At 41.1% G+C, this 144,179-nt stretch overlaps 8 protein-coding genes across 9 annotated transcripts; 5 read left to right on the top strand and 3 right to left on the bottom strand.

Annotated features, from left to right (window-relative positions):
* Positions 1-4,747: 4,747 nt before the first annotated feature.
* LOC145418579 (GTPase Era, mitochondrial-like) lies at positions 4,748-15,924 on the bottom strand. The gene is made up of 8 exons (XM_080286949.1): positions 15,770-15,924; positions 12,172-12,327; positions 10,415-10,602; positions 9,549-9,673; positions 9,023-9,197; positions 7,195-7,776; positions 6,491-6,620; positions 4,748-5,548 (listed from the first exon to the last, which is right to left on the bottom strand). Exons 2-8 carry the CDS (start codon positions 12,266-12,268, stop codon positions 5,355-5,357), a joined length of 1,491 nt encoding a protein of 496 aa, XP_080143075.1. The 5' UTR covers positions 12,269-12,327; positions 15,770-15,924; the 3' UTR covers positions 4,748-5,354.
* Positions 15,925-21,371: 5,447 nt separating this feature from the next.
* Positions 21,372-24,457, top strand: LOC145417844 (uncharacterized). The gene is made up of 4 exons (XM_080286468.1): positions 21,372-21,461; positions 21,625-21,806; positions 21,926-23,073; positions 23,715-24,457. Exons 1-4 carry the CDS (start codon positions 21,372-21,374, stop codon positions 24,455-24,457), a joined length of 2,163 nt encoding a protein of 720 aa, XP_080142594.1.
* Positions 24,458-28,182: 3,725 nt separating this feature from the next.
* Positions 28,183-38,824, top strand: LOC145417834 (uncharacterized). Its single transcript, XM_080286458.1, has 9 exons — positions 28,183-28,243; positions 28,447-28,624; positions 30,537-30,613; positions 33,070-33,287; positions 34,077-34,103; positions 34,428-34,535; positions 35,153-35,334; positions 36,687-37,834; positions 38,085-38,824. Exons 1-9 carry the CDS (start codon positions 28,183-28,185, stop codon positions 38,822-38,824), a joined length of 2,739 nt encoding a protein of 912 aa, XP_080142584.1.
* Positions 38,825-48,413: 9,589 nt separating this feature from the next.
* On the top strand, positions 48,414-65,058 carry LOC145417829 (uncharacterized). Its single transcript, XM_080286451.1, has 8 exons — positions 48,414-48,570; positions 49,760-49,946; positions 50,371-50,732; positions 53,431-53,618; positions 59,534-59,641; positions 62,246-62,427; positions 62,629-63,776; positions 64,316-65,058. The coding sequence occupies exons 1-8, from the start codon at positions 48,414-48,416 to the stop codon at positions 65,056-65,058; spliced, it is 3,075 nt and encodes a 1,024-aa protein (XP_080142577.1).
* Positions 65,059-72,092: 7,034 nt separating this feature from the next.
* On the top strand, positions 72,093-85,048 carry LOC145417825 (epoxide hydrolase 3-like). The gene is made up of 8 exons (XM_080286447.1): positions 72,093-72,156; positions 78,402-78,581; positions 78,775-78,905; positions 79,061-79,173; positions 79,492-79,660; positions 81,545-81,699; positions 82,275-82,410; positions 82,879-85,048. Exons 1-8 carry the CDS (start codon positions 72,139-72,141, stop codon positions 83,009-83,011), a joined length of 1,035 nt encoding a protein of 344 aa, XP_080142573.1. The 5' UTR covers positions 72,093-72,138; the 3' UTR covers positions 83,012-85,048.
* Positions 85,049-93,852: 8,804 nt separating this feature from the next.
* On the bottom strand, positions 93,853-105,151 carry LOC145417821 (transmembrane protein 62-like). The gene is made up of 13 exons (XM_080286444.1): positions 104,876-105,151; positions 104,581-104,695; positions 104,025-104,162; positions 103,280-103,489; positions 102,532-102,745; positions 102,110-102,241; positions 101,650-101,821; positions 100,857-100,982; positions 98,529-98,595; positions 95,950-96,060; positions 95,158-95,276; positions 94,347-94,402; positions 93,853-94,027 (listed from the first exon to the last, which is right to left on the bottom strand). Exons 1-13 carry the CDS (start codon positions 105,149-105,151, stop codon positions 93,853-93,855), a joined length of 1,911 nt encoding a protein of 636 aa, XP_080142570.1.
* Positions 105,152-107,686: 2,535 nt separating this feature from the next.
* On the top strand, positions 107,687-114,604 carry MED19 (mediator complex subunit 19). Of its 2 annotated transcripts, XM_080265373.1 has the most exons (4): positions 107,688-108,042; positions 109,231-109,323; positions 110,059-110,199; positions 113,455-114,603. In XM_080265373.1, the coding sequence occupies exons 1-4, from the start codon at positions 107,860-107,862 to the stop codon at positions 113,752-113,754; spliced, it is 717 nt and encodes a 238-aa protein (XP_080121499.1). In that variant the 5' UTR covers positions 107,688-107,859; the 3' UTR covers positions 113,755-114,603. The 2 variants fall into 2 exon arrangements, with proteins under 2 accessions (XP_080121500.1, XP_080121499.1); XM_080265374.1 differs by lacking the exon at positions 110,059-110,199 and having other exon boundaries at positions 107,687-108,042; positions 113,455-114,604.
* A 3,089-nt stretch (positions 114,605-117,693) lies between these two features.
* LOC145390440 (uncharacterized) lies at positions 117,694-131,974 on the bottom strand. The gene is made up of 15 exons (XM_080265372.1): positions 131,861-131,974; positions 131,606-131,666; positions 130,845-130,981; positions 130,168-130,369; positions 128,932-129,060; positions 126,181-126,295; positions 125,501-125,612; positions 124,957-125,123; positions 124,390-124,511; positions 123,551-123,802; positions 122,090-122,195; positions 120,697-120,909; positions 119,554-119,677; positions 119,147-119,368; positions 117,694-117,800 (listed from the first exon to the last, which is right to left on the bottom strand). The coding sequence occupies exons 1-15, from the start codon at positions 131,877-131,879 to the stop codon at positions 117,694-117,696; spliced, it is 2,088 nt and encodes a 695-aa protein (XP_080121498.1). The 5' UTR covers positions 131,880-131,974.
* Between the last annotated feature and the right edge of the window lie 12,205 nt (positions 131,975-144,179).

Genomic DNA, 144,179 nt, shown 5'->3' with positions numbered 1-144,179 from the left:
GTGTGTGTGTGTGTACGAAGCCACAATTTTCTGTTTCCTCTGGCTGGGGGAGCTGGGGAGACAAATGCTGGGGGCGGAAGGAGAGGGGTGTGGTCTTAATAGGCTCCCTGACACGATACCTTTTGTTTCTTATTCATTTATTTTGCATATAACATCATTCTCCTGCATGTTATTACTGAGATGTTACTGACCGGTCCATAACTGCCTCGCAACATTATACACGATTACATTATATCGGTATTATTTTAAGCAGTTGGGTGATAATGGCACTAAAAAATCATCATTATCATCATCATCTTCATTTTTCAATTTAAGAACAAGCTGTGTGAACAAGACAAACAATTCCAAGCGGGAGAAGACATCTTAACTGTGTAGCGTGTCACCGTACGAAAAAAAAAAAAAAAAAAAAAAAACTTTGTAACTCGCTCTAAGTGAAAAGCTTTCCCAGTGTTGCTTAATATCAACCAGTCATACAATTTACAACAGTTAACAGTGATTCGAATAGCTTGGCGGGTGAGGAATGGAACACTGACAGTAGAGTAAGTTTTCTAACCTGTCTCGTGGTTGTTTCTTTCGATTTTGTACCCCTGCCAATTAAAGAAATACTACCCTTCCGCAGAGGGATGAATGACATTGCTCAAAATCCACGCCAGCGTGAGTTCAAATCTGCATGATAAATTTTCTTGCTTTTCCCTGCCAGTTTCACCTAGTAAACCTTCTTGATTTCTCCTGATGACTTCAACAGGTAAAATCCATGATAAATTCTGCCATCTTCAACTAATGATGTGTAAACTGCACCTCAGCAAGAAATGTCGAGATGGTCGGGCTGGTTTCCCGAGATTATCCTTTCCTTTAATATTACACGACTCGAGAACTTTCATCAGGTCACTCACTCTCCGGGCTGACATTCGAGACAGATGTGCGGATACGTGGATGTCAACTGGATGTCAACGAGTGCAGTCGTGGGCTCTCTCGATTTTGGTCATGGGTCTCTGCCAACGCGGGAACCGACGTAAACAAGAGGTAGTGGCGTAGAGGTCGTTTCCACATTTCATTATTTTCCTTTTCCATCTCGGCGAAAATAATCCCCAACATAGTAGCGTCACTAGAGAGGAAAGGAGTTCATTAAGGACTCCACAGTAATTGTTCCAACAATTTTCTTATTACGATCTTGTACTCGCCAATATCACTGTCCACGATAACTGGTACTTTACTGGGTCAACTTTCTGCAGTCCACAATTAACTTAACGGCAAAAAAGGGACATCAACTAACATACCATAACGAAGCTTTAATTAGGAAGAAATACCCACATAGACAGTAGCGTGGTCATGGAGGAAAGGGAAAATGTTCCCCCGAACTAGATCTTCTTATATCATATAGCCGTGCTAGGTGACAGGAGGGCGCTAACCCTCCCGGCATGGCAGCTACCGGGCGTGGCTCGAACTCACGACCCCCTGGGCCCAAGTCCGCCGCTTTACCACTGAGCCACCCTGCCCCCCATATGTGGTCACGGGGGGCCTTGGTGGAGAGGGGGATGACAAGCCTTCCATCTGAAATTTCGGATTACACAAAATGTGCACACACTGTTGTGAGTGACCTGAGCCTACTATGCACCCCAGTGAATAAGGCTTGAACCCACTTTGGCCCTCTTATTTGTGGAGACTACTGTTTTGCCTAACTTGAATTCTCTTACCCTTTCCACACATGAAGGTCTTAGTACGTCCGAAACTGATCTTCCAACAACATTTACCACGTGGGTATTTTGTTCCATTTGACCAAATCACGGTACTGTACTATCACAAGCCACACGACCTGGTAAGCACAATGGGTACAGTGTTGAGGAAGGTCAGGGCATATGGGGGAACGTACGGTCGGTTACAGAAGTTCGCCAAATACGTCATCTCTTGTACTTCCCACCTCCTGTTGCTAGCCAATAATCCTAAGCTGAGAATGACTTGGTTAACCTCTTTGCCCATAGATCTTGTTTTCTGAGGTGATGCGTCAGGGAGGAAAAACACGGACATGCCGTAGGTCTGAAACAGATACAGTGGAATGCTAGAATTTATCCCTATTTCCTTTGTTCTTGCGTTTCATGTACACAGTGCCTTATTTCTCTTAGTTTTTCAGCTCCTGTTCTCCTCACTCTATGTTCCCTCATTCAAAGTCAGAATGTTTTTCCTTTCATTTCATAAAACATATTACAATCAATCGATCAAATCTGTCGGTTATCATATCGGTGGGCGTGAAGGTCGGGGAAGCGCATTCCTCTGTCCTATCCTCCTGTTCAGTACATCTTCCCCTCTCATCTCATGTCTCACTATTACTTTTACTTTTCTTTCCTGCCTCAGTTCAGGGTTTCATAAATACCTACAATTTCATTCGTGCATTCCCTCTGCTCTCTAGCATTAACTCAATATTTCATTATCCACCCTTGCCCTCTTTCTCCATTGGGAACTCAGCATGACGAGTATGGGACAACTGACCTGCTGCAGCTATTCTCTTTTCTCATGCTCTCAGTTTTTTGTAGATTTTATGCCAGCGATCGCTAATGGTAGCTTAACTCACCGCCAACTGCTGACTCAACAAATAGCGCCATTCATTCTGTACTAAAGTCTGGTGTTTGGTGGGTATTGCGATACGTCTGGAGGGTCTGGGGGAAAGTGGTGGGGGATTATAGAAGGGACAATGATGGTGGGGGGGGGAGAGATAGGTACACTCGGGGATAGGAGATGCTCTTCTCCCTGACATATATCAAAGAACATCATCTACGGGGAAAAATTTCATACCAAGCCTTTTTCAGATTAAGATTATTAGCCAGCAATGGAGAGTGAAAAGTAGATGGAGTGAAAATTTAACATGCAAACTACTGTCCCCAGTCTGTACCTGTGGTCTGTAGTCAACTGAGAATGTCTTGTTACTCCTGTTACGCTTAACATGAGAAAGTTTTAACATTCCACACAATCCTGATTGTTCTCTTGTGGCAACCGTATCTTCTTTCAAGTTTCATTCACGATGTATAATTTTTTTTTTCCCCAAGAATGACCAAAAACACGGAAATATGGAGAAACACACACACACACAAAACCATCACGAGATCCTGACTGACACACACACACACGAGGAACCAACGTTTGTGAACTGCACTGGAACTTGCACCAAAAAGTACCAAGTGTTTCCCTTTTCAGCCACAAGACAACTTCCTCACTTCTGCTATGGCCAGATGATTATATTCAGCTTAGGAAAGACTTCTTGAACTGGAGAGGTTACAACAGCCTTTATTAACTACCTTCATTACCAGGGGCGCACCCAGGAAAGTTCTAAGGGGGGGGGGAGTGGTGAGATCAGGTAAGCCGATAATTACAGAGAAGTCACATGCAGGTTTAGAGTCAGAGAGCTGCTGGCTCATGTGTTACTCTTTATTTGTACTTGCCAATTTTTCATGTTTTGCTGTTATTGAAATAAATATATATAAATTTTTAAAGGACCTAGACAGCTAAAGGGGGGGGGGCCAGGTCCGGTGGCCCCCCCTCCTGGGTGCGGCCCTCTTCATTACTACAGTGTTCTGTGCCGAATAAAATAATCTGGAGACAGAGAGATAAAAAGTGACATTCTCACACTGAAAGGGTCAAGGGTCTTTCTACAAACGATGCTACAGCAGTCATATGTCATAATACTTATACTGTACAATCCAAACCTACAAGAAACAAAGGGAAAAGAGACTGCACAGATTAATTGCTGTCATTAATCAGGAAAAAAATTCAAGTGGTTTACCTACTTACTTTTACGCCTACTTTCTACTGATCATTCTACCTATATCTACTTACTCTTCTACTTGCCTGCTTATGGTACATGTCTGCCTTTCTACTTACTTTTTTATATAGTGCTAATGAATAAAGGTGAGGTGAATTTGGATGAGCTTGCCTGGTCACTTTTAATCCTATCAGTGCGATGATCACTTAATTCCATATTTTGTTGTGTGGTCATCATTCATCTGTCATGAAATATGCAAACTATGAGTAATGATTACACTGGAATGGCTAATGTTTGTATACTGGGTTCAGGTTCAGATGAGTGTGGGATTGTAACAGGTTAGAAGAACCCTTAGCAAAGAACTTTGAAGCCTATCCCAATGTGAAGAAAACTGCCTGAGAAAAGCAAGAATAAAATTAAGTACTCGATGTCATTTATCTACTTTTGGTCAGTGCCACCTCCAAATAACTAAAGACTGAGATACTCTACTGAAAACAGGAGAGGGAACTGGCTCAAGATTGCAACACATGGAGACCTGCCAAAAAGTGAAAAGACCTACATACTCGTATGCTCGGATGATCAATGCTTTCTAAATGTAAACAACACCTGAAAATGTAAATGTAAACTGACTAAAGACCTCCCTTCACCCTACCCCCATCCCATCTCATCGCTTCTTCTGTCCTATTCCCACCCAGATCAATATCCTGATAATTGGAGACTTCCACTACATTACAGGATTACCTCATGACAACCTGAAGGGCTCCATGACAGAAGGTACACCAGGGATCATCTACATTCTGTACTGGAAAACTTACATCGCCCTCATCATCAGCAGCACCACCTTATACCATCATCATCACCTTAATCATCATCATCATCATCATCACTCTTACCACCAACACCACTTAACCACCTGTTTATTACTCATCAAACTTTTACAACTTCCTTATCTTCACTATACTTATGCAAATAAAAATGCATTATATTTAGCTATGTTTTATCAAGTTTTATACTACACTATAATACAATAAATATATTGAATGTTACAAAATATTTCAATACAGTACTGAAACAACATTCTTAAAAAAAATAATAATACAAGTCTTTGTTATGTCACCTTTTATGACATACTGTTTTGTTATTAGGTTCACAGTACATTAAATTACAGAAGAATTATTTACTGCAGTTCTGTTGCTACCTTTAAAATTATTTTCATTTCCACCAATTTACAGTACCAAATGTACAGAAAAAGTTGATACAAGCAGTCCTTACGTTAAGTAAGGATTGTGTTTCAAGATATCCCAACTTTTCCATGCAACTGGTACTGCCAACTGGGAGAAAATAACACATCAGCTTTATAGGGTAATCATCAGCAGCACCCTGCCTCCTTTTCCCTACTCACAAATTGGGTAAAAAAAAAAAAAAAAAACAATCAATAGCAAATCTAGCTAAATTAATGGCTATATGCTCAATCAGTTTGCAATTCATGGTGGACCCAATAACATTATGGATTATATAAAAGGTGACACAACAACGACTTACAGTATTTCAGAACAAACCCCTGCCTTCTAATGTGGATTGGCTGTTGGTACTTTCTGACTCATTACAAATAGGGCTTGGTCTTCTTGAGCATGGGGTCATACACAACATTGATGCGGAGCCTAACTTCAGTTCTGAAGGTGTTGCGTAGCTCCTGCTCTGCCTCCCTGGCCAGTTGCCCCACAGAACCACCCCCTATCACCAGCCGCTGCAATCCTCGCTTCCTGCACCCCACACGCACCACCAAGTTCACCACCTCTACAATACAATTCAAGCATTCTCATCACACAAAAAGAATGCAACTGCTGGTCTATTATTATCCCCTTTGTTATGTAAGGGCCTAAGAATAGGGTATCACACCCCAGTAGCAACATTTAAGTGCATAAAACCAGCCTCCTCCACCCTTCTCTCACCACTGAGTTTACCACCTCTGCAACACAACAAATTACTGTTTCTCATTGAAGTACAATAAGCTTATGGTATCTGTAGTTTTTTTTTTTTCCCTCTCTGTTCTGGGAAATCTTCCTTATACATCACTGATTTTCTTTTCTACTATTAAACTCATCCTAAATGATCTACAAAAAAAAAACCTGCCTATTTGTTATTTCACTGCTACCTCCGACGTTCATTTGCCAGTACCTGCTCCTTCAACACTAGTAAGGTGGAATGCTTCTCTCATCTGAATAAAATTCCCTGCTGCTAGACAGCAAAATATACTTAACAGGTTTAATCCCTCCAATCCACTAATTTTTTTTTTTTTTAGGGAGATTCCTGGCAGTGGAGTGCATTACTGAGGGCAATAACTAACCTCTTCCATTCAAATCTCTCCAGAGGTGAATAAAAAAAATTAGCAGGTAGCAAAAATAACATGGAAAATATGTCACTGGATCCACGGGGTTATGCACTGAAAGCCGGAGTACTATACTTTGTCCCCCACTGCCAAGAATACATTCCACAATGCTTGACTGGCATAGTCTGTACTTCACATCAGCCAATCTGTCCCTCTCAGCCATCACCTGAGACTCTTGAACAATCAGACTTTAAAAATAAATATGAACATAGTGTGACAATCAACACTTATTTCAAGAGGAAGAAAATTACCCTTGCTAGTTACGAGACAACTATTAGGAGAAGGTGTGGATGTAAAGCAAAACTGGCATGTGCAATGTACACCAATCATAAAGCCATGTCAAAACCAACCTGACTGTGAGAGGTCCCAGTACTCAATGGAATAGTGAAGGGTGTAAGGTATCTCTTTTGGGAAAGCATCCAGGAACTTCTCTCGTACTGTCATCAGGGCAATCTCCTGAGGGTTCTGATCTGTAACTAACTGCAAAAATTTAAACTGTACTAATCTGACTAGTAACCAAACTAAGGCTCATCAAATTACTGGCAACCATAACTGTGTATATACTTTATGAGTGACTCAATTCTACCAGATGAAAGCAAGGTGACTACAGTTCAATAAGAAAGTTTACATATGTATATTCTGGCAGTCAGTGTTTGAAAATATCCTAATAAAGTGGCTCCCATTTGTGATAGCTATTAAGTATCTGAACCCTTTGAATATAAGAGGTGCTTTCCATGTCTAATAAAACAGCCTGGAGGCTGCCATAATCAAGTTAAGGTAACAATATCTCATACCAGAGGAGTTAATCTTAATAGCTACAGTAAAATGCAAGTGTGGACAAATACTGGTATACCATAATCAAACTCATACACTGGTATATTAACACATTACTGTAGTTAACTGTTGTTCTCAGGACTTGAAAGGAGCAAATACTAAACACTCACGCTTAATCCTGGTTCTGTTTAGTCTTGGTGTGTCACAGACTGGTGTCTGACGTAAAGTTATTAAAGACTGGAAGGAAACTACAATAACACAGGAAAGTAAAGATCCTTACCTTTTGGTTGAAGATCCAAGGTCCAGGGTAAGCTGAGGACAGGAGAAAGTCTCGAACATCATCCACCCCCAAGCCATCCAAGGCTGAGATCATGAACACTTCACAGAATCCAGGCCACGACTTTCGATTTGCCAAGCTAGCCTGCAATTTCTGCTCCATAAGCGGTGTTTGTCTATCCAACAGCGCACCCTTGTTGGCTGCACTATCCCTTGTACTGATGTCAAATGTGCTGTTCCCACTCACTCCAGCATCTCTCACTTCCTTAACAGCATTATTCAACCCAAGGTCATCCTCCCTTGTCATGCTATCATTGGCACTGTTTCTAATGTAACTTTCCCAATTCTCCATTTCCTCAATTCTGTCTTCACAGCCAGCATTCTCCACCATATTATGATGAGTATTTACAGACCTCTTCTTTCGTTCCATATTCTTGTCCAAGAACAGTGCTTTTCTAAGTAGTGCTTCTTTACTTAACTTTTCCATTTTTTTAGTCTGTTTGTGAGATTTCCTTCCTCCAACCATGCCTTCAGTTAAATTCCGTGTTATGTCTAGCAAGATTTGCTTTGACTTTGTCTTGTCAACCTGAAACCAAAGAATGGTACAGCTTTAGTGCTCTTACATATTCACCTCAGTATGATACAGTATACTACCAAATATCAACAAATTACTCAAACCACCTTTGGAAATTTGTTAAACCATTCTTCAGCATGGTACATGCATATGACCTACAATCTTTTACATGCAGTGCTTTGGCACATCTCAAGATGGACAGATCTTGATTCTGGATTTCCTCTGCTTACCCTCCTTTTTTTTAGGGAGGAGGGGAGTGGACAACTTTTGCTGCTTCTTCTTAATTAAGAAAAAAGCAATGTACAGAAAATGCTTTACTGTCCTACCCATAAAACACAGGCAACTGCCAAACTGTACAAGAGAACTTACTGACCCCCTCATTACAACTGCATCTTTGCCATTTTGTTTTTAATATCTCTGGACAGTTTTACTCACCTCGAGACTTTTCTACCTGAAGAAGTTAGACACAGTCATCATGAACCCCTTTACATCTATAGAACTTCCCTATAAATTGAATAAAATCACCTGTACAAAGCATGAACAATCATCATCATCATCATCATCCGGAAATCCTTTCTCGCCCTAGGGCAGGGTGAGGAGTAGCAGCGTTCATATACACAAAGTTTGCCCAGTTCAATGGGCCACGCTTCCATTCACTCATCATTCAACCCCAGCGAAGCCTGGCTTCATCTGATAGGCCAAATGGTTTCCACCACATACTGTAGCTTCACTACACTCTAAAGCAAAATACATGAAGTCAACTGGTTAAATACTGTACAGCAATACTCTGCAGAGGATAGGCCTACCAAAGGGAGATGCTACATGAGGGCAATGCTGTAAACTTTGAGTCTAATACTGTGCACTATATTTTTTCTATCACCATCATCATCATCTAATCCTGTTTTGCCCCATGAGGAGCATAGGAGCCCGAGACTAGGCAAGCTGGTCCTGATATTTAAAATGAAGGTGACCAGCCTCACTCATCCCTGAGTGGCAATATGTGAACAATAAACCCCAACCACCCCTTCAATATAAACCTGCATGGGCTCAATCCAACTGGAGCGCCTTAATTACCCATTAAACCACCAGGAGCCATAATTTGGCTGTATGGTCACCACCCAACGTAGTAAATGGTTTCCTGGGTTACAGGAAACCAATTGGTTTGTCACTCAGTGTAGAGACCATAAGGCAGTACTACATTAAGTGAATGATGCGCACCCCCACATACCACAATATACCTGTACTTTTTCTTACATACTTTATTAAGCAGGAGGATGCTGGGTACGGATGGATAGAGTGCAAGGAGGCGAATCACTCTGGGGTGGAGGTAGTTGCGTGTGAAGTGGTTTGAGGCATCATGTATAACGGCCACCATGTCAGCCTCTTGCAGGGACAACTCGGGCTCCTTCAGCAGATTCCGCTTCAACCCGTGTCTGATAATGCAAGGGAAGGTCATTGTAGGCTTTGATATCATGAATTAATTTCCAACACAATATTTCACTGACAAAAAAATAAATAAAATAATTAATTAATATATATATTGTATATATATATATAAGCTACTGCAATACAACAGTAGTAGAAGCCCCAAGTTCATCTGAAATATGAACCTACTGCACTGCAGGCTGGAATTTTCTGTCCACAATTCTCCATTAGGGGGATATGGATGGAGATGAGGAATGTTTGTATAACCAGGCAGGAAAGCTGCCTGGACATATCAGTGCCACCATGAGAGGGCATCCGCACCAGCACCAACACAATACAGTACAAAGATGTGTGGTTACTTAGTGATCTCCTCAGGTGTGACAAGGCCAGGAGTGTCAAGAAACACCACCTGCTTGTTCCCATCGTTGAGCACTGCCCTCGCATTCACCTGTGTCGTGTGTACCTTGGATGACACACTCACCACCTGAAGAAATAAATTACCATTATAAAACATGAGACTGGAAACAAATTAACTTATTTACAATAATGAAGAGCTTACACATGGTGATGCTGTGCATCTTGGATGGAGCAGCTGCAGCAACCACCCGGGAACCAAACCTCCTAATATTTTCCCCGCACCTCACCATGGGTACGACCGTGGTCTGGACTTAGTGAGGTACTGTTTACCTCAAGAGGATGCTGGTTCCCAACAAGGTGCACATGCTGCACTGTGCAGCACCTGCAGGATGCCCCCATAAAAGTTCCTTTGTATGGCAGCAATGACTTTTGTTGTTATGCTGCTAGATTTTTTTTTTATTATAATCAATTACTTGTGGTCAATGGGTCTGCTTGGCCAGACAGACTGGGGTTGAGCAACAACACTGACTCCTTCACAATAAATTGTCTATTGTCATCTCATTTCTGCAACAGTACTCTGTACCATATAATTACACTTATCGTACAAAGAGCCCCTCAGAGTGAATTAGTTAGTGGAGATCCTTATTTCCTTCACTGAGAGGTCTTCTCTAAACTGGATATAATTATCCATGAGTTGCAAGAATAAAATTTAAAAAGATGCCACTGTACTAACAGGGCTGATTTGAAACTCATCACATATGTAATATTTTCATCTCTAATGGGTGACTAGAACTACTTTGGTGCACATGCTGAGTCAACTGTGCAGTACTCTGTAATTCAAATATCACTCAGCGGCTACTGAACTTACCCTCCAGTTAAGCAGTGTGTTGATAAGAGTACTCTTGCCAGCATTAGGGACACCCACCACTGCCACTTTTAGGATGCGAGAATTGGGTGGGGGGTTGACCTTCTGTCTTAATAAGGCTCCAAGCTCCTCCATTGTTCGAGGTACTTCACGCTGGTATGCATCTTCCCAAACATCTCTGCCTGCCTCCTCTACAAAGTACAACAGTAAGTCAAATGAAGCCCACAAAAAATAAGACTGAATTAGCCTATGTACTGTACTTGCATATAGCCCAAGTACAGTCATGGACATTAATATGCCTACTATTTCACTATGTCTACTTCACACTCAGGGGAATGTCCATCACTTTCCTCCCTGATTCATAACTTTAGCATATCATCTATGGGGAGAAAAACATACCAAGCCTTTCTCAGATAAGGAGGATTAGCTGGCAGAAAAAAGCAAGAAGCAGACATCATGGAAAATCTGAACTGTTTCCCTTTATTACACAACTGCAGAAATGTATACACTAGATAGTTTATTGTCACACTCTATATCAACCTAGAATTCTGCAGTGGACTTAATATGGTTTGTTACAGTTACAGTACATACCATTAATTAGAAAACACACAGAAAAAAGGTAATGGACAAACTAATACAGGAATAACATGAGTCAATGACGTGTTCCAAAATCTCACAGTCTTTCCACGTAACTGGTACTTTGGGGAAAACAGGCAAGACTGCTTTACAGATAACAAAGAAACTAAGATAGACAATTTTTCTGTAATACTGTAGATGTACTGAACTGGTAATAATGAAGAGGAAGACATTACAGTACAGGGTCTGACAGGGCCGTGCACAGGATTTACGATGGATGGGGGTTTGAAAAAAAAGTAAATAAATGAAAATAATAATAATAATGACATACTGTAGTTTATTCATTTTATTTTTCATTCATTCATTCATCTAATCTTGTGTTGCCCCAAGAGGAGCAAAAGAGCCTGGGGCTAGGGAAGTCAGTCTTGACATTTAAGATGACAGTGACCAGCCTCACTCATCCATGAGTGGCTCTGCATGAGCAATAAACCCCAACCTCCCTTTGGATGTAAATGTGCACAGACTCAATCAAATTGGAGTGCCTTAATTATCCACTAAGCTAAGTAATGCAATACAGTAAGCTTGGGTACTGTAACTGACTAAAGTACTGACAGACCACAAACTCAGGGTAATTTACATACTGAACTCTACAAAAACTCAGAACTGAAACAAGGAATTTTGGTTGTTTACTTGACATCTTTCACTAAAAAACATAGGAAAAACAAGAGAAAACACTTCTTCACTTGCTGACTTCTGACCATAACCTAACTCACTCTGAACAGAAGTACCATTTATATGCCCTTATGAAACATCCTAGAAATTTCCACTATGCTCTACAAGTTTTCATTTTTTTCAATAGCATTCCTATGACCTTCCATTTATTCTCTTCACTAACAAAACATTCTAGGACCTCCATGAAACTTCTTAATTCGTTTGTTCTTATATTTTGTAGAGCTTTTTAACTCTTTTTATTATTTTTCTATCTCATAACATTATTAACAGGATTTAATTAATCTAATGAGCTGCATTTTTAGTGTTATTTTCATTTGAATTTTTCCTTCCTTCCAAATAGGGGGGATTAACCCCCTGTGTACTCAGCCTTGGGGACTGAATATGATAAAAAGGGAAGGAAATATGGGACTCTGCATGCACGACAGCATATACAGCAGAAAAGCAGCACATACCTTCAGATGCACTGGTAGTAATGGTGCGATACACCGTCCCCCGCCAAGCACGGTGACCATGCCTGCCTAAACACCTTAACAGTGACCACGTCATCATTTTCCATCAAAATGTGGAGTTACCTTACTGCATCCTTGCTAGTGATGTCACAATAACCACTGAAATAAAAAAATTAAAAATAAATTCATAAATATATAGGGTACAGAATATACATTCACATCAAACCATTCAGTAAAGTAGTAATATTTTTTATTTTATTCATCACTCCCAGATGACTGCATTCAGCTTGAGGGATTTCTCTGAACCAGTGGGGTGAGATACAGTATTTACTAAGCCCCTTAATAGAAATTACAAACCAAACCTACTGAGATGAAACAAGTAGAGCAGTACTGTAATTGCTATAAAGGTGAGACAACAAACGAATATGCACTACTGCCCTACTCTGAGGTGCTGTAAATTTGATCTTTTCCTTGCAAAACCTTTTAGGAACTGAAGTAGCGAATTATGAAACATCATCAAAAATTATAATATACCAGCACCTACTTCCACAAAACAGTCGAACTTATGCAAATCTACAGTGCCAAACATTTATAGAACAAAAGCCAACAAACAACATATGAAGGATTCATATCAACATGAAATCTGAAAGGCACATACCCCTGTGGTAAAATATTGGTGGTTGAGTTCAGGTTTGGTCTATGTTATGAACATAAATGAACCTCTACACATCACCAGGTTAGGAAAAAAAGTTACAAGCATGGGACAAGAAGCAGTGGATTTCTTGGACCAGCTAGGTCTAGTGCTTTAAACTGGAGCTGACTTTCTGAAAAACACTGTTCAGATTTTCCTTTATTAATTCTTTGCCAAACGGATGCAGCATTTCTTCATATCCTATTGAAATTAGTATTTCACAAGTTAGCTGCTTGTTATGCTTCCTAGATTACCACAGATCCAGGGGACTGTTTAAATTTTATCTGTACAATGCATGGAGAATCACACAGGCCATCACCCCAAATGAAGTTACCACAAAAAGCAGAACTGCCAAATTTCAAACACATGTCTTACTTTCGGCATAATTTCAGATTCTCTATCAATGTTTGGTTTGGATAATTTTGGCTAATTAAGTTATGATAGGTTAGATTAGATTAGGTTAAGATAGTACAGGACAAGTAAGATTAGAACTGGTTGGGTTGTGATAGATTAGATTAGGCTTAGTAAGTCAGGACTCAGACCGGGATTTAGTCTGATAGGTATTCGGGAGCTCCCCAAGGTCAAGTGGCAATCCTAGGTGGTTAAAATTAAGGGGGGGGGGGTTGGGGGGCAAAGCCCCCAGATTGGGAAAGTCAGGTGAGGCTGGATAGTTATGCTTCCTATAGATCAGTATGTCTAATTCACTGATGTGTCCCACCAGTGAGATTATCAGTAATCAACAAGTCCAATCAGTTACCGGTACTGGCTGACATGGGCAAACTGGCAGCTTCCTTAAATACCCCAAAATAGGTGCTGGGTATATTTTGTTGCTTCAGATCACTTTCTGCACTCAAAATTCAACACTTAACTTTCTGTGTTGCATAAATACCAAAACTACTTTCCTTCAGTGTCAGTTTGTAAGAATTTCCTTTATTATGAATTCCTTGGAAAATGTGAGTGCATTTAAGTACAGGCATACCCTGGTTTAATGATGTAATTGGTTAGGTAAAACCCCATCGTTTGGCAGGGTATCGTATATCAAGGTACTTTTAACATGTAAAACAATGTGGAGCATTCACCAGCCTTAGGTTTCCTCCCAAACCAAGCCCAAAACCAACCCAAATGAGTCCCAGAACAAGTTTGATGCCAATCTAAATGGCCTAATGCTGTCAAGGAAGCTAACCTAAGCCTAAATCCTGTAAATAACTCACTAAAACCAACAAATAAAATCTGAAAATCATCAAATGTAAGTCTGGAAAAAATCAAGCTGTTCACCCCACCAGTGGCTAAAACATATAAATCTAAGTCTAAAAACAGTTTATAAATCAACCAAAACACACAATTTGTCTAAAATATCATCTAAATTAGTAAAAAAAAAAAAAATCAAAACCCATCATTAAACCTGGGTTTGGCCATTGTTAGGTGGGATATAGTGGTATTTCTACCCCCCATCGTTAGGCCGGGATATCACATCTAGGGGTATCATGGAGGTATTACTGTACTGTACTTGGGTACTGTGATGAGTATGGATGGAAGTTTCAAGGATGAAGTGCCTGAATGGGTACAACAGGTAAGAAAGGTTGTTGGTCCTTTGATAGCACTGATAAGAAAGTGAGCATGGAAGTAAAAAAAAGTCGCTGCATGAAAGTACAAATTGTGATATCAACTCTAACGTACGGTAGTAAAGCTTGAACCTTGTTGGAAGTGCATAAATCAAGAGTGAGAGCTGTGGAAATGAGTTATTTGAGAGCAACATGTGGAGTTACATGGAAAGACTAATGATTAATAAGGAAGTGAAGGAGCATTGTGGTGTGGATGTGGATGTGACAGAAAGTGTTAGGACAAATAAACTGAGGTGGTTTGGCCAAGTGGAGGATGGAGAGCAAGAAACTAATGACGAGAGTGTATGCGAGGTGGAGGGGGGGAGAGGAAGGGGAAAGCCAAGGACGGGATGGAGGGATGGAGTGGAGAGGTACACGAGAGAGGAAGATGTGAGCTGAAGGAAGTGAGATGGCAGGGGACAGGGCAACATGAAGGCAATTTGTTTGTGGCCACCCCTTGTGGGACTGGGGCATCTGGCAATAGATAGATGGAGATGAATTACCTGTACCGATATTTCAAAATAAGTCTATCAGTGCTTACTTGTAATCCTTTCATTCTGATCTGGCTAATTATCAAAGTGTACCAGGTAAGTTAGGAGACTTGGTCATGCCTCAAAAACAAGTCATATGCAATGGAAAGACATGCAAAATGCTACGGTAATGAACCATACCAAAAACCATCATACAAACCTTGGTTTCACATCAACAGCATATTTGGGCTGAAAATGCAAGTTTACCAAATAAACATGAGGCACTGGGTGCAACATTATATACAATACTGTACTACACACACACACACATACATAACCATACATGCCCATGGAATATCAATACATCATAAGTGTAAGCAGCATGAATGAGATATAAATTAAAAAAAAAAAATGAAAATGGTGTAGTATAATATCACCATCATCCACTCACTTGATGATGTGCTGCTTTCTTCTACCTTCACCATTATCACTCTTTTCTGTCTGCCCTCTTCTCTTCCTATTTCTCCCCTCATTCCTGTCACATTTTATTACTCCTCTTTCCATTTCCGGTGGCTTTACATTGACTGACAAGCCTAATGGTTTCCTGTAAGCCAGGAAATCATTTATAATGCTGATTGTTAACCATATAACCAACCTATACATGTTCCTTACCTGTTTGGATAAGTGGGTTGGCAGAGGGTTAGTGCCCCTCCCCGTAAAACAGTTCACTCAAAGACTAACGGCCACCCCTTACGGGATTATGGCGTCTGGCAATAGGTAGATAGATAGATAAAATAACTGCATTGCTGGAAAATGACCAAGTTGCTTCTTTCACAAACCTGAAGCAAATTTCCTGCACTTGTACTGATAATCTTTAATGCGTTCTTCTTCACGAAAAAGATCACCTCGCACTTCCCACAGTACTCTTGGTTCTTCTTGGTGTTGAGAGGACTTTTAATTGCCTGGAATACAAACGAGCCCACCCACAGGCTCACGAAAGAAATCTCACAGGACAGTCACGCAGACGAACTTGCCCTAGCGTGTTTACATTTGGCAACTCAATGGCTCATCTCATCGCCGGGACGTTCCTTCAAGATACCTTCTCTTTTATTTATGGTAGTTTCTGCTGCACAAATATTATTATCATTTTTTCCCTCACACCCACCGTACTTATTGCAATGCAACTCAATAACTGTCTAGTGATTTCGAGGTTGCCATTGAATGCCAGGTTTGGTACGTGGTGATTCTGAGAGAGAGAGAGAGAGAGAGAGAGAGAGCAAACAAAAACCCGAATCAAACAGCGAGACATTCTCACTGCAATATTCCACGCAACGACACGATAAGCTGATTATATAAACAAACCACATGCAAACGTGGCTCCCAGATTATTTGCTTTCCCAAGAAAATAAGCATTGCAGGAGTCGTGTGTCAACTCTGTTTATACTTGGGTGAGCAAATACTGAGGGCAGAACAAAGATTGAACCGGAAATCAAATACATGGGTTAATTTGTTTGCATATATCTTTTACTTGCCCGTCTCCAGTATTTCTGTGTATCTGTCAGGCTGGCACCCCGTCTATCTATCCACTCAGGTAAAGCTACCTTCAGGTTACTCTATACTGAGTGACAAATGGTTTTTTACAGACCAAAATACATTACCTATGGTGGAAATCACCTAACCAATAAGACGCCTAGTGAACTACAATAGTGGTGCAAGACGCCGTAACCGGTGACCTACAAGGATCGACGTCTGAGGAGTGGCTAAATGCATGGTGTTACTTATGTGTCTGAACTGTGTAGCCAAGCCAAGGACTCCTACGCTCTTGACTGGACAATAAAAGAACGGATGATAGATATGAACGGATACTCAGATGCAGAAAGATACTGATAAACTGGTAGACATATCAGTACTCATACACAGACAGATTTATTTTGTGGATGGAAAATGTCTGTGTATCGCATAATGTGTGTGTGTGTGTGTGTGTGTGTGTGTGTGTGCGCGTGCTTGCATGTGTGTATGTGTGTGGGGGGACAAGGAAGGTGTGGTGTGGTAGAGGTCAGTGTAGGTGGAGTGATGGAGTGCACAGAGGTGGTGACCACGCTCTTGCTGCTGCTTCTGTCGTTGCTGTTATCTCCTATCCAGGGTCGGTACCATGTTCGTGACTTACGCTTGTAATGTTAACCACTGTGTTTTGTCTGTAGACATACCCTGCGTGTAGAATTATTCATTATACCATAATAACGCAAACGTGGACATATCATACGCGGGAAATTATTGGCTATATTCTATGTTGTTCTGGATTATATTACATGAGGAATTCGTCCAATCCTATCAAGATTATGTATTTGTATTACGTTGACACTGCATGTTGTACTTGTGGACGTCTACTGGTACGACTTTTGCCTCCACAGCGTCGAACCCTACGACTGGCGCACCGGAGAACCCACACTCAGGTTCAGGCGTGGGTGGTCAGGAGGCAGTGGAGGTGAATGTATTTAGTCTGCACCGAGGCCTGTGGGACGTGGCCACCGACACCACCTTCCTGCGATACAACTTTACTCCCCTTGCCGATCAACCTGCTTCCCTTACCCTCCTATCAATTTGCTACAGGATCAGGTCCAATGAATTAACAAACGAACCTACCTACCTCCCCACACACCTACCTAACTGCTGTCTACCTACCTATCTACTGGCTTGCTTACCTGCCTACCTACCTATCTACCTGCCTACCTACAAACTGTACCTACCTCTCCAGCCTAGCGGTCCGTCTTAACCTATGCTCACACTCTGCTCCACTCAACTACTCTTACTCTCGCACTGTTAAAGAATCTCTCTCTCTCTCTCTCTCTCTCTCTCTCTCTCTCTCTCTCTCTCTCCTAACACAAACATTGACCCCCATCATGATAATAATACCACAAAACATGAAAGACATCCAGTAACCTAATACCCCCAGGAATGCTACGATTTCCTCCAATATTTACGCAACAGAAACACAACACCGAAATGTGACAGGTATTGCAATGAAAGCTTTGTTACCTACGTGTTGAGAGGCCCGGTGTGGGAGAGTTATGCTTGCTTACCTTTGTTGTTAATGTTGTTTTGTTCTGGAAGGGAATTTTGAACTGAGGGATCACCATGCCCGATTTATCCTGCCTGCATCGCTCATCTTCACAAGGTGTATTGTCTCTACACTGTCCCACCTCTGTCCCACCTTTCCGTCCACCCCATCTATTTTCTACTCCTTCCCTCCCCCCTCCTCACGCACTTATCCACTTTCCCTCAGACAACACTCACTTCGCAGACTACTCGCTCTTTCTTGGCTTACCACCGACCATCCTCTCAGCCCACCCCATTCACTCCTTTCTGCCCACCTCACCAATTTTCCGCCTCCCCATCCTTATTTTCATTTATCAGCCTCTATACAACACCCACCTTCACAGAGTATATTTCCCTTACAGCATGCCCTACCACACGACCAACCATACTCATCCCTTTCACTCCTCTCCATTCACCGCACCCATTTTGTTTTGATGTGGTAAATAGTAATTAAAAAATAATATTATCCCTACAACCAATCAATCCACGACTCCCATATTCACAATATATACATCTTTTGGCCCAACACCTACCGCCATCCCAGCCCATCCCTCCCGCTCTTCTTCCAAACCACCTAGTCCTGAAACACTTGAATCGAGGTATCTCAAAAACGCTAAGCAAGTAGGACTGATTTGGCGTACGTCTCTCTATCATAGCCTGACAGTATGTATTAATATAAATCTATTTGATGGAGCTAGGGGTACCTGAATGTGTAAGAGTGTTAATGCGGAGTGTGACACCAAAAGTGAGTACATGACACTGACAGATAATGACAAAGAGGGTGAATATGATAGTGCCAGATAACGGCCATTACAGAGAGTAAATGTAACAGTGACAGTAATGATAGTGTATGTGGATATGAAACTGACAGCTGGTGACAGTGACTATGACTAACAGACAGTAAATATGCACATGTGATAGACAGTGACTGAAAATGAAAGAACGTAAGAGTGACAGTGACAAAGTGATGGTTAAAACGAGCGAATATAACAACGACAGCTACAGACAAAAATAATGAAAGTTATATAATCCAAGAGTCTTATAATCATCCTTATTTATTTATTTATTCATTCAATTTTTTATCCATTTATTTTCAGGACGTGGAAGTTCGGCGAGCTAAACACGCACATCTCCTACAACATCCACCATGAGAACTTTGACATGCTCAGCTTTTGTAAGTAGAGAAACAGCTGTCATTCACTAGCAAGATGTAGTTTGAATTATAAGTTGTCATTGTCCGACGATTCTACTTTTCTACTACATATACACACACAATAATCTATCAACTTATCTGTCTGTCTATTTACCTACCCGCCTATATACCTACCTGCCTATATACCTACCTATCTGTCTATCTATCTGTCTCTATCGATCTATCTCGCAATGATTATTATATTCACTCCTTAACCCGGACGATTCTGCTCAGATCAAGCGACATTTTTCGACCTAGAGAGGCTAATCTTTTCACTACGACGACCTCTATTTTTTAACGTTATATTCTTACCATCTCCAGACGCATTTATTTAGATTCAGGGAGCCTTTTCGGGGGCAAAATCTACCTCATTAACTCGTCCATTAAGAGAGAGAGAGAGAGAGAGAGATTATGCTTTACTTGCAAAGAACAAAGATCTATTTTATCTTTCTCCCCCTTCTCTCTCTCTCTCTCTCTCTCTCTCTCTCCGGCACTACCAATATTATACATCACGCCACGCAGAACAAAGACTAGCAAACACACTGTCTTTCTGACCACCATCCCTTTGTTTTATAATGTGTTCTGGCTGGAGAGGTCGATTGTGGCAATATTTGAGAGAGAGAGAGAGAGAGAGAGAGAGAGAGAGAGAGAGAGAGAGAGAGAAATCGACTGTGTACATAATATTATGCTTCTGATATTTACGCATGATGTTAATATTCGGATGTGTGTGTGTGTGTGTGTGTGTGTGTGTGTGTGTGTGTGTGTGTGTGTGTGTGTGTGTGTGTGTGTGTGTGTGTGTGTGTGTGTGTGATTGCAGTCAGTTTTGTTACCTGCAAGTTTTTTTTTTCTGATTTGCCAGTTGTCCAAAATACAATTTACACGCAATCTCTCTCTCTCTCTCTCTCTCTCTCTCTCTCTCTCTCTCTCTCTCTCTCTCTCTCTCACACACACACACACACACACACACACACACACACACACACACACACACACACACACATTTCATATACAGGAAGACATACACACATACATACATATATAACATACAAATGCAGATAGACAGATAGATAAAGATATCCACACATGACAGGTATGATACGTATACTGAATCCAAATCATAAAATAAATCAGCCACCATACCATACTTCAGTCACTAACACCATTTTTTTTTTTTTAGCAACATCATATGTCACTGCATTCATAAATATCATCTCAAGTCGATCACATATATCCAAACTTACTTCTTCTTGCTGACAATGAGGAGTACCTTTGCAAGTCATGTACAAACGGGAGGCCTTGCACAGTGATCCAAGCTAACAGTAGATCAACGTGCAATAGATCGGTATATATGTAACCCATCTTCTTTTTCGTATTTTAATCTACTTCGTTATTCTTTTCTTCTGCTTCTTCGTCTTTTCTTCTACTTCTTTTTATTTTTCTTCTACTTCTTTTTTCTTTTCTTCTTTTACTTCTTTTTCCTTTTCTACTTCGTCGTCTTTTCTCCTACTTTTTTTCTTTTTTTCTTCCACTTCTTCCTTTTCCCTTTGTTCTACTTCGTCTTTTCTTCTCCTTTTTTCTTTTCTTCTTTTTTCCTTTTCTTCTACTTCTTCGCATTTTCTTCTTCTTCTCTTCTTCTTCTTGCAGACAACGAGGAGCAGCTGTACAAGGTGTGGATCCATGGAAAGCCCCAGGTGATGATCCGAGGTAACCAACGTTGGCAAATCATCCCTGAAGTCTGGATACACCTGTGCCACGTTTTCACACCCAACTCATACACACTCTACTGGGATGGACAGGTAGACTAGGATCTCTGGTGTGTGTGTGTGTGGGGGGGGTAATCAGGGCCGGTAGGATAATTCTGGCGAAGTCCGGTCAGGGTCCAGTTCTAGAAAGGAAATTAATGAAAAGTGAAACCTCCAGAATTAACCTCCAGATCCAGTTGTGGTCCACTTCTAGTCCAGTAATCTCAGTCACATATTTATTTTTTCCTGGAATCCCGTTTGGTTCCATCTCTATCTAATTTCCTCTTGTGACTGTCAAAAACTGATTCACATGAGGTGTCACCCATGTAATATTCTAAGTTCACACCACATAAACTCTTCACTCGCTGCTGCTGACTGGTGTGTCCTGGGTAGGAGGTGCACACTTTGCATATGGGGGCGGAGTGGGTCCTGCCGCTCAACGGGACCCTGGTGGTGGGGCAGGAGCAGGACACGCTCGGGGGCAGCTTCGACAGCACCCAGGTGACTTTTTACTTGACCACATGAACTATAGCCCTTGATAATTTGTGAGGATGTCGACAAATAACATCTATAACGGACTGTGATTAACCAGGATGGGTGTAACTATTATCACAATACCCGAATTAATCATTATGAGGCTCCTGCTTTGAATTGGTGTTATCAGGCGCTGCTGGGCGACATCGCTCAGGTGTCCATCTGGAGCCGAGCCTTGTCCTGGGAGGAGGTGGCCAGGTTGGCGGCGTGTGAGGAGGCAGGGCGAGGCGACATCTTCAGCTCCGACACCTCCACCATCGAGGTTGAAGGCAATGTTGTGGTCGAATGGACTGAACTGCGTGATCTCTGCAGGTATTGATCCTTCCGTATGATTACAGTAACCACATCACTTCCACCAGTACATCATTCTTACACATCAGCTCTATCATCCACAGTGTTCTGTGTCATCTGTACAGTAATTATTCTTCCAGCTCGTCAAGAGAATGGCATTACGTTCTGCTTTCGGAGATGAGAAGCCTAAGGGCCTCCCTGTCCATATGTCAAGTGTTCAATGCCACCGTGGCCACACCCGCCTCCTCGTCTGACACTCAGTTGATGCTGAGTGAACTGACACCGTTCCTTAATGTGTGTTCCCCCACCGGTCAGTGGAAGTTGTGGCTGGGCCTCAGCGACGACCAAGAGGAAGGGGTTTGGAGGGACATCGCTTCACAGCAAATATGGCATCACTTGAACTTTGGACCTCAGTTCCCCAGCACTGACACAACATTTAACTGCGTATTAATGTCATCTATTACTGGTCATTGGAGTGACGTATCCTGCAGTGCCACCAGAAGGGCATGTGTTGTGTGCTACGTGGAGAAAACAGATTTCTTAAGACTTAAGGGTTTATGTTTTCTCAGTGAACATCAGACACGCTTCAGACTAACCAACAACTATATTGACGGGCGGCCAGTGTTCCTTGGCTATTACCAATACATAATCCGGTGGATGTCAGGGGCCAAACAATGGGTGTTCATGGACCTAGAAAGAAACATCACCTTACTGAAGACACAAAGTGTCATGACCAAAAGCTACCCAGTCGGCAAACACAGGTGGAGTGTTGTGAAGGAAGTGTGTGAACTGAATGAAGGCAGCACAGTGCTTCTGAGTCTATCATGGTGTGACAGTGACCAGTTCATGTGTCACTCGGGAGAGTGTATCAGCTTAGATCAGCGCTGCAACCTGCGCTATGAATGTCACGATGGGAGCGATGAGATCAACTGTGACCGAGTGGTGATAGGAGACGGGTACCAGAAGCAGCTTCCCCCAGTGGGTAATGGCGGGTCCATCCTGCAGCTGCACACCGCCTTGACCCTTAGTCGTGTGGCCAACGTGGACGAGATCAACATGGCCGTCAGTCTCGAGTTTGAGTTGGTGTTAAATTGGGTAGACGACAGGATCAGTCTGCGCCATTTAGGGACAGGGAATGTACTCAACGGAGATGACATCAATAAGCTGTGGCAGCCAACATACCAGCTGGGAAGCCTTCAGGCTGGTGAAGCACAGGAGCTGTCGAAGTATATCGTGGTCACCACTGCCAATGATGCCCAACAGCCAAACTTCAATAACATCAACATGGGTAAGTTGCTACATCCATTACAAAATAATTAGTCTGAAACATCTAAAAGAGCAAAAACAAACCAATAGCTATACAGTCTGTATGTCAAATCTGCCTTCAGGCTGGTAAATATTGCTTTCTATTATAAAGGTGTGGTGTCCTGTGGCAGCAGCAACCACGTCACTGATGCACCTCTAAAACAAACTGGTACTGTTGGTAAATGTCCAGTTGTTACAGAGTAGTGCATTCTGGGAGCAGCAACAAGCTGTTATTGGAGCACCACTACGGTGAACACGGTATACATGTAACCTGGCGGTGTTGCTGACTACTGTTTGCTGTTATACAGATGTGCTGTACCCTGGCAGTAGCAACCAGTTGTCACTGACGCACCATTACAGACTATGCGTATGCAATACATGTAACAAGGTGCTTTAAATTAATATTATTTGCTGTTACACAGACGTGGTGTGCCCAGGCAGGTCCATGCTGCTGTCACTGGCGCACAGATACACATGTAAACTGATTATATTTATTACTGCTCTTTTGCAACAGATGTAGTGCACCCCGGCCACAGCAACCAGCTATCCCTGGTACAGCACTTCAGGCTATATGTATACAATACATGTAACCTGGTGGTGTTAATATTATTTGCTATCACACAGACGTGATGTACCCTGGCAGTAGCAACCACCTGTCGCTGGTGCACCGGTACACAGCGTCCATCACATGCGACTTCTACTTCTGGTCGTACCCGGTGGACGTGCAAGTGTGCCACATCAAGGTCAGCCTGCCATCCACCTACTGTGGCCGCGTCCACTTCTCGTCGGCCAGCAACATGCACTACACTGGCGCCCAGGACCTGGCCCTCTACACCGTCATCAACCCCAGAGTCAGTCCGCAGTCCAGCCACAACTTGATCCTTTTTGAGTTCCAGTTGCGGCGTCGCCCAGGCCTCATCATCCTCACCACCTTCCTGCCCTCCATGCTGCTGCTGCTGGTCAGTTGGGCCACACTCTTCGTCAAGCTGGAAGCTCTCAACGTCCGCGCCATCATGTCCCTCACCACCCTCCTCGTCCTATACACACTCTTTGCTAACTTCTCCAGTTCTCTGCCTAAATCATCAGAGATCAAACTCATTGACCTGTGGTTCTTTTCCATCATCTTCATCCTCTTCACCAACATCATGGTGCACATCTTTATATCACTGGAGAAGGAGCCAGCAAACGCTACCAGAGTCAGGGTGCAGCAAGTGAAGCCAGCAGTGACATCAGAGTCGGTTCATCACGGAGATGACAATATGGTGGTGCCGCGTTGGTTTCTCTGGAGGTACAGGGCATGGGTTCTGCCAGTTCTAGCTGTCGTCCTGCACATTATTTTCTGGCTGACTTTACTGTGCACCAAATAGAACAATGTAGACTTTAAGTGTACTGTGTGTGTCCTTGAGTGAATTCTTCCATGTCCAGTATTTAAGGTTCTTGTTATCTAAATACACACACACACACACACACACACACACACACACACACAAAGGTCGTAGTCCAAGTGAGTCTGGAGATTCGCCAACACTTCTGCTTATGTGATTTATTTATCACATTACACCTCACTATCCTCCTACACGATATTGATGCAAACTTGATCAATATCAAAACTATATATATATATCCATCCATCCATCATCCAGTCCTACATTGCCCCATGAGGAGCGTAGGAGCCCGGGGCTAGGCAGTTGGTCTCGACATTTAAGATGAGAGTGACCAGCCTCACTCATCCCTGAGTGGCATTACATGAGCAATCAACCCCAACCATCCCTTGGATATAAACCTTCACTGGCTCAATCCGACTGGAGCGCATAATTACCCACTAAACCACCAGGTGCCAAAATTGGGCTATATGGTTACCACCCAGCGTAGAAAATGGTTTCCTGGTGTACAGGAAACATATTATATATATATAACACACGATAATATCAAGGTGTAATATGCAAAACAAATCGCCAAGTGATAGGTGCTACGAAGCCTCGAAGGGCAGCTAAAATAAAACTCTCCGTCATTCAAAACTCCCACCACAGTAGCAATCCCACCGCAGCAGCATTCCCACCACAGTAGCACTCCCACCACAGCAGCACTCTCACCACGGCAGCACCTGGCCATACCGCAATGCATGTTTGGGGGTCTTCTTATTTTTGTATCCCCAGTCTCATCTGAACGTGAACCCAGTGGACTGCAGGCTGAAGTTGCTACAGACTGAATCCAGATCACTTCCACTTTAGAGAGACATACCAGCCAGATCACTATGCATGTTTCAACCACGAATTACATGACCAATCCCTTCAGTCAGCGTTAACTATAGGACATGTGCTTAATTTACTTCTTTGTATTTGTAAGAGTTTCTGTGGAGTGATAATTACAATACTGGGTTGTTATGACGCTGAAATTACACTACACTTATATTACTTATGTGTAGTAGTGTGTAACCGATACTTGTGGCAACCTTTGACGTGTGGTTATGAGGGACATTTCTCATGAATAATTATACGTCTTATATCACATACAAATACCAAGTCTTATATCGTATGCAAAAACATTCCTTGTGTCTTTACAAATAAACGCCTTAAGTGTCATACAAATACGTGTATTATAAGCCATACATATATACACACGTCTTTATATGCCATAAAAATAATCACCACAGCGTAATATTACACACACACACACACACACACACACACACACACACACACACACACACACACTGTTATAGTTTGGAAATGATATCTGGCGTTTTATGAGCATAGTTCGTTGCAAAATAAAACCTATAATCTTGTTCACTTTATTGCTCACTCTTCTACACTGTCTAAACTTCTTCATGCCATTACAAACAACTTATTGGTCTCTGTGTTACTGCCATGAGCGGTGTTTGAAGAGTTTTATGTTCGTTTTAGCTATTTTACTACCACAGTGGCTTCATGATTTTCAAGATGTACTGCAAATTTAATAGACTGATCCAAGTTCTCTCTGGCTAATGCTCGACCTTCCATCTTAGTGTCAGTTACAAAATTAGACACATTAGATTTGGTTTATATTAGGTCAGGAAAGATTATGTACAGCTTAGAAGCTTGAGTTGGTTTTTTTAGACTCATTTTGAGCTCATATTGATATTCTTTACTTATGATACAGTTAAAAGATTATGTAATGTTTAGAATTTAGATTGAACTACATTAGATTAATTTTTAGCTACGCAGATGTTTAAGATCCTGATAAAAGATAAAGTAAAGTTCAGAATTTCGATTTTTTAAAAATTTACTTTGAGGTACGCAGATATTTTACTTTAAGATCCAGATAAAAGATTAAGAAAGTTTAGAATTTAGATTTGGTTTTCTTACATTTACTTTGAGGTATATATTTTGTATAAAACTTAGGATCCACATTGACCTAAGTGATTGAGCTGCGAGGATCTCATAAGTTTAAAGCCTGGGAGATGTGGTTGGAAGTCCTGAAAACCCCAAATGTTCTCCATAAGTTCTCTAAATCTGTTCTCTAGAAAATATTACCAGTTTCCATATTTGCAAATTTTACTGAGCTAATCAGGTGATATTAAGACACTTTATGAATTTACCCTTCCACTATCAGAAATTTCTCCCAGGTTAAGTCAGCTTCTCTTTCAAACCGACTTTCTCTGTCACTGTTCAACATCCTCACTTCCTGTCTCACCTCCATTCACTAACAGTCTCACTTCCAGTCACTTCCAACCTTAAAACTGTGCTACGAAGCCTCCTACCCCATCTAGAATACGGTCTTTAATAGAGAGAGAGAGAGGGGGGCGGGGTAAGCCGGCCCCCTCCAGTGTGAAGATCATACTAGTTACCCCTTCCATCATAAACATCATTTCTTTATGCAACATTCCTTATACCCACCTATCAATAAAGTGTATAGACAGCTGAGAAATGAGTCTGAATATGTAAGAGAGAGAGAGAGAGAGAGAGAGAGAGAGAGAGAGAGAGAGAAAGAGAGAGAGAGAAATAAAGCAAAATGGGAAGTTATGTTCGTTATTTTCATCCCTAATGCATTCGTATCAGAAAAAGTGACATCTATGGGCAGAGAAAAATACCAAGCCTCTAACAGCCTACGCAGATTAGCCAACAGAGGGTAATGAGAATAATAAGCTGTAGAATATTAGCAGACCCTTAATCAACTGTAAATATCCTTGGTTAAACTGAGCTTCGACCTGCGTGTTCTTCATACTGACAGCCACCGTGCCACTTTGGGTCTACTGAGCCCACGGCAGTCTTATCGTAATGCATCCACACCATCGGCAAACAAACATGCTTTATTCAATCCCCACAGACGGCCAGGGGGCTTTGTTTATATCCTGGAGGTTGGTTACGAATCAATGCCGTACACAGAGGAGTTTTTGACCTGGGGTAGTGTGTAAGATTATTTATTCCTAGTTGAAGGGGCGTGTAAAACTGCTTGTTCCTATCGTCAGTCACACAGGTGCCAATCACCTCACTGCCAAACTAGAATTAATATTGGAAAACTCTAGAATTAATATTAGAATGAATTATTACTGCTAACAATTCTTTGCTATGGGGACCTGCTAACTGGGAAAACATATTAGTATTGGTTACTTGCCTAGGGCGCCAGTGGAAGGCAGTGTGAAGTAAAAAAAAACAAACACCACAATATCCTCAGCTATTACTTTTTCTTTACCTTTCTTAAAACGTCACTAATCAACCACACACACACTATATCATCTGTTACTCCCACCCTCCCACCTTTCCCAGCACCACCAACATAACTTCTATTCCATCTTTCTCACATCGGCATAAACCTATTCCTCTGTACCACCACATCCTCACCTATTACCACCGTCAAAACGCCCATCCCAACACCTTTATACACATTCTCTTCCATCTTTCCTAACTCTCGACACCACTAGAAAGTCAACCATTACCTCCACCGTTACCCAACCCCTCCTTACACTATAACATATTCAGTTCCACCTGTCTTATATCGTCTTACTGCCCCGTCCATTATCCCCCCCCCTCCTCCCTCGCCCCCTGTGCTCTGGTAGCCGTGTGGGTGTGGCTGCAGCGGCATTGGGTGAGGCAGGGTCAGTGTTGGTGGAGTGATGGAGTGCACAGCGGTGATCACACTGCTGCTGCTCCTGTTTTCACCTCCATCCAGCCAGGGTGCGTAAAGACTAATACTGTTATTCATTGTGCTTCACCTGAGGATAGACGCGAGTTTTCTGTTATTTAACACGTGGATATTTTGCACTCTCACCCAGATAGCTTACTCGTGGATATAACTTGGACACGGAATTACAGTACTCAAGCTCTTGCCAGAGAATGTAGTTGTGGATATGTGCTGACACGACTCTTGCCTCCTACAGCGTCGAGTTTAGATTCAGGCGCTGAGTCCGGTCAGGAGGCGGTGAAGGTGAAGGTGTTTCGTCTGCACCGGGGCCTGTGGGACGTGGCCTCCGACACCACCTTCCTGCGATACAACTTTACACCCCAGACGGACACACCTGCCTCCACCGCCCTACTGTCACTCTGCTACTGGATCAGGTCCAGGATACCTACCTAGCATCCTACCCGCCTACTTACATGGCTTCCTACTTACCTTCCTACCTATTTACCTACCTACCTACATACCTAATTACCGAACTCTCTACCTACTTCCTTTCACGTCTACCAACATACCTACCTATTTATCTACCCACCCACCTGCCTACCTACATACTGTACTGAACTACCTACCTACCTACCTACTTTGGTTGAGTAGATCGACCTTCCTCTATTACCCTCCTATCACTCTGCCACAATATCAGAATTCATGAAACAAACCCAACTAGCCTACCTGCCTATGAACCTCTTTCCTTCCCTTTCTGTCTGTCTGTCTGTCTTTCTCTCTCTCTCTCTCTCTCTCTCTCTCTCGCCAAACCCACCCACCTAGCAGCACCTACACTGACACATGGCGCACATTACTCTCTGTCAGTGCCAACTCTATGCCGAGGTGGCCACTGAACCAAGAAGCGATCAAAGGAAATTCAATACAGACCAAGAAACAGTGTGTACCTTAAAATCCACGGTTACTTTTAAAATTCTGTGCATTTAGATATACATGAAATAAACGTGTATTCTTGCATTTTTTTTTTCCGTCATAATCGCTGGTCTACTGGTTAACATTACCATTTTGAGTGAAGGCCTCTTCTTTGCACTTGATTTTAACACTTCCAGACGAGACTGATTTTTTTGTTGTTTTTTTTAGATATTTTTGGTCAATACTGTTATCAGGGGCGTATGGCAACCTCTTACCATCAGCTATTATGGAACAAGGAGGGGGGGGGAATCGGTTACTGCATCTTTTTAAAAATCATCTGGATCCCCCCGCCAAAAAAAAAAAAAAGAAAGAAATGCAGTACGTCCTCGCACTGAAGGGGGTAACCTCAAGACCCGTATTCTCGTAGGATAAGGATGCTCCCTAACACATTCCTCCTTAGCAATTTATTTTCCAAACTACCCATTAATATTTTTTTCCAGCTTTTTGTATCCTCTTAATATCAACATACACTGCATAAATAAAATAAAACAATATAGTGATGAGGCCGTTACAGGAATAACTCGGTAAGGAAGAGGTGTTAGTAAGCTTCCTAACCACACGAGAATACCGCCCCAAGACATAAAGGCCCGTATGCCCTAACACCTTTTCCTATGCGATTTATTTGTTTATTACACCTTACTGTCCTCGTCTTTTATACAAATCCTCCTGATGTCACCATACTCAAATAACGCACAAAAGGATATTAACCAGCTCTATCCAAAAATAAATCGAAAAGGAAGAGGTGTTAGGGTGCCTCCTTAATACTGAGGTCATTAATAGCCACCATACCTATCATTCTTAACACCATTCCAGGCACTATTTATTTTTTCTCTTTATTTTCCCGGCGAGAATGCGAGCCAAATGGTTAGCAAGAATAAGGCCACTCATTAGCTAAATAAATCCATCTGGTGTTAGCAAAAGTAAGGCCACTCATAAGCTAAATAAATCCTTCTGGTGTTAGCAAAAGTAAGGCCACTCATTAGCTAAGTAAATCCTTCTGGTGTTAGCAAAAGTAAGGCCACTCATTAGCTAAATAAATCCATCTGCTGTTAGCAAAAGTAAGGCCACTCATTAGCTAAATAAATCCATCTGGTGTTAGCAAAAGGCCACTCATTACCTAAATAAATCCTTCTGGTGTTAGCAAAAAAAAGGGCCATAGGCAAAATAAATCCATCTGGTGCTAGCAAAATAGGGCCACTCATAAGCTAAATAAATCCTTCTGGCGTTAGCAAGAACTAACCCACTCATAACCTGAACAAAATCGCCTGGATGCAGCAAAAATAAATAAATAAATCTAAACAAATAAATAAAAAAATTAAAGATTTCCGTTGTCATGGAAGGATTCACTGATTTTTTTTTTTTCCCTTATTTTTTCAGAATCCGAAAATTCCTGGATATGAACACCCACATCTCGTACAACGTCCACCACGAGAATATAGACATGTTGACTTTCTGTGAGTATCATACCCTATTGTTCGTTCAGTCTAATTTACCACAGAGTTTCCTCCTTTTTGGTTACTTCAGCTTAATTTGGCAGAGTTTCGTCCTTTTTTGTTCGTTCAGCTTAATTTACCAGTTTCGTCCTTTTCAGTTCCTTCAGCTTAATTTACCAGTTTCGTCCTTTTTGTTCGTTCAGCTTAATTTACCAGTTTCGTCCTTTTTAGTTCCTTCAGCTTAATTTACCAGTTTCGTCCTTTTTAGTTCGTTCAGCTTAATCTTACAGTTTCGTCCTTTATAGTTCGTTCAGCTTAAATTAACAGCTTCGTCCTTTTCAGTTCGCCCAGCTTAATTTACCAGTTTCGTCCTTTTTAGTTCGCCCAGCTTAATTTACCAGTTTCGTCTTTTTTTAGTTCATTCAGCTTAATTTAGCAGTTTCATCCTTTCTTAGTTCATTCAGCTTAATTTACTAGTTTCATCCTTTTTAAAGAGTTCAGCTTAATTTGACAGTTTCGTCATTTTTGCAGCCTATTTCCCGTTGGTCAGTTGCAGAATATGACAGTACCTCGGCTCTACGTCCTTTCCATGGCACTTCTTCGTGACTAGCCCCATTTTTACGGCTCCAAATCCCTTCCACGGCACTTCTTCGTGACTAGCACCATATTATGGCTCTAAATCTTTTCCATGGCACTTCTTCGTGACTGGCAACATATTTCAGAGTTAAATTCTTGCTACTGCTCAGAGGAACACGGTACTACGGCTCTACATCCTTCCACGGCACTTCTTCGTGACTAGCACCGTATTCTAGTGTTGATTTCTTGTTACAGCTCTGCATTTAGGATGGAGATGGCAATTTTAGGCCAAGTTAAATGAACAGCGTATTGTTTCAAACTTTGAAAATCACAAAGCACACACTTTTACATACTCAAACACACACACACACACACACACACACACACACACACACACACACACACACACACACACACACACACACACACAGAATACTCATCTCACCTGACGACTTTAAGTGAAAGATGGCATGACAAGGACAGAAGACAATGGAAGTCACCCGAGCAAAGATATATGAGACGTGAATCTATATCTGACGTGACTAGCCTGATTTAGGAGAATCTGGATCGATTGGAGTGGGGTTACGAATGTGCTCTGAGTTACGAATGCACCCCAGGTTACGAATGCATTTTGGGTTACGAATGCGCTCTGGGTTACGAATGCTCTCCGGGTTACAAATGCGCTCCGAGTTACGAATACACTCCTTTGTATTGGTCTTAGTGCACGTGTACATGATGTAGAGAGAAGTCAAATGTGTCTTTGTTATCACACTCTCTGGTGGGGGAATTTAGGAGTGGGTGGCAGGTGGATTGTTGTTGGTGGTGGCGTTATTGTTGTTGTTGTTGGTTCTACTACTACTACTACCACCACCACCACCACATTATTATTATTATTATTATTACTGTACTGCTACTACTACTACTGCTGTTGCCTCGTCCGCAAGAGTACAGCTCCTATTTAACTCTACTCGTATTTGCATTTCCACAAGCCAAGTAAACCAACTCTCGTTACTTTTCTTTCTAGTCACGAAGAACGAAGCTGACTCCAAAAATGACGTCGGACGAACATAATTTTCATTTTTCTGGTACGTCAGGAAGTTTACCTGTGCATCGACTGTGCATTAATCTCTCTCTCTCTCTCTCTCTCTCTCTCTCTCATTAATGTACTTGACTCTGTTCCCTGAGAGACAGAGATGAGGAAGCACCCAGTGTCATCCTATTTGGCCATAATCCATTAAAGAAACACATTCATAATACTCGTACACTAACCCACATATATACGTACATAATACATATAATAAATACGCTAACAAATACACTTATATACACACACAATACACAAACCCACATATATACAGAAGCCTGGCTCAGAAAATGCGCTCGTCGAAGTATGCAAATCTTCAGAAAACACCTCCACCAACACACACATACAAATATACACTCCTTCCCCCCTACCATACATACACCCTCCCTCAAACACTTTCCACATTGGCTTCACTTAATATCCACATTTGGAGTGTCTAATTCCTGTTTAGAGACAATGATTGGACGGTCACAAATTCATCCATAACATATCCGCATTTCACGTATTACTGTCTGTCCACTGTGCCAAAATACAAATCAACTTTGTGACTAATAAACTGTCTCTTAATCTATCTATTGGTGCCACTTGTGCCCAAAATATCAACCAAATTTCGTATCTATATGCTTTATCTCACTGGTGTCACTCTCTATCTGCGTTGTCATATTGGTGTCAGTTTGTATCTCTGCGTTGTCTCATTGGTGTTAGTTGTATCTATCTGCGTTGTCTTATCGGTGTTCATTTGTATCTATCTGTGTTCTTATCGGTGTCACCTGAACAACATAAATAACCGCAATAACACAACACTTCCTACCGACAGACAACGAGGAGGAACACTTCATCTCGTGGCTCAACGGCAAGTCCCGGATGCTGGACCTGGACAAGACGGCCTGGAAGACGAGCCCGGACTCCTGGACCCACGTGTGTAATGTCTTCACCACCGACACCTACACACTCTACTGGGACGGAAAGGTACACATGAGCACTTACAAACACAAGGTACACATGAGCACATACACACACCACTATGTCCGCAAGGTACACATGAGCACCTACATACACCACTAGGTCGGCAAGGTACACATGAGCCTATACACACGCCACTAGGTTGGCAAGGTACACACGCATGTGTGCACCATTTCAAAGAACCTAGAGGTAACATTCTCTCTCCCTCTCTCTCTCTCTCTCTCTCTCTCTCTGTATCTATCTATCTCACTCATATTTACATAAGGTAGGTAATCCAAAGCTAAACACTGGAATTCTTTAAGGACATGATTAAGTAAAGAGAGTCCTAAGTGCAATCTCTCTCCCCACCCCTACTGTGTCGCTGAAGAAAGCAAGTTACTGTTAATACACACTCTGAGCTTTGTGGTCACTACCTTCCCTTTAATACATATATGAAATACATGAACAGTATTCTTTTTTTTCCCAGTCTCAGAGAAAACCGACCTCTGACTCTGAAAGTGATCCTCGCCAAAACAATAAAGATAAAGGATTCACAAGTTTGGACACCAATATGTGAATTTATGAAGATAAACACTAAACTTGTATTAATAATCTAGTGGCACTGTACCTGGATAACGAGTGCAGAGCCTAGTTATGCCTGGTACTGTTCTGCACGAGTTTGTCTACGGTTTTGCTTGGGAGTTTGAGACGGTGTTGTGCGAGGCCGGGACGAAAGGATGTGTTGACCTTAGCGTCCATCATCAAGTCATTTCAAAGTTTTTATGTCCAAGGCTGGAATAATGGCCGCATAAGCCCCAGTCATCTTTCAATAGCAGACCCCTATATTAGCAGATAAACCTAATATTAATGTGTACCTTACAGTTACAAGGACTTAGGTTCACATCCCAGGTAGGACGAGATAAATGGATGGGTTTCTCCTCCTACTGACCTTCTTAACATTGCCGTACTGCCACCTGTACAATATTTGGCAACTATACTCTTTTTATTCAAATTTGCCGGGGAGTTTCGTCCTTTTACAGCTTACTTCCTGTAGCTCAGTGGCAAAATAAGATGATACCACGGCTCCCTATCTTTTCCATGGCACTTCTTCGTGAACAGCACCATATTCTAGTGCCAATTTCCCATTTATAAACAGCACTGTAGATGACGAGATGGAATTTTACGCCTAATTAAGGTGGCCAGAGTAAAATATCATGTGGTGTCCCCCTACAGGAGGCGTACCGGATGTCGCTGTGGGAGGGGTGGTCGATGCCTCTGAATGGGACCCTGGTGGTTGGGCAGGACCAGGACTCTCTCGGCGGCGGCTTCGATGGCACGCAGGTGAGTCCCTCTTGACTAACCGCCACCCCATGATCCCAAACCACACAAATAATTTGCTTTGATCACCTCCCTCTTGTTAGAAAGTTAAGTTTAGATGTTGATCATGGATGTCTGAATGAACAAATGCAGCCCAATCATCATGAAGACAGGCAACTGAAGCACTAATGTATCACAAAGGCTAAACTTCCTTAAGCATCTCCTCGCACCAGCCAAAATCTTGGTAACTTCTGAACAGTACATGGTAATTCCTGTGTCATCGAGTAGGGAACTGAATCTGGACTTGTCTCTCGGCGTATGGGAGAAAAAGGGATGTAGAAAAGTACGCTGTCTCACCCAAAACCATGCTTGTTGTTTGACTTACAGAATTTAGCCTTTCATCGAAGTTTTCTTGGTGAGCAATTCTTGACCAGTAACTGTACAGCTGGGGAGAGTAATATCGATACAGATATTACAATAAAAATTATGAAAAACTTATATAATATTCTGAAAAGTTTGCTGAATTCCAAAGACCCTATCACAGCTTCGAAAACCAGCACGTAGTGTCCTGCTATTCATCGTGATTAACTGTATCGCTGTTTATGTCCACAACTGTACCTCCTACTTTGTGTTGATGTCAGGCGCTGCTGGGTGACATCGCTCAGGTGTCCATCTGGAGCCGAGCCTTGTCCTGGGAGGAGGTGGCCCGGCTGGCGGCGTGTGAGGAGGTGGAGCGAGGCGACATCTTCAGCTCCGACACCTCCACCATCGAGGTTGAAGGCAACGTTGTGGTCGAATGGACTGAACTACGTGATTTTTGCAGGTAGTGGTCCTTATGTATCGACAGTCAGTTCAGATCATTTTCCCCCGTTTCGAAGTTTAGTCTTGCTTATATTCTTGAGATGAAGAGGAGACTTTTAAGTAGCTATTGAGTTTCCTTCACTATTTTATAATATAGAAAAGAGCAGGCATATTGTCCCGTTCATATCACGGTTTATCAAGGTTTACGTGATCAAATGCCAACCCAACAATTCCCAACCATGCACATGACCACAAAATCTAACTAAAAAAAAAAAAATGTAGAGTAGTTCTGCCTGTTTAGAGAAAGCTACGCAGCATTCCACTGGAGTATTTAACCACCACACATCAGACAGCATCCGACATTGCTCAGACAAACGGCAATCTGACTGGGGAGTGGATGGAACTTGAAGCCACTTTTCTGAACCATGCACCTATTATAAACATGATGAGGGAGGGTGAACGACAAGCCAGGAAAAAAAAAAAGGGGGGGGGGAATATTTTTCAACAATTATCAACACTGTGAGAGTGATAATCGTGGCATTAATTTCAGTACAATAACGTCGTAATCACTTTACTGTTGCTACTGCCAGACCATCAAAGTAACTCAGGCGAGTTCCCACATACTGCAGGGGTTTAAAAAAAAGTCCATATAGAAAGATTCCATACAGATAGCCTTGTGTGTGTGTGTGTGTGTGTGTGTGTGTGTGTGTGTGTGTGTGTGTGTGTGTGTGTGTGTGTGTGCGCGCGCGCTTCCAGTAAACACTATCTATACTCCACGACATGCCTTGACCACTTCCGGTAGTTTTATCAGTACAGTAGTTATGCTTAACGTTTATCTTGTGACGTGGGATGTGTGGGTGCCTTATTTCTACTGACATTCCTCCTTGGCAACTTTAAACATTAACTCCTTATGTAATTTTCTGTAACATATATTTCTTTCTCTACACTGAATATCAGTTTTGTGCATTATTGTTAATAAAAGAAAAGATAATATTCCATGTCTACGATATTAGACTCACGTTTGAAAAAGGTTTATAGACCTTACGTTTTTTACATCCAGTCAAAAAAAAGATCAGTGCACTGTGGGTCTGATGCCATCTAGAATTATTCGACCAGTAGAATCAACAGCTTTCTAACACGCCTATAAATTATAAGACCATTCATTATACAATATAATATAGGCTACAGCTTGCTGCTGACGTGACAATCATCCACCACCAATGCTGCCAACGTCTGACGAAAACAGACTCGCATTTCAGGTTATGCTTTAATCCATGTCATAATATTTAACACGTGTTGTGTTTTAATATCCTTTGGATCAAGCACACACTCTTTACTTCAATAGTACAGTATTAAAATAATCATTACTTCCAGACCATCACATAACTGGTACTACGTTCTGCTGCCAGAAAGGAGAGGCCTGAGAGCCTCCCTGTCCATATGTCAAGTGTTCAATGCCACCGTGGCCACACCCGCCTCCTCGTCTGACACTCAGTTGATGCTGAGTGAACTGACACCGTTCCTTGATGTGTGTTCCCCCACCGGCCAGTGGAAGTTGTGGCTGGGCCTCAGCGACGACCAAGAGGAAGGACTATGGAGGGACATCGCTTCACACCAAAAATGGGACTATTTGAACTTTGGGCCTCAATTCCCTAGCGATGATAACACGGTTAACTGTCTCCTTATGTCATCCATCACCGGGCAATGGAGTGACGTGCCATGCGAAACTATCAGAAGGGCATGTGTGGTGTGCTACATGGAGAGGCGGGACTTTCTGCGACTTCGTGGTTTGTGTTACAGCAGTGAACATCAGACCCGCTTCAGACTAACCAATGACTATGCTGACGGACGCCCAGTGTTCCTTGGCTATTACAAATACTTAATACGGTGGATGTCAATGGCTAAACAGTGGATGCTGGTGGATGTGGGGACAAACATCACCTTGCTGAAGACACAAGGTGTTATGACGAAAAGTTATCCAATTGGGAAACACAGGTGGATTGTTGTAGAGGAAGTCTGTGAACTAGCCGAGGACAGCACAGTGCTTCTGAGTCTATCATGGTGTGACAGTGACCAGTTTACATGTGACTCAGGTGACTGCGTACAGGAAGACGAACGGTGTAACCTGCGCTATGAATGTGATGATGGCAGTGACGAGGTTGACTGTGAAAGGGTGGTGGTGGGAGAAGGATACCAGAAGCAGCTTCCCCCAGTGGGTGATGGCGGGTCCATCCTGCAGCTGCACACCGCCCTGACCCTCAGTCGTGTGGCCAACGTGGACGAGATCAACATGGCCATTAGTCTTGAGTTTGAGTTGGTGATCAAATGGGTGGACGAGAGGGTCAGTCTGCGGCATCTAGGAGAAAGGACCATCCTCAGTGACGATGACATCAAGAAGCTGTGGCAGCCCACCTACGAGTTGGTGGACCTCCAGGGCGAAAAATTACAGAGGCTGTCAGAAAGTATGATGGTCGCAACCACCAACAACGCCACGCAGCCACACTTCAATGATGTTTACATGGGTTAGCTTCAACAAATATTTTAGTTAATCTGATTTAGTCAAAGAAGTGATAAATACATATCTTTTCTGTATCAAAGACATGCACTTTGTTGGTATTAGTAAAAGTTATTTGTTGTAGTACAAATGTAGTACACTCTGACAGCAGCAACCAACTGTCACTGGTGCACTGGTACAGTTTATACATATGCACGTACAAGTATGTTTTACGTATAGCCTATTGATGCTAATGACTACTGTCTGCTCCTACACAGACATTGTGTACCCCGGCAGCTCCAACCAGCTGTCGCTGGTCCACCGGTACACGGCGTCCATCACGTGCGACTTCTACTTCTGGTCGTACCCGGTGGACGTGCAAGTGTGCCACATCAAGGTCAGCCTGCCATCCACCTACCGTGGCCGCGTCCACTTCTCGTCGGCCAGCAACATGCACTACACTGGCGCCCAGGACCTGGCCCTATACAGCGTCATCAACCCCAGCGTCAGTCCACAGTCCAGCCACAACTTGATGCTCTTTGAATTCCAGTTGCGGCGTCGCCCAGGCCTCATCATCCTCACCACCTTCCTGCCCTCCATGCTGCTGCTGCTGGTCAGTTGGGCCACACTCTTCGTCAAGCTGGAAGCTCTCCAAGTCCGCGCCATCATGTCCCTCACCACCCTCCTCGTCCTATACACACTCTTTGCTAACTTCTCCAGTTCTCTGCCTAAATCATCAGAGATCAAACTCATTGACTTGTGGTTCTTTTCCATCATCTTCATCCTCTTCACCAACATCATGGTGCACATCTTTATATCACTGGAGAAGGAGCCAGCAGGTGCTGAAAAGTTCATTCGTACAAATGTAAGGCCATTGGTGGGGAAAGAAGAAAGGAGTTACAGTGATGTTAGTGAGCCGGTTATGCCTCACAAGGTCCTCTTGATTTACAGAGGCATTGCCCTGCCAGTTTTAATATTAACTATAAATGTCATATTCTGGTTGATCCTGGTGTTATAGATGGAGAATAAAATTTTGCCCTCATTGTCGGTTCACTGCACAAAAATGAGTAACATCATTAAAGCCAGTTTCCTATCAATGTTCCTTAGGGATTGTGCCATGCAAGTGTCTCACTTAGATAAATAATGAACCAGTAACTTCAAAAGTATTTTAAAGTCCTTGACAAGTTCATACCATGATGCCGTCTCCGATGATATGATCATCCACGATACCTTGGCATCACAATTTGTTATTTTCAGACCCAAACATCCACACTATCTCTGCTGTGATAAGCTACGACTGTCTCGTTCAGTACAGGTCAGTCGGTCTTGTGGAGCAGTGTATATTTTCATTATTGAATACAGTGGCGCATAATCCAAATTTTTTTAATTTCCCGGCTCAGCTCACATGAGATCAGCTCTGCCAGTATACGACTATAAAATGATGACTTGCACCTTCATACTGGCTAACAGGTTTAATTTGGCCGAGTCGGTCAGACCAGTGGTGGGAAGTGTGGTCGTGCCAGAAGACTAACGTGAAACAAATTATTTCCTGCGATTCCTACTACAGCAAAATATGTGTTATCCAGTCAGCAGCAAGGACGGTGGGATATCGCCAAAAAATACTTAAAATGGACTGCACCTGCCATGATGATCGTTGGTAATTGTTATAAACAGAGGCCACGGGTAAACCTTGCTCAACAAACACAACACTGGTGCTAGGTGGTGGCGATCATCATCCACTCACTTGATGTAGTGCTCTCTACTCCTTCCCTCACGTTTATCATTCCATTTGTCTGCCCTCCTCTCTTACTTAACCTTCATCATTATATTTGTGTGTCTGCCCTCCTCTCTTCTTACTTCTCCCTTTCCTTCCTGTCACTTTTTATTACTCTTCTTTCCGTTTCAGTTGGCTCTACACTGGGTGAAAAGTCTAATGGTTTCCTGTAACCAAGGAAACCATTTACAGCACTAACTGGTAACCATATAACCAAAATAACGGGGTAATGTGGAGCCTACTATGGTCTCCTTATTAACTGGGTGGAGATGCAAATGCGGGGTCCATCCAGGAACCAAACCTCTACACTTTTTCCCGTGCCTCGCTGTGGCGAAGCACTATTCATCGCAAGGGAACATTTGTTCACTAAACGGGATGGCCCTGTAAGGGCAGTTGCTTCATTGTGCTTGATGGGAATGCTCAGCCAGATAGACTGGGGTTGACCAACAACAACAAACCTAACACTGATGAAGAATCATAACACGTACACACAAGTTCTATTACCAAACTACACAGAAGAGTATTTAGGTAAAAAGAAAATGAAATAAAAAATTCAACCATGCATTTCCAACTCTCTCTCTCTCTCTCTCTCTCACACACACACACACACACACACACACACGGAGAGAGAGAGAGAGAGAGAGAGAGAGAGAGAGAGAGAGAGAGAGAGAGAGAGAGAGAGAGAGAATTTGGTAGTAAAACTAAAAAATTCAACAAAGCATTTCCAACTAACACACATATGGACAACGGAATCACACACACACACACACACACACACACGCGAATTCTCCCATGCTTTAGAACCCTACGCACTCTCATAAAGCATGCTACTCTCAAAAATAACGCCAGCTCTTTCACGGCGATTTACTCTGCGTACACTATATCTGTGTGTGTGTGTGTGTGTGAGTGTGTGTGTGAATATCCGGTTATTTCTCCATTTACCAAAAAATGACGACCAATTACGACGATGATGCGAACAATGATGATGATGATGATGATGATGATGATGAAAATGACGACGATAAAGACAAGAGGCAACAACAACTATGCAAATTCTCATGCACAAGACAACCCTAACCTTGACAGTGACATGCGGACGGCGATGTACAGAGGCGGCTGAAGTGATCATGAAAGCCGCTTCAGGAAGAGTCATTTACTTTCATTCATTATGCAGTTACTTCCGTCTCTTTACCACTGGAGGGAGGTATTTTGTTTCTCTCTCTCTCTCTCTCTTGTCAGGGTCAGCACTGTTTCTTCCCCAGTTTCAATAAAAATAAAACGATGACGATGATGATGATGATGATGATGATGATGAAACCTGCAAAAATCACAATAAAGAAATCAAGCAAAATCTATCCATATACACTCATAAACAAGTCATTTAAAACAAAAAAAATAATAAACTATCCACATTGCCACGCCAAAAATCACAAAAAAATCATGAAAAAATCCCAATACAATCACACACACACACACACACACACACACACACACACACACACACGGAATCATACAAAAAACTATACGAATTTAGTCATGCGAAAAATATATATCCAAAAAAACACGGCACGCAAAAAAAAATAAAATAAAATCCGAATAATCACACTTACGTAAATCACACAAAAGCTATACCGATTTAGTCACACACGAAAAAATATGCAAAAATAAAACAAATCGGATACTGCCACACACGAAATTCACTTAAAACACACCAGGCTTCAAACACAGGTGCGGACGCCTCTGATATTACGGTACTGCAGAACATGGCCAATGTTTCACTTCATTATTCATCGCTTTCAGTAATTTTCACCACTGGAGGGCTGAAGATTGATGTAAAGCCTACCCCCCCCCCTCTCTCTCTCAGGTATATCATGTAATTTTTCCAGTGCCTTCTCCCCCTCTTTCTCCACCGACTACAAGCCCAGATCAGAACACACACACACACACACACACACCGTCCTCACGCAACCTTACGAGCATTCAACGCGATCTATAATGCATGGAGGGCGTTGCGGCGTGTACGCCTGTGTGGATGCAAATTTTTAACGCGGCTCTGGGAATGTACCTTACCAGTATGTTTAATTTTTAATGTTATTTGGGGCTGTGTCTTTCCTGCTGAACTAGACTGATTCTCTCTCTCTCTCTCTCTCTCTCTCTCATTTGGCCTAGATTTTCGTCCTTTTGCGGCTTATTGCACGTAGCTCTGTATCAGAACAGGACAATACTGTGGTTCTACATCCTTCTCTTGGCACCTCTTCGTGACTAGCACTATATACTAACATTAAATTATTCTTTAACTTGGCCTAAGTTTTCGTCCTATTGCGGCTTATTTCACGTAACTCAGTGGAAGAATTGGACAATCATATGGCTCTACAACCTTTCCATGGCACCTCTTCGTGACTAGCAGTATAATCTAACCCTGATGTATTCTCACAACTCTGCATTTCACAAGGAACGGGAGTAGTTTTAGGCCAAGTTAGAGCAAAAGGAGTTTTGGAGTTCCATCTTGCTCTTTACCAATAAAAGGTGGTGTCTATACTGTCTTACTGCGAACACTACTATCGGCCCACTTCAGTACGATACATAACGGGACAGTGAACGATAATTTCCGAAACTCAGGGAGGTGATATTCAGGGAGCAGTAAATTTTGCAGAATGATGTGTACGAGTTTCAAATAATTCATCTAAATATAATGGAGTGATATTTCTGACCGCAGCTGTACATATATACTTTTGATCCGAAGTTAGATAGTTCAGTCTCACGGATAATATAATGTCAGAGTACCAAAGATATGGAAAAAAAAAACGCTAAAGAACAGGTTAATAGAGAGAGACAGATAGACAGAGAGATAGATAAACAGATAGACAGACAGATAGATACAGATATGACACCGTAGTAATGCACAAATTAATACAGTGTTTAGGAACCAAGTATTAAATATGACTAATCGCCATAATGAAGGACAAGTTAATACGGTGCCGGGGTAACAGGAGTTTGACAATAAAATAAATAAATAAATAAATAAATAAATAAGAGATGCCCTAATAATGCACTTAATGTTTTTTTCTTTTTTTTTTCTTTGCGTCTGGACATGGCGAGGCGTCGGACGAAACGAAACGCGTATGTGTCCCGTTATCGATTTTTTTTTTATTTACTTGTTATTTATTCATTGTTTACATAATTTGCCAGGTTATCACAACTACAACATCTTGGCTTCGAATTCTCTCTCTCTCTTTCTCTGTCTGTCTGTCTGTCTGTCTCTCTCATGGTCCCTTATTTTCTTTTGATCTTTTCATTAGCTACCTCTCTCTCTCTCTCTCTCTCTCTCTCTCTCTCTCTCTCTCTCTCTCTCTCTCTCATTATCCCATATTTTCATTCGATCTTTTCTTTATCTCTCTCTCTCTCTCTCTCTCTCTCTCTCTCTCTCTCTCTCTCTCACGATCCCTTACTTTCTTTTGATCTTTTCATTAGCTACCTCTCTCTCTCTCTCTCTCTCTCTCTCTCTCTCTCTCTCTCTCTCCGCATTTCCACGTATCCCTCCCTCCACTGCCTCTTCAATAACCTCCTTTACAGTTTCACCACATTGGCTCAAGATGATAGTGCATGGAGTGAAAAAATATAAAATGAAAAATTCTATCTAGGTGCCATAAATCTATCTGTCTATCTATCTTTCCATCCATCTATCCAACCATCTATCCATCCATCCAAAAAATTCTATCTAGGTGACAAATCTATCTATCTATCTTTGCATCCATCTATCCATCTATCTATCTATTTATCTATCTGTCCATCCATCCATTTATCTATTTATTGTCAACGTGAACAAGATTTATATCCCATGTATACTGAGAGCCATCTATCTATCTATCTATTGTACTGTCATCGTAAGCAATATTTATGCCCCACGTATTCTGAAGGCCAGGCTATCTATTTATGTTTGTCTATCTATCTACCAATCTAAATCTGTATCTATCTACCGACCAACATCTATAACCATTATTTTTGCCCCGTATATTCTGAGTCAAGCGATCTCTCTCTCTCTCTCTCTCTCTCTCTCTCTCTCTCTCTCTCTCTCTCTCTCTCTCTCCCTACCTACCTATAAATTTATCTATCGACCTACTGTCATAATCTAAAAAAGATTTATGCCAAATTTATCGAGTCTATCTATTGCCACATCATATAAACTACGTCTTATATTTTTCGCACTTCAGTCTATCTATCTATCTGTCTATCTACTCACCTACCGTCATAACCTAAACAAGACTGATGCCAAATATATCGACAATCAATCTATCGACTACCACATATCATACATACTTCATCTACGCTTTTCGCAGTTCAGTCTATCTATCCCCTTAAGATTCAAAATTCATGCTGTTCTTCTGAAATTCTTTCCATACCCATAAGTTTTAAAAATTTACCCCTAATATGAAAATTTATCTATCAGGAATCATATCGTCTTGACTATCTATTTCAAAAGTTAATATACAAATTCCCACAAATTCAATAAGATGTTTGGTTATTCTAAACTCTCTAAAACCAAATATATATAGGATTAAACCAAATATATTGAGGATTCCAAATATTTAGAGGCTTAAACCAAATATATAGAGGATTCCAAATGTATAGAGGATTAAACCAAATATATAGAGGAGTCAATGCTATGTCATATAATTTCGTCTATACTTGGCCAGAAATCACGTACGCTTCGTCTACTTATTGTCCAGTTCAAATTTACGTGCATCAGTCTACAAGAATTATGACTACTTATCCTGAAAGCCTACGTGTACCTACAAATAAAATAAATAAATAAAAGTAAGATGTTGGGATAGAAAAAGTGCAGGAACAAGAGATAAAATTAGGCCAAAAAACGAGAAAGTATTTGCGATGGTAGGAGATTCAGATACTGTATTCCACCATTCACTCGTGTTTTGTGTGTACAGTGTCGAGTGTATTACTGGGTACAGACCGCTAAACCACCTCCAGGCCCAAATGCTGTCTTGTTTCTGTGTGTGTGTGTGTGTGTGTGTGTGTGTGTGTTTAATCTCTTGTTTTTGCATCTTTTCCGTATCTACATTTCAGCAATCATTTTAGAATAAAGTTTTTGTCTTCTAGTTTATGATTTTTTCAATGGAAGCCAGCTACTAAATACACATTATCCGTACTATGAAACTGCTTTTAACTGTATAACAATCGATACCACGATGACTGATACAGTATATGCAAAATACCCGCGTGCAATGGGGCAACAAGAATCCATGGAAGTTTACATACCTCGAGGTCAGTGCTTGTGAATGTTTTAGCGCTGTAACCCCCGCAATGTGGCTTGAATGCAGCTCTGAGTATGAAAAGAAACATTCCCGGCTGACGATGCGTTTTGGAGCGTAACACACACACGTCATCATCATCACCATCAGCCATTACAAGTCCACTGCTGAACAAAGGCCTCCCCCAACCTTCTCCACGAATTCCCTGACTAAGCCAATCTTTGCCACACACATGTATGTCTATTAATTTTGGAATCATGACCGATGAAGAAAGAAGTGAAGAACAAAATCAATACTTTTTGCAAGCCGATTTCGCGACTCCGATGAAAGTTAGAGGACTTTGCTGGCAACTTTACACTTAAATCGCGAAGGTCGTTTGGTCAGTATCCTTACAGCTGGGCTTCACGAACGTTTTGGTGTCCCGCCCCTATACCTTATATGTGGGAGGCCATTTTGAACCTCCGCCATCACTAGCTACCGTGATTACTGATTAAAGAACGATCCCCGTGATGTTCGCTAATCCATTTTCTTTTTTCTCGATAATATATACTCACAGTTATCGTCTCCGTATTCCACTATTCTTTTTATTGCCATACACCACAGAAGATTTACGTCCATTTATTCTGAAGGTCTATCGTCAAGAGTGCCCAGTGTAATGTAAAAATCTACCTTCTGCCCAAGGTCCCATCAATTTTCTACACATTCCACAAGTCTATCTTACTTCTAGACACCGAATCCTAGAGTTCATATCAGGGTAGCCGTGACGAAAGCGTAAAGAGCAAATACAATCGATCCGCACTGTGGTAAATATTTGTGGCTAATAGTCATCTCTTCACGACATTCTTTGTTTCCATGCAATAATTCATTTTACATATTAATTACACATTCTACAACTATTCCTCTTTACATATTACCAATCATCACTACATACTTTTATTCATCTCTTCAATTATTCATCTTCGTCACGTGGCTGTCAGTGCCCAGTGCATGACCGTCTGAAGCACTGATCATTATTTTTTGCATGGATAAACAGACAATAAAAAAGTAAAAAAAAAAAAAAAAGTCTAAGTACTTAAAATTACATACTGTTTCGCTTGTGCAATTATATCTGTCTTACTTTTGTTTATGATTGTGTGTGTGTGTGTGTGTGTGTGTGTGTGTGTGTGTGTGTGTGTGTGTGTGTGTGTGTGCTGATTCGGGTACTTGCGTGTGGGTGGGGTGGGTGGGATGTGCTGGGCGGTGGGTGCACGACGGGGGGAGTATGCCCTGTGCAGATGGGCGTCGTAGGTCAGCAGGTATGGGCGTGGTGATCGTATTAAACCCCCTGGAACCCAAATGACAGTGATTTTAATTTATTCTTCCTGCTACCAGACGATTTTATTAATCTCCGGAAAGGCCTCTTGAGTTAAAAGGGTGTGTTAAGGCTGCATATAACCCCTCCGGCCCTGAAAGTCTCTCCTATATTGAATAAAATCGTCTGCAGAGAGTAAGAATAAAATTAAATAAGTCCCTAGGCTCAAAGGATTATTCAGAAATTACTTCTTAAACATAACAATAACCAGAAAGTAAATTGGTGCTCTTCCCTGCCATCTCACGGTGCAGATATATAATAATGATAATAATGTTAATAATAATAATAATAATAATAATAATAATAAAGCCACAATTGTAACGCTCACTCCACCCTATCCTTAGAACAAACCAGCTGGCTTCAGATGGCGTGGAAGAAAGAGTGATATCGTTTGTAACTTGTATGTACCTTTGGTCATGGTCAACTCGTATTTTACTTTGATGGGGTCCAGCACAGAACCTTCTTTCAATTATGCATAACACCATCCCCTCTCTCCCCACCCTACCCCCTATCTTCTACCAGTATCACCGCACTCCCTCACCCCACCCCCAACCCCACTTATTGTCTCTCCTTCCTTCCACCCACCCACACCCATCACCACCACAACAATAATCACACCCTTCCCGTCATCTCGCCCCCCACATTTATCATCAATAATCCACTTACAGTTTCTCCTTCCCTCATCACAGCTATCAAACCCCCAATCTTACCTCCCATTCCACCCCTCTATCACCAAGTCCCTCCCCTTCCTTCCACCACAGCAACCAAACATCTCCCTTTCCCGCCCTTCTTGCCTCCATCCCTCTCCCACCAACACAAGCCTATCCTCAGTCCCCACTTCAGCAGCAATCAAGCATTTCCCCTCCAAACCCCTCTATAACTAAGTCCTCTCACAATCCCCCTTTCCTCCCACCACAGCCATTAACCACTTCTTCCCAACAATTCTCCTCCTCCTCCCTATCCTCCATCACAAAAATAAGTCCACCCACAAACTCTCCTTCCCTTCCACCTTAGCAATCAAAACCAGTATAATGGGCCCACAAGCCTCCCGTGTGGAACCTGGAGGTCGGACGGAGCTCGCATCACTACACTTATTCTACTCGTAACTCCCAAAGTTAAAACCAAAGTTGCAAATTAAACTGTCCCCTATAAGTTGTAGTAACCTATTTAGTACTTAGAACATTTTACGAAAGAATAAAAAAAATTTCAAAGATTCACCTCATGATTATAGGTTTGTTTGTTGATGGCCAGACAGTACAAACTGATGTTGTACCACGTTAGCACATCATAGATGATTTTTATCTTTGCTCTGATCAGTCAAATGACGATTAAATGCCTAAAATGGTATAGATCGATTCTTATTAGTAAAGATGATGGCCACTGTCGGAACATTTGCATTTGACACACAGCCTCTCTACGTCAATTTCTCGCTATGGGCAAACTCTGACTTTATTCATTATTACGACCTTGTAGACCTTCAATGTCAAATCTAATGATGTCCACCCCACCATTTTGGGGGACGAGGAACTTTTTTTTCTTTTTTTTTTTATATACCTTGTCCTCGAATTTTGACTCCTTCATGGACCTGTACGAAAATCAAATCTTGAAAAGGCCTTTTTATGGCCATTGTTGGCCTTGAAGGCCAAATTAACACAACCATTGATAAGATTGGTTGCACATTGGGGGGGGGGTCTATGAAGTGACTTTTTTACCTACAGTGCCTCATTCTATGGTTTTATCACATGCTCTTAAATTTAATGCTGGCTTTTTTCCACCACTAACTAACGTAAACTTACTGTGGAGGCCAATCGGCGCGGCCTCCAGTAGTGCTTCTCCCACGCACACCACTTGTCACTAACACAAGCCCACCCACAGTCTCCCCTTCCTCCCACCATGGTAACCAAACACTCCCCCTCGTCCCTCCACCCCATCCCCGCTCTCCGCCTCTCCTCCTCCCCAGTGCAGTAGCGTGGGTGTGAGTGTGGCGAGGCAGGTGGTATGGTTGTGGTCAGTGCAGGTGGAGTAATGGAGAGCACAGTGGTGGTGGTCACGCTGCTGCTGCTGCTATTGTCATCGCCATCCCACCAGGGTGCGTACCATGTCACCTGCATCATACTAGCACTGTTATTCACTGTATTTTATGTGTGGACATATCCTGCACAAGGATTTGGTGCTGTTATGTCCAGATGATATAGCTGTGGACATATCCTTGAACATGGAAATACGAAGTGTGACCATAAAGTTCCGATTACGGTTGGCAAACACAGTTTTACTGAACAATACACATATTCCTGCTGCCATCTTCAAAAGTACTCTCCTCCTGCATCCACACGCTTGTTCCAACATTCCTGCCACTGATGGAGGCACAACTGGTACTTTTATTTCTTCGTACTCTTCAGGGCCCTAATCGTTTAAGACTGGATGTCTCCAGTCTTGTCAAAGCAATGTCCTTATCAACGGCTTCAGTCTGACGAACAACCAAAAGTTGTATAGTGCTAAGTCAGGTGAAGAAGGTCGTTGTGTGACTAATGAATTGCTTTTTCTGTGTCAAAAACTGCTGTGTAACAGTAGTACATCTTGAAAGAAATTCTGTGTACACAGTTCCTTTATGTGTAACAGTAGTACATCTTGAAAGAAATTCTGAGTACACAGTTCCTTTCATGTCCAAAAATAGGTGGAACACGATCTTTTACTTGTCTTGACTGATGAGTTTTTGTGATGGTGGGGGTCTATGTCACTGGTTGCCGCTGATGCCTCTGTCTTGTTTTCTGAGTTATATCCATAAACTCTAGCCTAATTTCCTGTTATGACCTTGGATAAGAACACTGGATCCTATGCACATAGACCAATCAGCTGGGAGAAAGAAACTACATGACGCTCCTTAAGGTGCTGTCAGGATGCATGGAACAAACATGGCAGTGATGTGTCACCGCAAAGCACCTGTCAGTATGGCTTGAACGGGGCCAAATGCAATACTGATTTCTTCTACAATTTCATAGATGGTCAGACACTGGTTTACATGGATGGCAGCCTTGATCTGAGCTGTGCCGCCTTCACTTCTTGATGTTGATAGGTGACTGCTCCTTGCCTCATCGTTCAACTGTCTTTTCAAAATCTGTCAAACCGTCTAAAAACAGTAATCTTGCTCGCAACTTCATCTCTACACACCTTGATATCATATTGGGGGCTTTCATTGCGATCCTGCCAAGCTTGAAACAAAAAATTATGTTCAAATGGTACTCACACTGCAACATCTTCCTGACTGCTGTGAAAACTCAACAGTGGGCGGGCCTCTAACTTACTCTTGCCTTTGCTATGGTGCATTGGCGCATACTATCCTACTGTTCGATGGCGTATGGCCTTTGGTTCCTTCTTTCTTGCATTTAAAAAAATGAGAAAAGTGTCTGATGTTCAAGAAGTCACGGCGCTAATCACTAGTCATTCATTACAAATTAGTAAGACTACTGTCAGAGTTTGTGGATTACACCTCGTATGTGCTGCATGTGTAAATAATGTACTTATGGAATCGGATATGTGCTGATACGACCATTACCCCCACAGCGACGAGCCCCACGACTGACAGGTCGGAGGACTCAGGTTCAGGCGCAGGGTCGGGTCAGGAGACGGTGAAGGTGTTCAGTTTGCACCGAGGCCTGTGGGATGTGGCCACCAACTCCACCTTCCTGCGATACAACTTTACTAACAAGATCGACACACCTGCATCACTCACACTCTGTTACAGGATCAGGTAAAAAATAAATACTGTATATAAATAAACTACACCCTTATTGTTTTCTTAAAGTAATATACGTCCACTTCCTCCTAACAAGTTTATGAAGGTACAAGCTTAGCACTTCTGTTCACGAATAAATAGTCAGTGGAGACCCCCTACCTCAATGGTCTATGAAACACTTGCAAGATCTTCAATAAATGTCAAGATTAAAACCACAGACCAGTCAGTTGTTCTTCAAATCACTGAAGAACTGAGCTGTGTCATCTGGAGGCCCACAAATCTAATTCAGAACCTTTTAATCGTTTCGAAATCAACAGGTTTTGCATTTAGAGGCCCACCGATCTCATTCAGAACCTTTTTTTAACTGTTTCAGAATCTACAGGTTTTGCATCATTTACAGCCCCACAAATCTAATTCAGAACCTTTTTAATCGTTTCAGAATCCACAGATTTAGCGATCAGACCATCCACATCTCTTACAACATCCACCATACCAACATCGATATGATATCCTTCTGTGAGTACCTCTGTCATCCACACCACATGACCAAGAGTAATGAAAGCAAACTCAACACAAGCAAACACAACACAAGGCAAACACAACACAAGGCAAACACAACACAAGGCAAACACAACACAAGGCAAACACAACACAAGCAAACACAACACAAAGCAAACACAACACAAAGCAAACACAACACAAAGCAAACACAACACAAAGCAAACACAACACAAACACAACACAAGCAAACACAACACAAGCAAACACAACACAAGCAAACACAACACAAGGCTAAAGTCCGTATTCTCGTCGGTCAAGAATGCTCCCTAGCACCTCTTCCTTAGCGATTTATGTTAGGATACGGCTGGTTAATATCAACTTCTATCACAACTGGTGGTATTTGAATGATTTAGCTGACACAGAAGAGAACGGTAAGGAAAAATAAGCAAAAGCAAATCGCTTAGGAAAAAGGTATTAGGGAGCTTCCTGAATCGAGAATACAGGTCTGAGTTACATTAGTTTTAGCTTGTTTTGTTGATCTGGATTTTTTTAGTTCCTTTCACCTCATTCTTAGATGGGGAAAAAAAGATCTTATGCTTCCCTTCTTGCGATTTTACTTCTGTTTTCCCTTCAACTCTTCTTTCATTTCCCTTTATTTCGGATCTTTATTTTATTCTTGTTTTCTCTGACTTTTTTCACTCATTTATTTCGTATGCTTCCTTTATTACAAAATGTTTTCTGTTCTCTACCTTTTCCTTTACTGCAGTTTTTTTCTGTTTTCTCTACTTTTTCCTTTATTGCAATTTGTTCTGCTTTCTCGTCTCTACCTTTTTCTTTATTTCAATCTGTTGTTCTCTCTCCTCTACCCTTTCCTTTATTGCAATATGATCTAATGTTTTCTCCTCTCTACTTTTCCTTTCTTGCATTTGTGCCTGTTTCTTCTCTACCTTTTCCTTTATTGCAATTTGTTCAGTTTTCTGTTCTCTACCTTTTCCTTTATTGCAAATATGTTCCTCTGTTTTCTCTTTTCCACCATTTCATTTATTGTAATTTGTTCTGTTTTCTGTTCTCTACCTTTTTCTTTACTGCAATGTGTTCCTCTGTTTTTTTTTACCATTTCATTTATTGTAATTTGTTCTGTTTTCTGTTCTCTACCTTTTTTCTTTACTGCAATTTGTTCCTCTGTTTTTTCTCCTCTAACTTCTTTTTCACTTTCCTTGGTTTCTTCCTCCACTGCAACATCAGGGGTAGGTACTGTACAAATCCTGCTCCGCTTAATGGGGATTTTAGGACTGGGGATGCTAGACATACAGATTTAGTTAACCGAATCACCGGTAGAGGCCCTCCTGAAGGTAAATAAAATCGCCTGGTGTCGGCAAGAAAAGAATATACCTCATCGGAATGAAAGGGTTAAGGAGAGACACCCAAGGAAGCACACATTGAGGGCGTGGTGCTTCGTGGTGCTTCATTCATACTTCATAATACACCTTCATGAATAAAATCAAACGCGCCATCGACTGAACGGATCAAGGCGAGAGATATGCAAGGAGACACACAGACTGAAGAGGTTAAGGAGAACAACTCAAAGGAAGCACACAGGCTGAAGGATTGGTGCTTCGTCCTACTTCCATTATACTTCATACACCTCCATTATCGAGCCTCACAGTACTTTGATAAAACAGACGGATCTACACAGCGTCGTCACCATGTATTACTGTGTTTATTTATCTATCACAGGCTTCATACGTTGTCACCATGTATTACTATCTATCTATCTATCTATCTACTTATCGGATCCATCTACCTCCATACGATTTTATTCAGCCCAGGCGAGATTATATATAGTTAGGAGGGGTTGGATACGGCCTTCATTAACCCCTTCACTGCCACGATGCTTTCCCTCACCTGCATTTTTTGGTGATGGCATGAAAATTAGATAAAACGCCATAACAACCTTCTCATGGACGGGACAACTCTAGTACTGCATCCCAGCTAACGCCAGACGATTTTATTCAGCTGGGTGGGTTATAGGAGCCCTTAAGGGTATTGAAGGGGTGAATATAAGAGGAAGTGAATCTACACGCAGTCGTCATACTGCTTTGTGTGTATTGAGGGCAGGCGGTCAAATGATAGTCACATGCTCTCTCTCTCTCTCTCTCTCTCTCTCTCACTGCGAATAATAAACGACGTGACCACAAACAAATAAATTCTACGATCAACACATTCACATTAACTAAGTGTGTGTGTGTGTGTGTGTGTGTGTGTGTGTGTGTGTGTGTGTGTGTGTGTGTGTGTGTGTGTGTGTGTGTGTGTGTGTGTGTGTGTGTGTGTGTGTGTGTGTGTGTGTGTGAGAGAGAGAGAGAGAGAGAGAGGGGATCAGGCAAAAACAGAACAACGTGCATGGATGTGAAGCAGTACCCAAGTGGTGACATGTGCGCTCTCTCTGGGTGGGGGAAGGGGGCAGGTATAAGGGGAAAGGGGGCAGGTACAGGGGGAAAGGGGGTAGGTATAGGGGGAAAGGGGGCAGGTATAGGGGGGAAAGGGGGCAGGTACACGGGGAAAGGGGGCAGGTACACGGGGAAAGGGGGCAGGTACACGGGGAAAGAGGGCAGGTATCGGGGAAAAGAGGGCAGGTATGGCGGAAAGAGGGCAGGTATGGGGGGAAAAGGGGGCAGGTATAGGGGGAAAGAGGGCAGGTATGGGGGGAAAGGGGGTAGGTACGGGGGGAAAAGGGGCAGGTATAGAGTGGTGCAAGAAAAATGACAGGAGACAAGAATGTTTACAAAAAAAAAAGAAAAAAAAAAGAAAAAGGAAAAAAGTTATGCCCATGTACTATCTCGCGAGTTTACAAGAGTGATATTCCCTTTATCATCTCCTTCAGATAACGATAGGAAGCAAGCACGTTTATAGGAGTGACGTGCCCTTATCATCTCGGCCTTCAGATAAGAGTGATGTTCCTATATATGAGTGATGTTTCTTGTATTATCTCCGCCTTCAGACAAGAGTGATGTTCCTCTGTTATCTCCGCCTTCAGATAACGAGGAGGAACACTTCATCTCGTGGCTCAACGGCAAGTCCCGGATGCTGGACCTGGACAAGACGGCCTGGAAGACGCCCCCAGACTCCTGGACCCACGTGTGTAATGTCTTCACCACCGACACCTACACACTCTACTGGGACGGAAAGGTACACATGAGCATTTACACACACACACACACACACACACCACTAGGTCGCCAAGGTACACGTGCACATGAACACCGTCTCAGAACGTACAGGTAACATCTCTCTCTCTCTCTCTCTCTCTCTCTCTCTCTACTCCTCCTCCTCCTCTTCTCGTTTGTCACCAAAGATGACGTTTGTCCTCGTGGGTCCTTCAAATATGCAAGTCTCGCTTTGGAATTCACTCCATCAAGCGTACACGACAAACAGAATAACCGGTATGATATTAATGAAAAATCAATCTTCGAAGTGCCACTAGGATCAGTTTGGCTTCTCCAGGAGGTTATAATTCTACATTATATATAAACCAGTGAACGCAATCATTTTTCTCATCAGATTTCTTATTTTATTTTATTTGTATTGATTTATTTTTGACCACTAACCTGATCGCATTACATCAAAAATCCAGACATTTTCACAATCCGTTTCTATGTGAATCTTACGCAACGTTCGCTTCGTCCTAAGACACTACACCGTTTTCAATCTGACTTGGCGTAAAACACTACGAAGTGCTGTCGAAAGTATGTAGCGTCGTAGCACTGCCTTTTTGTGCCACTGAAGTGCATATGGCATGCTACAAAAAAGACGAAAATCTGGGCCAAGTTTAAGCGAAAAGAGCATAGTCACGAAGAAGTGCTGTGGAAAGGATGCTAAGTCGTAGTATTGCCTTTTTCTGTCACTGAGGTACGTGAAAGAAGCTACAAAAGAACGAAAATCTGGGCCGGGTTATGGTGAAGAGAGTATAGTCACGAAGTGGTGTGGAAAAGATGTTGAGTCGTGGCATTATTTTTCTGCCACTGAGCTACGTAAAAAAAAAAAAAAAAAAAAAAAAAAAAAAAAAAAGGAAAATATGGGCCAAGTTACGATGAAAAAAACTAGTTATGCAAATTCACTTATCCCTGTCCATTTCAGCTACTAGAGGCGTATGAAGTGAGTGGATGGTGGTGGTGGTGGTGGTGGAGTCAGTGCCGTAACGCATTTGGTTAACTGTGACGGCCAAGCGTGAAGAACGACGTCAACAAAGTCTTTCTTCCGAGGCTCCGATCATCATTCAAATCGACCCGTATGCGGCGCGGTGAAATGGCTGCACAATGACCCTGTCCGTAAAGTTTCTCTTTTATTTCTATATTTACCCTGTACTCTTGTTATTACTACTACTTTTTCCGACAAGGAGAGTATGTTCTCACCGCTGTTTGTTTGTCTGTCTGTTAGCATGATAACTCAAAAACTAAAAGAGAGATTTGGACCATATTTGGAGGGCAGATAGCCCATGTCCCAGGGAATAATCGATTAACTTTTGGGACCGATCCGATTCGTATTACAGATTTTGGATCCGGGAAACATTTTTTGCGAAACCCTAATCAATTATGAGAAAACCTAACTCATTATGAAGAGTGGTTTGGAATTTACGTTGCCCTAGTATGACAGATGCGCTCCACTGCGTACCCCTCTAATTGCTGTTATTATTATCATCATCACCATCATCATCATCATTACTACTACTACTACAACGCTGCTATTACTACTACTACTACTACTACCACTACTGGGCACAACAGAGCCACCCTGTCATTTTTACTTTAGAACGGTAGTAGTAGCAATAGTAACTAATCACCATTACTACTACTGCTACTACTACTACAGTACTACAACTACTGCTACTGCTACGACTACTACTACTACTGGGCACAACAAAGTGCCACCTTATTTTTTACTACTACTACTACAACTGTTATTATTATTATTATTATTATTATTAATATTATTATGGAACAAAACTCTTCACCGATACCATCATCATCCACATCGAGCCGCGGAATTCCGTAAAATCGTTGAATAATAAAACCGCCTCCATGCAAACTCTCCTCCCCCAAAGAAACTCAGCGCCTTTGTGTCCTGATACAATATGACACACGGGCCAAGAATTCAGAAACACCAACCTCGCCAAAGGAAAGTGGATTCAGAATTTGTGATCAGTTCGACACCCATCAGATCGTGGTGTGGCGATTCTTTTCCCTCCCTAAGTAATGCTAGAAAGTTATTCGGAGAAACACTCGAAGACGTTCTGGCCATGTCGTGAGAATGGAGAATAAGAGACTGGCTAGGAGAGTGCATGTGAGGTTGTGGGGAGGATGGGGGAGACCAGGAATGAGGTGGATGGATGAGGTAAAGGAAAAGGAAGAGGTGGGGGGGGGGGTGTAAGCTGGAGAAACGACAGCCTGATGGGATAGATGGTGACATGGAGGTGATTTGTTTGTGGCCACCCCCTACGTTTGACGATAGGCTGATAGATAGACGATTCACCACATCAGAGACCCTATAAGATTTTTTTTTTTTTTTTCAGTCTTATCATCATCATCCTGGCTCTCTTTAGCACGCAGATGGGGTGAGGCAGGATCAGAAAAAAAAAAAAGAAAAAAAATACATTCTTACTTGGCCTATCAAGACAATGCCCAGTGAAATGAGCCACACATTCATTTACATCCCATTCAAGCCCCAGGAATCCTACCTCCACGTCACAGGCATAACATCAGCATTTTTTTACACTGGCTTCACGTGCACAAAACACACACACACACACACACACACACACACACACACACACACACACACACGTCAATCCGCTATCGAGTTAAGATGGTCCGTCTGTTACGTGATCCATCATACACTCAAAATATGTGATCTTTATGGTATTTATTATATAGGTATATTTTCAAGGTTTTGGCGCACCTAATTATTACAGAATAAAATCTTTGACACTATTCCTCAGCGATTTATTCTGCATATCATCTACCGTTAATATTCAGATACAGATTAATGGCAGGATAAGAAAACTATGGCTATCCATCTTTTTCATGGCACTTCTTCGTGACTAGGATCATATTCTTGTATTAAATTCTTATTGCAACGCTGATAAAATGACAATAGTACGCCTCTATATTATTTCCACAGCACTTCCTCGTGACTAGGATAATATTTAAGCATTAGTCCTGCTACAGCCCAGCATTCAAGATGAAGAGATGGCAATTTTAGGCCAAGCTGAAGTGAACGATACACAACATAACATCGCTTTAATCAAGGTGTCAATTTCAGTCAGTTATATCCACTCCATTCTCTCTCTCTCTCTCTCTCTCTCTCTCTCTCTCTCTCTGTATGGCTATATCTATGCTACTCAAAACCTAACTTACTATTACCTAACCCTTCTAAGATAGCGTCACTTACAGACGAGGCGAAAATCAACGGTAGAGCATTAACTATAGAGATATTGGCTGAATCTATGACGTGGGGTGAAAATTATAGACATTTAACTTAAAAAGAATATAGGCAATGCATTCAGGTAATGAAAACGCTAAAACGAACATAAAACTTTGAAGAACACTATTAATGGAAGCAAAAGAGAGACCGCTAAGTTATCAGTCATGGCTGAGATAGAGAGAGAGAGAGAGAGAGAGAGAGAGAGAGGATCCAATATATGTTATCAGCAATGACGTAAAAAATATATTAATAAAGACACAGCTACACAAATGAAAATGTATATATCGACAAGAATTTTGAGAACAAGATTAAACGTTATACTGAAAGGAGCCTTGATCATAAGCCAATAGATTTTCCAAACTTTATGCGGTGTGTGTGTGTGTGTGTGTGTGTGTGTGTGTGTGTGTGATCGTTTACCCAGTGAGGTGTAGCCTGGGTATGGAGGTGATAATGTATGGTATGTAGGAGGACTACTGGGCCTTGAGAGCAGGCTGTGAAGCCTATGCTCAGAGTCGGACACACACACACACACACACACACACACACACACAAAACGTGTGGCTCCTTTCGCTGGACACGGTTGATGGCTCTCCTAGTATTGTGCTTTTATGTTATTTACGCAGCACTCAATACATTAGTGAAAGAAGGGGATGATGATGATGATGATGTAAGGGATTCCATATCGTGTAAATATGCGTGTCTATTAAACAACACAATCGTAAGCCAAGCCATCAGAGTACACGTCAATCATTAATACCCCTACACGCTCTCTCTCTCTCTCTCTCTCTCTCTCTTTCTCTCAGGGGATATGTACACTACTTCAAAACGCTATCCCTGGGCAAATTTAATACATTCTCTACCAGCATGACCCGGACACTGTACACGGAGCTGCGATGGCTGATGACCTAATGGATAATATATGAAGGAGTCCATTTTCGCTCACGGGGTCTTCAGTAGGTTGAGATTTGGACCCACGGAAGTGGCCCTTGGAATTTCGTAACATCCCTTCCTTAGAGATTTATTCTCACTTCTAAAACGAGTAGCACACAAGGGAAAGCCAAGTGTAATATACCAAATAAGTCGCAAAGGAAGTGGTTTTGCGACGCCTCCTACAACCCTGGCCTCCTGGTGATACACTGTTCATTACGGTACAATGAATTTGGCCAAGTATATCACCGTGAATGACGGTACACTGTTTTTGCGACACCTTGCATATCTTTCATCACACAGCGTGGTAAAAAGTCAAGTACGTATTGATCACTGGCCTATCTTTCTCGTTTATACCTCACAGGGCCGCACTGCAGGCACGAACTGGGGGTTGGAGAGTTACGTTCCCCCACCCCTATTTTGTCATTTTGATCGATCTATGTGAAATAAGTTACAGAAGAACGAAAATCTGAACCAGGCTGGCGTAAAAGGAGTATACTTAGATCTTTATTATCATTAGCACGGCTTGTATAAGTATAATCAATGAAAATATGAAAACACTGAATCCAGGTAACGTCCGCTTGGTTTCTTCTACTAATTTTATTCGGCTTAGGAAATGCCCATCGTACTGACAGGGATGGCATCTAACCCCTCCAGTCTAAAAGGTCAATCCTAAACTGAATACAATCCTCAGGAAATGGCAAGAATAAAATAAAATAAATTCCCAGGTTCCAAGGGCTAACGCACCACACAGAGTAATAAAGCTGGTACGGAAGAGGTGATACACAGCCTCCTGACCTGACGAGAATAAGGTTACTATCTCGCCAGCTACATAGGCTATATATATATATATATATATATATATATATATATATATATATATATATATATATATATATATATATATATATATATATATAAACTAGCTTATTTCCGCATGACACATTAATATTCTGTCGCTTGTTAACTAAACATCTTGACTTCTGAGACATATACGCAACCCAACATAACCGTAACAGCTTAACCTAATCTAACCTACCTTAACCTGACCTTATGGTAATCTAATCTAACCTATGGACATGACCTAGTCTCACCTCTAACCTCAAGTCCGTTGATTAGGGCTGGGTGAGGCAGTGGGAATAGGAAATGAATAAATGATGCAGACAAGACACTGACAAAGTTGTCCCTACAACGCATGAGAAATTGCCCGTCGGAGTAGAAGAGGTGCAGTAAATATTGACCGCCCTGAATGCAAACTGGCGTGTAGGTACCTGCAGCAGGTGTACCGGATGCTGTTGTGGGAGGGATGGTCGATAGAACCTAACCTAATCCACCCTAACCCAACCCAATCTAACTTTACCCAACCTAGTCCAACCCAGCTCAACCCTATCTAAACTAACCTAACCTAATATAACCCACTGCAACCTAACTTAAACAAACTCAAACCAATCCGATACGACCTAAGTACAACCCAAACCCAACCCAACCTAACCTGGCCCACATCAGTCAACTCAATCTAACCTCATCTAACTTGAAGTGTGCATATCAGTGTGGATAACGGTGTGTGTGGTGGGGGAGAGGTGACAACTACATTCTAACCTAGCCTAACTTAACCCAATCTAACGGCCACTACATTCTAACCTCACCTAACCCTAACCTGAAGTTCTGAAGTCCGTTATCTTTGCATGCGCCTTCAGGAGGTGTACCAGATGCCGCTGTGGGAGGGGTGGCCAATCCCCTTCAACGGGAGCCTGGTGGCGGGGCAGGACCAGGACGTACTAGGCGGAGGATTTGACAGCACACAGGTGAGTCATTTACACCTGGCAGGCAATCAGTGATGTTTCCACATTTTTCAGTCATTAAGTCCCTCCATTTGTCTATCTATCTACCTATCTATCTATTTGTCTATCTATCCATCTACTGTATGGGTCAGTCTACCTACCTATCTATCTATCTATAATTAGGAGAGATGAAGTGTTACTGTATGGCTATATTATTAATGTCAGGTATTCGGGTTTCTCTCTCTCTCTCTCTCTCTCTCTCTCTCTCTCTCTCTCTCTCTCTCTCTCTCTCTCTCTCTCCATAGTCATAACGCGCCCTATCCCGTTTTCGTTCATATTCCACCACACACTTCCATAAATTTACGATCACCACCTCCAAACACAACGTTATCTTGTAGTTGGTTCAAAGAGACGACTGCCCCTTATCGAAACACCAAAAATCTTCATTCACCTCTTATCTTAATTTAGTTTCCATCTATGTCCTCTAGAGCTTTTGTTTGCAGGTCTTTTTTTCAATACCCTCTCGTGTGTGTGTGTGTGTGTGTGTGTGTGTGTGTGTGTGTGTGTGTGTGTGTGTGTGTGTGTGTGTGTGTGTGTGTGCTGGGGGGTGCTACTTTTTTCCTACAAAACTTCATCCCTGTATGAAACTCCCTCCTACGAACTTCCCTCCTTCTCCCTCCCTCCCTTACGAAACTTCCTCTTACTATGGCACCTCCTTTCTCTCCCTCCTTCCTTCAACAAAATCTATGGCAATCCCTCCTTTTTCGAAACTCCACGAAACTATTTCCTTCCAATACAATCCCTTCTCCTGCAAAACTGAACTCCCTCCTCCTCCCTCTCCTGTGAAACTCACTCCCTTCATAGAGAGAGAGAGAGAGAGAGAGAGAGAGAGAGAGAGAGAGAGAGAGAGAGGGAGAGAGAGAGAGAATCCATCAAAACAATGTGTCCAGTGTTCAAAACATTAACATAACTTTGTCCATAAGAATGAATAATCTAGTGGACGAAGAGAGTAAGCCTTATCCAAAAACCCTTTCAGTACACTTTCCTTTTTTAAAACATACTTTATATAATACAGTTGTATTACGTTTCACAATATGCTGTTCATAAATTAACTCCTATCTTCATTTAAACTCGCTCATAATTTGCTTAAATGTTAAACTGACGAAAAAAAAATATATATATAATCGTTCCTAAAAATTCCTGAACCATGAGGCACAAAACAAGAGTAGCCTACCTGATAGCATTTTTTCAGGGAACACCGTAAGAACTGAGAAATGCCACTACCAGAACTAGAGAAAAATATATTATACCATCTGCACACTACTCCTGAGTGTCACCTTTGGATAAATGTATAGTATCATGCACATTCTCCATAACGTTCCTGATATTAAGGCTAACTGCCATAAAGCTGCCATACTTCTTTTACCATACTGTATTTTGATCCAGATTTTTGTCCTTTTGCAACTTGTCTTACATAACTCATGAGGCAGAAACAGACAGTGGTATGGCTCTATATCCTTTCCACAGCACTTCTTCGTGACTTGTATCATATCCTTGTGCTCGTCTTTTGCAGCAACTCAGTATTCAAGATGAAGTGTAGTAATTTTAGGCCAAGTTAGAGTAAAATGAGTAATGTACATGCCGGGCGACGAAGGATTTAGCATCGTATTAAGAATGCAGTCCTATGCTGTCAAGATCCCTCTCCTTATATGACTGATTGTTCAAGTTAGGCTTTGTCGTTGTAGCCCTCGGGACTATCAAATTAAGTATACTGTACTCTTCTACACTCTGAATTCAACAGCCTTGACTTAAAATTACCGTATACTGTGGCATGGGCGCAATATTACGCTTAACTTTTCCTTGCACAGTGAGACATGACTGGTTTCAATGGTTAATTCATCCACCAAACCCCCTAAATCCAGTGAGGCCCTCTTTAAGTTTCTCCTACTATCCTCAGACATTTTTATTCAGCTTATGGGGACTTTTTGCACTGTAAAAGTTAGATACAGCCTTCATTAACCTCTTCACTACTAGAGATCCTTCTTAAAGTGAGTACAATGATTCTGAGGTAAAAAGAATTAAGTATAAAAGACCATCATCCAAGAGAAGGGGTTTATTAAATTTGCCAGAAGGAGGCTTGCTCCTAAATTACCACCCTGTGACCAGCCCCAACATTCAGGGGAATATGGTGACTTGAGTTGAATGCATAGAATTATGCAGTGACATAGCAGCTAAGGAGGGGATGTGACTGGGACTTGCTGAAAATCCCTCCCTGCAGTACGATTCAAGCATGTGTCAGCTCATTCTCCACAACCAGTGTGTGGTATGTTATCAACTGTACCATGGTCACTTCAACAGGTACTGGGGAGGTATCAGTGCAATCAGAAGCGCATTCCTCTTACAATTGAAAGGGCCAGAGTTTGATTCCTCTGCCAACCATGAGACCTTGATGATGGTCCTCTTCACCCTACCCTGTTGGGACCTATAACTGAAACAGGGACCTTGACTGTAAATCCGACACTTGTGCATCACAGAGTGAAGGACGACTGATAAGTGGAAAATGTTGTATGTCCTGATAACCCCTGTGTAGTTAACACAAATCTAAGCCTTCATCTTCTTCTTCCCAAGGCACTAATGGGTGACATATCTCAGTTGTCCATCTGGGGTAGAGCCTTGCCATGGCAGGAGGTGGCCAGGGTGGCAGCGTGTGAAGAGGTGGGACAAGGCGACATTTTCAGTTCCGACACTTCTGATGTGGAAGCTAGAGGCAAGACCGTGGTCAGCTCAACTGAATTTAATGACCTCTGCAGGTATTTTCTTTTGTACTATTACAAACTATATAAAGCATTTGTGCATGCATGTATGTGACTGTGTGCTATTACAGATGGGTGCATGTGCACCAACCACTTCGTTATTCCACTTGTAAATACTGTGTTGTATGTATCCTATATTTAAAGTGAGGATAAAGTGCCTATGCTGTTGAAGATTAACAAACTAATCCTCTCTCCTAGATCTTCAAACAACTGGCACTTTGTTCTTCTGCCAGAGATGAGAAGCCTCAGAGACTCTTTGTCAATGTGTCACATTTTCAATGGCACAGTGGCCACACCAGCTTCCTCAGATGACGTTCAACTGATGCTGAATGAATTATCTCTCTTCCACAATGTATGCTCCCCAAACAGCCACTGGAAATTATGGTTAGGCATTAGTGATGAAAAGGAAGAAGGTGTCTGGAGAGACATCAGCTCTAATCAAGACTGGAACTACCTGAACTTTGGTCCCCAGTTTGGATCTCATGATCAGTCAGCCAACTGCCTACTTATGTCATCCAATAGTGGAGAATGGTATGATGTACCATGCAGAACCACAAGGAGAGCATGTGCAATATGCAACATAGAAAGGAGGAAGTTTTTGCGACTTCGTGGTTTGTGTTTTGACAGTGAGCATCAGACCCGCTTCAGACTAACCAATGATTACACTGACGGGCGGCCTGTGTTCCTTGGGTATTACAAAAACTTAATCCGATGGATGTCAGATGCCAGACAGTGGGTGTTGATGGATGTAGAGACTAACACCACCTTGCTTAAGACACAAGGTGTCATGACCAGACGATATCCTGTGGGCAAACACAGGTGGATTGTTCTAGAGGAACTGTGTGAAATGGCTGAGGGCAGCACAATAAATCTGAGTCTATCATGGTGTGATAGAGAACAGTTTACATGTCACTCTGGTGACTGCGTACAGCAAAGTGAGCGCTGCAACCTGCGCTATGAATGTCAAGATGGGAGCGATGAGATCAACTGTGACCGAGTTGTGGCTGGAGAAGGGTACCAGAAGCAGCTTCCCCCAGTGGGTGATGTAGGGTCCCTGCTGCAGCTGCACACTGCCTTGAACATCAGTCGTGTGGCCAACGTGGACGAGATCAACATGGCCATTAGCCTTGAGTTTGAGTTGGTGATCAGATGGATGGATGAGAGGATCAACCTGAGGCATCTGGAGACTGGAAACATTCTCAGTGGTGATGACATGAAGAAGGTGTGGCAGCCGACATACCAGTTATTGGGCCTCCAGAGTGGCCTCGCAAAGCTGTTGTCTGCGAGTATGATAATCACCAATGCAAGCAATCCAACATATCCACACTTCAATGACATTGATATGGGTGAGACCTCACAGCTATTTACTGTACAGATAATTTATGAAGTTAGCTTTTCATACTTAAAGATGTAACTAACAATTACATAAAGACTACCTGGTATATGCAAAACACAATTTCATGAAGTTAGTAAATGCTGTCTGTTGTGGTGCAGATGTGCTACACCATGGCAGCAGCAACAAACTGTCACTAGTGCACTGTTACAAATGCCATTAGGATGGTAAATGTTGTCTTTTCTTGTACTGATGTAGTGTACCCTGGCAGCAACAGCCGTCTGTCACTGGTGCAGCCAACAATACACATATCAATATGCATTAAATATGTTTGTTGTTACATATGTGGTGTACCCTTGCAGCAAAAACCAACTGTCACTAGTACACTGCTACACACTATACAGTACATATGCAATACATGTAACCTGGTGGTGTTAATATTATTTGCTATTACACAGACATGGTGTATCTCGGCAGCAGTAACAACCATCTGCACTGTTGCACCGCTACACATCTTATCATGATGATAATATGCTATCTGTTGGTATACAGATGTGGTGTATCCTGGCAGCTCCAACCACCTGTCGCTGGTCCACCGGTACACAGCGTCCATCACGTGCAACTTCTACTTCTGGTCGTACCCAGTGGACGTGCAGGTGTGCCACATCAAGGTCAGCCTGCCATCCACCTACCGTGGCCGCGTCCACTTCTCGTCGGCCAGCAACATGGACTACACTGGCGCCCAGGACCTGGCCCTATACAGCGTCATCAACCCCAGCGTCAGTCCGCAGTCTAGCCACAACTTGATCCTTTTTGAATTCCAGCTGCGGCGTCGCCCAGGCCTCATCATCCTCACCACCTTCCTGCCCTCCATGCTGCTGCTGCTGGTCAGCTGGGCCACGCTCTTCATCAAGCTGGAAGCTCTCCAAGTCCGCGCCATCATGTCCCTCACCACCCTCCTCGTCCTATACACACTCTTTGCTAACTTCTCCAGTTCTCTGCCTAAATCATCAGAGATCAAACTCATTGACCTATGGTTCTTTTCCATCATCTTCATCCTCTTCACCAACATTATGGTACACATTTTCATTTCATTACCCAAACCATCATCAGTTGCAGAGAATATGCCAGTGACAAAAGTGAAACCACTGGACATGAAGGAGCCATGTTCATACAGCTGTGAAATTTTAACAATGCGTTATAAATTCCTCCTGATTTACAGACGCATTGCTCTGCCAACTTTAGTCATCATTATGAACCTCATTTACTGGCTATGTCTATTACTCTCACCCTAGAGTAACACTACGACAGGAGTATATTATATTCAAGATTTTTACAAAGTGACACCTCACTATTTACCTTGCGGTGGCTCAATCGGTAGAGAGTTGGCCTGCAGTCCTGACGGACCCGGGTTCAAATCCCGCTGAGGCAGGGAACAGTTTAAGGATTTGAATTTCATAAAATCAGACTTTACTGATCTACCAGAAGACCCGCCGACATGTCGTAAAAATACCCCCGCTAATACCAATACATCAGTCCTATATGAGACAGCCCTAGCATGTATTCAGTATGGACGATGGGTGTTAGCGCCGAAGTGGTGACATGTAGAGGTGTGCGGTACGTAGGAGGACTACTGGGCCTTGAAATCAGGCTGTGAAGCCTATGCCCAGAGTCGGTCACAAAAAAAAAAAAAAAAAAAAAAAAAAAAAAATTGGAAAATACTACACACACAATATAAAGATTAGGGCATCTGGCAACAGATATAAAGGCAATGCAGTATAAAGAATTTGTCTGACTAGAAAGTGATGATTATGGTCTCACAACTGTGCAAGTCCAAATGAGTAAAGGTGAATGAGATGATGGTATTATGGAAAAGAATATGAGAAAATCTAATTTGGGATATGAGCAAGGGCGCACCCAGGAATTTTCTAAGGGGGGGGGGGCCGTAATGAGGTAAAGTCAGGTAATCCAATAATTACCGGAAGGTCATATGCAGGTTTAGAATCAGACAGCTCCTGGGTCAAGTGTTACTCTTTGTTTGTACTTGCCAATTTTTCATGTTTGCTGTTATCGAAATAAATATATATAAATTTTTAAAAGATCCTGAGAGCAAAGGGGGCGGCCCGGGCCCGGTGCCCCCCCCCCCCGGGTGCGCCACTGGATATAAGGTACAGTTTGAGATAAAAGTTTGCACAATATTTCACCTCTTACACTTGTCACTTTCCTATGTTAAGCAATATTCCTTAGCTGAGATAGGCTGGGTATGTTTTTCTACCCATAGAAGGTTCTTCTTGCTATGATGCATCAGCATGGCAAGTAAGAGACATGTCTTAATTACGGTGCAAACACAGTCAAGTAGTTGGCAAACTCATCTCTAAAGGAACAATTAAATATGCACTATAGACCTATACTACACTGGTGAAATTAATTATTTCTCGACAGCCCCAAAAAGTGCAGATAGAAAAGCTGAGACTGAGCTGAGGGGAAATTAAAGGCTGAGGATCATAAGGGGTGATGGCAAGGGAAGAAGGCTGATGGCAAAAGGAAGGAGCTGTGCAAGTAACATACAAGTACAGTATGAATAATAGGTACATGTTAATGGTACTGCATGTCCATTTGTGTGTTTATTCTAAGCTCGAGAGGGAAGCCTGTATACTATGTCACTGATATAACCGTGCTTCTCTACAGCCCAGTTATAGACATGTCCCTCAACTCCCTATCCCCCAAAAGGAGGATAGTGAGTTGCTGAAGAAGGGCAGCTCCATCTGTTGTGAACCAGGTTCACGTTAAAAAATCTGGTGGTTGTGACTATTACTGCTGTACTATACAACTTTCATCAGCTTTCATTCTAGCAAGTGTCAGTGTTTCTTGGTGTCTGTCTTCCATATATGTCTAGCTTTACTTTTTACATGCATTTGTTGTGTGTTGACTGTATGCAGTAATTAATATGGATGAGCAAGGTTACCGTATTTTTTCTTGCTTTTGAGCACCACCCTACTGGAGAAAGCATCAGTGAGAATGATGAAAAAAAAAAATATATATATTAACTGGTGAGCGATTATATATATTGTACAATCCAATCCTTTCTTGTCTTAGGAATGTAAGGGTTCATGGCTAAGCCACTCAGTCCCCAAATTTAAGGTGAGGGTGACCAGCTATACTGACCTCAGAGTGGCATTACAGTATGTAAGCAGTAAATCCCAACCATCCACTGGATGTAAACCCTACAAGCAGCATCCAGTTTAAGTGCCTTAACCCATTAGACCACCAGGCATCATTTGGTAACAGTATATGGTAACCACTCAACATGCAAGAACAGTAAATAGTTTCCAGCAGTACAGTAAACCATTAGGCTTGTCACTCAGTGTACAGTATAGTCACCTGAGGCCAGCACAACTTTGAAGGTGTGGATGGTAGGCACTCCTAACTATCACACCTGACAATTAATTTTTAAACAATACAGTACAGTACTGTAAATATCCACATTCTCAAACATAACAATCTCAAAGGCTTCATATCTCCCTCCACAATTGCTGATGCCTCTTAAATACCGTGATTTACGAATCCGTGATTTATAAACACGCGATTTACGAGGATTGAGTGTACTGTACTTGACTAGAAACAATGAAGACTACCAATGTACTATACAACAATATATCGTTATTTTAAAAGCTTCTCATCCTTAACTATTCTTTTACTTCAGCACCCTAGTTCCAGATATGCATTTGATCACAAGCAAACAATTTCCACTCCCAAAAAAGTTCTTAATTAACTAACTACAAAGTGTACTACCCACACACAAACATAAAAACATTATTAACTGCTTCACTGTTATAATGCATACTTTGTTTTGCTATGTGCATACAGCTATATTTAAAAGAGCTTTTGAACTTCAGGGGTTACATACAGCCTTCAATGACCCCTTCACTTCAAAATGCATCTCCAAAGTTTCATAAAATCATCTGGTAGTGATAATAATATTATTAAGAAGTACAGTGGTGTACATAATTGGAATGAATGAGTTAAAAGCAATGAACAAACACGTAAAAACTCTCACATTACTTGGAATGAAAGCTTAGTTTTAGATAAGATTATGAAATCTCATTTGGACCCTCTCAAGTGAAGAGACACGATAGGGATGAGTGAGAGTATCCTGTACGGTGTCAGCCAATAAACGCATGGAGATACGGTAGAATATTTATATAGAATGAGGGGCAGCAGCTGAGTTAGGATAAGGTAATATAGGGTTCTTACTGTTCTGGCCACCTCATGAGAAAAATTAGCATAAAATGTCAGAAACTGTTTCACCATAATCATCATCTTCATGACCCCTTTTTCTACCTACAGCTGGGGTGAGGCGGGATCCAGAAGCTGGTAATGAGAAAGTACAAGACTGAGCGAATCATCGACGGCATGCACACTGAAATGGGGCACAATGAAATGGATAACACTGACATCATAGAGTTGATGGCTACCATATATCGTTGTACAGTACTGTGTGTTGTTAAACCATAATAATTCCTACAACCTGTGCCTCACCTTATTCAGCCACAATTTTAGCACATACAATGAGAATGCAATGCAAAAATATAATGTTCCTTAGTAAAAATAACAGGTGTACATTCTGCATATAAATAACAATAATACAATGCCGGTTTGTGGTAGGTGGTGGCAACCATCATCCACTCACTTGATGTAGTGCTACCTACTTCTTCCTTAGCATTTATCATTTTTTTTTTTCTGTGCCTGTCCTCCTCCTCTTCCTATTTCTCCCATCTTTCCTGTCACTTCTTATTGTTTTTCTTTCCATTACAGGTGGCTTTACATTGAGTGACAAGCCAAATGGTTTCCTGTAAACCAAGAAACCATTTACAACGCTGGGTGGTAACCATATAACCAACCCATACGTGCTCCCTACGTGTCAACAAGTGGGTTGCTGGAGGGTTAGTGCCCCTTCCCGTAAAACAAATAACTCAAAGTCAAATGGCCACCCCTTACGGGATTGTGGCATCTGGCAATAGAGAGACTGATAGACAATGCCGGTATTTCACATGCCCAAACATGCAATAGAAATGGCACTCACCTTGCAATAATGAAAACATGGTTAAAACAACAAAAATATTTATATGGCAACTAAAATTACTGCCACGATACTACACACCAGCACACATGTAAGAAAAAAAAATACATATGCAATTATATGCGACAATAATAAAAATCCGAGGCCACAGGCAGGACTCTAACCCACATAGCTTTCTGAAGTGAAACTTAGACCATTTACACCAAAGCAAAGCCCAAACTGCCTCTTGCAATGGCTACAATCCTGAAGTGTTGTTATACACCGCGTATATTTCAAATATGCACACTCACCCAAACTTCAGTGAATCATATAAAAAAAAAGACATCTCCCTCTTTGATACTCACCTGAGGCTGCTATAACATCAGCAGGTATGATGTTCCCCATGAGACTCAACTTTCGGTGACATGATGATGCAGTGCATCCCTGCAAGCCTTATCCCCATCACAGTTTCTTTCACAACACATATGGGGTCCTGTAAAACCGAAAAAAGCAGATGGTACTGTAATGTTGGGAGTGTGGTATGCATTATCTGTTGTAAATAATTCTGTCCCTCTCTTTTGGCCATGTCTTCATCCTGGAAGGAGTGGACACATATAAAGTGCCTCTAATTCAATATGCTTACTGATAAATATAAAACAGAACAACCTACAAAAACTGCAACTCTTATGGGTCACTGTAATGAAACTGGGGTACAATAAGTGCCCATTTTATCTGCATTTTATTTTGGACATTACTGTATACTGATTTGGAATCTATAATGACCTCTTCATTTTTTCAATATGCTTTTATATTTTTTAGTTTTACTTCTATTAGATTAGACTTTTCAATGCAGGTAGGGTTAGATACAGCCTTCATTAGACCTTTCACTACTTACTAAGCAGAATCATTAAAGTGTGCAGTAGCAAGACTAAAAAAAGAATGACAACGGATGAAATATAAAATGCAGAGATTTCTCCAAACCCATGCCAACCTAAACCTGCAGAGGACCTTATTTTACTTAATATACTTAGCTAAGGCCACCTACAAACAGATACACCACTGAAGATACTAACCCACAATAACCCACAGATGGGCTACCTTAAATACACGCCAGGAAATGAATATTATACCAGTTGCATAATGTATCCACAATAGCATACGATATACAGTACAGTATGGTCTTAAAATGTTTATTAAATTTAATGGTCGTAAGCCTATAAATTATCCAGTAATATCCGTAATTTAAATATTAAAGGTCTCACAACTGCAGAAAATTAAAAAAAAAAAAAAAGTGTTGATGGCCGTTAACTAAATTACCGTAGTGGCATAAAAGTAACAATGGTCAGAAGTTTATCAACAGTTTAACAGAAATATTTCCGTAATAACCTCTGGAACACACATTCCTGAATCTCTACCGGGCCGAGGGCATACCGGCATTATGGCATACACAAATATAAATACCGACATTCCCATTCCATCGTCTAAATTACCTCGCTTTTTCTTTGGAGGTTAACACTTTTAATTCTTCACGCCTCGACCAGTATCTGGTCATCACTTTTTCTCAGCATTTAAAAACACGCAGAAATCTTAATTACTTAGAACGTTCAGCACAACTGCTAAACCGCACTAATATGGTTGAACTACTTTTCACATGACGCGACATCCTAAAACAATCTTATCCCCGAGGTGCATAGAGAGCTAGTGCCTTCCTCTAGAAGTGCCTTTAAAACAAATAAAATACTAGAAATAATTATCATTATTATTGTCATCCCATCGCACCATCAGTTACACCCAGTGTGAGTATAAGCTGTGGTCATCAGTAACTATTTACCAAGCGGGCACGGCTACCAAGCGGGCACGGCGATTGCACCTACATTATAACAAACGCACGAACTCAACGTAAGTAATTTTTGTATATAGGCAACACAGATAGTTAACTGTTCCACTGTGAGTGCAAGAAAAGATTGGAAAAATACCAAATATACCTTTTTCTGGGTATTTATGGAACCCACGCAGTGTTTACCCACGATCTCTCCTACTAGCCGCGTTCAGTCGACTTTCTGTCACGTTGTTTACCAACCATCGCTTCGACTTGGCGCGCTAGTGTGTTGTCAAAGCAATGGGAAACTTAATGATTTAACCACACCAAACCTAATCCGACCTAAGCTCACTTGTTTTAAAAGTGCACGTTAGGAACACTATATATCGCCGGCTACTGGCAGACGTCGGCAGAATCTTTATTCATTCTAAATCCCCATTTATAGCTGTCAGAGGTAAGATTATGAAAATCCCCAGTAGCTTTGGAAATCCAGGAATAAAGACCTATATAAGACTTATTTCAAAAGAAAGTATGAAAATGCCGCGTCCGTTTGGTAAATGATTAATGCCACATTGTGTTGTATGTGTACCCTGCATTGTCTTCAAACGATATTTTTCACATGACACCTTGATATTCTACTGCATGTTGTTTGATATGGACACAGCACTGGATGGAAAGGTGAAACGTGAGGGTGATTGAAGTAGCATCATATTTTGCCACCATCAGACGATTTTACTCAGGAGAGATCTTGCTGAAGTAGCAGAGAGCCCTCTAAAGCCCAACAGAACGCCGCCACGCAGGGAGCCGTAACGCGTTCAAGGTCGTACTTCAGTTGCTATGCAGTGGATTCTGTGTGTTCGGAGATCACTACCAATCGAATACACGTGGTCATTAGGGCAGATCATTCATTGTTCCCTGTCTCAATCTTCCACAGTTCGCAAGTCCCAAAGTGTACCGCTAAGAGACAAACAACAGAGAGACAAACTGTCATGTGATGCGGTGACTAGGTACGAATGCATGTCAGCGGTGCCATGTTAGCGGTTTTAGGCACCATATTCATTCGCATCTATCTGACGTCAAACGTACATGCATGCTAACTGAATAAAATACAGCAATAAAGTGGATAGTATGTATTAGCGATATTAGTGATACGGAGAGTAGTTAGAATGCGAGACAGAGGTGCCACTTTAGCGGATTTAGTCACGTAAGTTACTTCTAGTGCTAAAATTTGATGGCTGGAAGTATTATCGAGTGACACCTTATAGATTAATGAGTGAAGTGTGTATGTTAGCGATATTCTAGAAACTTCAACACTTTTCCAGCAGTATATTCGTAGAGTTTTCAGTAGCTAGCGACAGTCTAGCGTCATCTGAATCTGAGTAAGCTTAGCAACACGAGCACAGTGAGATATCATTACGCCGTCATCGCGTCCGACAGCAGGAGGCACTAGATCTTGGCAGGAGGGTGGTGACTGGTTGTGGGCAATTTTTCGACATCATGGGCCTCTCAAAAACCGTAAGTAGCATGGGCAAAGGTCATTCGTGTTTTCGTCCTTTTAGGCTACATCATATTTCACGAAGGTCAGTGTAATGGGAGGCTTCTTAACACCTCTTCCTTAGCGACTTATTCTTCACTGTGAACTTCAGCCCACTATCGGCATACATCCTTTTCTTATCACTTTGTGACTAACGTCATAGTTCGGCGTTAGGCAGGGTAATTTTATGCCAGGAATAAGTGAACAGAATATTATACAATTTTTATCCAACGTCGGAGAGTTTATGCGGTAAAAAATAAAAAAATAGGCAGTTAACTACCTCTCCAGTTCGAAAAAATGTATAGGCCTACTAAGCTGAATAAAATCGCCTTGAGATGGCAGTAGCCTACTATACAGAAAATTCATCCTCTGGTTGAAGGGATGAAATTCATTATTTCTAGCCTTAAATTTTGAAGGCTTACGTGACGAGTGAAAGTAGGTGTCGCCGATTTTTGCTTGGTAATCTGATAGTTTGGAGATAAGATTTCACGGGAAACTAGTATGAACGAGAGATACAGGATGAACGAGAGATGCGGAGTGAACGAGATTTGCGGGATTAACGAGAGGCAGGATAAACGAGATGCGGGATGAATGAGAAATGGGGGATAAACGAGAGATGTGAAATGAACGAGATACAGGACGAACAAGAGATGTGGAATCAACGAGATACCGAATAAACGTAATGCAGGTTGAACAACAGCTATGAGATGAACGATCGAGAGATACGGGATGATTCTGTGGTTTCCTTGTAATGGGAGGCTTCTTAACACCTCTTCCTTAGCGACTTATTCTGCACTGTGAACTTCAGTAGTCTCTAATATATTGTGCAAGCTATGCCTTAACTATGTTTTTACTCTTACCTGACCTAAACTTGTCACCTCTCCATCTTGAATGTTAAGTTGTAACTAAAGATTAGACAGTGGTGCCACTCACGGTGAAGTGTTATGGAAAGCATGTAGAGCTGTGGCATTTTTCCTGTCACTGTAAGCTGCAAAAGGACGAAAACTTTGGCCAAGTTAAAGTAAAACAAGTGTAGAAATATATGAATAGTATACAAAATAATTATAACCTTTGAACAAAATAATGTTAACCTTTGAACCCAGCCCAAATATCAAGGGAGACGTACTCGTAGGGAAGGGGTTGTTATGAAGGTTTTATGCCTAAGCAGATGGAAAGAACACTTTAAGGAATTGTTGAACATAAGGAATGAAAGTAATGCGAGTGTAAGTGGCTGGGGAATGCCTGGAAGACGGTGGGATGAGAGAAGAGAGGAAGAAATCAGTAGGATGGAAGTTGTGGAAGCAATGAAGAAAATTAAAATGGGGAAAGCCCCAGGAATTTATGGAGTGTGTGGTGAAATGCTGATGCATGAGGGAGAGATAGTAGTAGTATGGATATGGAAGATGTGCAGATTGGCCTGGGAGGGTAGAGTCCCGGAGGATTGGAAGTCAGGTATAATTATTCCCTTGTACAAAGGAAAAGGGGAAGAAGTGTGTGGTAATCATAGGGGCATTTGTCTTCTTTGTGTAACAGGAAAAGTAAAAGGTAGGATACTTATTGACAGAGTTAGGGATATAACAGAGGAATTAGCTGGAAAAGAACAGGGAGGTTTTAGGAAGGGAAGAGGTTGTCTAGATCAGATATTCGTTCTTAGTTCTTTAGTGGAGGTTTCTAGAGAAGGGAAAAAAATTGTATGTGGCGTTCATGGATTTGGAGAAAGAATATGACAGAGTGGCTAGACAAGGAATGTGGAAAGTATTAAGAATATATGGAGTAGATGGGAAGTTGCTGAAAGCCGTGAAGAGTATATATGTGAGTGCTAAGGCTGCAGTGCGTGTGGATAATGAACTGAGTTCTTCTATTTGAAGGTTGGATTGAAACAAGGATGTCTTGTCTCCATGGTTGTTCAGACTGTATATGGATGGGGTTATAAAAGAGATACAAGGTAGGACAGTGGATGTTGGAGCGGCCCTTGTGTGAGAGAGGGCAGTGTTTGGAAACTCCCTGTATTGTTATTTGGAGATGATACTGTCTAGTTAAGTGAAGATGAAGGGGAGCTGCAAGGCTTGGTGGATGGGTTTGGGAGACTGTGTAAGAAATGGAATCTAAAGGTGAATGTAGGGAACAGTATAGTTTTTTTTTTTTTTTTTATGGTTTTCGAGAGAAGTGAAGTCAGTGAAAGTACAGTGAGGTTGGATGAGGAGGAAATGAAGAATGTGAGTGCTTTTAAGTAGTTTAAGTACTTGGGTAGTGTGATGAGTAAGGATAGAAGTTTAGAGGGTGAAGTGCTTGAAAGGGTACAGCAAGGAAGAAAGGTTGCTGGTTCCTTGAAAGCAGTGATAAGAAACAGGGAAGTGAGCATGGAAGTGAAAAAGTTACTACATGACATTATTGTGATACCAACTCCAACGTATGGAAGTGAAGCTTGGACCTTGTTGGAGGGACAGAATTCAAGAGTGAGAGCAGTGGATATGAGTTACTTGAGAGGAGCATGTGAAGTCACATGGAGACAGACTGACAAATGAGGAAGTGAAGGAACGTTGTGGTGTGGATGTGGATGTGATAGGAAGTGTTAGGAGAAACACATTGGGATGGTTTGGCCATGTGGAGAGGATGGAGAGTGAGAAACTGACGAGGAGAGTGTATGTGAGTGAGGTGAAGGGGGGGAGAGGGAGGAGAGGCCTAGGATGAGATGGAGGGATGGAGTGTAGAGGTATATGAGAGAGAGGGGTGTGAGCTGGGAGCAGGGCAGTGAAATGGCGGGGGACAGGGCGACATAGAGGCGATTTGTTTGTGGCCACCCCTTACGGGATTAAGGCATCTGGCAATAGATGACGGATGAACCGTATCCTCTTTGGCATATAGGTTTCGTTCGTGGCATCTCGTCTTTGCAAATTACACCTCAGTTTGCTCATGAACGTTATTTATATACGGTATATCTTTTAAATATCAACAGAATTTGTATCCGGAATATGTAGGAGATACTAATGCGGTATAGACTGAATTAATCGCAGAGAAAGAAGTGTTACGAATCTCCAAAGCCCACTGAAGGTTCTTGATGACAGGAGACTTCCACATCGGTAACATATAAGAGAATTAGGCAACAAGGAGTTACGGTTTGTCAGATTTGAGCAAGCAGACTATTGTTGAATCTGAACGCATTCCATCGGTCCTTCCTGCTCTTATCATGACTCACCTTATCAAAGTCTTTATCGCAGAGGCCACGTTCATCTCGGTGATTCTCTCTCTCTCTCTCTCTCTCTCTCTCTTCTGGTATACCATAGTTTCACCATTTGAACTCTAGTATTTCATTTATATTGTCTTCCCGCTGCCTACAGACGATTTTATTCAGTTCAAAAGAGATTTTTCGAACTGGAAGGGTTACAGTAGAAATACCCTTCGTCCCTTCAATAAGATCATGGGGAAAAGTCTCGAGAGGGGAAAATAGATGCAAGGAGTCAATGGGGAAATTGATAAATAGATTTCTGGCAAATAGAGCAATGGCGAAAGTAGGTCCGTGGGGAAAACTGAAGAGGCCTTTTAAGAATCGTCTGAAAATGACAAAATGAAATAAAATACCTGACGTGAGTGAAAAGAATTACGAATTTGAGGGGTCATATACAGCCTTCACTAACCCCTTCAGAACTAGATGTTTTCCCAAACTTAAAAAATCGCCATGAGACAGCAGGAACGACCCAATAGAATACGTGATGCAGTTCATGAGGTTGACATTGCACCGGTTCTTCCTTATCGTGACTCACTCCCCTTATCAGTAGCTTTTATCTAAGAGGAAATTATTCGTGTCTTACATGTTTCTATATATATATATATATATATATATATATATATATATATATATATATATATATACATATATATATATATATAACTATAGTGCATTTACATTCACCTGACAAACATCCTTAACTCCACCCCTTCTCCATTTTTTTTTAAGTTTGGTTGATAGGTGTAGTCATTTGGGAGGGTTGATTTCAGTAGTAACCATGGAGACTCATTCCAATCCATAACTAAGGCTCATCGAATGTTATGTAATTACGGCACAACATTCAACTAAAAAGAGTAGTCTGGTGGCCCAGTTCCGTCAGATGATAAATTGTAGGCTGTATTTAACCCTAAGTACGGTGATAAGTTTTATCAATTCTTGCCACTTCCAGACGATTTCATGCAAATAAGGAAAAACCTCGTGCTGAATGGGTTATTGATGGCTGTATTGCCTCATCTAGCTCGATAATCCCCCCATCTGAAAAAATAACGTGAAGATAAAGATAAGGGTGGGAGGAAGATTCCATGAGGCGCTTAGCTAAGGTGCTCATATGAGTAACATTAGCCTTTAAGCCAATGGCGGGCTAGTCACCCTTCTGTCCTTGGATACAGTGTCTCTACATCATCCAAACTACCAGTTACCATCCCTAAGTGTTACCCTATAGATGCTCATTTTATCTACCAATCCACAAATGATGGATGGACACACCTTAATTAAGAGACACCAGCTGCTGCACCAGGATTCGAACCGTAGCGCTAACAGTCCGGCTGATTAGCTAGTCGAGATGCTAACCACTCAGCTCTCTGGAAATAGCAAGAATAATGAAACATCATGAGACTGAAGGTTGGCAGATTCGGTACCAGCCAGAGGTACAACCAGGGACAAAATTTGGTCTAGAATTTCATTTCTCACTTCCCTCTGCTGGTTATTATTTACAAAATGTGAGATGCGAAGTAGATTTCTCTGGTCACATGGGATTCTCTCAGCTATGGTGCGTCAAGGGGGAAGGTAACGGACATGTCCTAAGAGTGACATAAACGTACTGGGATAACAGGATAACTTTTGCCTCTGACTGTGCATTACAAACTCAGCATGACTTGCGGTGACACTCGCATTTACCATTGCCAGGATTTACGTACTCTTTTTCCACCGAGATTTTTTATTGCATGAGAGAGAGAGGAGAGGAGGGGGGAGGATCATGCATTGTATGTCAGTCTGCCTGCCGGCAACTCCATGGTGCCCTGATAACAGTGATTAGATTACGGGCTTCCTGTGTGTGTGTGTGTGTGTGTGTGTGTGTCTTTTAATGATTGTACCATACCTACATACGTTCTGCCATCAATCCATGTTCGAGTATATATGTATGTACAGTATTGTAGTGATCGGCACACACACACACACACACACACACACACACACACACACTAGAGAGAGAGAGAGAGAGAGGCCAACAGAATTTCAACATCGTATCGTACACTCCAAAGCCCTTCGCACATACACCACTCCCATGCATGAAGGATTGGGTGTGGGCGGGCTACTTCTCCAATGACAGTGGTGTATTTCGACCCCACGGATCACATACCCTTCAGATCCCTTTAAACATGGCTTGAGGAAGTTGAGGTTGTATAGAAGAGCTGTTTACCCACGTCAGGCGTGTGTTAACCGGCCGCTGCTATACTTATGTTGGATTTCTTTTATTTTTAATGTAGTCGGTGAAAGTTTGGACACGATCAAGATTCTAATATGCATCTGTTATGTTTTCTGAAGGACTAAGGAATGTTATAATAGAGGCCTATTGTGGAAACCGGTACACTCTCTCTCTCTCTCTCTCTCTCTCTCTCTCTCTTTGTGATGTCAACTCACAACAATGCCAATTCAAACAGACCACTTCAGTTAAGCCTTTTTTCTTTCTGTCGACGAAAAAAGTCTGGCAAAACAAAGAAGCAAGAAGTCAAGAGCGCATGCGGTGATATGAAAGGTGTTGTGTGATGTAGATGGTGATAATACAGATGTTGTGTGATGTAGAGGGTGGTAATACAGATATTGTGTGATGAAGATGGTGTTCATACAGATGTTGTGTGAGGTAGTTGGTGATAATACAGATGTGTGATGTAAATGGTGATAATACAGATGTGTGATGTAGATAGTGATGATACAGATGATGTGTGATGTAGATGGTGATAATACTGGTGATGTGTGATGTAGATGGTGATAATACTGGTGATGTGTGACATAAATGGTGATAATACAGATGATGTGTGATGTAGATGGTGATAATACGCATGTGTGATGCAGTTGGCGATAATACAGATGTTGTTTGATGTAAATAGTGATGATGAAGATGACGTTATGTGATGCAAGTATAGTGGTTGTGTCGTGCAGATGGTGATGAAACATACGTTCCTGGAAGCCTGTGTTTGATAATTCCTCCTCTGTTTGCAGGTGTTGACGGCGGCATTGAAATGGACACTGTCATTGGCCACGTCCGTGTTTGTGGGGTTGGGGTTGGTGTTTAGGAGACTGTGGGAGGGGCCTTCCTTCTTCCACGTCACCCCCAGACCCTCGCCACCCTCTATACTCTACGACTCGAAGTGGGGCAAGCATGCGTATATGGACATTAAGGTGAGGGGTATACTCTCTCTCTCTCTCTCTCTCTCTCTCTCTCTCTCTCTCTCTAAGGGGTAAGCAAGCATAGACTATATGGACATTAAGATGGGGGTTATTCAAATAAGAATGGACAAAATAAGAGTAACAGTGATGATGATAATGATAGCACTGATGATGTTGATGCTATACCCCCATCCTCCACCCGCAGAGTCAGGGCATCAGACTGCACTATGTAGAGGCTGGTGACCGCAGTAAGCCCCTCATGGTGTTCGTCCATGGCTTCCCTGAGTGCTGGTTCTCCTGGCGACATCAGCTCACACACTTCGCAAAAACTCACTGGTATTTACATTGTTTTTAATAATCATCATGCATCAGCTCAGGGCATAGATTACACCATTTTAGACCTTGCACAATTACCTTCAGACCCACTCAGATCGTATTGAAAAAGCTGAAAATACTACTGGGTTATAATTTTTTTACTCCGATGCACACAGGGTGGTGGCAGTGGATTTGCGAGGCTATGGTGACTCTGACAAGCCAACAAAAACCAGCCAGTACAAGACCAACCTGCTGGTAGAGGACCTCAGGCTCTTCATACAGGCACTTGGTCAGTTCTCAGATACAGTACAGGGTGGTCCATACAGTGTGCCCTCCTTGCTGGCTACTTCTTGTGGGATGCAGGATAACTCAGTACCTGTATTCACATTTGCTTGGGATCATTTACAACACCTTTTCCTTGACAGTTTTTTTCCGCTAATGTTACATTAATATTGTCACATACACTTTTATTTGTGCTGTCTGTGTGGGTCTTCAAAATACTTGGAATTGTGAGAACTGCTGTATCTAATGATGCAGTAAAAAATAGTGAAAGCCATATTTGTCCAAAACTTTAATAGAACCTAGCCTTAATGTGGTGGTGTTGCAGGGCAAGAGAAGTGTACGCTGGTGGCCCACGACTGGGGTGCAGCGCTGGCATGGCAGCTGGTCATCTTCCACCCTGAAATGTTCTCCTGCCACATCTCTGTGAATGGCCCACACCAAGGTGCCTTCCGGAACCACCTTTACCAATCTTGGAAGCAGCTATTCAAGTCATGGTAAGTCATCATCTCTAGTGCCTTCCTCCTGGGAACTCACTGACAGGGGATGGCCATGATAGAACCACCGTCCCAGGTTACTTGTCCTGACATATCTTTTTCACTCTCTCAGACACTCTTTTCTCTTCCTCTTCCTTCTCTCTCACCAGAGTCCTGCAACGCTTTATTTTCCCCTAACCCAAATGGTCATCTTCTTTGAAAATTTCCTTCAGTATTACTGGCAAATACTTTCTATAGCATTCAGCACATGTGCATTCTTTTATTATGTCTGCACAGTCTCTGGAATTCCCCTGCTCAGTTAGTACTGCCTATGTGAGCAGCTGTTCTGAAAGAAATAATTTTAACTCCACAGTTCACTCATTGTGCATCACTCATGATGGCTTGATCTATCGAGCCATCACTCTGTCATCAACATTTTGTGCTCTTGAACACATCTGCAGATATAAACTTTGACATTCATGTTATGCAAGGCAATTCTTACTGTAGTACAGTTCTCTGGTTTCAGTGAAGAATTGAATAAGAGAGAAAGCAGTCCCAATTCTTTCATACCCAGTTATTCTTTCCTCTGCCTGTGCCATAGGAGCTTCAAGGGTACTCTTACCACAAATAGTGGGTGTTGGGGTCACCACATTCAAACACTAGTCTAAGGAGTGGGGGTCCTGTCCCTCTCAATTGCAACCTTTTTTTATCACTTTTTAGTGAATGTAATTACTGGTACTCCATTCCCTCATTTTTTACGTTCTTATAAAATAAATCAGTGTTAGTGCTTACCTTATTCAAGTCAAATTATCTGTGACTTAGAAAGTTTGTCAGTTAAGTAATAACTGAAGAAATTACAGGAAAGTCCAAATTTTAAGTACTGTAATGTATTTGCCTCATACAGAAATATCCTACAGAGTTATTAAGTACCATAATATACAGCATTGTATATAATTCTATCTATCTATCTATCTATCTATACCCCGCCGCCCTAATCCCGCAAAAGGTGGCCGCAGACAAAACGCCTCCAAGTCGCTCTGTCACCCACCATTTGACTACCCTCCCCCCAACTCACCCCCCCCTCCCTCATATACCTCTCAACTCCATCCCTCCACCTCATCTTCGATCTACCTCTCCCTCTCCCTCCCTCCACCTCACCTACATACACCCTCTTAGTCAGTCTTTCATTCTCCATTCTCTTCACATGTCCAAACCACCTCAGTGTATTTCTCCTAATCTTCTCAACCACATCCACCCCACAGCGTTCCTTCACTTCTTCATTTGTCAACCTGTCCCTCCACGTCACTCCACATGCTCCTCTCAAGTAACTCATTTCCACTGCTCTCACTCTTGACTTGTTCCCCTCTTGCAAGGACCATGCCTCGCTTCCATACGTCAGGGTAGGGATCACAATACTATCATGCAGTGACTTCTTAACTTCCATACTCACTTCCCTATTTCTCATCATTGCTTTCAGTGTACCAACAACCTTCCTTCCCTGCTGTACCCTTTCACGCACTTCATCCCCCAAAGTTCCATCCTTACTCATCACACTACCCAAGTACTTGAATGGACTCACATTCTTCATATCCTCACCATCCAACCTCACTGCACACTCTGTGACTTCATTCCTCTCAAACACCGTAACTTTACTTTTGTTTACGTTAACTTTCAGATTCCTCCTCCTACACACTGTCCCAAATTCATTCACCAAACCTTGCAACTCCCATTCATCTTCACTCAACTACTGTATCATCAGCAAACAGCAACACCGGAAGCTTCCAAATCTCACCCTCATTCATTAGAGCCACCCCCACATCCACTGCCCTACCCTGCACCTCCTTTACAACCCCATTTGTAATAATTGGCAACTTTTAACTCTGCTTCTCCCACTGTCCCCTCTAGGTATGTGTTTTTCTTCCAAATGCCTTGGCTGCCTGAGATGGTGTGCACAAACAAGGACCTCAGATTCTTCAACAAGTTGTTCAAGATCAGCAAGGAGTTTGATCCTTCTCCTGATGATGTCATTGAGGCTTACAAATTTTACTTCTCCCAGAAAGGTATGACCAGTTCACTAATTGTATTGCAGTACTGTACATTTCTTTGATGAAACTCTGTGCTCATGCTTTGCTGTGGTAAAAATGTTTAACTCATGGTCATTGAGGACATACTATTGTTTGTCCACTTCAGCTTGGCAGAGATTTTTGTCATTTTGCAGCATGTCTCCCACAGATCTTTAGCAAAGAAAGATATACTGTGGCTTTACATACTTTCCAAGTACTTTTTTTTTTTTCCCCCCAGCCTCTTCTGTTCCTTTCCCTGTCTGTTCACTCTCACAGGGGCTTGAAATTAATTATAGTATGAGTAAGTGCTGTTCTCTTCTATGGTGCCTGCTTGTTATCTTCAACTAGAGGGGCAGTATTTATAAAGGATCCAAGTCAATTTCTGCAATAAGTAAGTCTCCATAGCAATTAATCACTACCAGAAAACCATTTGTTTCCTCATCTTTTTCACATTACAGTATTACAATGGTTATGACGTGTTTGGCAGCCGTATGAATTAAGATCAAAACATAAACTAATGCAACTTAGGCTTAAAAACGAATATGCCTCAGTGTTACTTGTCTTGTCCCCAGATGCCTTCACCTTCCCCATCAATTACTACCGCAACATCAGCTTTGGTGATACTCGAGAGTTCCCCAGGGTGAAGGTGCCGACGTTGGTGGTGTGGGGCTCTAAGGACATTTATCTCAACAAGGACATTGCTATATTGTATGTCCTCACGAGTTTTGTACAGCCATCACCATCACCATCATCACTCACCATCATCATCATCAACATTGTCATTGTCAGTCACCAAAAATATCAATACTGTCACCACCACCACCATAGGAAGCTTTGCAGCACCTCTATCCTAGCAGTTTATTTTGCATATTACACCAACTTTCTTGTATTTTATTTATATTGCATCACTACAGGAACAGCATCATTAACATTCAAAAGCATACCAAGAAGTAATGTGCAGAATAAATGGCTAAGGAAGAAGTGCTAGGAAATCTCAGAAGCCACGAACAATACAATGTCTTGACTTAAAATGAGGATTGACTGTATTCATGTTTACACCACCACCTGAATCAGAATAATAATTCACTGCGTAACATGTTTTATGAAATCTCCAAAGCCATTTAAAGTACAGTCTCTTAAGGATTGCCTGTATTTGTATGCCATACTGCCTAACAGGAGTGCCAACGAGTGTGAGAGAGCCAAGGTGAAGTTCGTGGAGGGTGCCAGTCACTTCGTGCAGCAGGAGGAGCCACACACAGTCAACAAGCACATTCAGGACTTCCTACATGAACTCCCAGGCACTAACTGATGCAACACTGTGGCCTAAATTCTTGTCAGTTGATTAGGTTTTCTGGCATCTCTTTCTACACAATTTATCTCAGTAATTTTCTTTTTGTGGCATCTATATCTTTTTAATATCGACGCAAATTGCATAAAAAAATAAATATCATTCAGACCTCTTTTCCCACCCTAGGGCAGGGCATAAATAATAAATAAGAATATTAGCGAGCCATATGCATGTGTAAAATAATCAGAAGGAGGTGCTGTGCTCTTTTTACTCCAACTTGCGTAAAATTAACATCGCATTATTTGATTGCTGAGCTGTAACAGTAGAATATGATACCAGTCACGAAAAAGTGCTATGGAAAGGATGTGACGCTGCATTATTGCCTTTTCCTGTCACAGAGCTATGCAAAATAAGCTACAAAAATACAAAAAACCTCGGCCAAGTTAAGGTGAAAGAACTGTAGAGAACTTCATAAGCTGACGAAATATAACCCACTGTAATTCCCATAACTCTTTCACTGCTTTTGTTTCTGTCACCATCTGAAATTCACTGACACTTCCCAGCCAGATGTAGTGGTGAAAGGTGTTATGTGAGATACTGTAATACGACAAATATGAAACACACTTCTCTGCCAGCTGTGGTGTTGGTGTTACATGAAATATTTTTGAAACAGATATATGATCACACAACAAGGGAGGATACTCGCTGATAACCAAGGAGGAATGAATTATCTGAAAGGAAGGACACAGTGCTGGCAGGGACTGTCAGCGAGCTTTTGCTTGTGATTGTACACTTATTCAGGCAAACATCAGATTACTATATTCATTAGAGGGAAATCCTAGCCATCAGAGGGTTACTGGTTACAATACCCTTCTTATTCTAGCCTGGCCAAAAACTGCCAACTTTCCATGTTGACTACCGAATTGTAACGAGATTAATGCTTTAAATATGATGCTAGTCATGAAGAAGTGCCATAGAGGGAATGTAGAGCCATAACATTTTGTTCTGCCACTGAACTACATGTAATAAGCTACAAAGTACAAATATCTGGGCCAAGTCAGAGTGAAAGCACTATATATCAACTGACCTTTGCATGCCCAATCCTTTAAGCTGGAGAGAAAAAAAAAAAAAAGCAAGAATAAATATAAAGACAAAGTAGTGAAAGGGTTCAAGCAGTTTGAATGTTAACATATACTCTACGATTGAACTAATTAATTGAATACTGTATGTGTTTGGGTAAGGATGGTCGCATTGAAGGCAATGATTCTTTCACCAGTAAAGGATACTGGTAATTTGTTACTAAAATAAGACCTAATTTGTGCAAGTCTAGAAGGGGTGTGGTTGTCACAACTCTCTACAACTTTTTAACCTCATCAGGTTGAATGTCTTCTCTGCTTTAAACATATGATTTTATTCAGTGTAGAACTCCATCATAGTATTTAAAAAAAAAAAAAAAAAAAAAAAAAACCATTTTGAATAGTCATAAGATGAATAAAATTTTCTTTATGACAAGAATACATCAGTTAAGACCACCAGATACTGTACAAGAGGTTATGATGTACAGAACTGAGTCTGGAAGATACTGTACTATAAATCTCATACATTCTGACAAAAAGATAAGAAGAGTATTAGAGGGAAACAAATTTCCTTTAAAAAAATCAATAAATAACCAAAGCATTGAGAAATGTACACACACTTTTGCTGTCACTCTCCTGACACATTTTTATTTACAGTTCAAAGGAGGAGTGACTTCATTAATGTGGTTTGTGTTAATTGGTGAGTTATTATTACTGGAAACATTCCATTTGTAATTACTGGGTAATTTAAAAATATGTTAACATTTTACAATTTGTGAAGGAGCTCACAAAAACAATGTTCAGTCTTCTCTGACATGCTTAAGTATAAATGGACATTCAGCAGTTGTTATATGCAGGACCTGAATATACCACTAAATATTATCATCAATAAACTAGAGTACATGTACAGATCCATGCATTTGTGTTAACATATTTCTGAATCACTGTTATTGAATACTTTAATAATTAATTTGTTTATGAAGTGTGCAAAATAAATAAATAAAATAATTTACATTACATCTTTATCCTCATCTTAAATGTCAGGACCAACTTGCTTAGCCCCGGCGTTCTACACTCCTCATGGGGCAACACTGGATTAGATGATGAAAGGATGAATACATCTTTAGCAATTCCACTTCCTGACCACTTCAATGCTGACATGAGTAAAATACAACTCCACCCCCCCCACCACCACCACCAAAAAAAAAAGCAAGCTCATAAGGCTAGTGACTATTCATCCCCATCTTGTGCAGCTGGACTGGGTAGTGTAGCTCCACCACCAACAGGCAATAAAAGAATGAATGACGTATCCATGCACTGTATGACTCCACAAGTAGGTGAAATAATAACCAATCCCATATTACAGTACCTCCTTTCAGGTGAAGAACCCCAGGGCTTGGATTTATAGTCCAATACATACTGTATACTATACTGGTAAGAGACACCTTGCAACCTTTAATTAAAAGCACTGTGACTGAACCTCAAAACTCACTGTAGAATGTAAACCATGCATGCTAAGCAGAGCCATCACTACATCTGACCCATTCCAACCACTAGACCACCATCTGTAACCATCACCCAATATCATAATGTAGAAATAAATAATAAAATATATATAATATCCTGAATTTACTAACTACATAACTAACCCACAGTCCCCTTTCAAGCACATTAAGTATTACAACAACCCGATCTAACTCCATTTCTATTATAAAATTATATGTACAAAGTGTCCAGTTTGAGGTAAATGTACAGTTACTACACATTTTGCATTGGTGTACCTTATTTAGTCAGCCAAATGTTATCAATTATGCAGTACTTCATGATGCATTAAGACAAAGGAATTACTATATAATAAAAAATGCCCATATCCACCACAACTCCCTTTTATTATAATAAAAAGAGTTCTTGTGTAACCTCCAACAATATCACACTCCAGTGCAAGTCCATTGGAACTAAATAGCCCTAATCATATTCCTATTTTCATCAGCAGAGCCTGTTATCACATTCTATATTTTCAGTACAATAGGCCTTTATTACAAGTTACCCTTTTTGACATTTCTATTACATCCACAGCCAATTACTGAAAAAATACATATTAACATTCCATTGCTACAAATAATGCATTTACCGGTTCCCCAAAATTCACAAGAACAGCAGAACGGAAAAATCACAATTTTTTAACACACCTGCCCTCTTCATAAACACAGGGCCAGAACACTAGAACAGCTCAGTGGTAGCACTTGCACTTCACAACCACAGGATTGGCCGTTTGAGACCGCACCTGGGCCATGTATTTCTGGTGAGAGATGTAACGGTCTCTCCAAGGATCTCTCCTTGCCTTACAGTTTATTTGGTCCTAGCTTGGGGGATTCAGCTCTTCATAAACATGCTCGTGACTAGTGAGCCAACAAATAAATGGATAAGGTGTTCTATAAATTACCAAAACTTTTTAACACTATGCCTAGTGACTTCTTGAGAAAGGGCTTATTGTAATGTCAGTGATTTATGTTACTTGAGAAAATTCTTCAATGATAAAATACCATAATTTACATATATTACAAATGTGCTTTGCCTAACTGCTAATTAAGCAAAGGATATACAGTATTATACTGTACTGTACTGTGCATAAATTATAAACTGTTCAGATCATTTTTTTTTTTTTTTTCATATTTTAGTCTAAATTTTACATATAATGTACAGATATAATAGCAACCTCATTTGTGTGTGTGTGTGTGTGTGTGTGTGTGTGTGTGTGTGTGTGTGTGTGTCCAACTCTGGGCATAGGCTTCATAGCCTGCTATCAAGGCCCAGCAGTCCTCCTACATACAATACACCTTTACATGTCAACACTTTGGCACTAACAGCCACCATCCATATTGAATACATGCTAGGGCCGTCTTATACAGGACTGGTGTATTGGTATTAGCAGGGGTATTTTTACATGTCGGCGGGTCTTCTGGTAGATCAGTGAAGGCTGATTAAATGAAATTCAAATCCTTAAACTGTTCCCTGCCCCAGCGGGGATTTGAACCTGGGACTGCAGGCCACCTCTCTACTAATGTGTAATAGCATCATGTCTTACCTGGAAGATTTAGAAAAGGTTGTTTATGAGCCATTTGCCTAAGTACAGCACTTATCTGCTCACAAACAACATCCTTCATTGAGCATATACAATACACATACAGTAAATGTCAGAAATGTGTTTCAAAATATCACAACTTTTTCATATATCTGGTACAGTACACGGGGTAAAGCTGGCAAATCATCTTTAAAAGTAACAATGGAGCTTTAATATGCAGTATATCTGTAATTACTGTGGCTTTATTATGGGGAGCGCAGTAGCTTGGTGGTAGCGTGTTGGGCTCATAATCATGAGGTTGCGAGTTCGCGCCCCGCCCGGTGGTTGCTATGCTGGGAGGGGTAGTGCTCTCCTGTAACCCTAGCAGGGTTATATGATCTGATGAGGTCTAGCTCAGGGATTAATCCCTTTAAAAATGATGATGATGTGGCTTTATTATAAATAAACAAAATAAATAAAATGGAAACATGTAACAAGGTCATGCTACACAGCACAAGTCTCTTCATCATTCTATTTTTTTTTTTTTTTTTAATTCTAGTCTACCATCTGAGTTTCAATGAACTGTTTAATACTGACTGGTCCTTACTGATTTAATTACTCACAATTCTTAATTAAAAATGTCATGCTCACTTTTTCTAAATATTGCACATGATACCAATACCTAAAGGATCATCCATTCATTTTTTTCTAAACTATCTGAATCTACTGTATTGTATATTTATAAACAACTTTATAACCAGTGCAGCAATGAAGCATTCTTTCTGACCATACACTGCCTTCACTACTAAAAAGAGTGAATAATAACTTACAATTATCCTTGCCGCATACTCATACATTACACAGATTGTACAGAAAGTATTGTTGGTAAATAAATTGAAAAACAACATTATCATACCATCACCAATACATTCAACACAGTTAAGTATCTTCTTTACAGTAACAGCTTCTGCCTTGAAGTTTGATTTAACATAAAAAAGTTGTGGGACACAATCAGAGCTGGAGATCATTATAATAACAGACCATACCAAAACTATGAACACTGCAATCGTGGACAAAACTTAACATTCTACTGCAACTACTTCAGAGATAAGGAATGACCATCACCGTCCTCCACGTCACATCATGTCATAAGAGCATCAACTATGGGCTGAGAAACATACCAAGCTTCTTTCGGCCATGGAATACATATTATCAGAAAAAAAAATTAAAAGTGAAATATCAAATAAAAAATTACGTCCCTGGCTGTACATGTCCATAATATTCCACCATCATCATCACCATCCTACCTCAACTTCCCACACCTATACTGTAATTCAATAGGCTGAGTAAGGTTAAGACATAGGTAAAGTTTATTCATTCAGTTTTACCCTCTGTCACTACTGCTTGTCCTCCGCTTTCTCTTTTATTCACACTTAATCAGGTTCTTCTTGGTCTTAAACCTCACTTTTCACCAATACAGTAACCATATTCCTAATACTGTAGTCAATAGCTATTTTCTGAATAAATACTTGCATAATATCAATGTAATTAATTTCAGTAAACACAAACCCCTATTTCCTGGATATCTGTGTATGGTCAAGGGTGTCCTCCTGGCCAAATGTGATGTCTGAAATTTTTTAGAGAGGATATGGCCATGCAGCCCCTTTATTACGGCACTGGTTATAATAACTAAATACAATAAGTCTTCATTATATGTCAGTCATGTGTTCCAAAATGTTACAATTTCTTCCATACACCTGGTAATGTACTGTACTATAAATTGGGACAAAATAAAAAAATCAGCTTTATGGGCAACAAAGAAATTTGAAATATTAATCTTTCTATAATTTAATGTGAAGCTGATTAAAAGAATAATGATATTAAAGGAGACATATAATAAGGACTTACTATACTACACATTTTCTTTCCCAAACCTGAATGAACTAGCCTAAGCCAAAATCACTTTTCTTCCAGCTGTCTATTTTCATTATGCTTGTTACATAAGCTCCCTACTTAACTATGTATAAATTTTGTGTAGCCAAAACTCTGTATTCAAGTTGTGGGAGTAGCCCAGCTCAAACAGGTGAAAAAAACCCAGCTAGAGTAGAAGTAATTGCCAGTTATTACTCCAGCCATGACACAAAATGGCTGGACGACCTACAGGCCATAACCTAATAATAAAAAAACACTAACTCGAACTCCCAATGGATAAGCACTAAAATGAAAGTAAACATGTTACTTCTAAACTGAGCACTATCTTATCAGGGACTAAACCTTTGTAACACCTGCTAGTATTCTCCTCGTCTACATGGCAATCTACTAATCAGTTTTGATCACTTCTGCCAGGGGATACCAGCTTTCTCTTACTACTACCACCAGATATTACTCAAGTTTGGAAAGACTGGCTTAACTGGAATACTTAAATAAAGAACGAATTAATAAACCCATCACTACTAGAGTCTATCCAAAGTTGAAAAATATCATCAGCTGGTGGGAAGATTAAAATTTTAAAAATGTTTATCAGACTGAATTGGTTAAAATTCTAATAATTATGGCACAGAAAGAACACAGTATGCTTAGTCCTCTTAAAGTTGTTTCATTATTAAGCTGCTGATGACTGAACATCTATTCTTCACTTGAGTTCCTCATGTCATAAAGTTGAACAGAAATCAGAAATGTGTTTTTGTGCTATGAACCCTTTAGTCTTGGGCCAAGAGCATGTTTCACTTAGAGCCTTTTCACTTAAAGTAGCATTTTTCTTGCATACATCCAATCCAAAATCTGACTATTTAGCAGACTTTCCTACATATGTTCTTGTGTATGCTTCTCCGAGTTGATTTAACATTATGTTCACTGTTTGACTGCCAGAATGCAGGACAATGTAAATAATGCAGAAAACACTGAAAATACAGTATCAACTTCCTTAGTCTTTTAACAAAATTCTTGAAAACAGCTTCATACTGCTGTTGCTGATTAACCCTGGTCTGTCTGGTCAAGCAGACCCATCAACCACAAGCAAGCAATCATCCCTGCAGGACCATCCCATGGAATGAACTGATGCTCCCCTGCAACAGACAGTGCCTCATCACAGCAACGTGATGGGTAGGGTGTGGAGATCTGGTTCCCAGATGGACGCTGCATTTGCGTCTCTCCACCTAGTTATGACGGGCACCACAATAGTCTCCACTTCAGCTCATTACTTGGTGACATGATTACCAGCCAGCATCGTAAACAATTTCCTAGCTTACAGTAAACCATTAGGCCTGTCCATCAGCACAGAGCCATATGAAGTGGAAAGAAGCATAACAAAAGTGACAGGAAGGACAAGAGAAATAGGAAGAGAGAAAGGCAGACACAAAAAAGAGATAAAGGAGAAGGAAGAAGTAAGCAGCACTACATCAAGTGAGTGGCTGGTGAAAATAGTACACTGTTCTGTGCTGTACTTGTAAACCAATGCAGTGTTATTACTGTCATAAGCTCAGCACTGAAATATGGTACAGTGCTGCATACACAGCAAGTCATGTAATTCCTGTTTCATTAATAACAATACATGTCTCTTACTAACACACACACACACACACACACACACACACACACACACACACACACACAGTTTTACTGTTCTCGTCAGTCATAATGCTCACAAATTATAAAATAATTAATAAAGTGATTTGATTCATTATAAAGTTGCTCTATAGTCAGAAATGAGTGTCTGTTGTGCTTTTAGCCCCTCAATCACAAACCAGAAGGCTGTCTAACTTAAGTTGTTTCATTCACTGTAGCATGCCTGCACACAGCCTGGAAATACAATGAGGACTGACTGTACCTGAGTGCATCCACAAGAGAAAAATGATTAACCCCTTCACAATCATTCATTCATTTGTTTTTTAAGGCTCCAACATGCTTGAATATGCAGGCCTTGGCCGCCTAATGATGGATCTCCCTGCTGCTCAATCTCTGGCAGGTTCTCTATTCAGTCCCTTATCCATGATGTCACACTCCATGGCCTCGTCCCAGGTCTTTTTCTGTCTACCTCTCGCAACACTAACCCTAACATTAGCACTTCTCATTTTCTGCACCCAATTACCATCCCCATCCTCTCCACATGCCCGAACCACCTCAATCTACCTTTCCTCATCACAGCACCAATACATTCCAGTCCCATCCTACCCCTCAACTGTTCCATCATAATCCTAGCCCCCCCAGGCCTCACAATCAGGGATGAGTGTAAGGCCTGGGGAGGCTAGGTTTATGATGGAGGAGTTGAGGGGTAGGATGGGACTATGATGATGTATTACTGTATTTTGCTTAATATTTGCTAGCTCCAGATTTTTACATTCCATTTCAGATAGGCCAGAGTAAAAAAGATTTTATGCAGTTTAGGAAAAATGTCCAGTATTGAAGTGTTGATAAAAGCCACATCTGACCCCTCTGGTTCAAAAATCATCAGGAGAGAGCGAAGAGTAAGTAAATAAATAAATACATAAGCCAAATGCGGCAAAGATAATAAATACGTCAATAAATAGGCCCAATACAAGTGTCATGATACAGCACAAAGTAATTAAGATGTACACTAACTTAAAGGTATCACCTTTGCCTTAAAAGCTACTCCCTACTGCCTCATACATATCTTTCCCCAGTATTCCTAGCTTTGAACTTCTTGTATATTGTGCAGTCTCCAAAAAAATTCTTCATCCATCCATTCATCAGCCCATCCATCATCCATCCATCTACCCATTATCCATTCATCATCCATCCAGTCATCATGCACTCCTTTACTGCCCAATCAGGAGCATACAAAGCCTGGACTAGACAATTTATTCGTAGTTCACTCATTTACAGCAAGGGTTATCAATTACTCACCACTATGCAGCATTACAAGAGCAATAAGCCCCAGCCTCTCCATGGATATGAACCATTATGGGCCACATCTGGTTGGAGTGCCTTAACCCACTAGATCAATTGGTGTCCATGCTTTGATGAAAATGTTAACAGCTAATGTATGAAATAGCTTCTTCAAGTATGGGAAACTATGTCAAAACATTTTATTGCTTTACCAACTTTTCATTTGTTCCAAACAGAAATGTCAATTATCTGATAAAAAAGAAACATCATAAGTCTACAGCTATTAAGAAACATATACCACAAATCTGGGTAAAAAAATATCAAAGAACTACTCTATATCACAATGAACATATCCGTCGTCATTTGGAAGACCAATAATAAAAACAATCACATAAGACTAGGTACTATACTAACTCTTATTTCTCCTCTATAAAACAGAATTACAGTAAATCCTCATTACATGTCACCTTATTAATATGTCTTTTCTGCTATTAATTCCTCAGTAAATTAAAGAAATACTGGCACTTAAAGCTTCACTGATACCGGTAACGCAAACTTCCCAATACGCACAATTTACAGCACCAAATGTGTCAAAATTTGCAAAAGTTTGGAACACCCATGGCATATAATGAGGACCACCTGTACATTTCAGTGTGAATACTGCTTCCACAACATACAATAAGACACGTTTTAAAGTCTATGACTCCTGTACAATTAACCCTACAAGCTTTAGGTGTCCCAGGCTGAATAAAAGCACCAAGAATTGGGCTGGAAAACGTAAATAAATATATAAAATAAAGCATATCCCTGGCTAAATTAGTTATTAAGATCATTTCTACTCTCTAAAGTCTGGAGACATCCCACTTAAGCTATGGAAAATCATCTGGTGTTTGTTAAAAAAAAAAAAGACAATCCCAGGCTGCAGGGGTAAAAGTGTAATGGAAGAGTTGACTAAGGTATCTTTGGCTCCAAGTCTTCAGAGACTTTCTTTCTGTTTAGAGAGATCATTTGCAAGGTGAAACACAGAGTTAATCAGTGCCAGCTTACTGACTGGGTATGAATACAACTGGTCATCTTTCTCACAGCCATATTCTTAAACATGCAATATCAAAAGCATGAGCAAACTAACAGCTTCTGACAGTCAGAGGCGAAACCCATGATGAAAGTAAAGCCTGTCTGGCTTCTCTATTTCACTGCTGAATGTGCTCTATAAAACTCCATGCAGACCAATCACAATTAACACTCAACTCTTCAATAAAGTAACTGTCAAAAACATGAACTTGCATAAACTATCGCCCTCTTGTTTTAAGACTAAGGCTGTCTGCCAGGAGGCCTACTGTTATGGAGGGTCACATTGTATTCTCCTTTAGGTGGTCAATCCTCATGCATTGTCAACTCAAACTCTCAATCTTCATGGCATTATCAACTCAAACTCTCAATCTTCATGGCATTATCAACTCAAACTCTCAATCTTCATGGCATTATCAACTCAAACTCTCAATCTTCATGGTGTTATCAACTCAAACTCTCAATCTTCATGGCATTATCAACTCAAACTCTCAATCTTCATGGCATTAACAATTCAAACTCTCAATCTTCATGGCATTAACAATTCAAACTCTCAATCTTCATGGCATTAACAACTCAAACTCTCAATCTTCATCAAGTATCAACTCAAACTCTCAATCTTCATGGCATTATCAACTCAAGCTCTGAATTTTCATGAAGTATCAACTGAAACTCTTTAACTTCATGAACTGTCTACTCAAACTCTCAATCCTCATGAAGTGTCAGCTTAAACTCTCACTCCTCATGAAGTGTCGGCTAAAACTTTCATTCATGATGACATGTCACCTAAAACTCACAATCCTTGTGTCACCTCACACTCTCCTCCACATGGCAAGGGCAATGACTGAGAGGAAGAATCGTAGGGGACCGTTGAGCACAAGTGAGTCCAACACCAGCCATGTGAGCACTGCTGTGACCTGCAGGAGCCCCGTCACACCTGCTAACACCTTCACCAATCCCAGGCACCGTGGCAGAGGGGATCCACACCTGCAACATACACCAACAATTACTGCAACACTTCACCACTCACTGCACCTGCAACACTTAATACAACTGCAATACACACCACCACTCACAACACCTGCAACACTTAATACAACTGCAGTACACACCACCACTGACTACACCTGCAACACACACCACCAATCACTGCATCTGCAACCCTCAAAACACATGCAACACATACCACCATTCACTACTACTGCAACATTCACTACAAGACACACCAACATACAATAATTCCACCTTATTATGTACAGTAACTACTGCTACTACACCTACTACTGAAGTGCAATACAGTACATACCTCAACATCATCTTCAGGTACAGAAGGGTAAACACTGGGAACTGGAGTGTAGTCCCCTGAAACAAACAGAATATACAGGTGGAAAGACAGCCAATACAGAACTGCTTGTAGAAATTTTTGGATTTTATTGTGTCTGGTGGCACAAGAATAAAATATTTCCAGTAACCTCTCTGGGATTAAACCCATATACGTGGCACAGACAGACCTCGAACTGGGACACACCAACCACCAGACCAACAGTGTCTCACAAATCACAGGGGAAAAAAAATAAATATATAAACAAATAAAAGTAAACAATATTGCTTGTAAACAATACTGCTTCCTCATAAACAGTAGATCACATCCATACGAAGAGTAAAAAGTGTCATCCCAAACAATTAACTCCTTCAATACAGTTACAATGTTGGACAGGGAAACTTTCATGTAGCAGTACAACTGGAACTGGGCAAGGGAACTGCTTGGTTACAGAAACATCCCTCAACTCCCTCCCTATTCCCCGAAAGGAGGACAGTGGACTGCAGAAGGGTAACTACAGTCTGCAGACCACTGGGTTCATGTTCAATTGAGTCAAGGATTGCAACTACTACTAACCTACAACAGTAATTCCAGTAAAATATCTTCTTGCTGATTCTTGATGGTTTTATTAATTCAACTTAGTAAAGGCAACTTCTGAGGGTGTTACTGAAGATTATATCTAAGCCCTTTAATCCTACCAGATTAAACCTGTCAGGAGATGGGCAAGAACAGAATGAAGACCCACTGCACTCAATGGGTTGAGGGGTATCTGCAAGTATCATCTGCAAGGACTCACCAGAAAGAAGACATCTGGGAAAGTAAGTTGGCCAGGTAGAGAGGCTGAGGTGACAAAGATGCCCCACATAAACACCACTCCATACTGGTCTCGTGCTAGAGGCCCAACATACCAAGGACCTGAGCAGAAAGTACCAACAATTTACAATGATTTTATTTATATTTAAGAAAAAAGAAAAAAGCGCACACAATCTAGCAGAAGTAAACTGTCAACAAATCAGAATGCATTTAGAAAAAAAATGACATTGTTTGAAATTATAGCATACTGTATATTTAATACACATGTTAGGTGAGACAATATTTACCTATGGAATGCACTAATACAGTTCTAATTGTCCCTTTTATTCTATAGTTCTACAGTAATTTACAGAAAAATTGCCTGTTACAGCTTCATCACTATGTATAAAGCTGATCTGCATGTTTCTACTAATCTGTACTTGCCTACAGGATCACTTGTATGGAAAAAGTTATAACTTGTGATATTCTGATGCACAACACTGACACATAACATACTAAACTGTATGATGCTGGAGAGAGACACCTCAAAGTGTTGGCACTGATATGACCAGGTGATGGAGCTGCCTTGTTATACAAATGTTCCACCACAACATCCTTATCCCTAAACAGAAAGATGGAGGACTGCACAAGGACAACTTCGACCTGTTGTCCATTGGCTTCATGTTCAGATCAGCCAGGAGTTGCTATTACCACTACTACTAATACTAATACTACCACCACCACCAGCCCCACTACTACTACAACTACAATACTGTACATGAGGAACATACATTACCTACAAGAGGGTAGAGGAGAAAGACCATTATAAGATTAAATACAGGTCTGTTGTGCACTAGACTGAGGGATGCAGCATGGAACCTCTTGGGCAGCAGGTGGTCACAGCACACTGGTGGCAGAAGAATGAAGCTTGGTAATTACTCCACCAAGCTAGGACATGAAAATAAACTAAACTCTGACCTCTTTAACTTGGCCTACAATTGCCAGCTCTCTATCTTGAATGCTGGGGTGTAATAAGAGGTTAACACTAGAATAAAGTGCTAGCCACAAAACAGTGCCATGTAGAGCCACAGCAATGTCATATTCTACCACTGATGTATGAGAAATAAGCTGCAAAATGACAAAAATCTCCGCTAAGTTAAGGTGGGCCAAGTACAGCTCTTGCAATGAACCACTATCAGTCAATAATCTTAACCTACCACAACTGTTCAAAATATATGAAACTGTATTTGAATGATCAATACCAGAGTTTTCAGGCATAGCTTAAAAAGTTAAAAAGACTTCCACTACTGTCCCAGAGTATAGGCTTGGTTAAAATTCTTAGCATCTACTGCAGTTAGTCAGCTCTCCTTATTCTTAATACCAGTACTGTATGAATAAATGAAATACAATAAATCTATCTATCTATCTATCTATCTATTGCCAGACGCCTCAATCCCGTTTGGGGTGGCCACAAACAAATCGCCTCCAAGTCGCCCTGTCCCCCGCCATTTCACTGCCCTGCTCCCAACTCACACACCCCTCTCTCATATACCTCTCCACCCCATCCCTCCATCTCATCCTCGGCCTCCCCCTCCCTCATCCCCCCTCCACCTCACTCACATACACTCTCTTCGTCAGTCTTTCACCCTCCATCCTCTCCACATGGCCAAACCACCTCAGTGTGTTCCTCATAACGCTTCCTATCACATCCACATCCACACCACAACGCTCCTTTATATCCTCATTCGTCAGCCTGTCTCTCCACGTGACTCCACAGGCTCCTCTTAAATAACTCATTTCCACTGCTCTCACTCTTGACTTATGTCCTTCCAACAATGTCCAAGCTTCACTTCCGTACGTTAGAGTTGGTATCACAATACTGTCATGTAGTAACTTTTTCACTTCCATGCTCACTTCCCTGTTTCTTATCACTGCTTTCAAAGAACCAGAAATCTTTCTTCCCTGCTGTACCCTTTCAAGCACTTCACCCTCCAAACCTCCATCCTTACTCATCACACTACCCAAGTACTTAAACGTACTCACATTTTCCAATTCCTCACCATCCAACCTCGCTGTACATTCACTAACTTCACCTCTCTCAAAGACCATCACTTTACTCTTCCCTACATTCACCTTTAGATTCCGTTTCTTACACACTCTCTCAAACTCATCCACCAAGCCTTCTTTAAAATTGGTTACTGATCCACTGATATGGTGTACCTTCCATTCCCAAGAAAGAGTCAAAATTCTGTTTCTTAAAGTGAGGCAAACATTTTAAAAAATAGCCAAGTTACTGCATCAGTTTATAACAGTACAGTCAGGCCTCAACATTCCAGTGAATAAAGGTTTCAGACTCATGCACAAATATGGAATGTTATGCCATTAAATAACTGTTAACAGATACCTTTTGCTTCCACTTATCCCTCAACCTCATAAAACAGACAATTACCACATATAACTACACACTAAGGCCATCTGGTACAGTAACAGAAGAGTGGTAAAATATCCAGTATAAAGTGAGTGGACAGTGGAGTGACACAAAGAAAAAAGGCATATGCAGCTCTGAAGGCCTTGAAAAGAAACAGAGGACTGAGTATGGAGGCTGCAAGTGCTCACATCAACATATGGTTGTGAGACTCTGGTATGGCACAAACATGAAGAGTCAAAAGTGAGAACAAGGGAATAGGACTACCGTCTTAAGCGCTGTAATGCATGTGGGTTGCACCAGATGAACTAGACACGAAACACAGTTAGTCATGGATGATGTGGAGGCTAGAAATCATATTTAAAAAAAAAAAAAAAAAAAAAAAAAAAAAAAAAAGGCACAAGAGAGTGTGCTTCAATGGTATAGCAAGTTTCTGTGACCGATGACACTTGCATTTTTTATACTCCATGAATACTGTATATAATTCACAAAAAGAACATGACATATTTGTTGAGGCCCAACTATGGATCTGTTTTCAAGAAAATTACTCCACTCCTACTAAGGACTGGGAAAAATTCACTAATAAACCTTTAAATCCAGTGACTTTTTAAAGTTTATTCTTGCTACACATTATCATCATCATCATCATCATCATCCAGACCTCCTTTCCCACCTCAAGGTGGGTTGAGACAATGTCCACATAGCAAGAAAAAGCTTGATAGAATGAGATATTAACTTGATTTTTATTCAGTATAAGAAAACCACCTGATATTGATGAAGTTACTGAAAGCTGTACCTAAAGTTTTTTCAAAAATATTTCTCCCAAGCTCAACAGAATAATCCGGAGAGAGCAAGAATAGTCTTAAAATACACCAATGACTCCAAGGAGTTAAATCCATCATTCCTACAATGGATGATGAGCATTTTTACACGAGTCAACAGAGTCTTACCCAGGTACTTGCCGAGCATCAGTACCAGCAGACACAAGGCCAGACCACTGAGGTACATCACAAGGAACTGCACAGCATCACACACATCCGGGAAGAGGTAAATACCAAACAGGTTTAACGTCAAATGAAGAATAACTGTAAAAACAATACTGTACAGTACATCATTACAAGAAACTAAAACACATGCAAGACTAAAATGATAATGACTCTCTCTCTCTCTCTCTCTCTCTCTCCTAGAAACATCCTACCTAAGCATGCATAGACTGCTGTGGGTCTATCATTCACATAAATATATTGTACTTGCATTTCATGACTTCCAGAGTCTTCTCAATATACCAAAGAAAATATATGCTGTAATATTTTAGACTATACCTTGCCAATGGACACCAATATACACCGTATATAGCTATACCATACACAGTGATATCCATGTATCACTCATGGTTCCAAAGTTAGGTCCAAGCATATAGTATGCTGAATAAATAGCAAAGAAACTGAACAAGTACAGTATTTAATCATGTAAGCCATCTTGCTCCATTCACGCTGTTTGGTTCATTCAGCTTTATTCGGGGACATCAAGTTCTAATTTAGTCTATTTAAGTCCAATTAGGTTCATTAATGTTACTCCTGAATCATGAATGGTATTCAATTTGCAATGTGAGTTAAAAGCCTCGATACACTGGCAATGAGAAAAGTCTGTTTTTTTGTTCCAGTATATTTATCACTGTACATAACAGAAGTCTCAAAGAAAAGTGTAGACTAAGTGAGTGAATACTGAACACAATGCAAATCACATTAAGTACATCCTGTGATATGCCCTTTCCTGTGTTTCCAGACTTTTGACTCACCTTGTACTGTATATCTTTTTCTGTCTGTCTCCAACTTTTCAAATGCAATGTGCTAAGTTTCTCAAAATGAATACACTTTCATATTTTGCTGGCCTTGAGCCTTGGGTCCTATTTGCACACCAAACAGCTATTGCAAAAGCACGTCACAGTTAAGTCGCATCAACCATGTCTCCCTTTATCGCATTGCACAAGTGCTTGGTGGATGAGTTTGGGAGAGTGTGTAAGGAACAGAATCTAAAGGCGATTGCAGGGAAGGGTAAAGTTATGGTCTTCGAGAGAGGTGAAGTCAGTGAATGTACAGTGAGGTTGGAAGAGGAGGATGTGAAAAATGTGAGTACATTTAAGTACTTGGGTAGTGAGATGAGTAAGGATGGAAGTTTGGAGGGTGAAGTGCTTGAAAGGGTACAACAAGGAAGAAAGGTTGATGGTTCCTTGAAGGCAGTGATAAGAAAAAGGGAAGTGAACATAGAAGTGAAAAAGTTATTACATGACAGTATTGTGATACCAACTCTGACATACGGAAGTGAAGCTTGGACATTGTTGGAGGGACACAAGTCAAGAGTGAGAGCAGTGGAAATGAGTTATTTGAGAGGAGCCTGTGGAGTCACATGGAGAGACAGACTGACAAATGAGGATGTGGAGGTGCATTGTGGTGTGGATGGGGATGTGATAGGAAGCATTAGGAGAAACACACTGAGGTGGTTTGGCCATGTAGAGAGGATGGAGAGTGAGACTCTGACGAGGAGCGTGTATGTGAGTGAGGTGGAAGAGGAGAGAGGGAGGGGAAGGCCAAGGATGAGATGGAGGGATGGAGTGGAGAGGTGTATGAGAGAGGGGTGTGTGAATTGGGAGCAGGGCAGTGAAATGGCGGGGGACAGGGTGACGTGGAGGCGATTTGTTTGTGGCCACCCCGTATTAGGGATTACGGCATCTGGCAATAGACAGAGAGATAGACAATTCATTATCATAATGTATGTCAAGTTGGTGTCTAGATAATTCAATATAATGATTTCTTAACATCTGTGTTCTCAAACTTCTGCCACCAATCACTACCTTCAATACTTTTGACACATTACAACTGCTGCACTCACTCTCTTCCTCACACTCTTATCAATCAACATTTTTATCAATAAGAGTATCTTTAATGTATCACCCCTATTATGGAGAGTGCTTCCCACAACTTAATAAAATAATTTAGTAGTACAGTAGTCCTAATATTATCCAAAATATTTCACCTGTCACCAGTGTTTAAAATACTACAACTTGAACTCCTAACCCCCACCCATTCAACAAATACATAACAAAAGATAAGTGAACTTATAATAAAGACATAAGGGTGAGTACAACATTCATACAACACTGGAGAGGATATAGAGAATAAGATATAACATCAATGATCAGTGATAAGGTTATTCACAGCAACAGCCACAAAGATTACACCGAGTCACTACTGTTTAATGACAGGACGCTATGTGATTACCAGTGAGTGCAGCTTGATGGAGAGGACAAATGCTGCGAAGGGCGATGGCTGAGGTGGCTGGAAACCAACGCCAGTCATCCCCACACGCAGCAGGCTCTTGCTCCCAGATGAATTACCCACCAGCACCTGAAGATGTGCAATGGCAAGACAAATAATAATACACCTGCATGAGTTTGGCTTTGACACTTTTTCAGTCTTGATAGAATAATCTTTTGCATCATTCTCTCATATTCAAATGCAGTTGTTTAATTTACATTACTTACTTTACTCATAACTATATTAGTACAATAATCAAAATTGCATTTCATCAGTTCTTAAGTAGGGTGAATTGCAAGCAACTGTATTATAAAACACATAACAAGTAACTGGCCTTATTTGGTAAGCAATACAAGTAGAGGAATATAATGTGGGACTGTGAGAAAGTAATTATACAGAGTTTGCAATAGCAATGCAATATGATACTATAACATTTTAATCTAAAATATACAACATTAAAGTAGTATCTAGGCAAAGAAGGGAAGCCATGGATGGCTGTGGTGGACCAGGAACCACTTCTAGAAAGAGAGGAAACTACATCTGACCACTGTTAGGAACTGAATACACATTCTGTATCCATAATTTCTCATTTATATGAACATCAATTATAGAGCAAGTTCTTACAATGAATACACAAGCCATCTTTACAACATAATTCTAATATCTATAAAAGTTCGATGATACAAGTTAGCGAAAAGATAATACCTCGTACTATATAAGGTGAAAGAGCAGCAAGATGGGACCCCACAAACAGTACCTGTAGTGTTTTGATGAAGTAAGCATGTGTAGATGCGGCATGGGATGTCTGGAGAGTGAGTGTGGCAACATAGAGTGGGCCCAACACCCGCTGACATTCAGTCCAGTGCCCTATGTTGTCATCCACCCTCAAAGACACATCCGAGACCTCTTCATTGGAAAATACTACCAGTCTGAGGTGCACAAGTAAAACAGTCACGTAATTGTGAATACTATGAACTAAAAAATTGATCACAATCATCATGACCCAATATCCCATTTTAATACAGAAGGAATGCTTCTAAGATGTCCTGCTTTATTACTAGTGACACATATCAGCAAAATAAGCCTCACATAAATTCATTAACTAACAGTTGTATTCCAAGACAAAACAATTTCTCCCTATTTCAACACGTAAGTAGGAGCCACAAAAGAGAAAACTGAAAAAATAAACACTAAACTTCAGTTTGTGTACTACCAACCTGATGACATAAGTGAGTGTGTTGTGTGTCTTCTGGTGGCGGGTGACACCAGCCAGCATCACCACCGGCCATGTTGGGTGAGTCACATCCAGCCAATTCACCTCACCACCATCAACAACAACCAATCGGTACCTAATAAAACAAGAAGTACACTAAGTCTCTCATGCCAGGGGACATGTGTGACTAAAAATGGTCGTGTTAATACAATTGCTGTGCCATATACGTACTTATAGATGCTGTATATTAATTTAAAAATATATGTTTTATAATAAAACTTTAGTGTTTAATTACTATTACATCATCACCATATGAACTTTCTGTACAGAGAAAAAGCATCTGTCTTTGAAAGCTGCATGCTGTACTGTATCTAATTATAAAATCAGACAAATGACACAAAGTGTCAACTAAATGTCAGCAGTGACCTGTGTCTGTGTGTCCAGTCAGCCAGCTCCAGTTCAAGAAGGTCTGAGGTGTGTTTGGTCCACATGATGTCAATAAGACCCAAGCCAGCATGCAGGTGGCCACACAGGTATGCAGCAGCACCCGCCAGTACTCCTCTCTCCTCACCCCTGGACACTATGGTACTTGAGGGATAGTGCCCATATGCAACCACTACATCACCTCGGTTCACACCACCTGCAAGCCATACCATGAGTCAGTAAACACCTTCATACAATCTTCTTGCAACATCAGTATTCAGTTTCTGTTCCAATTCAAGCTTTCATAATTTGTCACGTTTCCTTCATATGCAATGCTATGTTTCATTTAATTTTTTCTATCAATGCACCAAACCTATCTCCAAGTTGAGCTCTTCTCCATTCACCAACAAATCACACTTTGTGTGAGTCATCTTCTCTCTCAACAAGCATCACTTAAATATCTACATTACCTGTCACACCTGCAATGTTAAAATTTAACTACAGGGTAATCATAGTTATCAGCTGAGTCTTACACCTTTTAGCCAGAGGTGGTACTTTTAATTTTATATCTGCTATCTCTGGACTTTATTACAGAACTTACAAATGATCTCTTATTAGGAATTGATTAATGAGAGCTATACCTAATCCCTCCAGTTTAAAGTCTTCCTCAAGTTGAATAAAACAGTCAGAAAATGGCAAGAATAAAGAGGAAAAACAAATCACTGCATTGAAAGGGTTAAAGAAGACTTACGTTTAACTGCCTCCTGCAAATCGTGAAAGTGTTGCTGCGTAAGGTGGCCAAGGAAGTTGAAGGCCCTGATGCCCGGCCTAAGTGAGGCATCCAGAGGCACAAGGGTAACATTGGGACCGTCCTTACTTCGGGATACCACTCGGGTTATCTTCATTTCGGGCTGCAGTGCGTGGGCTCTGAAGTGAGAGTGTTCAACCTCGTCAAAGTTATCTGGAAGAGAACAAGGTATTTTTTATGCTCTATAGTAAAGACGGTGTTGATACTGGTAACTTTATTTTCCCTTTACTCTCCATATTAAAATTAGCTTCTGTATGTCTGTATTTTTTCCACTTTCAAATGCTTTTAGTCAGCAGAAACTTTTCAAACAGAATGAGTTACATATCCAATAAAACCTTCAGTACAGAGGCCTCTCATAAGTTGAGCTGAATCACCTAAGTCGCAAAAATGAATTAATGGCATCTCTGGATTCAAGAAAACTAAATTCTTCAGTCTAAAGTTATACTTCTTCTACCATACCTTGGCCTAGTTTTCTTCTTTTCTTGGCTTACTTCACATAGCTCTGTGGCAGATAAAGAATGTGTTACAACTCCACATCTCTTCCACAGCACTTTGCAACTAGTGCCACAGCCTACAGTATTGTTAATCTTTTATCATAACTCAGTATTCAAGATGGAGAGAAGGCAATTTTAAGCCAAATTAAAGAGAGCATCATAACTATAGGTACTGGGAGCACAGAAGAACCGACCATGATTTCCGGGAAGGTCAAGCCAGAGTGTGGTGTTTGTGCGACTGAGTTTCTCCTTTACTGCACGCTGGTACACTCCCCATTCTTCAGGCAGCTCAGCAAGTTTCACTCCAAAGGTCTTGCTGTTTGTCAAATCGCCTGTTGGCATCATCATCATTATCATTTGCATCATCATCATCAGCAGCAGTATTCATCACAACCAATTATCATCATTATCATGCCACCTTCTTTTACACCACATTCACAGCTAAAGTATCTACTATATAACAAATTAGAAAATAAACAGTGCAGAAAGCATAATGAAGGGCAAATGAAATTACTACAAGGGAAGGAACTAAAACGAAGAAAAGTGAAGACAGATGAAAGAAAAATACAGGAGATTTGACAGGAGAGAAGTGTATGTGTTAATGGAAACGGGGAGGATGAAGGGGAAAAAGGATGAGAAGAAAAAATGAGAAGGAAGGATGAGAGAGAGATTAACAGTAGCTACAAAAGGGGATGAGAATGCAAAAGAAAGCAGAGCAAATGAGTACAAGATAAGCCAGGGGGATGTGACCTGTGACTAACACCGCAGCTGGCCGGATGTATGTGAGGGTGTCATCCACAAACTGCTTGAAGAACTGTGCTTCCTCCTTCGCCTCCTCCCCACCACGCAGGTGTATGTCTGACACCTATGAAGAACAACCATCAGTAACTTCATCATAACACCTGCCATTCTTCTCATCACTGCACCTGTTAATTTTCTGTTACAGTATGATGTTTATCTATCTTCGTACTGCTCCATAACTCAATATTCTGCCACATCGGTATCCTTCACAAAACAACTTCACCTACATCTGATGCACACTTACCTGAACCAGCCATAACACGCCCCTCTGAATATCTCTCTGTATAAGTTCCTCCCACTCTTTCTGTGTATAAGTGGGGAGTGTGTGGTCCTCAGGATGGAGTGAGAAGCGTTGGGCAGGCTCCCAGACAAAACCGACATCAGGGAGAGGGACTGGACGTGGGATGGTCCAGGCTTTAAGCATTAGGAGAGACATGGAGATGACAAAGAGGATGGTGGCCACTAGCAGGTACAACCGTCGCCCCCGTCCTGCCACACCACGTGCCAGCAGTCCAGCCATCTGCCACCAGGAGATCATTCTTTCACAGCTGAAAGGAATAAGGTCCATACTTACTCATGATTACAGAGGGGAAGGCAATGGAGCAATGTCAAGTGAAACTGTCTGATCCATGGACCATGGTATACACACACACACACACACACACACAAAGATTCTGACATTACTGTTGAAACACATGATGTAAAAAATGAAATATTTCTATATCGCTGCCAACTGCATTATGTATTGTGGAATGCAGTTTAACCACTACCTATCCTCACAGGTGTTTTTAACCTATCCATATACTGCCAGACCTCTTAATCCCATAAGGGGTGACCATAAACAAACTGCCTCGCCTCTATGTTGCCCTGTCCCCTGCCATTTCACTGCCCTTCCCCCAGCTCACACACCCCTCTCTCATATGCCTCTCCACTCCATCCCTCCATCTCATCCTCAGCCTCCTCCTCTCTCCACACCAACTCCACTTGTTATAATTCAGAGGCTTGCCTACATTTTCACATAGCTACTCAATTAAATAATACAGCCAAGATCACTGTTTTAGACTGCATTCACAAACTAAACTCCAAGGGCAGGTAGGGAGAATGTATGAAAGTGTATGGATCACGTGTATACCAAAGTTCATAGCTCCCATAACTGTCCATCAACAGCTAATATTACTGCATCCTCTGGTGCCTATCAGCACATCCTACTTTCGCACCTTCTTGCTCACCTACAACTGGTTGATGCCAGTTGTCAGGATCTGGTTGGATGCTGCCTACACTTTCAAAAGAACAATACAGTACTGTACTATACACATACAGTATTCTAAGTGATTCCCAATAACCTGCAGTTAGATATTTGTTATGAAATAGTATCCCTTGATGTCTATCTATCTATCTATTGCCAGACGCCATAATCCCGTATGGGGTGGCCATTTGACCCTGAGTTATTTGTTTTACAGGGAGGGGCACTAACCCTCCACCAACCCACCTGACACGTAGGGAGCACATATGGTTTGGTTATATGGTTACCACCCAGCGTTGTAAATGGTTTCTTGGCCTACAGGAAACCATTTGGCTCGTCACTCAATGTAAAGCCACCTGTAACAGAAAGAAAAGCAATAAGTAGTGACGGAAAGATGGGAGAAATAGGAAGAAAGGAGGGCAGGCACAGAAAAAGAATGATAAAAGCTAAGGAAGAAGTAGGCAGCACTACATCCAGTGAGTGGATGACGGTCGCCACCCCTTGATGTACTTGCACTTATTAAAAATTACATTTCTTACTAGTACAGAACATAAACCCTAGCCTCATGAGGCTAAAAATCTTAACTACTGGTATATTAAATTGTTTAGTTTGATTTTTAATTTCTTAGTTTATTCTGGCTAATGTAAAACAACCCTAGCCTCTTCACTACAAGAGGCCTCCCTTACATTGAATGAATATGTCTGGCAGCTGTATGAATTAGAATATTCAGACATCAAGGCGGCAATTTCAGCTTAGGAGACACCCTTTAGTCTAAAAAGACTAAGACATGTATGGCCCATGTGCTGTTATGCATCATTACTAACACAAACTAACAGTACAAAATACCCAAGCATTTTAGATTCTAAGATACATCTATACATCCTCTAACCCGGTTAACTCACAAGAAAAAAAAGCATGCTGCTAAAATGTGGAGTTTAAGCTATGTCAATCACTGACCAGATTCTTTAACACTGAGGAGAGCTCAGTCTACATTAGTCAAATCAATCACAAGCTAATAATTGCCATTATCTTCATTCATACTTAATATTAAGCCTCACTCATGACAGGTGTGATAGCCTCGTCGACGGATTCAACAATATTCATCAACAAATACAGTTGCATCAGTACCACTGTACCTCCCCTACAGAGTCGGGGCTACTTGATGAAGTGCCTGGCAGAACGGCTCATCCATGCGAGATGAAATACCCGGGAACATCGAGGGTACAACGATGAACGTGTGGGCGTCTGTCACCTGGGTCAAGTTGAGGCTGTCCGCTGCTCCATGTACGACTATATTATTTTTTTCCTAAATTGCCCATTCATTTCTCCAATTAATGTATCACGATATAAGCTTACTTTAATATTTCAAATCAGTGTATATAACCCGGTAATATAAGCCACCTAAAGGAAAATAGGAAATATTTATGCTGTACGACATTTTTACGGCAATAATAAAATAGTGTGCCTGCAGTATTTTCAGGAAAAAATTAAACGATGTGGTCGGAACATGCTTCAATTTATTCATTGATGTGCATATGTGATTATGCATGCTTTTTCCTTATTTTACGCTTAATACCAGCAAATATAAGCCATACTGCATTACATTCTCACAATTGGTTATTATGTAAATTGCCAACACTCCTGAAAAATAAGATTAATATAAAATTTAGCACGGTTATTCAGACTGGTACATGCTCATTATATTGTATGCTATACTGTAGCATGTGAAGGCCACTTGCTCGAGTGGCGAGACAGACCACCGAAACTTTTCCTGGTAAGTGCGGGGGTCAAGTAGCTGCGTCAGACCGTCAGCCATCAGCTGGGTGATTGCTGGTTGAGGAAGCTGTTGTATTCCATGAATGGCTGTGATTTGGAATGTGTTGACAAAAGAAGAGACTCAGAAACAGTTAGGATACCACCCTTAGCCTTCAGAAATCTGGAAGATTCACGGACTTTACGCTTATGGTAGTTGAAATTACGGCAGAATGAATGACTTAACACGTAAGGTGGACGCGTCCTTTTCACCCAAGTCGTCCCCCAGAGGTTCCAGGTCACCCATGGCCAACCAAATGCTGTCGAGAAATGACTCCACGGGGACACTTAAGATGACAATATCAGCAGGGAAGCACCCAGCGGTCGTCCATTCTGGCCCTTTTTACTTAATGAAGGTGAGACCAAATTCGGCTAACGCTCTGGATTTGCCTTGTATTTGACATTGTTTTTTCAGTGTGATTTGATAGGACTTAATAGTTTTGACGTCATTCCAATGATAAGTACTATAGTCGTGGGACACAACTCTGAGATTATCATTATCGTACCTTGGCAACCTACCATTCAAAAGTGCATCAGATTTCGTATCAAAGTATACATGAATCATATTATTATGCACGAATATGTTATACACGAGTATTATTATACACCAATCACATGCATCTCATTATACACGAAATCGGATGCACTGTTGAGGGGTAGGTAGGGCTCTTGCTAACTGCCAATGGTTGTGAGACATTTGGCTCCTAAGGTTTCAGATTTACGAACCAAATAAATTTTTATTAGCCAAACTGACCATGAGCCGAAATATTTTACGAGCATTAAATATATTTATTTATTTACACATTGTGATGATTAGAATCATATAATGAGGTTTTAAACACTCACAGTGGCGACAAGGAAAGACTTAATAATCAATCACACTGTGCTTTTTTGTTCATTTAAGTGAGACTTACATATTTTGTAGTTTACTGGGTTTTGAAGTGGATGTATTTTCTCCCTGCCAGAAGGCGATTTGCATGTAAAATTTGTTCGCTGAAGGGAAAAAATACTAGCATTCGTGAGCTGTGGCTCACCAAACAAGAGCCCTGGTAGGTTGCTAGGCACGATAATAGCAACCTCAGAGTCGTGTGCCATGACTATACTATATATATGATAGGACCTTTCCTCATTGATACATTACCACACGGGTACAGTCTTACGTATTTTCTATTGAAATCGGTCTTTCACAGTTTACTTTCTATTTTTCATAGAGTACCATAGCTAATGAACATATTTAAAACTGTAAATTTGAATTTACAGTAAGCAAAATACCCCATCAAAGTAGTAGACGTCACTGGCACGAAAGTGTCTTAAAAGCTCATAACGCATATTTTGAATTTGCAACTGGCTGACAAGGTCAGGTTTATTGACAGTCCATATGCACTGGTCCACCCAGTCGATAGAAAACCAAACTGTTTTATGTTTTTGTTTTTATGTGCTAACTTAGTATATATTAACAGTTCTTATAGCCTAGTCATAGGAAGAAAACTGCTGATGTTCACAGTCTGGATTACCAGATAATTTATGTGTTTCTCTACCCACAGGACCCAGCCACTGAGAATGACCTGACTGGAGCCAACAACCTGATGGCTCATTTTAATTTGGAACATTCTTACAACAAGTTCACCGGCAAGAAGGTACTGTAGCCTTTGTAACTTTGAGATGTTCATTTGCTTATGTTTGTATTACTGATACTGTACAGTACTTATTTTGTAGTTGTGAGCATTTTTTTCTGTACCAAAGTTGATGAATCAGTGAATTTACTTTTTTTTTTTTTTTTTTTTTTTTAACCAAAAATTTTAATCTTTCCACTTTGAATGTTGAGTGATTACAGTATATTAGCACTAGAATATGATACCGGTAGTAGTCATGAAGAAGTGTTATGATAATGCTGTAGAGCAGTAGTTTTATCTTATTTTGCCACTGAGCTTTGTAAAATCAGTTATAAAAGGACAAAGGTGTAATCCTAATTAAGGTGAAAGAACTCTAGTGATCAGTGTCTCCTTAGAGTTTGCCATTTAATTGATGATTCCCCATTGAAGCTTTCCATATTGTAGCTTACAGAATTCCTTGTTTCCCTCCCCCCATGTGAAGATATGTAATGACTGTAAAATCTCCACCTGTACAAATTTGGAGGAGAATAAAATTGATTCAGTAAATTTGCAATTTTCCTTAATAAACTCATGATTGCAATTGAGGAATTTTACATTTAATAAATGGTGTATGCCATAAAGGAGTAAAGGTGTTCACCTCCATAGAATTCAGCACAACCTAACTATGGTGACTGTAAGTATATGTGATCGGGTTTTATTCTTAGAGTGATAACCTACTAATTTAGAAGTCCTTATATATATGTATATTTTTTTTTTCAGGTCCGAGATTCATTGTCATCCTTCCTACCTACGTTACCAGGAATCATAGACACACCAGCTCACCTCACAAATTCATCACTCAGGTCATTGATAGAAAAACCACCAGTCTTCAAAGAATTTACTCTCCTAAATCACCACCAGGTTTGTTCGACCATTTAGTTCTATCATGCGACCTTGAAATTTGTGTGTGTGTGTGTATACGGTAAAACCTCACTATAATGGACTAATTGGGGCCCAAGCCATTCTGAGAAAAGCTAAATTCCAATAAAAGGGACATCCGGACTTCCCCCTGCTAACCCAGATGTGTTCCAGTATATCAGAACATTATTCTGGATCGCACTAACGATTTTTAGACTGTTTCCACTACCATAACAGTACTGTACTGTATTATACATTCGCTATAGTAATCAAATAGTATAAAATAAATGATAATACTGTATTGTACACTGATAAACATGTCTTTTATTTACCTTATTTTGGTGAACATAGCTGAAGTGGTCAGGCAGTCCAGACTGCTTCTGGTCTATATCAGACTTTTTCCGAATTATAAAAACTTAGTCTAGTAGCTCCTCGTTTCCAGTAAAAGCGAATTCCGTTCTATTGAAGTCTTTTATATCGAGGTTTTACTGTGTGTGTGTGTGTGTGTATGTAAATATATATATATATATATATATATATATATATTTTTTTATGTGACCGACTCTGGGCATAGGCTTCACAGCCTGCTTTCAAGGCCCAGTAGTCCTCCTACATACCGCACACCTCTACATGTCACCACTTCGGCGCTAACACCCACCGTCCCTATTGAATACATGCTAGGGCTGTCTCATACAGGACTGGTGTATTGGTATTAGCGGGGGTATTTTTACGACATGTCGGCGGGCCTTCTGGTAGATCAGTAAAGTCTGATTTTATGACATTCAAATCCTTAAACTGTTCCCTGCCTCAGCGGGATATATATACACGCCTGTATATCTCTTTCTTTCCCTCATTCATTCCTCATCCTTCTGCCTACGGGTGACTTTACACTCCCTCTTGTCTTTCATTCCTTCATTCTTTCCTCTTTCTTCTGCCTATGGGTGACTCTGCACTGAGTGACAGGCCAAATGGTTTCCTGTACACCAGGAAACTATTTACTATGCTGGGTGGTAACCATATACCGGTAACCAAATTTTGGCGCCTGGTGGTTTATTGGGTAATTATTATGCTCCAATCGGATTGAGCCAGTGAAGGTTTATATCCAAGGGGTGGTTGGGGTTTATTGCTCACGTAATGCCACTCAGGGATGAGTGAGGTTGGCCACTCTCATCTTAAATGTCGGGACCAACTGCCTAGCCCCGGGCTCCTACTCTCCTCATGGGGCAACGTAGGATTGGATGATGATATATATATATATATATATATATATATATATATATATATGTATGTATACACGATTATATGAAGCTACAGAACGTGGTGAATGTTTTTGGTGCATCTAATAGAGCCAGGATTCTGGGGGCTTGAATGATGAGTGAATGGAAGTGTGGCCCATTGGATTGGGCAAATTTGGGCTGTCAGGACATTGCTACTCCTTACCCTTCCCTAGGGTGGAAAAGGAGGTCCGTATGATGATGATGTTATATATAGATAGATAGATAGATTATATAGATAGATAGATAGATTTTATATATGTATATATAGAGTACAACTCTCATGTGTGGGCAGGCTCCCCACATACAGCTCTTCTCAGTAGGGTGGAGTAAAAGGCTTTTTGTCTCAACAACTCTGCCCCTCATACTGGCTTCCTTCAACCTCTGTCCCTTCACCACACTGTTGCCTCTTTATCTCTTTTCTGTTGCTACTTCCATGGTCACTGCTCCTCTGAACTGTCTGCTTGCATCCCTCCACCTCTATGATGAGCTCGTAGCACCCGTCCAGCAATAAACTCTCGTCCCTTTTCTGTCCAACTCTCTAATGCAAGAGTTAACCGTTACTCCCAGTCCTTCATTTGTGCAATGGGTCAACTCTGGAACTGTCTCCCTCTGTCTGTATTTCCTACTTCCTATGATCTCCAGTCTTTCGGACGCAGTGTGTCCAGGCATCTCGAAATGAACAGATCTTGAATTTGGCTCTTTTTTGTATTGTTTTTGTTTTTTTCTTGGAAGGAATTGTTTGCAGGCTCCTAGCCTTTGGTTCCTTCTTACTCACATAAAAATATATATATATGTACTGTAAACACACACACACACACACACACACACACACACACACACACACACACACACACACACACACACAAAACAGTACCCTGCCATGCATTCATGCTGTGGGAGTCCCCCTAACTAACTTCCTGACTGTGAAACAGCGAAACAGTCATGGATGCCATCGATGTAAATTTCACCCAATACATGGCAAAGGCCCTTCTGTATGGTAGCCTAGGCTACCTGTGCCTAGTTATAATCAGTTGTGTATAATATGTAGTGTGGTATTTTAACAATAATAACAATAAATATAACAATAATAACAACAAATAGTTCGTGGTGAAATTACACCGTTGGGCAGGGGTATTTTGCTGTAAGACCTCCCCTCCCCCTCCAATAATATTTGGTGTGGGCCAATTATTTTTTTATACAAAAATGACTATAGGTATCTTCAGCAGAAGGGCTGAATGTATAGATAAAACAATAAAAATGTCAATATTCCATATCTGGCAGTTTGTATTTAGCAAAAACCACTGTTCACAGCAGAATTACCCCATTTTACCCTTCTCCTCTGAATTTGATCCAGTTGTATAACCTTAACTTACTAAATTATTAGACACCCATTCATTTGTCATATGGTTACCACTCAGTGTAATAAAAGTTTTCTCAAATTACAGGAAACCATTTAGCCCTGTCGTTCATTGTAGTCACCTGAAGGTAATAGTATTCAAGGCAAGTGGATGGTGAATTGTTTCCACCTACTACCTTAAGTGAAAAATCAGTCAAACACTTCTATTATTATAAATCAAGAGCACACACAGCCTGAATTTGTGCGCAACAGGAGGCAGACTGCCACACTCCTTAAATCAGCAGCCATTATGGACACATCTTCATTTATTATTTGTGTTTTCTATGTCTTTCTAGATTTTATCCTATCCCATTTCTTGTGTACTGTAAATTAGGGTTGGTCTGAAGATTATAGTCACTCATATCTCTTTTGTATTAAGGTTCATGAAAGAGGAACCATTGAGTGATAAGAAATTATTAACTCAACCAATTAGAACATAAGTGGAAATCACTTTATTATGAAGTCTGTTATTGTGTCTGTTGTACTGTACTATAGTTTTATGGCTTGTTGAGCCTGGGACTGCATCAGCGCTGCCATTTTACCAAATTTATCCTCAGTGGCACTAACAGTCATCTGTGATTGCAGTTGGCTGCTTTCCGGTTACACCCAGGGCCTCTGCCAGAGCAGTACCGCTTCATGAACCAGCCTCCAGGCCAGCGTCGCCACAGGAAGCACAAAAAGCACAAGTACCGCCCCGGCGAAACACCTACACAGGATGGGTCTGCAGATGGTGCTGACATGCATGAGAAAAAGCATAAGAAGAAAAAGAATGATGATGATAAAGAGAGGAAAAAGAAGAAGAAAGAGAAAAAGAAGAAAAAACAAAAGCATAGTCCTGAACACCCTGGTGCTTCAAGTAGTGACCCAAGTAGAGTTAGTATGTGAGGGAATTTTGACAGACATTGCCTCTTGCACTTGTTGACAGTCATATGTACCGTTGGTAATAAGTTATTGATATTTGCAACTCACCTGAAGCCTTTATTCCTCTTCAAGTTACTGAAATCTGAGACACAGATTTCAGTTGCCAAACTTACCAGTAACATTAGCACTATTTTGAGTTTCCTGTTAAGATATGGAGGATTTCCTATGCTTCTTAATGCATGACCAGTTGTTTAAAAGTGATATTTCTTGTAACTATAAAGGACATTATGAATGTTGTCAGTGCAAAAATGGTTTATTTTGTAAACCAAGTCATTGGTTAATTGCTCATCGTACAGGTTTGTCTTATTTCCATCCACCCATTACCCAATCTTTTCCCCATCAGGAGTTTAGGGGCCTCGGGGTAAGGCCTTTCAGTTTAGACATTTAAAGTGTTTTTCTTAAATATATGCTGTATAGAAAACACTCACTTATTTACATTGCTTAGCTGCTGTTATGTAGGTGAATCAAAAGATCCTGTTGCATTGATTTTTTTAAATAAAAGTACAAAATCAGAAGCCTGTGCTTTAAAATTAGTTGTCATTAAGTTGGTGTAATGGAAAGTACAGTAATATTACATTACTCTGGCAATGTAAGTCAAGGTAATAAAGGGAGTGAAGTCAAGTGCTGGGGACAATATAAACAATGCTACTACAGTATAAATATATTTAATAAAAGTCTATAAAAGAAGTATAATATGGAAAACCTTTTAGATAATTAAATCATAATACCATAATATACTCTATACTGAGGAATGTCAATAATTTTAAAACTCTTTGGCATCCCACCCAAACATGCTCATACAAACACAATTAATCCCAACCATAGACAGCAACACATACATGATTGGTCATAAAAAGAAAGTCTGGATGGAAGGTATTTTTAAAATCATTATTTCAGCGGGGCTAAAAGTTCTCAATTCTGGGGTGATAATTGAATGAGGGACCCATTTCACTGGGCATGCTGCTGGAAAGCATCTCCCTCTTTCATTATTCTTGCTTTCCATACCCTACCTCACACCATCTTTAGGTGGGAAGAGGCTGGGGTGATAGCTGACATGACAGAAAATGATGTACAGTACTCTTCATATGTTAAAATTACAGTAAAGGCAGAATTTCCTAACTTTAAAGCACACTGTTTAATATTTTTAAGTTACTCTTTCACTTAAATTTACAGTATATAAAATCACAATGTAAAGACAGCTTTGGTTTGAATACGAACACTGAAAACTAACACTGTATTATGCCGACTCAGCTCAGTTTGAGTTTCTAATCATAAAAACAATCCGATCACTCCTGTACATCAAGTACTGTACTGGTATTCCACAAAGAACTTAAAAATTAAAGCATGTACTGTTAATTGGTAATTAATAAATGCAAAAGGAATTACGTGGGTGGAAGAAGACCACTTCAGTCTTGCATACAAAACACATCGGGCTTTACCTTCGTCAGTGTTGATAACTGCTGTAAACAATTTGTAGTGAAAATATTCTACTGAAGCTTTGAGACTGAATATATAAATATGAGATTATTTCAATTTACTACAAGGTAATTAACCAGTATGCAGTTACTTCATTATACTGGTTTCTCATTATATATATATATATATATATATATATATATATATATATATATATATATATATATATATATATTTTTTTTTTTTTTTTTTTTTAAATGCTGGCTTAAGATATAGACTTCATTAACCTCTTCACAGCTAAAGGACCTTCCTCAGTTGATTTAAAGCAAGTCTAATGATGGCCAAACCAAAACAAGAATGGCATTATAATGACAAAGAGGTTAAAGCAGTTGGCAACAATGTGATGTGGAAACTAACTTATTAACTGTGCCCCTAAACCAGTGTCAATAACCTGATGAAGGTACAGTTACATTTCCTCCACAGTGAGAAATGTAGAATATTTCACCTTACTGATGATGGTAAAATGTACAATCCAACTGTACATTTACCCCCTTCACCACCAAATATTTCTCCAAAACTAAATGTTGTGACCCTGAGCCCACTCCATCTGAACCCAGTAGACTGCAGCTGAAGATGCCCTTATCCCATAGTCATTCATCCACCATCCAGGGGATAAGGAGAGAAATGAGGAATGCTTGCATAACCAGGCAGCAATCACCCAGTTATACTAATGCCACCATAACAATGTCTCTCTCTCCAACACATAAACTGAATAAAACAGTACATGTGGCAGGAGCAAAAATGAAATTTAAAAGGCATCATCATACAGAAGGGATTAATAACTGCTTCTCTACCATTCTATATGCAACATAAATCATCTGACAGTATAAAGAATTAGATAAAACAAGCGTACAATATATCTTACCAAGACAACCTAGGTTCTCAGGTAAAATCTGAAGGTACCGGTAACAGTACCCACATTTGTTCATACATTACTAATTTAAGAAAATGCAAACAATATAAAGTTATGAAATGTATGTACAGAAGCTACCAGTATACACTGAGTATATTTGTACAGTGCATGCCCTACTAACAGGACAGCAAGAAAATCATAAAATATTACCTTTCATTAGGGGGAAAGACAAGATTAACCTGTGCTAGGCTGTAATGCTAAAAGTTCCTCTGGTTAATTTTAAAATATTGTATTCATACTTGCAGAAAGTCATTCTTATACACTACCTCAATATTTAATACAATCACCACACCTAAATATAAAGGCTGGAATGAAAGGTATATCTTTCAAAAATTAAAAATGAAGAGAATCATTTGCTTTTCGTATAGTTATAACAGGTAATAAATTTTGTGATGTGTAATCAGCTGTGTCAAATGACTCTACCTTCTTTACAACTTTTCTAGCACTAACCCCTCAACTGTGTATAGCATTTTGGAAATTCCAATCCATGATGTACACTGTACGTTCCGGAAGTGTCGCATGAAATATTGCAAACTTTTTGGTCATTCTTCGCGCCTACTGCATGCTTAAGCTTGATGAGTGGGTCGCAAATTGTCTGTACAGAGTGTAAACTTTGTATGACTAAAATGTTCTCATGTTTGGTTAGGTATATATGGGTCAAAACTCATGATGAAAACATGATTTTTTTTTTTTTTTAACTGGTTTTTCCACACCACGGACATAAGAAATCTTTAGGGCCAACACAGCCTGCGGGTTAAGGACTGACTGATTTTTACATTCGCTTTCTTTTTTTTCCTCTATGAAATACTGAAATGGCTCATAATAAGTCTGAGACCCTTTCTGTCAATATTTCACCATAGCTAATCCAGAGATGCCTCCGTATGTATAAAGTAATATACTGCAAGATAACAGAGAGCTTAATTTTCAACTGAAATTGTAATTTTAATAGAGGAACTTTCATAACTCCCTATATTTTCACCTGACCCAAATTACCATATACCAGTAACATTTTTAATGATCATTCATCTGATATATAAAATAGTTTTATCAATAATGCATCCCAGTCACTTAGTAACATACCTGTATATTAACAAATTCCCAAAGAAAAAATTAAATATGAACACCAAGAAAGCTCACTGGGCACCATATGAAGATGCTCTGGTCATTACCTATGTAATTTCTGCTTTGAAGAATCAATGATAAAGTTATCTAAATTATACTAAAGATGCATAAAACTAATTATATGTCAATAATACTGCTCTGTGGTTCCGTAAAATGTGACCAGGCTGAGTATAAAAACTGGTGTGCAGTTCACTCACAGATTTTTGAACTGTAGGCTACTTCATCACCAAACAAATAAGTTTTCCCTTCCCAGGATGATGATAACTTTAGTCAACCTATCTTAACCTAAAATAAAAGCCCATCCTACCTGAACCTAACCTAACATTACCTAACTCAGACTCTCCTGGAAAAGTAAGCCTGCCCAACTCGGTTACAGTTTGGAAACATGCAGTTCAGTCAGGCTGCTTGGGCACCACACTGACATACTCTGCCAACACGTCCCCAAGCTCACACGCTGCCTCCACCACACCACCACTGCTGCCAACAACAAGGTCTTCATCTGCAAATGGAAATACAATCAACATCTTTGTCACCATTCCAGCCTCTCTTTCCCACCCAGGGATGGGGTTAGACATGGTCCAATGAGCAAGAAAAAGCCTACTACAGAGAGAACTTGAAAATAAATTAACCACACATTCAAGCCACTCACCAGTTAAGCTATTAAAATTTCACTCCACATTAACGAAACAATTACATTAATCCTTATACTCTGAATGGTATTTCTAAAAGACTTAAGTATAAGTGAATCTTTGGTATGGTTTAGGAGCAAAAAGTATAAACTAAGGAAATGGAATTATCTGAATGTGCATGGAGTCTGTCTCTCCATGTAACTCTGACAAATGTGGAAGAGAAAGAGCATTGTGGTGTGGAAATGACAAAAAGTGGAAGTGAAAGAGCATTGTGGTGTGGAAATGACAAAAAGTGGAAGTGAAAGAGCATTGTGGTGTGGAAATGGATGTGATAGAAGCATTAAGAGAAATACATCGAGGTGGTCTGATTATATGGAGAGACTAACGAGGGGAGTGTATATGACTCAGGTGGAGGGAGGGAAACCAAGGATGAGATAGAGTAGTGAGGTATATGAGAGAGAGGGATGTAAGCTGGGGGAATGGCAGTGAAATGGCAGGGAACAGAGCAACATGGAGGTGATTTGTTTGTGACCACCTCTTACAGGATTAAAGCATCTGGCTACAGACAGATAGATACTGTAGCATGGAGTGCATAGAGTGGATAGGATGATGTAAAGTAAGGAAGTCTGCTGAACACAGCAGCAGAGAGAATGCTTAGCTGGTAGTGAAATGGGTATACAGTAAGTGATTTCAACTTTTACTATTCCACCTCCATCAGCATGGGAATATTCCAACATCAGCATTAAAAATAACCACAGTGTGTGCCTGAACAACTTCCATAAGTAATGTACAACTCCACACTTTTCATCCTCCAGCAAATCTGCATTTCTGTCCGACAGGTTACCATAAAAATACTATCTCCCTTACTTCTACTACAAAATCTGACTACTTGTCACTCCCACCTACATCTCTTGAGTCCATTGGTGTGAGGATAATTTTAGACAAAGAGATATGATGCACTTCTGTTTCCATCCTATCCCATGACCATTATCAACAATTCTACCACTGTTTGAGCTCAATACAGTACTTGTCAAATTCGCTGTGTAACTACAAAATACTTAACTTCTATATCAATTTCCTTATCAATCACATTAATAGAAAATGATATACACTTTTCCCCAAGCATCCAAAGCAGATTCACTATACAGTCTATCATTCTTGACCATTCTGCATATATCCATCTTGAATCTGGGCACCATGCAACAATGATACTCACTTTCTGATTCTGTTGCAGGAAACATCTGATCCAACTGCCGTAATATGTTCTCCAATTCTTCCTTGACATCTGCTGCTGTTGTCTCTTTAGCTTTCTTTTGAAGCAAGTCATTTGACACACTTTCTGTTGAGGCCACAGAAGTGCCCACAGATGTTAGATCACTAAAGTTGACCTCCGTAAAACTGGGAAGTCTTGAACCTTGAGAAGCTAATTTAGGAATATCTGAAACGAAAATAAATTCTATCATGTCGTTAATTTCACAGAACGGTATATTATCACACAGTTTTATCCTGCATTAATATATAACTGGGGAAAGGGAAGAAGGAGTACTACCAATACACATGATGAACTGGAAGGGAATAGTGCAAAAAGAGAACAAAATGTGTTGGGAGTGTAATCAAACTAACCAAGAGGTGTTTGAAGGGTTGGTGGGTCTGAAGGGGCAGCAGTCTTTTGGCAAAGGGTGAAGGGTGTCCTTTTTCTCTCATCATTTATGTCAGACTTGTAGGGAGTTCCATTTGGATTTTCAACCTGGTATAAAATAAAATAAATAAATAACATGACATTGATAGAATAGATAATTAAATAAAATTATTGCAGCATCGTTAAAAATACATTACTGAAAGACATGAATAATGCATTTGTCTACATAACAGCACTTCTAACTTTTACTGTAATTCATAGAGCTCAGACAAAAATCATCGCAATGATCATCACTAAGGGCTGGCAAAAGGTAGTCTGAGAATAACAAGAATATTTCATTCATTTATTCATTATCTAATCCAGTGTTGCCCCATGAGGAGTGCAGAAGTCCAGGGCTAAGCAAGTTGGTCCTGACATTTAAGATGTGAGTGACTGGCCTCACTCATCCCTGAGTGACACTGTGTCAGCAATAAACCCCAATCATCCCTTGGATATAAACCTGCACCAGATCAATCTGACCGGAGTGCCTTAATTACTCACTAAATCAAAAGTCTTACTGCAGGAAATATTTTCAATACATGGTACAAATTGTGATGTCCACATACCTGTTAACAGTAATACTAAAGGATATGCAATCAACACAATGTTCAACAAAACTGCCACTGTTACTGTGACCCAGGATCGTCCCCCCCCCCCCCCGGCCCGACTCTGGGCATAGGCTTCACAGCCTGCTACCAAGGCCCAGCAGTCCTCCCACATACCATACACCTCCACATGTCACCATGTAACGTCTGCACGTTAACCCTGCTGAGTGCCCTTCTCCTGCACTCTGTCATCGTCCTTTCAGGGGACAGGGAGGGCATCACTGAGGGACATTTGTATAACCAGGACATCTGTAATCTGGTGTATGGACTTTTTTTTTTTTTTACTTGTTTTTCCTTCCTCTGTTCTGTTTATATATATATATAAAACAGCAAGGATATAACAGCACCACTGCATGAAGCATCATGCTTATGCACCGCAACAAAATTAACCAGCACATAGACTACTGGTATAAACAATTTATAATGACAAATACGTATTACAGAGATTCACTGTGATAAACGCTAGACTGAAATATGACTCACCAGATGGTTCTCCTTATTATCAAGTACAGCTGTGTCATCTGGTGAAGGTCGTGAAGTGATAGGTGAGAGGTTAAGGAGGAGGCCACGGTCGCCAACAATGGGTGTACTCTCCAGCCGTGCCAGCCCTCGCACCCTGTCTACAGCACTTCCCTGTATGTCACCACCACCTCCAACACCACCCCCACCTGCCACACTCGACTTCGGCTGGAAATTCTGCGGTGGTGGTGGTGAGGGGAGGGGGGGGGTTGGGGACAGTTTTTTCATTATATCAAATTATCAAACTGCAGTAAGTTACAAAATAACCTTATACTGATTTTGTGTTTATGTCTTAAGTTACCACCATCTCCAATGCTTTGCTCCCTCCTAGGAACACTCCAACAGAGAATGACCATGACAGACTTGCCTTCAGGTCACTTACCATATTCTTCACATACCTCTCACTCAGACATCATACAGTACTTCAGTATCTTGGAGTTCTTAATCCCTGACACTCCAATGTATTTGTTGTGACAAACAGTGCTTTATTCTACATGTGTACAACACATAAGTATAATTTTCTACAGCAATTAAAAACAAGACTGCTCTAATATCAATCCATCCATCCATCATCCAATCCTACATTGCCCCATGAGGAGCGTAGGAGCCCAGGGCTAGGCAGTTGGTCCCGACATTTAAGATGAGAGTGACCAACCTCACTCATCCCTGAGTGGCATTACATGAGCAATCAACCCCAACCACCCCTTGGATATAAACCTTCACCGGCTCAATCTGACTGAAGCGCAATAATTACCCACTAAATCACCAGGTGCCAAAATTTGGTTATATGGTTACCACCCAGCATAGTACCGGTAAATGGTTTCCTGGTGTACAGGAAACCATTTGGCTTGTCACTCAGTGTAGAGTCACCCACAGGCAGAAGGAAGAGGAAAGAAAGACTGAAGAGGGAGTGTAAAGTTACCCGTAGGCAGAAGGACAAGGAACGAATGAAGGAAAGGAAGACAGAGGAGGATGGAAGGAAAGAAGGATGGAGGAGAGGAAACTTAATATAATTGACAATTACCTAAATAAAAAATAATATCAAGATCCATTCATTCACAGATTCCTTGACACACTGTACAATCAACTGATGCTCACAGGCAGGAAGAAAGACAGATGGAGCGAGACTTCCCAAGTTAACCCATCGTTTACATGAAGCACAACGAATACCTGCACCAGTTAACTCTCTCATAAAGATCAGGAAAGGGCTGCTTATGGACAGAACAGTGTGGCATATCCAAAATATAATTTGGGAAGCATTCAGGCAGTGTTTAGAAGTGTCCAGTGTAACAGCAACAGTACCCATGACACAGTAATGAGTAAAATGTGTGATGCAAGAAGACATACCAGTACATACCTCAAGGATGGCTTTTAGTTTGTTAATCTGTGTCTGAAGCTGCTGAATGTGTTGTTCCACCAGTTTATCTGGCACCCCAGCACAGCTGCCACCTTCCTCCAGTTGTCTGCAGTTATAACAATGTTATAACTATTATTTAGTCATTATCATTAGTATTTATTGCAGCAGCATCACTAGTTACCGTCACCATGTGTCACTCCAGTTCAGTCCTTAACCCCTTCGTTACCGCATCCCCCCCTCCCCTGCTCAGCTACCCCCCTTGCCAAACCGAATTTCCCCCAGGCGTGGCTCTTTCGTGGGGTAGTATTTATTTTATCATTACATCATTTCTATTTGCTTTATATTGCTTATTTTTGTATTGGTAAGTAGATATTGACCACGAGATGTGTTTATGATATGTTAAAATAATGTACATGACAATATTACATGTCTAACCAACTGATTTAGTAAACATACAATATACAGATAAATATAGTAGATAGAGATATAAATCAATGATTAGGGAGGAGAATAATGTTTGTATTATTTACCTTGTAAGTACGAAGAAGATCCATGAAGAATGAGGTAGAAGACAGGCAGGTCAAAAGTAGGTGGGGGTGGGGTGATGTGCTTCAAGGCCAAACTGATACCAGATTCAGTATCACTTTCCCCACTACTACCGCTCACTTCACCGTCATTCTCGGGCATGTACTCCTAATCAGAGTCGCTCACAGTTATGTCAGATTGTGTTTCGTTATCATCAGACACTTCTAAGTCACTATCCAAGTCAGATTCATTGCCATAGGACGCCATGGCACAGAAGTAAATCCAAAAGCACTGACACGTTCGGCTGCTTGAAAAACACTACGGCGTGCTCCCACACACTTTCCCACGGTACGGTACCACCACTGTTGCTAAGCTAGCGACACTCCCCTTACCAAGAAGCATTAGCTAGCTATATTATATCACGTGTTATAGGGCATTATATATACCAAATTCAAAATATATAGGGTACAATAACCTACACAACATTTCTGAGTTATTTTCATAAAACTATGCCCCATGACAGGGGCATGGCAGGGGCTATGGAAGGGAAGTGCGGCATCAGTGACAAAATTGCCATATGTCATCACACATGGGATCACAAAGCACCCAAACCGAGGAAGAGGAAGCCCAATAGGCCCCTATAATGATCATAAGTACCCTAGAACTCACAATCGTATTCGGTTCCGCTGCCGACATTTCATTTTGAGTACGGGAGTACACCTTTCGGAAATTCGGTAAAGAAGGGGTTAAGCACCAAAGTAACACAGCTTTCAACACACAGCTGCCATAAAGGTGCAATTCCAAACATTATTATTATTATTATTTTTTTTTTGTTAATAGTTACTACTACTCTTAATGCTGTTCATCAGGGTAATGGAATGTGCAGTGCCCAGACATTCATTCAATCTCTGAAACTGAGGTGTCCATCAGCAGTACCTGTGTCCATCCTGAAGGTGCATGATGACAGAGTGTATTTGGTGGCGTGGTGATGTGGGAAGGATGGTGGGTTCATGAACCTGGCCTGCCTCCCCATGCTCCCCCGGGCCGCCCTCACTTCCACCCTGACTGTCCTGGGAGGTGTTGAGGATGGTGCGGGAAAAGAGTTCCTGTTCACCATTGTCATCATCCTCGTCACCGCTACTCTCACTCCACGACATGCTGGCTCCTCCACTGCCACCTACATTTCTCCTATGATAGCAAATACAGTATTACGGTATGCCACCAAGTAACCCAGTACAATCCAGTAACATACTGTATTTATAAGTGCATTCTTGCAACCTTCATATGATTTTATTCAGATTAGGGACAGAAATGTATTTTGAAGAAACTACTTGTAAAGATGCAATAATAAAAGGGGGGGGAGGGGGGCAGAGGGGTTCCAACTCATGTCACATGCTGTACCATACTGTATATATCGAGTATACCCTTAGCAAATTCTCATTCTCTTGTCCATAATGATTCTCTCTATTAGCTACACCATCTAAGAAGCATGGATGACTCCAATGATCTTCAATTTACTAGTGTCTGCTTTATGGTTTCAGATGTCTAGGTCTGTGGCCTTTGATCAATTCTTGTTTGGCGTACCTCTATAAAGGATTCATGGTGAATTAGTAACAGAATGGATAGCCTCTTAAACAATCAGACTTCCACACATTGTGTCTAGATGTATGTAGAAGTGTGTAGATTTCAGGATAGGGTCATTTGTAAATAGCAGAAATTTACAATGCTAGAGACTACAATATCTCTATGCATCAAAAGGCAAGTACAGTACTCACACTTCACTAGCTGGGTTTGGGGTAGATGGTATAGCCAAGTACCTCTGTTTGCTGCCACTGCCTCCCTTGAAACGATGCTTCAGAATCTTCATCAGGGCTCGGCGCCATTCTTTACTGTTTGTCTGGTAGAAATGTAATAACATTCGTTAGGCCATATCAGCAAAGAATAATGACATCACATTAATACAGTATAAAATTAAAAATCTCCATTAATCAACATAAGATTTATGAAAATACGCGAGTCATGAAATACTCAGTAACAAACCTCAACTACCCCTCACATAATCCCTCAGGCAAAATCCAGTTGTAGCATCTTAATTTACTACACCAGACAACCAGGCATCAATTTACATTATCAATGAGTATAAAGTTGATGTTATTCTATCATGTTAAACAATACCAGGGATGCAGGCTGATCTCCTATTCTTAAATGTTCAAAACTCTGGTACTGGTATCCTAAACTCAGGCACCAGCACTCCAAAGAAGGCTGTATAGGCTTGACTGTTTTACTGTTTACTCAAGACAATTATAGCCTACATCAGCCTTGTGGAATGCAGCAGATCATACCTCATGACAATACTCCTGGATCGGGTGTGAGAGTTTGTGGTGACGTGATGTACGAGCGTGGAGGAAGCAGTCCTGGCACAAGTTGTAGCCCAAGCATCGTAGGCACTGGTACCTTAACCCAATTATTGGACGCTGCTTACATACTCCACACTTCACATCATGACACACTACAAAAGAATACAAAGAATACATACCAGTATAGCTTAATATTCTGACATGAAACTAAAGGAGATCTCTGTAGCATCATTCCAGGCCCACTTCCTATAGTGCAATGATTCTGTTCCAATATATTGGGGGTGCTGGATGCCTATCATGAAGAACTGAGCTTTTTATCAGTTTGTTCATAACCCCACTCTATAAAGGAGTTAATATTCTTCGACCATCCCTGACATCAAACATGCACGTAGCACAGAACACTGCTCAAAGTAAATGACACCTCTATAATATACAAATGCAGATACATCCACAATATTCTAGCAAATACATGAGCTTCCACACTAATATACACTAAACAGAGTGGGGCAGCAAAATAGCAATTACTAACCCAGTTCAGCAGCTGTGAGTCTATATAGTGTTGTCCACCACACCAGTGTTTGTGGTTCCTGTAGCAACCACCCCAGAAGTGCTTCCTCTCCCACACCAACCTCACCTGACACCTGCAAGGAACATTTTTCTTTTTTTTTTATGAAAAAAAGGCAAATACTAAAAGCCTGGGGGGAAAAAAAAAAAAAAAAAAAAAAAAAATGCTTTTCCCAGGAAAAACTGAACAAGAGACCCCTAAATTTGGATTCAATCATTTTGAGATCCCTGGACACTCTGCATTTACATCAATGTCTGCAGGGAATCAGCTATACAATACTTTTGTTCACCCATCATTCAACCCTTCAATCAATACTTACACCACACTTCAGACAAGGGTGAGCTGATACATTCTTCAGGCATACTTGAGGCCATTTGCATTCTGCATATGGATAGGAGTTGGTAATGAAAAGCAAACTTGCCAGGTATGTTAAAATGCCACTGGTACAAAGCAGAAATGCTGTACAGTGCAGTAAAGTACCCTTAATACTATCAGCGTTTAAAGGAATATTTCAATATTTTCTATCAGAATATTTCAATATTTTCTATCAGATTAATGAGACTTTCAGCAAATTTACTTAAAACATGTTTAGTGAGTTTACTTAACACAGCACAGGAAAAACAAAGAAATATCACCTAACCCACCTCTTTAAAACAACTCTCCACCGCAGCTGCCACTAACGACATACCAAACGAGGGTTGCTCTGACAGCAGTTCAGGGATGCGGGCCAGATCTCTGAGCAATGCTGCAAGCCTCCGCCTGAATACAGTACAAGAAATATGCTCTTATTTCAGGACAATGCAACTAAGATGAAGAGGGAGAACAGGGGTATCACATGTGTGCAGTGTGTGAAGAATGATGAAAAAAGGGTAGTGGTGAACAGTGGGGATATTAAAGATGCAAGGAAAGCATTACAGCCAGTTGTTGAGTGAGGAGTTTGACTGAGACGGGGATAATTTGGAGCCTGCAGATCCAGTGTTTGGCCCTTGGCCTTTGATTGACGCTGCTACTGTGAGTGGGGCAGTAGGCAGAATGCAGGTGGGGAAACCAACAGGTGTGTCTGGGTTGACTGCTGAAATGTTGCAAACCTCGGAGCTGTAAGAGTGACATTAGTCACTGACCTGATAAATATGATTATATATGAGTGTGTTGTCCCAGATGATTGGTTGAAGAGTGTGCACAAGGGGAAGGGTGATATCCTGGAAAGAGGAAATTATAGAGGCATAAAACTTTTAGACCACATAATGAAGGTAATGGAGAGAGTTCTAGAAGGTATGATTAGAGAAAGAGTGAATACTGATGAGATGCAGTTTGGGTTTATGTCATGCAAAGGGACCACTGATGCCATATTCATTGTTCAACAGCTTCAGGAAAAATATATGGGAAAGAAATGGGGACAGTACTTTGTTTTTGTTGATTTGGAGAAGACCTTTGACAGGGCCACTAGAGAGGTAATGAAGTGGGCAATGAGAAAGCTTAGGAACAAGGAGTGGCTGGTTAGGGTGGTTATGGCCATGTATGTGGATGCTCGTGCTCTGGCAAGGGTGAATCGAGATTCGAGTGATGAGTTTTCCATGAAAGTTGGTGTGCACCAGGGGTCAGTTTTAAGCACCTTGTTGTTTATCATGGTACTTGAAGTCCTCTCACAAGACTTCAGAAATGGAATCCCATGGGAGGTGTATGCTGATGATTTGGTGCTGATTGCATAGAATGAAAGGGAGGTGGAGGAAAGATTTAGGAAGTGGAGATGATATGGGGCACAAGGGCTTAAGAGTAAATGCAGATAAGACAAAAGTGATGGTATCCAGGGCTGGTGACAGTACTGTCAAAGAAGAGGGAGAGTGGCCATGTGCGATTTGCCACAAGGGTGTGTGAAGTAATTCCATCTTGTGCAGTGTCTGTGATAAGTAAATGCATAAGAGATGTAGTAGTATTAAAGGTACACTGTGAGATAATGCTGATTTCATGTGTGTGGTGTGTTGGGGAGAGCAGGTGGAGATTGTCAGGCGTGAAAGGATTATTGCTGGTGAGTCTCTTGAATGTTTGGAAGAGTTTTGTTATTTGGGAGACATGTTATGTGCTGCAGGTTGGGATGGAGCTAGCTCTGTGGCCAGAGCGAGGAGTGGTTGGAACTTGGAAGAAGTTCAGGGAGCTGTTGCCTCTCCTGACAATGAGAGGGCTCTCCCTCCGAGGTAAGGGATCTTTATATGCAGCATGTGTTATGAGTGTAATGCCGTATGGTACTGAGACCTGGGCAGTAAAGGAAGAGGAGATTCACAGGCTCAAACATAAAGAAATGACAATGATTAGGTGGATGTGCAGTGCATCCCTGAGTGCGAGGCCTAGGGGGGCTAGGTTTACGATGGAAGAGTTGAGGGGTAGGTTGGGACTGGAGTGTATTGGCGTTGTGATGAGGAGACGTAGATTGAGATGGTTTGGGCATGTAGAAGTGTTAATGTTGGGAGTAGGGTTGCAAGAGGTAGACCAAAAAAGACATTGGACGAGGTCATCGAGTGTGACCTCAGGGAAAAGAGACTGAATAGGGAAGCTGCCACAGATCGAGCAGCACGGTCAGCCGCCATTAGGTGACCAAGGCCGATGCATGCAAGCCTGTTGGAGCCTTCAAAAATGAAAAGAACAAAATGAAATGAAACACACTATTACGTTCTCACATTTGAAGTGACTGGGGTCAAAACTTTGTAAAATATATATATATACAATATACATATATATATGTTTACTGCTCACGTAATGCCACGCAGGGATTAGTGAGGCTGGTCACTCTCATCTTAAATGTCAGGACCAACTTGCCTAGCCCCAGGCTCCTACGCTCCTCATGGGGAAACACTGGGTTAGATAATATATATATATATATATATATATATATATATATATATATATACTATATACCACATCAAATACGATAAGGTATGGTTTGTGAAGAATATTAGCTAAACACACGTAATATTATACTGTACAGTACTTAATTTCCACACCGTACTTATATTTTGGACTCAAAGGATGATGATTTTTTTTTTTTTTTAATCCAGTTTCTATGATCCTTTACATTTTTAAACTCTGTATTCTGGCAAAGTTTTAAAGTAATCAACACCTAAGACAATGAAGATTAAAAAAAAATTGTACTGGATCCCAAAATAACCCCTATCACGATGCAGGCATAACAATAAAACACAGATAACGACAAGACAGCCTAGTATAATCTGGAATGAAACAATTTACCAATTTTATGCATGTGAATAGAGACCATTATTTTTGTTGTCACTATTGGCTATCCTCTTCACCATGCTCACACCCAATACTAATGTAAGTACACCAAGAACTACTTTAAAACAGCTTAAAGTCTGCAGGCAGAAGACAATGTGTGAATTACCCACTTGGTGCAGCAGTTGTTGTGGTCAGCCAGCTGACTGAAGAGGTAGCGGTATTTCTCCTGGAGGCGGCCCCCACACAGCACCACCAGCAGCACCTTACACCCCAGCACCTCCACCATCCCACTCCGACCCCTGCACCACAACATGTTACTCTCTCACATTAACATGGTAGGAACTTGGGATGCACCAATAACCATCATCCCTCTCACCAGAGTACCACTACAGTCTACCAACAGTGTCTTACTCATTAACAGTACATGCTAGTACAAACATTAACCCTTTTCAGTAAAGTACAATATACAGCATGTCTTTCATTTTATAATGGCTACCATCAGACAATTTTTTTCATTTAGGGGAAACCTTTCAGACTGATGGTCTGTATCTATCTTCATCTATTCTTTCCATAAAGAGATATCTCTGGCTGATGGAGCTAACAATGAACAGCCTAGGAATGTACAAAAAATATATATATATAGTACTTACTTTACTCACCCTGAGCACAGCACAAAGTAATAAAAGAGAAAACTGATTTAAGACATCTGTAAAAGGTTATATGATGTGATTTATCAGTTAGGCAATGATGAAATATACTACCAACAGGAAATTATTAGACATGACAAGGCAATGAAGTTAACTGATCATCTGTGACACCAGCAAGCAAACACAGCTGCCTGGCACTCGTGTAAACTAAAATGCTAAAATAGTTTATGCATTTAACCACTTAACATTAAATGGACACCAGTTCAACCAGCTAATATCAGTGTTGCTAAGTTCCCTCTCCAAAATCCGATGATGGACATGGCAACAACTGCTCATGAAATTTTTCTGTTTCCCCCTGTTTTGTCATTCATAATCCTTCCAAATTCTCTCACACTAACTACTGTATTGTTTTTAATGTTCACTCCATGCTATATTACCTCATTAAGATGATCTTTCCTAGTTTCTAACTGCACCTTGCAAAGTAGCTCCCTCCTCAAATCTAAAGCTCTTCCCCCTCCTTAACTTCACACATATACTAACTATTAAAAGAATTTTTGTAACAACTGTGTTGTAACAGGAGGGATGCTGGGAAGTGAATGAAGTGGAAGTTCTGCCTCTTTTCATTGTTTCCAAAGAGCTCAAAATCTTCCTATGGATCTTTCCTTGTAAATTTTGGAAAATGGGATGTGATAATGATTATCATCTACAGTAGCTACTGTATTGTATTTTTCAGAAGATGGCAACAGGAACACAGCTCACAGGTCATATATATTCAAGAGGAGGTTGACTGTGAGCTGGGTGGCCAGAGCAACTTGAATATGGCGATGCTTGTAGGTTGAGCGCAATATCTTGAGAATGACCTGCTCTATCTGCTTCACCTCCACCAGGTCATTGTTCTCAGCTGTACGAAGACCTGCACTGTCAAAGGCCGATGCCACACACTGCAGAGACACTTCATGCACTGAAAGACAAAGGGGATGCCAGAAGTTTAGGTGAATTTAATGGCACAGTACTTGCAACTGGTAAGGTAATAATACAACCATGTACAGTACTAGATAAAGAGCCTTCATGCTAGTTTAACAAGTTTAATACAATACTGAGGATATTTTAGAATGTTGAAGCCAATTGATTCTTCCCTGAAATCCTTCTATCTGACAAGGCTATTGGTGACATGGGATCTCAAGTAACCTATATAAACATATTCACTAAACACAGATGGATAAGTTTATAGAAACCAAAATCACAGGGTAAAAAGATAAAGTATATTTGACAACAGGCACAAATATGTCCAAGGAAAGAGACTGAGAAATATAAAAAGTATATGTTATCATGCCCAAATATGTATGAGAATGGCTATTGAATGGCACTGGAACTACAAGATATATATTGCACAAGCACAGCAAAGAATTAGTCAGGCACAAAACAATAACACCTACACTTGAGTCTGGTCTGGAGCCTGCGTAGTTTGCATGCAGTGCGGTAGGCAGCATACTTGACTGAGTTGGCTGACTGGATCTCCTCAAATATTCTGATGTACTCTGGGTGGTCCCACTGAGTCACTCCTCGGTTGTGGCTGTAAGAAACGAAGGTCTACCTCACCACAAAATACTATGTCATTCAGAAATTCCAATATGTGCTACAAATTCTTATAATACAGTAATGGCATTCAATTTATATTAACAACTTGTTCTGCAAAAACATCTCTTTTAACACATACAGTCAGATCATAAAACCTAATTGTTTAAACAGGCTACAGTATAATTCAAGAGTGAGCATGCAACACTTCTAAGAAAATGCCTAAAAACAATGCACAACCCATTACATTCACAAATTCAGAACATTAATATATAATCACTCTTTATTTAATGCATGAGTACATGTAAATTAATGTGAATGCTAATATTCTTGGGTAACTGAGCAATATACATGTTAAAAAAATAAAAAGTTCAAATATAAGATTTCTTGTAATTACCGGTAATTTATATTACCCACATTTTTTTTTTAAATCTAATTTAATGAATGGATACAGCCTTCATTAACCCTTCTTTGTATGTCTGGGTGCTCCCTCATGCTAAATGAAACTGTCAGTTCTCTGTATGAGTAGAGTATATGCGATGTACTAAGGCTGAAGAGGCAAAGTTAAATGACCTCAAAAAATGCATGACCTCCGCCCTAACGTAACTCTCGCAGTACTCACTTCACATAGTAGGGAACCCCCGAGGAGGTGCGAGCCATCCCCCAGTCCTCCAGCACATGGCCTGAAAGGGTTATGGAAATGAAGAAAAGACAAAGTGTTGCATCTAATCAAACGAACTGTTCAATACAACTTGCTTTTGAACAGCGGGGGATAAGGACAAGGAAACAATGATCTTCGTTTAAGTTCTAAACCATTATCAAAACTCATATACCACCAGCCTAGTGAATTTCTCAGTTATAATGGTCCTAAACCTACCCTCTAGAGTTTCAACCATCCCTCCCAGGCGGCAGCATTCAACAACCTTCTCCTCAGATCAGCAGGTCGGTTTTGAATAAGGGTGCAGTGTTTATGACGGCAGCTGCTCCCTCGCGTCTCTGTAGTAACTCGAGTGGTCCCGCTATTTATCTCTATATTTAACTGCGGGACGCGGGAAGTTCAAAAGATCGGCCACGGAGAACTGATTTTTATGATTAACTGGATCATTTTATATACCCGTATACTTGTTGTGAATGTTAACTAGCTTATGGAAATGTTCTGAGGAACAAAAACAGAAACGAGGATAAATACGCGCTGCTTCCTAATATTGTATAATATCCTATTGTGGTAGCAACCCATCTTTCCATCATCTATCCTTCATTGCTTCATTAGCCATTTGAGCATAAGAGCTCAGACCTGGGCTAGGGTACAGGAACTGTAAGGCGGGTGACCGGTTGCTCTTCCATGAGTGGCATAAGGTGAGCAATAAGCCCAAACCATCTCTCATATGTAAATCTTATTGGATCACATTGGTTTGGATCACCTTTATCCACTAAGTTTGACCCGTCCACCAGACGCCTGTTTGATTATATGGTTACTGCCTACTGCCCTACGTTATAAAATGATTTTGAGAACCGCAAAAAAAGCATTGGGCTCGTCACTCAGTTCAGAGTTACCTGGAGATGTCACTGCATCAAATGAATGGATGGTAGGTGGAATGGAAACTGATGGATGGAAACAGATGAAATAGCCCCTAATATGAACTCGCCTCATACAGGATCACCCCATCATCAACTTGACATAAGAACTGCCCCAACACCCAGCGTACAGCATACGAACGCTGAATAAAAGTAATTTTTAGTAAGTTAATTATAAAGGTTACATCCAGTCACTTACCAGTTTTAACTGCCAACTACCATCTATAGCCAGGCAAGGACCAGCACTTTGGAAACTGAGGAGTATGATTCCTATCCCAATTATCAACACCTTGAATAATACTGACTCTGCCAAATGCCTCACAACTCTTTGCCTAAAGCCTCTTTTCGTTGACGTGATTCTACAGTGACATGCATGTAAAACAATTACGAAAAAAAAAAAAAAGTTCTTTTTGTGTTATAAGAAAACACTTGTCTCCGAAACTATAGTCGGTTTATATTGATGTGTCACAGATCAAAAACTCCATTCATCTTAGATGAAGACCATGGTTTAGTCAGATTGGGGGATAAATTTAAATTGTTAACAAGGAGACATTCCAACTTCATACCTAAGGCTCATCATATTCTATGCAACCACAACTAAACATTGTAGTTGTGGGAATGACCAAGTTCCTTCAGATGAACGCAAGCTGACTAGAGGAGGAAGGGAGGACACGCCCTCCTGTACGTCCCCTCTTCCCCTTTAAATCGGTTCTTAGCATGGACAAGTGACCCACACAGCTTTGTAAGGCTGTGTGTCTGGGTCAGAATTCTATGGTATGGAATGACACAGGGTTTTGTAAGGCTGTTTGTCTAGGTCAGAACGTCTCCCTCCCTCCTGCCACTCCAATCCGTGCATGTAGCTCAGTGGCAAAGATAGTAATACAACTCTACCCTTTCCATAGCACTCCTTGACTGGGATCGTATTCTAGTGTTAATTTACTGTTACAACCCAGCATTCGAGATGGGGAGATGGAAATTTTAGGCCAAGTTATAACATAAAGAATATAGTAAAAATATGAAAGAAAACTGACACCTGTTGGCAAGTTTCAGAACTAACATTCAGGGGACAGTTGCCGACTCGGGATTTCTGTTTAGCATTTTTTTTTTTTTTTAATTGCGCTTCTCAGACTTCTCTTGTTCAGGCTTCGTTCTCGCCGCCCAAAAGCAGTGCCACAGTAATTCAGCAGTTGGTGTGGTGGAGTGTGGTGACTGTGGTGGTTGTGGTGAAGTAGCTTGTCAGGATGGACACTTCTGCTATAATCATCTTTTTAGCCTCTTTGTGTTGTATGGTACGTTATGGATGTTTGTTTTAGTTTCTGTAACATTTGGTAGTTTCGGTTTGTTTTCATGTGATTGAGCCCTAACCCCTTTTCAGTCGGTCTATAACCAGATGGTAAGATTGAAGGATAAATTTGACTAGTAACCAAGGGGACTCATTCCCGCCTCATAACTAAGAATAATCATATTTCATGTAGCCACAACAGAGTATCAAGTTGAGAATCGCCCAGTTTCCTCGGCTGAAAATAACCCGGCTTAATGCTGTACCTTAATGCTTGTATTAGAGCATTTCTCTCCGAACTGCTAGTCAGCATTAACTTGACTGTTAGATTTTCGGGTAGGGAAAGAATTGGCTTTTAATTAATACGGTAATCTTTAAGGATATAGGACCACCTCGTAAAAAGTTGACAAATTTTTATCTACTTTTTGACTGCTTCTGACTGTAAAGGTGTACAAAGAAAAGCAAAATAAGATGGGTTAGATCAGTGTTTCTTAACCTTTTTCGACCTCGGCACCCCCTGTAATAAGGTCTCAGTCCAGCCGGCACCCCTTTACATCTAGTTACTGGGACTACAGTTGTTACACTACTGCAGGGTTAAAGTTAAGTGAAGTACTGCCTAAAAGTTTGTTTTATAGATTCTAAAAAAAAAAAAAAAAAAAAAAAAAAATCAAGGATGCCAATACAAAGCAAAACCAAAAGAAAAAAATAAGGCAGCATTTTCCAGCACCCCCTTAAATTGATTTCAGCACCCCTGGGGGTGCTAGCACCCCCAGGTTAAGAAAACTGGGTTAGATGGTCCTATGTCTGCTTAAGGATTGCCGTGTTTTCCAGCCATCTATAAAGGTCATTTCAAACAATCGGTGGATGTCTGTGTGGTGTCCGAGTAATTTTGAGTTGGGTGTCGAACCAAGAAGTAAAAAACAGATCAGAAGCAGGGAGGATATTGTAATCACTTTCACAAGACAATTTTCCTCGTTCTTCCCATGACCATACTCCAACAGAGGTGGCTGAGGACTGTGTGGGAGGGCCATATCGACTACCTCTTGGAATACTCATCGGTATTTGATATATTCGCTATTATTGCCTTGCTAAGAAAAAGATAAAGCATGGGAATGATTTTTTTTTTTTTTTTGACAGGTTGGGAGAATTTAGAGTTTGAGTAATGTTCTAAAAATTACATTGATCGCTATAATACCTCCCATAAATTTTCATTATAGTAATCGGCTCAGTGGTATATTCATCCCCCCTCCGTCATGCTCACTCAGCCCCTCCCTCATGCTCACTCCTCGCCTCGTTCTCACTTCCCCGCCTCGTTCTCACTTCCCCGCCATCCCAAACTTGCCTTCCGTCTCCCCTCTCTTCCAGGACCCATATGGGTCCTGCTCCCTTCTACGACGAGGAGTTCTGTGTCCGAACATTTGCGTTATAACCAGATCAAGTAGTTCATTGGTGGTCATGACGGGTGTGTTATCTTCATTGTCTTTGTTTACTTTTTACTTTGACAGTCATGGTGCTCTTGAATAAGGCGATAGGGCAGCGGGAGAGAGGGAGGGGGATCAAAGAGTAATTTGTCTATATTGAACTGCGCTGTAATGAAATGACCTAATGAAACGAACGGGGGGTGGGGGTAAGTACGGTGACGGAATGGGATGGGGAGGGGGGGAGTGCGGTGACGGAAAGAGGAGGGGTGCGGTGACGGGAACAGGGGAGGGGGGGGGGGAAATCAGTTGCGGTGGCGGAAATCTGTGGTGACGAAACAGGCATACCCCTTTCAATTTCCCTTGCTGCGTCTTTGTGATTTTTCACGTAGCTTCTCTTAAAAAATAGTTTTCGTTACTAGTTTAAATAAATAGAAATCAGTTCTATGGCATTTCCCTTGCAGTGGTTGGATATTAGTAAACTTTGGGGTTGAGGGAACGAAGGCCTCCATTTAGGTGTCACTTGGCATAGAAAATGTAAAAAATTGAACGAATCACACACACACACACACACACACACACACACACACACACACACACACACACACACACACACACACACAGCTATCGGCGGGGAAAAAATAAAGTATATGAGTGAGAATGAACTTTTAAATCTTTACTCGTTGATGGCACCCAAAATGTCGTAGTGTAGAACAGGATAGCATTAGAATTTCTAGTATTTGAAAGTTAGAAGCGTCAGAATGCATATTTTATCACATCTTTTCATTTATCTTATACCTTTATTTTACCAGGTTTCATCGATGGAAGCTTGAGTGTTTATTTAGTAACATTTCTAACAGACGAATTTTTTGCCAGGTTTGTGTGAGAGCTGCACACCTGCCCATCGACGACTCTGTTCAGACCTACTTTGACATAGATAATGGCCAGGGGGAGAACGAGGGCAGCGGCGAGATGAGCAGAGAACAAGAGAACAGGGACAAGAACGAGAATGCCATAAACCAGAGCGAGAACAACCCACTGGGAGTGTTCAAAGACCTCTTGGCAATTTCTGGTCGGGACAAAATGGAGAAGGACGCGATAGTGTCTGAGAGCGGGAGGGTGGCTGACGAGGCGGTCAAGGATGCTGTGACTGTGGCGGGGGAGAGTCAGCAGCAGCAGATACAGCAAATGCAACAGCAGATGCAACTGGAACAACTGAAGAGGCAGCAGGAACAGTTAGACAGGGCGCAGGAGCAGATGAAACAGATGGAGCAACTGAAGCAGCTCGAACAGATGAAGCAGTTGGAACAAATGAAGCAGCTAGAACAGATGAAGGAACAGCAGATGAAACAGCTGGAACAAATGAAACACCTGGAGCAAATGAAGCAGCTGCAGCAAATGAAGGAACAGCAGATGAAGCAGTTGGAACAAATGAAGCAATTAGAGCAAATGAAGCAGCTCGAACAGATGAGGGAACAGATGAAGCAACAGGAGCATATGAAGCAGTTGGAGCAGATGAAGAAGCTTGAACAAATGAAACAACTGGAACAAATAAGGCTGAGGGAACAGGAGCAACAGCAGCAGCCGGCGAGGATGGAGGCACAGCAGGAAGCGAGGCTGAGTAAACAAGACCTAATAAGTCTGTTCTACGGCAGTGTTCGTGCAGTTGTCACAATGTTTCCAGGATGCTCACTCACACAGTTTATAATAAAGGTTAGTTTTCTACTTGCTTTACGTTATTATAATTCAATACCTTGCTATAATACGGGGGGGGGGGATGCTATAATTTAATTTGATATGAAAAGCTGTCTGCATTCAAACTTGGTGCAGTATTTAAAAAAACTGCTTGGTGCGGACAAGCTCTCAAATTTTTATTTAATATTTTTGAATAGCTCATTGTTATTTGCTTGGATCGGTCTGCATCCTTCATTACTCAACAACAATACTGAAAGGTTATATATTTTGACTTAAAAACTGAGGCCTCGTTCACACCTTCGTGGTTTATAATATTACGACCCTTGAGGCTACAGGTTTCAACCCTAATAAATAAGAATAACCTTCAGATGCGTATGAGATTATCGTTGCTTTTTGATGTTGGAAATTTGTGCCAAGTATAGGGGATCCCAAAATAAAATACTTAAATGTTTAATTCCAGGGTCGGTGCTCTGCCAACGTTGTAGAGGTGACTGTGACATCACGGGTGTCAGTGCAGGGCCGCCTCAGCCTGGTAGGGGGCAGAGGTCAGGTGCAGCTGAACGGGGCATACCACGTGAGTACTGGAGGGGATGGGGGGAGTTTATGGTGGGCAGTATTGGGGTATAGGGGAGGCCAGCACAAATTTGAATCCCACTAGGGGGAGGGGGGGAAGCTTATAGAAATCGCTACATTCCTTGGCTGCGCTCTAGCACTTTATCTGGCCATCGAAGACTGTGTGCTAGACCCAGTCACCGTGTGGTAAAGGAAGTTGTACATACTAAATAAAACTTGAGATAAGGAAGGTGAAATTTGCAGCATGAAAGAAAAAATAAAACTAGTTCCAGAGATTCATAAAGGTTCATAACAGCATGCAGTTATGTAGTTACAACATTTAACAGAATTACCTCACTGAAGAATTTCCAGATTTCTACCAAAATATTCGTAAGACATATAGTGCAATGTTTTTTACACTCGAAAAAGAGAGGACAACACGAGCTTAACTAAGATCCGGCGTATAAAATAGATAATGCAGTTGTTTAGTCGCATGCTTACAGTACATTATTTTTTTTCCCACGGTGAAATACAGAAATTGCATATTAAAGCTAAACTGCCACTGATAGCTGATCTGCCACTTCCCCCGGCTCACAGCACCAGTTGTTATGGACGGATGTTTTTGAAATGGTTCGCTGACTGAAGATTATCACATTCCTACAAATTCCTACAAATGTTCTGATGGCACCACACACTGCCCTCGTCTCCTGTAGGTGGTGTACGCGGTAAAGACGCGGGAGTGGAAGCTGACGACTGATCTGGTGAAGGCCGACCTAGACCCCGCCTGTCCCTCCTGCAACCACCTCAAGGCACAGTTCGTTATACAGGTAAGGAAGGTTGGGTGTGTGCGGACGCGACAGAGGACAGAACAATGGCAATAAAATAGTTTGTCTTAAATCTTTTCACACTCGCCTCTTCTCTAGTCTCCATTTTTCCTCTCCTAGTATTTCCTCATCAAAATGGTTCATACATGGGCAGAAGTTTCCCTCTTGAGTAAAAATGGATTGTCAGAATAATTAAATCAAGGTGCTTAATGATAACGAACTTCACTTCAAATATGGCTGACGGGTATGAAAAAAGCCACAGACAGTTTGTAGAAGTTGGGAAAGGCCTTGGCTGATGTGCTCATGCTTGTGGTCATTACTTTTTGAATATGAATTAGTGACCAGATAAAAGAAGACTGCAGAATGATGGGTAATGCAAAGGTACTTCAATGTTTTTCAGATATTGGTCGTCCGTTGGCGTCTTATTTTACGTAGCTCGGTGACAATGACAATATTAAGAATCTACATCTTTCCATGGCGCTTCATCGTGGCTAGCATCATAATCTAGTGTTCCTCTCCTACTATAACTTAGAATTCAAGAGAAGTTGGCAAATTTAGACAGGGTGAAAGTGAACATACTAATACGTTTTCCATTTCAAAGTTAAAGTGAGAAGTATAAAACCTTTTCCACTTCAGGTGGGAGAATATGCTTGTGGGATGGAAGTTGAGTGCAAAAAGGACGCAGTTGGAGAGGCCAGTACCACACCAGCCCCCGTACAACCCAGACATCCAGCCCATCCCTCCCAAAACCCCTCTGATCCCGCATCCCTGCCCGCCATCCCCTCCGCTCGCTTACCCTCGCCCCTCCCAACCCCTCCGAACCCCCCTAAGGCCGCCTCGATCCCACACAAGCCCTCCCCAGTCCCCTCAAACGCCTTCAGTCCTCCCTCCCCCCAACCAGGATCGACCATTCAGGCACAACAGGATCCCACACTGACCGCCAAGACCAAGTTATCCCTTTATTATGGTAAGTTGATAGTTATCCCTTGTATTTTTAAAAGTTATATATAGTTCTTGGGTTATTTCAACGTTTATAGTCTCAATTCATGTCATATATTAGAAATTACTTTTGTATAAGTTTCTTTAGGACAGATCTCTCTCTCTTTCTCTCTCTCTCTCTGTTTGTGTCTGTGTCTGTCTGTGTGTCTGTCTGTCAATGGTTTATCTCTTCCCTGCTAGGCTCCGACGCTGGTGGTGGTGAGGTTGACGCGCCATTGTCCCTGGGGTCCAAAGTGAGGCTGGTGGTGAGCGTGTCCAGCCCTGACCTCGTGTTTGACATCCACGTCCTCATGTGTGAAGCCAGGGACGAGGGCAGCCGCACCATCACGCTTGCCAAGGTGACCACAGAGTTATTTTCATTTTTTTCCCCTTCGTAATCAGAGAAAATGTTACTTCAAGGATATGTGATATATAGTGGCGCTGACGGGGAGCCTGCTGTTGATGGCTTTGAGTACCCTGGATGGAACATAACACCTGCGGCGTCCATCCAAGAGTCAAACTTAATTTCACAGCACCTCTCCATGGAAACGACCCTGGCGATGCCCTGCCTACCACAAGGGGGCGCCGGTTCCCTGCATAGTTTAGATTCTTTACCATACCTGTAGGACGGCCCCACTGAAGAATTTGGTTACCTGTGGTCGACGGGTCTGATTTGTCAGGCCGACCGGGGTTAAGCAACAACTAAATATAATCCTTTTGGCAGGATGGGTGCAGTTCGTCCCAAGTGATGAGTGAATTTAAGGAGGATATAACAGCCGACGAGGACAACTCTACCCCTCCGACCGCCAATCCCAGGACGAGGGTGAGGCAGCAGGCCACTGTGCAGGTCTTCAACACCCGCGCCTCCTCACAGGACATCACCTTCGTGTGCGACATTAAGGTTCGGCCACACTAAACACATTGATCAGTTCATCTTACCTGGACTTTTCTTCCTTTGACTGCATTAGATAACACAAAACCAGACTTTATTCAAACAGTTTCATCCCGTCAGCATTAAAACAGCCTGCCTTCTTTTTCAGTTACATTTCGAAACGGGAATAGTATTGGAACTGTATGCTATTTTAGATAACTATCGAGTATTTTCACTAGCCGGAGCGAAATGAAATGGCCATCTGGATCTTTAGGTATTCGAACTTCCAAATACACGAAGTATCATCTAACTATTATAGTATGTAACTAAGCTTTCATAGTAGACTGCACCAATCGAGGTAGTTTTATTTTAACTTTTCATAGAAATTTTAGTCAATCTGAATTTTGTGGAATAGTATTTTTAACAGAACCCATGAGTTAACTATTTTGTTGACTATATAGTACATAGTGTAGTTATTGTGAATTTCAGTTAATATAAAATGACCCCACAGATGTGCACGGGGGAGTGTCCAGAGAGGCCGACGTGCGTGGAGTCAGAGGTCAACCTAGGTCGTGCGAGGAAACAGCAGCCGTGGCCACAGTTCTCCCGCCAAGTGACCCTCTCCACCACCGTCACCGTACTTGGCTTCCAGGACAGACAGACAGACGCTGGCGGTGAGTTTAGTGGGGCGGGTGTCTATTTTATCTATCAGACTTAGGATGGTCTTGCCTAAGTGGTGAATGACTGATAACTGGAATGGTGGATTATTGATTGGGGTGATGGTGAGTGGGAGGGTGGCTAAGATTGCGGGTGATTTGTATGATTTGACAGATAATAATGATGGGGGACTGTTTACTTGACAAATGAATAGCAAGGAACAGGTAAACCATAAATAAAAACTAAGACCAAATACACCAAACGCAGTACCTTCACGTTGGCCTATGAATATATCCCTGTGAATGGCAGACGTGGGAGTGGACGCGTGATTCGCTTATTGACGTCGCTAACTCTTGCTGAAAATAGCACATCAGTACATTGCAGTTCCCTTCCTATTAACCACTCTATATCTTTACATCTATATTTCTTGCTCTTTCCGGACGATTTTACAAATGTTAAGATAGAATTTAGATGTTAGATGAGGCTCTTTTCGTACAAATAACTTGGAGAGAGAAGAAATAACTTCGTCATCTCTCTAAAAAGAACTTAATGACCAGGCAAGGTATTTTGATATGCAGATTCTGTATAATTGAGCGCTTTAGACACTAATAAGGTCAACTTGATAGGCGTATTTCCTTTAATTGGCTTACAAGTATTTTTTTTATCTGCCAAAACTTTAAATTCTGAAACCCGTGTAGTGATTTCGTAAACCTGAGTCGTTATAATCAGGTGATGTATATATTCCAGCCATTCTAGCTATGTATCTAGACTTGTTCAGCTTTACTCGTCTGGAAGGATAAATGTCTGCTTTTAGTAACTTAAATTCTTTGTTTAATATTATGGTCTATAATTAGCAAGATTAGATGGAAGAAATCTTAAAAGGAAAAAAAAAAAAAGTTACGAAAATTTTCATACCAAATCTTAAATCGTACAGTAATAAAAGTTTGGTCAGTTGCGACGATTACTAGATTACTTTTCCACAAAAATAAATGCTAATCACACTTATCTATTTCCAGCCGCAGAATCAGCACAAGTCTTCAGCGCTGGGGAGAATGACGTCACTCCCGCCCACTACCGCCAGTGTGTCTCCTACTTCACCGTGTACGTCTTGCTCGCGGGACTAACTGTGGCGTACCTGGCTCTTCTTATCTTGGCGGTCGTTTATATCCACCGCTGCTATGCAAAGATCTCGAACAAGCATAAATATCTGGAGGAGGACACTGAATCGCCGAGCAGGGCCCTTTACCCGGAGTACAGTTCGCCGAGAAAGCGCACCACTCCGAAGTCATCACCGGAGCACTCTGTCTTCGCCATGAACAACGACATTTACAGAGACAGTCCAAAGACTCAAGGGAGATGTTGAGCTTCAGAAAAATTAACCTTAATTTAATGTCGATTATCGTTATATTTTTTTTGTAAAACCCTGTGCTATGTAAATGGTTTATTTTTATGCCTTTATCGTTTAGATTTATCGGCTGTTTTATTTAGCAGCATAAGTTTTTCATTCGTATCCTTTTAAAAATAATCCTTTCACCTGTGGTATTTTAAACTTGCACGATGTCCCGCCCACACCTCTCCTGACGTTTTATGGATGTATGTAAATGGCAGTATCTTCCCCCGATAGTTAAATGGGTCTAATTCTAAGCAGTTTGGAGGGATTTGTCTCTTCAAATTTTGGCTTATTTAGCGATTAATTTGGAGATTTATTTTCCGTAATTAAACATCTTTTCTTGTATGCAGTAAAAACCTGTCTTTCTAATGGATGTATATTGCATAAATTACACAGGACTGGAAACATCTTAAAGTAGAGGTAGCAGTGTTTATTTTTTCGGTAATTGCAGTGTAGTTTATTCAGCTAGACATTCAGGTGAAGGGGCTTAGTATAGGTAATTTTAACCCCTTCACGCATAGGTCCTTCCAGCTTAACTGAATCTTCGAATACAGCAAGGAAAAAGTTTGATAAGCCCTGCATACACAAATAACAGAAGAAAAACTATACTTGATTTGAAGGATTTACACACCGTAAACAAATATCCACGAGGTGTTTGAACTGCGAGACAATACGGCCTAAGTTCATCAATAACCCTGCTCTCTCTCTCTCTCTCTGGCCTCAATCAAGTGAAGCCTGAAGTGGGATGGCTGCCTGAGAATTAACTGAAGCCTGTTTTGAATATTACCGCTAGGAATTTGTTGAACAGATGTGTGTCCTTAAGTTTATAGATCTTATGTTTGATAGTTTTCAGAGATTGTTCCCTTTTGTTTTGTATTTTAATAATAAACATGATGGAAAGTTTTCGTTGTATTCCTTGCATGGTTTGGGTAGGTTAAGCTCGTAACTCTTTAATATTTGTTCTTGCTGACTGACAGATTAATCATTTACTTTTAATTTATTCTTGCAATTCTGGACGATTTTCCCTAGTTGCTTCCCAAAATTTAGAGGGGGGGGGAATACAGATTTAAATGATCCTTTCAGTATTTTAAATATTCTTGCTTACCTGGGTAGATTGTTTTTCAGTTCACCCTTTTATTTTTGCTACCTATAGACTGCTTTCCATGTTTAGGGAAGACTATATTAAACTGGGGGTTATGCAGCTTTAAATGACCCCTTCAAAGCAAAATAATGAAAAATAAAACTTGCATCGAGTTGCACCCAAAATAGGCCGGTGAAAGACGTCAGGGGGTCGAAAGTATTAATGGTGATCTATGGTATGATGGGCTGATCTTTCCCCCTTTGGCCTTAATAGCAGTACAGTTTAGGGACCTGCATGGAACACTATACTATGGATCGTATTATAGGGCAGGATTGGGAATTATGTCTGGCTTAACGACTATTGCACACTATAGCATTAACTCAACCCCATGCCCTAGGATCTGAAGATACCTTCCGTTAATAAAGCCTCTGAAACATGAGGGGTCTGCTAAACGAAATGAAATGGACTGAAGAAAATCAAGGTATCATCCTACTGAAGGGGCTAAATACGAGCGAAATGAAATGAAAATGTATGAAAATTCTCCCTCGCGCCCCCCTCCCCACCCACCCCGTCGGCAGGTACAAAGCCATAGATGTAAACACGCCACGTCCGGCTTCTGCTAATATTCGGCCCCGGTGATGGTGCAAACGACAGGTGTTGTGGGCAGGCGAGAGGGTGGGGGTTAAAATGACGTGGCTAAGGATTCAAATACTGTATATGAACTTAAAATAAATTCTTTTTCGTCGTCGTCGTCCTCTTCTTTCTCTGGGTACATTACTCAGTAAACCAAATGGTAAATAATTTTTTAAATTAGGCCAGTGTGTGGCCATATGCAGTGGGCAGCACACTATTGTTCAATGATTCAGGATGCAATAT

Source organism: Coenobita brevimanus, chromosome 14 (assembly GCF_032717465.1).
Source record: "Coenobita brevimanus isolate Jiangsu-jjx chromosome 14, ASM3271746v2, whole genome shotgun sequence".
Lineage (NCBI taxonomy): Eukaryota > Metazoa > Arthropoda > Malacostraca > Decapoda > Coenobitidae > Coenobita > Coenobita brevimanus.
This window is presented reverse-complemented; position numbering and strand designations above follow the sequence as displayed.

Excerpts from the sequence above, each read along its gene's own strand:
- LOC145417825 (XM_080286447.1), top strand. Across the intron at positions 81,700-82,274 it reads ATTTTACTTCTCCCAGAAAG|ATGCCTTCACCTTCCCCATC; the intron begins GTATGACCAGTT and ends TCTTGTCCCCAG. Across the intron at positions 82,411-82,878 it reads AACAAGGACATTGCTATATT|GAGTGCCAACGAGTGTGAGA; the intron begins GTATGTCCTCAC and ends ACTGCCTAACAG.
- LOC145417834 (XM_080286458.1), top strand. The coding sequence starts at position 28,183 with ATGGAGTGCACAGCGGTGATCACACTGCTGCTGCTCCTGTTTTCACCT. Across the intron at positions 28,244-28,446 it reads TTCACCTCCATCCAGCCAGG|CGTCGAGTTTAGATTCAGGC; the intron begins GTGCGTAAAGAC and ends TGCCTCCTACAG. Across the intron at positions 34,104-34,427 it reads GACTTAGGTTCACATCCCAG|GAGGCGTACCGGATGTCGCT; the intron begins GTAGGACGAGAT and ends GTCCCCCTACAG.
- MED19 (XM_080265373.1), top strand. The coding sequence starts at position 107,860 with ATGAATGACTTAACACGTAAGGTGGACGCGTCCTTTTCACCCAAGTCG. Across the intron at positions 108,043-109,230 it reads GCCCTTTTTACTTAATGAAG|GACCCAGCCACTGAGAATGA; the intron begins GTGAGACCAAAT and ends CTCTACCCACAG. Across the intron at positions 109,324-110,058 it reads ACAAGTTCACCGGCAAGAAG|GTCCGAGATTCATTGTCATC; the intron begins GTACTGTAGCCT and ends TTTTTTTTTCAG.
- LOC145417844 (XM_080286468.1), top strand. The coding sequence starts at position 21,372 with ATGGGGGCGGAGTGGGTCCTGCCGCTCAACGGGACCCTGGTGGTGGGG. Across the intron at positions 21,462-21,624 it reads GCAGCTTCGACAGCACCCAG|GCGCTGCTGGGCGACATCGC; the intron begins GTGACTTTTTAC and ends TGGTGTTATCAG. Across the intron at positions 23,074-23,714 it reads CTTCAATAACATCAACATGG|ACGTGATGTACCCTGGCAGT; the intron begins GTAAGTTGCTAC and ends GCTATCACACAG.
- LOC145418579 (XM_080286949.1), bottom strand. The coding sequence starts at position 12,268 with ATGATGACGTGGTCACTGTTAAGGTGTTTAGGCAGGCATGGTCACCGT. Across the intron at positions 9,674-10,414 it reads ACACACTGCTTAACTGGAGG|GTGGTGAGTGTGTCATCCAA; the intron begins GTAAGTTCAGTA and ends TTATTTCTTCAG. Across the intron at positions 9,198-9,548 it reads ACACCTGAGGAGATCACTAA|ACACGGGTTGAAGCGGAATC; the intron begins GTAACCACACAT and ends TTGCATTATCAG.
- LOC145417821 (XM_080286444.1), bottom strand. The coding sequence starts at position 105,151 with ATGGCTGGACTGCTGGCACGTGGTGTGGCAGGACGGGGGCGACGGTTG. Across the intron at positions 102,242-102,531 it reads GACTGGACACACAGACACAG|GTACCGATTGGTTGTTGTTG; the intron begins GTCACTGCTGAC and ends TTGTTTTATTAG. Across the intron at positions 94,028-94,346 it reads TACCTGAAGATGATGTTGAG|GTGTGGATCCCCTCTGCCAC; the intron begins GTATGTACTGTA and ends TGTATGTTGCAG.
- LOC145390440 (XM_080265372.1), bottom strand. Across the intron at positions 126,296-128,931 it reads CACAACAACTGCTGCACCAA|GCGGAGGCTTGCAGCATTGC; the intron begins GTGGGTAATTCA and ends TACTGTATTCAG. Across the intron at positions 119,369-119,553 it reads AACCCTTCAAACACCTCTTG|ATATTCCTAAATTAGCTTCT; the intron begins GTTAGTTTGATT and ends TTTTCGTTTCAG.
- LOC145417829 (XM_080286451.1), top strand. The coding sequence starts at position 48,414 with ATGGAAATACGAAGTGTGACCATAAAGTTCCGATTACGGTTGGCAAAC. Across the intron at positions 59,642-62,245 it reads GAGGATTTGACAGCACACAG|GCACTAATGGGTGACATATC; the intron begins GTGAGTCATTTA and ends CTTCTTCCCAAG. Across the intron at positions 63,777-64,315 it reads CTTCAATGACATTGATATGG|ATGTGGTGTATCCTGGCAGC; the intron begins GTGAGACCTCAC and ends GTTGGTATACAG.